The sequence below is a fragment of the Acartia tonsa genome, chromosome 8, assembly GCF_053477335.1.
Source record: "Acartia tonsa isolate MP-2025a chromosome 8, ASM5347733v1, whole genome shotgun sequence".
In the NCBI taxonomy this organism is placed as follows: Eukaryota; Metazoa; Arthropoda; class Copepoda; order Calanoida; family Acartiidae; genus Acartia; species Acartia tonsa.
Genome location: NC_137267.1, coordinates 51,703,416 through 51,812,307, shown reverse-complemented (window position 1 = coordinate 51,812,307; position 108,892 = coordinate 51,703,416). Strand labels below are relative to the sequence as shown.

At 33.6% G+C, this 108,892-nt stretch overlaps 2 protein-coding genes and 1 long non-coding RNA gene across 3 annotated transcripts; all 3 read left to right on the top strand.

The window, feature by feature from the left end:
• The first annotated feature begins 4,767 nt into the window (after nt 1-4,767).
• Nucleotides 4,768-21,749, top strand: LOC145327254 (15-hydroxyprostaglandin dehydrogenase [NAD(+)]-like). Its single transcript, XM_080170841.1, has 10 exons — nt 4,768-4,829; nt 5,694-5,804; nt 6,543-6,646; nt 11,752-11,821; nt 12,550-12,628; nt 13,272-13,330; nt 13,863-13,931; nt 19,472-19,576; nt 20,900-21,039; nt 21,525-21,749. Exons 1-9 carry the CDS (start codon nt 4,817-4,819, stop codon nt 20,932-20,934), a joined length of 645 nt encoding a protein of 214 aa, XP_080026967.1. The 5' UTR covers nt 4,768-4,816; the 3' UTR covers nt 20,935-21,039; nt 21,525-21,749.
• Nucleotides 21,750-31,505: 9,756 nt separating this feature from the next.
• LOC145327253 (MFS-type transporter SLC18B1-like) lies at nt 31,506-66,798 on the top strand. The gene is made up of 15 exons (XM_080170840.1): nt 31,506-31,692; nt 34,746-34,791; nt 34,991-35,040; nt 35,455-35,528; nt 36,646-36,755; nt 38,242-38,282; nt 40,342-40,387; nt 42,979-43,015; nt 44,084-44,185; nt 45,013-45,136; nt 57,899-58,061; nt 61,450-61,514; nt 64,751-64,843; nt 65,218-65,352; nt 66,223-66,798. The coding sequence occupies exons 1-15, from the start codon at nt 31,594-31,596 to the stop codon at nt 66,289-66,291; spliced, it is 1,254 nt and encodes a 417-aa protein (XP_080026966.1). The 5' UTR covers nt 31,506-31,593; the 3' UTR covers nt 66,292-66,798.
• A 24,830-nt stretch (nt 66,799-91,628) lies between these two features.
• LOC145326673 (uncharacterized) lies at nt 91,629-92,060 on the top strand. The gene is made up of 2 exons (XR_013881934.1): nt 91,629-91,695; nt 91,799-92,060. It is a non-coding gene; the product is annotated as an uncharacterized LOC145326673 (long non-coding RNA).
• Nucleotides 92,061-108,892: the final 16,832 nt, after the last annotated feature.

The following is a 108,892-nucleotide window of genomic DNA, read 5'->3' as shown; positions in this document are numbered from 1 at the left end:
CATCATTTATTCCCTCGGGCAAAAAAATATTCATTCCTAAACAAAAAACTGTATAGGAATTAGATCAAATTTTTTTGTCTAATTTTGATACTGTAAGATTTGTTATTAAAGGAAGCCTGCAGGAAATACACAGCTCCAACGACTGAAACAATGCAACAAGTAGACCCAATACCCAAAAATTGTAGCCTTCACCTTTACAGAAAAGTTATAGGTACCTATTTAAAAAAGATATATAGGTATAATCCTCATATGTTTTTTTTCAATTTTGAAAATAAGCTTATATTATTTCTTCTAGCTGGTGTAATTTATTATTGAAATTTATGATATGAGGGATGGAAGATTTTAACTTCCTAAATGTCATTTTAAGATGCCCATAACTTTTTATCATTGAATCTGGATGCTTCAAATTTGGTTATTGTGTAATATACTTGTGGGATGGTTTTAGTAGTTAGAGCCTTGTTTAACCTGCAGGCTTCCTTTAAGGGCTTGCATGTTCATACATCATGCTATAGTATTATTCTAGACATGTTTCGTGTTTCTGCTCTCAAATATCTTTATTTCTCTTATAAAAATGAATAAAATAAATTGCAGATCTTAAATGTTCATTTATGAATAATATTTTTAAAATATTTATAAATAGGACAATAGAGGATAAATTGTCTTGAAATATATGAACTAAATTATCCTTTACTAGCAACTACGCCCCAAGAGACCTCTAAGGGTACTTGAGAAGGAAGAGTCAAATTTGATATCCCAATTCAATATTTTAGATTTTAAAAGAAAAAGTAAAAAAAAAGAATTTTTGGGAGGAAATTTTTTTCTAGGGGCAATTTTTCTTGGGAGGGTGGTGGTACTCTCCCCCAAAATAGTTATAAACCTTCCCGGGACCTATGAGAAGCTACCCTGTAAAGGAGAACCCGATCGGTTCAGCGGTTAGCAAGATCTTTCGGTTCAGACAGACACACAAACAGACAGACATCCTGTTTCTTTATTATAAGGATTTAAATTAAGATTATTGGTGGATAAATTTGAACACTTTAACATTGGATAACCAAGCCGTGGCAACGCCCCTTAAGGCGCGATTCGTCGTATTTTTGAAATGGCTTTTTATAGGTTAGGTTAGGTGATTGCCCCACAGGGTTAGACAATTGGCCCCGCAGATGCTAGAAATAGGAGAAAAGCTACTGTGAAAAATACAAAGAATCGCCCCTTAAGGTACGTTGCCACGAAAGGAACTATACCCCCAAACCGATATACAATATTAACCCCCAAAGTTTTAAGAAAACGAATGGAAAATTGTGTTTACAAACAATATATTGTACCTACCAATCCCTCTATTACGGGATAAAACAATGGACAATAAATTTATAGAATAGATGTGTAAACAGATTACTAAATGCTTTCCAATTGCAAGGACCTAAAATTCAGCAGACGAGACATAATTTCATTAAACTTTCTAAATTCAGCTGTTTTATGCTTCCTTTTTCTTTTTGAAAAGAAAGGGACAATTTTAATAAAAAAATGTCATTTCTGTGTAAAGTGAAGTCTTTAAAACTACCATTATCTATTTCTCACATCTAGGCTCCTGACTATAAAATTATAATCATAATCATCTTTTCCGATTTACACTACTGCATTTTTAAATCTAGTTATTTGTGACTAACCAAATTTTTTTCTAATTGTGTGAATATTTTCTTGCAAATCAAGTTTTTAGTGACATCTAGCGACAAATAACAATAGAACTAATATGTTGCAGATGTTCCCAAATTAAATTTTTGCCTGAATTTACGTTGTTTTCAATTATTTTTCTGTAAAGGGTTGAACTCTCCCTGAGGTGGTGGCAAATTAACTATGTTCTTATTTTAAGTAATTGGGTTATTGTCAGTTTGAACTCTCCCTGAGGTGTTGGCAAATTAACTATGTTCTTATTTTAAGTAATTGGGTTATTGTCAGTTTTATGAGATCAATAGATAATTTTAAAAATATTTTGCAGCAAATGAAAATGCAAAACAAATTTAACTATTTAAATAACTTATACATAGATATTCAAACAAAAACAAAGCGTTTGGGAAACGCCCAGACAATGTAAGCCATGGGCCGACCGCCGTGGTCAGCAACCGACAGCGCAACCAACCGACCACCATACCTGCCAAAATAGTCTGTCCTCAAATATCTATAGTCAAATGTGTCACTTTTCAAAATCTTTTAAAATCTCTCCTTTCTCTCTTTCTTTCTTTCTTTCCTTTGTTTCTTTCTTTCTTTATCAACACCACACTTAAAGAACATTAACGATAAAATGATGTATCTTAAGTAATATGGGATTCTTTTAACTTTTATTTTCTTTCTTGCAAATTTAAACCAAAGATCAGTTTTCTTGTTATTGCAGATAGAATTTAGCAAAGAAATACCTGTCAAGCAAATATCATAATTTTCTTTTAAGTAAACTTATAAATATATTCATTTATTCTCACAACGTCGTCAGGGATGTAGGAATAATTTACTAGGTTGAGTGAAGGTTGAGTGAAGGTTTAATCGGTACCAAGGAATTTGTGGGAATATATCCCACGGGACAATATTAACTCATTTCTTCAATCATTTAATCTAGGGAAAGATAGGCCGGTGTGAGCAACAGGTTTTTATAACGGAAATAAAAACATAGGTAACCTCTATGGCACTGGTAACCTAATTGTACCGGTCTTATTTTTTGAAACCCTGTAGAGATTCCGGTGGAGCACCCGTCATAGCAGTATATTTAGCATACTTAGTGTTATTTATTCATGTGTCTTTAATGTAATACACAACTATTCATATTATAACTATGTTTTTCTAAGCTCAGGAACGACTTGGTAAGCGCCGCGACGATCAGCGGTTCAACAACCCCGGCTGGGGTTAAGCCATTTACTCGTACCTAAGCTTGCTCAGAGTTCAATTCTTAAAAAAATCTTATAGCAAATAAATAAAATGTAGGTGAACGGGAAAGAGTTGTTCACTACAGCCCTGAGCTAGGTCCATATGTTTTTAAACTTTGTAATTAAACTCTTAAATAAGTTGCAATATAATAAATCAATATTATTGTACCTATGATATGATGAAAGAGATATAATAATTTAATAAATGAATATGCAATCTTTTTCAGGAAAGAAATCTTAGTATATTTTGTTAATATGCAATCTCTTTTAGGAAGAAATCTATAGTAAAAATTGTAACTTAACTAGTAATCGCCCTATATTATATGCACCTTAGAGGAAATAAATTCTTATCTTATCTTATCTAAAGGGGTCTTTACCCCTTTAGACTTTAAAACCTCTTATTTTATTTTATATTCCAAACGTTTTTTAAAAATACGTTAGATTACCCTCAAGAAAGTATGGAACCCCACATTCAAAGTAAAAAGCTTGGGCGTCCTTGAGTTCACATTAGTTTACAATTTGCTTTATGTTCTTTTGCCGGCACCCGGCTATATATACATTTTTGAAAGATTCAGCTGAAACCAATGACCCAACCCACAAACAGTACAAGGCCCTTGAAAAAGGAAACGGGTTACACAGCTATTTATCACTCTATACATATTACTTTAATCAATGGACGAAAAATTTACACGAATAATCACCCCTTCTCTACATTATAATTAACTAGCGGCATCGCCCATAGCCTCTAGGGGTTTTGCCCCGGCCAAGAGGTAATTTTAAAAAAAATAAAGTATTTCTGGTGCTGCCATTTTTTGTGAAGTAGTTTCCCCAGAAATTTTTTTTTGGGGGGGAATTTCTTTTTGCGGGGTTGGGGGTGTCCCACTCCCCCATAAAATAGCTTAAAACCACCCCAGGACCAGTAGGTATATTCCCTGAAGAGTAGAGCCCAATCGGTTCAGTGGTTAGCGAGATCCTTCGCTACAAACAAACAGACAGACAGACAGACATTGTTCTACTCTGTATTATAGATAGCTTAAAATTTTAAACACTATTCAATCACCATTCAATAGAAGTACCCAAAGTTTTTGAGCCAGTTTATACCATAACGTGGAAATAAAACTTCATCTGTCAGTTAAATTTATTTATCAATGTCCACTCCCTCCCTACTATAATATGCACAATCAAAATGGATGTATTATTACTTGGATCGTACACCATATTTTCATGTTATTTAATAAACTCGCAGCGGGCTAAAATAACGGGGAAAAAATCATACCCTCCCCCCTCTTACAAGATAAACGAACTGACCAATAAGAGAGTTTCAAGTTAGCAACCTAACCAAGTTAGCAACACTGTCATAATATCCACGTATATTGATATCCATTGCACTGAACAAAGGCGCACACAACAACACGGGTATACATACACTATACAGAGATTAAATACCAGTTTTCAATACAACATTATCATTATTCGTCGTGAAATTTAAGTTGTCTGCTAGCTCAGTTGTATCTTAGTTGAGAAAACATTTAAGCATTGTATTTTGTGAGAATATTGGTTTAGAAATAGAAAATGTTAAATTTCCTATTGTTACAAATACACTAAAAAAACTAATCTATCTAATGTTTTATTAGTTTTGCTCTCGTATTCATTCGATACAGATTAATATCCGGTGGATGAGAACCGGTTCTCAGCCATACGAACTGGCAATTATCTTATAGTTCTTATTTCATTATTCGTAGAAAATTGTCTGTAATACGATGCTTTACATGATTTTTCAGTTTGGCTGGGAATTGGTTCTAACCCAACGGATATTAATCGGTTTTAAAGCCATACTATAATATTTATTACCATTTGATTTATTATTTTTGTTGTTGTCTAATTTTAGATTGTAAAAATTTGTGAATATGGATGTTAAGGAAACTATTTCTTTTTTTTTTTGTTTTTGATAAAACTTTCTTAACATGTAAAATATTTTAAATAGCAAAGCTTTCCTACAATTAGGGTAGGAATTAGAAACTCTACAATTGTTACCTGAATGTCCGTGCTTCCATTCAAAACCTGCTTATTTTAAAACTTTTTAGACTTTTTTTGTGATGTAAAATTTTCTTATTAATTTAATTTTTTGATTCCCAGGACAACAAGGTGTAATATCAGAGCATCTCAATAATTAGGTCCTGAGAAAGCAAGTGTTCCCCTGCATTTAAGATATTTTGCAACAAATTCAGGCACAATTTTGATTAAACTTAAAAATTAATATTCTGCTAATTAAGTTCTACACTCTATAATCTTTACCAGAATGTCCGTACGTCAATTTTAAACATGTTGATTTTTAACTTGTTTATCATCATATTTCTATGTGTTATAATCATTCGATTGATCTGATTTTTAAAATACTGATTCTTAGGACAACAAAGTACAATGTTATAAGCGTAGCATCTCTATTATCAAGTCCCCAAAATGAAAGTATGTCCTTAAACATTATCCTGTATTTAAGCAGTTTTATCAAATTTACTTAAAATTTTGTTTACTCTACAAGTATAAATGTTTGTTTGTTCTACCGTTTTAGTGCATTGCTTTTTTGGATGTTGTCATCCTTGTTTAATAAAAAGATTTTAGTCTTCTTTTTAGGTTAAGTAAGTTTGAGTGAAGGTTAAAAGAGTCCCACTGCTTTATTACAAAATTAAACAAAAGCAAAGGAGGGGAGGAGGGTTCGTCGGTCCCAAATATTTTTAAAAAATTAATAATTGCTGCTAACGAACAAAAAAAAGAAAATCGTACAGGGTAAACTGGCGATTATAACAGGATCAGGTATGGGTCTGGGCAAGGCATTTGCCACCAAGCTTCTGGAGGCTGGAGCTATGGTCTGTATCTCAGATCTGGATGAAACTACAGGTATAAAACATTTGTGATTTAGAACCAGAAAATGTTCTCACCCCATATTTATGTAGCTTTGTAGAATATCATAGTTTTCTCAAACATCAAATCTATAAATTTACAAAGTTTAGATTTAAAATTAATTCCGAAAAAAATATATGAATGCAGATATTTATTGACAATACCTGCCAAAATTAAAATTATATTTTCTTATGATTTATCTCCTATTTACCAAGGGATGGTTCAAGTAAAGATGCTGTGAGTATTGGTGCAAAAAATGGGGACATGATTCCAGTGACGTCATATTTTTCTTTCCCGAATAAGGGAAGGGGGGACGAAAATCTCTTCAAAAGAGATGGGGAAAACCCCCTTTTCTCCCATCTCTTTTTTCTTCCCCCCTTCCCTTTTTCGGGAAGAAAAAAATTTGACGTCACTGGAATCATGTCCCCATTTTTTGCACCAATACTCACAGCATCAATTTACATATTCAAAGAAAAAGTAAAAAAAAATATGGGAGGGACTTTTTTTTTTGGGGGGGGGTTAATTTTTAATTTTAGTTTTAAAAAGAAAAATTTTTAAAAATGTAGGGGGGGGGTTCTAGGGGCGATTTCTCTTGGTAGGGTTGTGGTACCCTCCCCCCAAAATTGTATAAAGCCTTCCCAGGACTTATGAGAAGGAACCCTGTACAGGAGAACCATATCGGTACAGTACAGACAAACAGATAAAATATGTAACTTGATATTTTAATTATTTCAGGCCTGCAAACTACAACAGAGTTTTCAGAGAAGTTTGGAAAAGATAAAGTTCATTTTATCAAATGCAATGTTCTCCAAAAAGATGATATTGTCAATTTGTATGAGGTAATGATATTTTTAAAAGCGAAGCTTTTTTATAATTACGGATAGCTTTTATCGTTAATTTAGGCATGTTAGAACTGTCCTATCGATTTCAAACTTTGTATGGTGATTCCTGTAGTAGTAAGGTACGATTTAGAAAGCGTAGCAACTCTATAAACATTACCAGAATGTCCGTACGTCCATTTTAAACATGTTGATTTTTCTACTCTTTTAACAACAAATTTTTATGTGATCTAATTATCCGATTGATCTGATTTTTGGTATATTGATTCCTGGGACAACAATGTATTATATTGTAAGCGAAGCAACTCTAAAATCAAGTCCTAAAAATGTAAGTATGTCCATGAACATTATCCTGTATCAGGCAGTTTATCAACAAATTTACTTACAATTTTGCTTCGACTCATATACATTTATATTCTGATTATTCAGTTCTGACAATCTACATGTGTTAATGTTCGTTTATCCTTCCATTTCAGAGCTTCGCTTTTATGGATGTTGTCATCCTTGTTTTCTTTAAATGTTATCAAAATGTATTTTTGTTTTTCAAGGAAAAAAGACCATCATTCTGACAAACAACTTTTAGTCTTCAAGCCTACTTTCATTATTTCTCACTTTCATACCCACATTCCTTTGGTGACAAACCAAAACTATATTAAATTGCTCTGCTTTAATTTACAGCCATTGATTGCTGCCAAAAATACCTTTCATAATTAGAACCTATAAAGATAGTTTTTTTTTATGTTTGTGTATATTCTGCCATTTAAACTAAACATTGAGAGCAAACCTTAGATCCATGTAAAAAAATAATTGGCCTAAACTAATAAAGTTTCATTAGCTAACATTAGCTTTAGGGTTTTCTTAGCATTACATTTTATTTACTAAGTATATTTGCGATTACTTTTATTTAATGAAATCTTCTAATTTTTAACATGTACAAAACGGCCTGCTATATTGCATCAAGATCCATGACAGATCTATATAGGAAATAAACGTCTATAATTGAGCTCGAATCTTCCAAGCGTATAGTGTATAAAACTCATAGTGCTCCAATAATCCCTATTAAATTCTCATTGACCAGAACGTTAAGACCCATTATTCTACTTTTAGCATCAAAAATTCAGTTTTTTTAATTCATGTTGCTATTTAAATAACATTGAAGTATTTGATTTTTATTCATAAAACAGAAAACTTAAATTTATAATATAGTAAATCTAAGAAAACTTAGTTTTAAAATGAAATGATTCATGCGACACTCCCGTAATGTGGTCAGATATTAAACTAAACATTTCAACCCTTTGAGGACGATAAATTGAAATGAAGAATATTAGGATTTCAATCTTTAAAATATGATAAAAAAAATGGAGCAAAACGTTAAATCGTGTATTGTTACATTGGGTGTAAATATAAAACTAATAATTACTGATTAAATATAGACAGATATTCTAACGTAAAATATCATTATGTGTAACGTATATATGAAGAGAGAGAGAAAAAAAAAAGGAGCGCGAGAGATAGAAAGAGAAAGGGGGGTAGACCGAGAGAGAATGGGGGAATGAGAGAGAGAGAGAAAGAAGTTGGGGGGGGGGGGTGGGGGGGAGTGAGAGAAAGAAAGAGAGAGAGAGAGACGGGGGGGAGGGGGTACATAATGAATCATAGGCATTCTAATTTTATTACATGCTGAATTTGAAGAGATGATAAAATGAACATTTAATTAAAGAATAAGAGAATAAAATTTTTAAGGCAAAAAGCGATAGTATTTAAAAAGAGTAATTATCTCTGATAATTAATAACATTAACAAGGATGACAAAATCCGTAAAAGAGAAACATTAATCAATTCTACTAAAAAAATTTTAGAAATATAGAGTAACTGCACTTAAAAGAGAAAATATTTAGATTTCAGCAAAAATTTAAGTAAATATGTCATCTAATAGCTTAAATAAAAGTCATTTTATTTGGACATACTAACGTCATGGTGATAGGGCTATCAGAACTATCTGTTAGGGACGTACGGATGGACAGATCAACCCCCACTGAAGAAAAGTTTAGCTTTTAACAAGAAATAGATCATTAACATTATACAACCCTTTTACCCCATTTCCTTCCCTCTTACTGGATGAAAGAACTAACCAATAGATACTGGCAAGCTGTATAGGGAATATTAACACAATTTTCAGCCATTGAATAGCAAATGAGAAAATTACTTTTTCCTCTAATCCTAGCCAACAGACGAACGGACGGACATTTTGAATTATAAATAAGCAATAAGCAATTATAATAACAAATAACTTTGACTAAAAAACTTAATCAGTGTTTCGTCAGTTCTAAACAAGAAGTGTTCAAACTTTTAAATCAACCGAAGGCTTATCCCTGTTTATCATCATGGGGGATGTAAAATAAATATAAAACATTATTTCCTAAGATCCCTGGGTTTAAAAATCATCAACAAGGATGATAATATCCATAAGCAGCAAAAATCCTAATAGTAAAAGTAAAACTCAAAAGCAAAAAGAAGAAAACGCGGCATAACCCACAGACAGACGAACGATGATCAGTGCAGTGATCATACAAATCTTCACACAAAATATTAGTAGTCTATAGACAGAATAACGGACTAAGTAAGGAATATACTTTTAAAGTTTAAATTAATTGACTTCGCTACTAACATTTAACAGGTAAATAAGGATGACCACAGCCATAACTATAGAAGCTCTTGAATTTAAAAAAAAAAAAGGCAAAGCAAATAAAAGCAAAAAGAGTGCACAACAGACAGACATATAAAGTAATGATGCATAGTGAATCTTTACACAAAAAAAACTTCGATAAAAGCTGGGAAAAGTATTTAAGAGCATTACCGATAGACCAACAGACAATATTATTCTTAGAGTAGATTTGCATTGGTCAGCAAACATAAAATAAGTCTTCAGTCTTAACCCTGAAAGATCGGGCCCTCTACAAATTCTTAACTGATCGGATTTTATACCTTAATAATTGCATTAGCCTTCTACCTTTCCAGTACGGATATTTAATATTCCCAAGAGCATTACAGACCAGCGAACAACGTGAGCTGTAGGCTAGTAAGAGGATATCCAAGACTTCAGAACTATAATACTTAGGATAGACTAAATATTGTAAAGTGTGTTACCTTTTTTTATGCTTCATTATTATTTGGCCACAACTTGGTAAAAAATGCTCACAAATCAGACCTTTTTCGACCGAAGATACTCAAATACTTTTCTCTCATTTTAAAAGTTTGATTCTGTTAAATTGGCTATTTTTGAAGGGATTTATGCATTGATTATACTGAAACATAATATTGGGTAGAAGTTAATGTATTTTAAAGAAATAAAAATTTGGAAAATAAGAAATTCGACCTCTATCACTTCAGAGGACAGCTGCCAACCTCCAGTTGACAGGATGTAGTTAAATACTTGTTAGCAATAATAATTAACCCAAAAAGTAAAACGAAAAGTTTTTTAATATGGTAAAAAAATGATAATCTAAATCTTAAATTAGGGGATGATGATCTGAAGGACGCCCTTACTGGTGGTGAGTATGACCCAGATGGTATCCAAGTACATGAGCGTTTAGACAACTCACCTTTTGAACTATGGTCCAATTTTTGTATTTGTAGCAGCCTCCAATTAAAAGTTGTAACAAGAAATATAACCATCTTTTATAATCTACTGTATTTACCTTATAAATTGGAGAATTTAAAAATTTAGATTGTTTTGAGATTTCTATTGATTGGAGAATGCTACAAATACAAAAATCGGACCATAGTTTAATAGATAAGTTGTCATAATGCTCATGTATTTTGATACCATCTGGGTCATCATCACCAACAACAAGAGCGTCTTTAAGATCATCATCCCCAAAATTAAGATTTAGATTATCATTTTTTTTACCATATTAAAGCACTTTTTGTTTTACTTTTTGGGTTAATTATTATTGCTAACAAGTATTTAACTACATCCTGTCAACTGGAGGTTGGCAGCTGTCCTCTGAAGTGATAGAGGTCGAATTTCTTATTTTCCAAATTTTTATTTCTTTAAAATACCTTAACTTCTACCCAATATTATGTTTCAGTATAATCAATGCATAAATCCCTTCAAGAATAGCCAATTTAACGGAATCAAACTTTAAAAATGAGAGAAAAGTAAAAATAAGTATTTTTTCTGTTGATTTTATGGTATCTGTGCATGTAAAAGGTAACACCTAAATTTGAATTTTTTTAGTATTTTCATCAATTTTTCTTGAAATATAAAGATATCTTAAAACTGATTGATTGGGCTTGTAAAGTAACCATTTGGGTATCTTCGATCAAAAGAACTGATTTGAGAGCATTTTTTACCAAGTTGTGGCCAAATAATAATAAAACCTAAAAAAAGGTAACACACTTTATATAATTTGGCCAGTGGCGTGCGAAGCACTTTATCTAGAGGGGGGGGGGCATTTTTAACATTTTGCAGAATTTTGCCCCTCCTAAATCAAAGTGCCCCTAAAAGGCACTTTGATTTTAGGGGGCAGGAGGGGCGTTGGCTAGGGGCGGTAGGGGGGGTGTTTTGGCGGTTTTTTTTGGGGGGGGGGGGGCAATTGCCCCAAGTGCCCCCTTCGGTTTGCACGCTACTGGATTTGTCCTTTCAAATATAATGCAATAACGAGGTTTAGGGTACATAGCATTTCTACAACCGGCAGAAATGCAGAATTTTGCCCCTCCTAAATCAAAGTGCCCCTAAAAGGCACTTTGATTTTGGGGGCAGGAGGGGCGTTGGCTAGGGGCGGTAGGGGGGTGTTTTGGCGTTTTTTTTTGGGGGGGGGGCAATCGCTCAAAGTGCCCCCTTCAGTTTGCACGCCACTGGATTTGGCCTTTCAAATCTAATGTAATAACGAGGTTTAGGGTACATAGCATTTCTACAACCGGCAGAAATAAAGCTAGATGTTTTTTTGTCAAAATATAAAAACCTTCGCAAAAATACGGTCATGCTTAAAGTTACTGCCACAAATACTTCTAACACAGGCATTTATACATCCATAATTTTCAATTGTACATCTACTCTGGCAAAATTTCTGGTATGGATGAAAAAAATATGATTTTGTTATTTAGAGTTGTGAAAAGCACTTTGGAAAGACAGTTGATATTTTCTGTAACAACGCTGGAATAAATCATGTTAGAGGTAGGTTAATCAGTTAATGGATACAATTTTACTTGGATAGTAAACCAGATTTTAATGTTATCTAATAAAGTGAAACTCGCAGCGAGCTAATGTAACGATACTCCCTGTCCACCACCTATACACCCTCCCATCCACTCCTACTTGATGAACGAACTGACAATTAAATGAGTTTTATGATAGTAACCTAAATTGACGACAATTTCCCCCCCTGTCATAATATCAACGTTTATTCTATTATATCCATAATAACAAAAAAAGAGATTATTTACAGAAATACGACATTTAGCATCAGACTATATCCTTTTTCTCCCATGAAATTCTAGTATGACGGTTAGACAGATAAAAAGGAGCTATGTAGAAGATGCTTTTTTTTGGAAGGAGATGTACCATTTCTTTTTAAACATAGCATAAAACCAACCAATAACGATATTTAAAAAAAAAGACAGATATATGGACGGACAAAGTGAGTTATGTAAAAGATTATATTTTTTAAAGAAAATGTGCTATTTCCTTTAGCAGATATAGCCTAAAACCACCCAAACTCTATGTTTTAAGACAAACAGATGGACGGACAAAGTTTTATTTTATTTCACCCCCTCAAAATAAAAGGCTTGAACGTCCCTGGAATAAAACCACTGAAGTAAGACAGACAGATGGACAAAGTTACATAGTTTTGCCATTTCCACAAAAAAATAGCCTAAAACCACCAAAATACATGTACTTAACAGGATGGAGGTTGTGTATGGATATAGATATAATGGCAGTAATGGAATGTACCGAGTATGTCATGGACAAAATGGACAAATCGTAAGTTTTTGGTTTCATTACAAAAGTAAAAGAATAGAAGGGGATAACTCTATGTTGACGGGTAGGTGGGGACCCTTTGCCGACTTTCAATTGGGTCTTTGAATAGCTGAAAATAGCGTCGGAAATATTAACATAGCCAAGCCGTTATAAAAGAAAGCAACCTGGAACCAGGTGGTACTTTTGTGTTATCTGAAAATTAAATATTCTAAAACCATCTATGCGTGCGAAGCTCCTCTTAAATCGAGATCTCAATCGATTCAGAGGCTACAGACAAATAAACTTACTTCTTTTTACAATACTAGCGGCTACGCCCCCAGAGGCCTCTAGTGGCACTTTAGATGTTTTTGTTTGTTAAAGTATCTACGTTACTTCTTTATGTTACGATACCTCTTTATGTTACGTTGAAGTCTCCCATATATTTTAAAAAATTTCGATTTTTTTGTCATTTCTCTTGGGAGGGTGGTTGTACCCTCCCCCCCAAAATAGTTATAAACCTTCCCAGAACCCATGAAAATCTACACTGTTAAGGAGAACCTGATCAGTTCAGCGATTATCGAGATCCTTCGGTACAGACATACAGACACACAAACACACAGACATCCTGTTACTTTAGTATAAGGATGATTTTATAATATTTATTTAGAAAAGGCGGTAAAGGAGGATTGATTGTCAACACTGCTTCTTTGGCTGGCATTTTGTTTGGTAACAAAAATTTCATGCATTAATAGCTTGATATATTGCATTTTAATATACTAGTTTTGTTAAGTCTGAGTAAAAAATCATAAAGCTATCCTACGACCTATGCTAAGCTTTTAAAAAATTGAGAACTCAATTATTTTTGATGATAATAGATTTCATAAAAACAAGACATCACACGATTTTATTACGCAAAAGTTAAACGAAATTATGAAATACACACACACACACATTTAATACCTCAAATCTGATGAATTTATGTAAAAATCAGGGTTTGAACATTTGCTATGAAGCTATTTTTATTACATTTTAGAGGTGTGAAAGAAACCAAGCTGTATAGAATAAGGAACACAGTAATAGTGTCTGACTGATTATGACGTAACAAAAAAAATTAGCCAATGAGAGGCCGTTATTGACCAATGGTAAAATTTATAGTGGCCTCTCATTGGCTAATTTTTTTGTAACGTCATAATCAGTCAGACACTATTACTGTGTTCTAGAATAAGCTTTGCAAGTTGATATAATTTAATTTGTTTAGGGTTAGACAAGGAATCTGCTTGTTATGTTGTTGCTAAACATGGAGTAGTGGCACTTACCAGAACTCTGGGTATCATTTGTCCTTGTTAGTAGCGAAGCTACTCTATAATTGCAAATGTCCGTCCGTCTGTCCATCTTCGATGCTTCTATTCAAGAAAGACGACTGGAATTTCTGTATACTAATACATATTTTATGCACATGGTTTTGTGATTTTTTTATATTTTATTTTTTTAACTTTTAATATCTGCCCTATAACTCATTTTGACCGTCTTTTTAACCACGATTTTTTGGTACTATTCTACGTATTCGCTTATTTTCAATTAACCAGGGACAAGGGAATGATATCCTGAACAACTCTAAAGGAAAATTTCCCCACAACATCCTTGCCCTATTCCTCCCCTTCTTTCCCACCCCTCTTCACTTACATGACAAAAACAAACTAAATCACCAGATACCCAATAAGGTTTCGTGATTTTTTGTAGAATTGTTTAGACTGACTACCCCTACAATTAACTTACCCGTTCTTTTTAAAAGTGACAACTTTTAACATAGACCTCCAACTCTCCCTTCTTCCAAAAAATTTGAAACCCTTCGTTTTTCCCCATCAAGAATTAAAAAACATATTATGTTTCCACCCCCCCCCTAGATATACCACACTTTTCTGGGATCTTGCTGAGTCAAGTATCAACTGTTGGGAATATCAAAGGATGACTCCATGCAAAATTTGAGCCGGATCCGGCCAAAACCGGCCGTGAATTTTATGAAAAACCGGTTTTTTCCGGTTTTTAGGGGGTATCTGTAAATCGATTCAGCTGGAGCAAAACCGGTTAGAGGTACAAAAAATTTTACTTCACATGAAATTTAGCCAATGCAATTGCCTACAAAAATGTACTCCATCATCAACTTGATTGGACAACTCTTTCCCCTCCAAAATGTCCATTAAAACCTCGGAAACGGCAAAAATCGCCAAAAACCACGCCTTCGGCGGCAAATAACGGCTAAACGGTCAGCCGGAGGCGAATGAAACATAAATAAAGAAATGTCTGCCTCAAAAAGTTGTTCAACATCAAAGAGATGCTTGAAGTCTCTAAAACGACTCCTTCCCCTCCTTAAAGGGGAAAAACTGAAAAAACGTGATTTTCAAAAGTATGCCCACTTCGTGGGTGTGGAGGGCACTGAACCCGTCACCCCAGGGTCACCAAATATAAAGTCTAGGCGGCCCACAATGCTGAATTTTCACCAAGTGAAAGTCTTGTGTCATTATCTCTTATGAGAAAAAAGTTATTAATTAATTAAGATTTCAAATTGTGATTTTTTGATGGATTTCTTTGATGAAATGACAGGCCGGTCAATTTTTAGGCTATTTTTTGCGGTTTTTGGGCCGTCACGCCCAAACGGTTTGAGATAATCTCATGGGACCTTTTGCCCGACCTAAGCCTGGTTATTTGTAAGGTCTAAGAAAAAAAAATCCCGGATTGGATGAAGCACGACGTCGCTGCGTGCCGTCAAAAATCGCTGGTCGGCTCATTTTGCCCCCTCAAACCCTCACCTCGTGCCATTTTTCTGTGTAAAGATTATAATTATAATCTTTTGCGTAAGTCTGTTTTTTTTTCCTAGACCTCACAAATAACCAGACTTAGGTTGGGCAAAAGGTCCCGTGAGATTATCTCAAACCGTTTGGGCGTGACGGCCCAAAAACCGCAAAAAATGGCCTAAAAATTGACCGGCCTGTCATTTCATCAAAGAAATCCATCAAAAAATCACAATTTGAAATTCTAATTAATTAATAACTTTTTTCTCATAAGAGATAATGACACAAGACTTTCACTTGGTGAAAATTCAGCATTGTGGGCCGCCTAGACTTTATATTTGGTGACCCTGGGGTGACGGGTTCAGTGCCCCCCACACCCACGAAGTGGGCATACTTTTGAAAATCACGTTTTTTCAGTTTTTCCCCTTTAAGGAGGGGAAGGAGTCGTTTTAGAGACTTCAAGCATCTCTTTAATGTTGAACAACTTTTTAAGGCAGACATTTCTTTATTCATGTTTCATTCGCCTCCGGCTGACCGTTTAGCCGTTATTTGCCGCCGAAGGCGTGATTTTTGGCGATTTTTGCCGTTTCCGAGGTTTTAATGGACATTTTGGAGGGGAAAGAGTTGTCCAATCAAGTTGATGATGAAGTACATTTTTGTAGGCAATTGCATTGGCTAAATTTCATGTGAAGTAAAATTTTTTGTACCTCTAACCGGTTTTGCTCCAGCTGAATCGATTTACAGATACCCCCTAAAAACCGGAAAAAACCGGTTTTTCATAAAATTCACGGCCGGTTTTGGCCGGATCCGGCTCAAATTTTGCATGGAGTCATCCTTTGATATTCCCAACAGTTGATACTTGACTCAGCAAGATCCCAGAAAAGTGTGGTATATCTACCCCCCCCCCCCCTACCTGTGAAACCCATCATTTTACCCCAAATAAAAAGCTTGGACGTAACTGACTTTCAACTTTGCGTTAGTTTTCCAATAACAGATTGCAAAGAATTATTAATTTGTCATTAGAACAAATCCTTTAACTTTTCGGATCATGGAAAGAAAACAAAGTCATTCCTTAATTAGGACAGAAGTCACCTTCCTAGGAAGGACATAAGTAGCTTCCCTTATGTGAGAATTTGTTAGATGAAGGGCATAACTTGTCTCCCTTAACAAAGATTTTGCAAGATGAAGGACATAAGTAGCCTCCCTTCACCACACAAAACCTAGCTTTTTGGTCCTTCACATAGCAAAATCTTGCATAAAATAGTTTATCTGTCCTTCACATAGCAAATTCTTGCAAAACATAGCATTTATGTCCTTCACATAGCAAATTCTTGCAAAACATAGCAAATTCTTGCAAAACATAGCATTTATGTCCTTCACATAGCAAATTCTTGCAAAACATAGCAAATTCTTGCAAAACATAGCATTTATGTCCTTCACATAGCAAATTCTTGCAAAACATAGCATTTATGTCCTTCACATAGCAAATTCTTGCAAAACATAACAAATTCTTGCAAAACATAGCATTTATGTCCTTCACATAGCAAATTCTTGCAAAACATAGCAAATTCTTGCAAAACATAGCAAATTCTTGCAAAACATAGCAAATTCTTGCAAAACATAGCAAATTCTTGCAAAACATAGCAAATTCTTGCAAAACATAGCAAATTCTTGCAAAACATAGCATTTATGTCCTTCACACAGCAAATTCTTGCAAAACATAGCAAATTCTTGCAAAACATAGCATTTATGTCCTTCACATAGCAAATTCTTGCAAAACATAGCATTTATGTCCTTCACATAGCAAATTCTTGCAAAACATAGCAAATTCTTGGAAAACTTAGCATTTCTGTCCTTAACATAGCATTTTGGTCCTTCACATAGCAAAATCTCACAAAACATAGGTTTTTCTGACCTTTTTCTACCAGGAGATCAGAACTAAATCAGAACACACATAACAAGAGTTTTTACTTAATACATTAAGATTATCAATTAAGCATTTAACTCTGCATAAATTATGATAATTCATTATTATTACCCCTCCCCCCCCCCTATTTAAAATTTACCCCTGCATAAATTATGATAATTTATGCTGAGTTAACTGTACTGTTTGAACTTCTATCTAACAGGATATGAGAACTTAATCAGAACACACATAACAAGAGTATTTACATAGTACATTCATAGGTTGTGACACAAAAGAGGCCAGCTATGGTGCCATGTAGGAAAAGTGGCATTGCATTCTAGGGCCTAAAAGGCGTCATAGCTGGCCCCTTTTCAGTCCATTATATGACATGGGAAGGAGGTTGAGGAGCATTTTATGCAGTCTAAATTCCCTAGAATGCAATGCCACTTTTCCTACATGGCACCCCCTCCCATGTCATATGATGGACACAAAAGAGGCCAGCTATGACGCCTTTTAGGAAAAGTGGCATAGCATAGTGGAATTTAGGCTGCATAAAATGCTCCTCAACCTCCTTCCCAAGTCATATGATGGGCTGAAAAGGGGCCAATTGAATAATTGTTAATCTGAATGTACTATGTAAATACTCTTGTTATGTGTGTTCTGATTAAGTTCTCATATCCTGTTAGATAGAAGTTCAAACAGTACATTTAACTCAGCATAAATTATCATAATTTATGCAGGGGTGAATTTTAAATAGGGGGGGGGGAGGGGTAATAATAATGAATTATCATAATTTATGCAGAGTTAAATGCATAATTGATAATCTTAATGTATTATGTAAAAACTCTTGTTATGTGTGTTCTGATTTAGTTCTGATCTCCTGGTAGAAAAAGGTCAGAAAAACCTATGTTTTGTGAGATTTTGCTATGTGAAGGACCAAAATGCTATGTTAAGGACAGAAATGCTAAGTTTTCCAAGAATTTGCTATGTTTTGCAAGAATTTGCTATGTGAAGGACATAAATGCTATGTTTTGCAAGAATTTGCTATGTGAAGGACATAAATGCTATGTTTTGCAAGAATTTGCTATGTTTTGCAAGAATTTGCTATGTTTTGCAAGAATTTGCTATGTAAAGGACATAAATGCTATGTTTTGCAAGAATTTGCTATGTTTTGCAAGAATTTGCTATGTTTTTCAAGAATTTGCTATGTTTTGCAAGAATTTGCTATGTGAAGGACATAAATGCTATGTTTTGCAAGAATTTGCTATGTTTTGCAAGAATTTGCTATGTGAAGGACATGAATGCTATGTTTTGCAAGAATTTGCTATGTTTTGCAAGAATTTGCTATGTGAAGGACATAAATGCTATATTTTGCAAGAATTTGCTATGTTTTGCAAGAATTTGCTATGTGAAGGACATAAATGCTATATTTTGCAAGAATTTGCTATGTTTTGCAAGAATTTGCTATGTGAATGACAGAAATGCTATGTTTTGTGAGGTTTTGCTATGTGAAGGACAGAAAAGCTAAGTTTTGCAACTTGAAGGACATAAGCAGCCTTCCTAATGTAAGAATTTGTCAGACAAAGGACATAAGTCACCTCCCTTAAGTTAGATTTTGTTAGATGAAGGACATAAGTAGCCTTCCTTAGACCAATTTCCAGTGACTTCTGTCCTAATTAGGAATGACTTTGTTTTCTTTCCATGATCCAACTTTTCTTATGCTAGCACTTGGAATTAGGGTTTCCTAAGTATTAAATATTAATTAAAATCTATGTAAGGTTTAGAAAACTCCTAGGCTAGCACTGGTCGCCGGAAAGAAAAAGAAGTTTTTTGAAACAGGCTATCTGAGATTATTACAGATTCTGATATATATTTATGATGAAAAATGCAAAAAACAAAATCAAAAGTGCTTCTTCTTGAGAGAAAATCAGTGAAAAAGATATTAGCTATTTAAAATTTACATTGGCAAGCCTGTAAAAAATATATGGACATTTTAAACATGTCAATGCTCAGGACCTAGAAGTGGTGGAAAAATGCTACGCATACCATTGGAAAGCTCATAACCTCTATTTTTCAAATTGGTATATAACATTTTATTAGTTTTTGAGATATTCCTTTCGGCAACCAGGGCTAGCCTAGAAATTTTCATAATATTTGTCCCATTTTCTTTAGGTAGATCAAAGAATCTAAAGACAACTGGAGTAAAAGTGCAATGCATCTGCCCCGCTTATGCGGACACTAACATCCTTGCGGATATTGGAGACAAGGCTAAGAAAGGTAAAACAAAAGGGATAGTTGGTGATTAACTATTTAAAATACAAAGTAGTACGGTGTCTGTCCCTGAAGATCTCTGTAACCACTGAACCGATTGGGCTCTACTGTTCAGGGAATATACCTACTGGTTTTAAGCTATTTTATTGGGGGGTGGGACACCCTCAATCCCCCCTCCCAAATTTCTTTTTCTTTTTAAAACTAAAATTGAAAAAGGGGGTCAACTAACCCCCTTCTCCCCCCCCCAAAAAAAAAAAATTCCTTTCACAAAAAAAAGTTTGTATTTTTCCTTTTAAATCTAAATAACACAAAAATAGGTTGATTAAACCTCTTGGGGCAAAGCCCCTAAAGGCTAGGGACGAAGCCGCTGGTTTCTTAATAAAACAACAAGGATAACAACATTCAAAACTAACGAAGAACAAAAATCATGGATGGATTGTGGACAAACGAACAAAGGGATTTATATGGTTATCATAAAAAAATAGTATGATTATACAAATAAATATTTAAAATAGTAGCTGAGAAAATGTCATTTTGCCTCTGTCGTTATGGACGGACAGTCAAATCGATTTATTAAGTAGCTTCGCTACTAAACTAAATTATTCATTTAGACGGTAGTTTTTGAATGAATCTTCATTTTCTATCAGACAGTATTTAAAAAGTATAGTGATTTATCGAATCTTATTACAGACGGCTTTCAGCGGAAATTAAAATGAAAAATTATATTATTAAAACCAGTTTTGTTTAACCTAAGTAAATTAGTCTTAAGTCACCCTTCGACATTGTTTAAGCTTCTAAGAAATGGAAAACTTAAATGGATCAAGCTTGTAACAGACAACCAATAAAAATTTACTACTTTGTACAATAGGATGTCAAATTAAACAAGGATGACAACATCCATAAAAGCAAAGCACTGAAACGGTAGGACAAACGAACATTAACACTTGTATAGTGTCAGAACAATATAATATTGTACTTTGTTGTCCCACGAATCAATATAGCAAAAATCAGACCAAACGGATAATTAGATCACATAAAAGTTTGTTGTTAAAAAAGTAGAAAAATCAACATGTTTAAAATAGACGTACGGACATTCTGGTAATAATTATAGAGTTGCTACGCTTTATAAATCGTACATAACTACTACAAGAATCACCATGCAAAGTTTGAAATCGATAGGACAATTCTAACATGCCTAAATTAACGAAAAAAGCTATCTGTCTCGGACGTACGGACGGACGTATGGACCGACCCTAATTATAGAAAAGCTTCGCTTTAAAAAAAAAAATATTAAATATCATTTTAGCTCACTACCTTATTTTGCTTTAGAGGTAGAAAAAAAGATTTGGACTGATGACGCCTGACTATGTAGCTGATGGATTTATAAAGCTCGTCACTAGATGTAACAATGGAGATGCAATTGTTATTGTCAAGGATGCCCCACCCTTCATCTATGGGGACAGGTCAAAGTAAGTTGTATCTTTATACAGGGATGGAGGGAATATTGGGCTGTTTATTACACTAGTCCCCAAGGTTTTATAAGGCATACGATACGATTATCTTTACATAAAACTTATTGATTGTAAGATTAAGATCGGGTTTATCTATTAACAACATTATTCATAACATTCAAATAATGCTTTTAGTATTCTATTGACTGCGCCTTTAGCATATATGGGCATAATAGAAAAATTTGACTAAAAGATAAAAAAGCAAACCTACTATTTATAAAAAAGTAATAGTTATCTTGTCCCTAGACTCTATGGGAGAGCTAAAGAGGTCTTGTAAATTGCCTAAAACCATTCCAAGACATTTAGAAAGGTTTCAGGAGCTGTATTTTCCAATATCTTTAGATTCAGACAATAAAAACCTTACTATTTTATATCATAGGATCTGGAAGATATACAATGATACATAAGTTTTATGATTCAAACAAATAAATGTTTTTTTTCAGGGAATGGACACTTTGCTTGGCTGCTGGCTCCAAGTTATTCAACTCCTTATTTGGGGTGGATTTATTCACCCCCCAGCATCAAATTGTGTATTTCATTATTCTTTTTATGATTGCTCATTTTTTTTGTTAATTTCGTCACATCTTTTATATTTTAAAACATTAAAAAGATGATTTTATTGTATATTTCAGAAATTTTTACAATAAATTTGGCTACTACTATTTAAATATTTATCTTTTATACAAACACCTGGGGTAAGTAACACCCAAAGAACAACCAACTCTTTTATTGTACGATCTTTTTCCTAACTGTGCATGGTAATTAGTTGTGCAAGTTTTGGGACAAGTCATTCCCCCTACTATGTCGTGCATCTGACATGGCAGCAGTGAGAATCATTTTTAATGTCTTTAATTATGATGCGGTGTTGAACCAAGACTAAGCCACGGTCGCGGTAAAATATAAATCCAACTATTTTTACTCAAAAACTCCCAAGAGAAATCAGACTTATAGAATTTTCGTTTTTATTCCAAATATATACCTACTAATATTAATAACTAATATATGAGCATATAGTAATCAATTGTTTTTTCCAGTATGGTTTCGAAACCGATTAATATCGGCTGGATTAGAACCGGTTTTCAGTCAAACTTAATTATCGTCGTATTATAGACAATTTTCCACGAGTATCAAAATAAAAATCATATGATTTATACCAGTTTAAGGCCATGGGCTAACAAAAATAAATAAATGACTTATATCTAGAAACATTTTTCAATGATCTAGATTTATGGAAGTAAAATATACGTGGTGAAATTGTCGTCAATTTAGCTTGCTAACATGGAACTCGTTTATTGGTCAGTTAGCTCATCAAGTAAGAGGGGAGAATCGTTATTTTATCCCGCTACAAATTTGATTTGATTAGAGAAGATGAAAATGTGATGTAAAGTAAAATATATATGGATCAACTGGTCAAATATTCCTGGTAAAGAATATTTACAAAAATCTATGAATTTTAAAGTCTGTTAGCTGCCAAACTGATGAAAGTACTGATCATGCCCGCACATAAGAAGGCCTACACATAACCTGGAATACCCATAAATCAATAAAGCTTAATTATCTCGCAGTGCAGAGAAATGCGCGAAAAAGATGTGATCTGTACGTTCAGTCGTTTGGCAGCTATCAACCTTTAAAATTCATATATTTTGGAAAATATTCGTTACCAGGAATATTTTACCGTGAACTGCAGTTGATCCATATATTCATTGCTAGACTAGGGGGAAGTTTGTCCATTCTTGAAATAGTATTCTCTGTGTGGACAATGTTTTCTATAATTTTAGGGAATATCCTTTTTATTTTTAAAAGAATAAGTACTCTCCCCTCTTGGTTTACATATATAACAGGGACAACAGGGTTTTTACCTAGTATATTACCTCGTACGGGCGGGATTACAGTCCAGGACCTTTTCGACTTGGTGTACTGTCTAGGTCCTGGTCCAGCAATCCAGGAGAACTAAGGATGACTGTTACGCACCCTTCTCTGTCCAAACACCCAAGAATATTAGGTTAAGTAACATCCAACAGACAACCAACTCTGGTTGATGCCCGACCTTTGTCTGAGAAGTCCCAACTGTGCATTGTAACGAGTTGGGTCTGTTTTGGACCAAGGCATTCCCCCTACTCTAACTATTTATGACGCGCATCTGACATAGCAGCAGTAGGAACCATTTTTAACGTTTTTCGTTATGACACGGTGTCGGCCCAAGATTCGAACCTATCACCTTCCCGACGACGAGCGGATGCGCTACGTGTTGAGCCACGGTCGCGGGTTTTTAGGGACAACAGGGTACATCATCTAAAGAAATTCGTCCGTAAAAAATAACCCCTCCCCAAATATTTTTACTTTTCATTTTAAAACTTATACAATACAAATACAAATGACTAATGATAGGCCAATACACAGAATAAATTACCAATAGCAGGACAGTATACATTTTAATTGACCAATGGTAGGCCAGTATGTCGTCTTTTTTTTACAGAATCTTTTAAAGGATGAAACTTAAATTAAAAATGGAGGGTCGACTTTTAAAACACTAGAAAAGGATTTTTCCATCTAACTGCGGGAATATATAGTCAAAGTTTGATGGAAATTCTTGGGAAAAATATCCTTAGATAAAATCACAAGAAATGCGCTCATTATTCATTTTAACCATTACAAAGTTTTACCTAACTAGCGGCTTCGCCCCTAGCCTCTAGGGGCTTTGCCCCAAGAGGTTTGATCAACCTAATTTTTCGTATTTTACATTTAAAAAGAAAAGTAAAAAAATTTTTTTTTTTTTTTTGGGGGGGGGGGTATTTTTCATTTTTGGGGGGGTGTTGGGGGTGTCCCACCCCCCAAGAAAATAGCTTAAAACCATCACAGGACCAGTAGGTATATTCCCTGAAGAGTAGAGCCCAATCGGTTCAGTGGTTACTGAGATCTTAAGCTTCAGACGGACAGACATCATTCTACTTTGTATTATAGATAGTTTTAGCTCTCTTAGTAGCAGAGCTATGCTATGATTAGGGCATGTTTGTAAGTCATTTCAATTAAGAAAGGTAAGAATGTTAGTTTCCAATTGTACGTTAACAATTCTGTCATTTAGTCTTTTTAAAAGCGAAGCTTTTCTATAATTAGGGTCGGTCCGTCCGTCTGGAACGGATAGCTTTTTTTTGTTAATTTAGGCATTTTAGAATTATCCTATCAATTTCAAACTTTGCATGTTGATTCCTATAGTAGTTAGGTACGATTTAGAAAGCGTAAACTCTATATCCGTACGTCCTTTGAAAACATGTTGAATTTTAACTATTTCAACAACAGATTTTAATGCGATATGATTATCCGATTGATCTGTTTTTTTGGAATACTGATTCCTAGGACAACTAAGCAAAATTTTATAATCGAAGCATCTCTATAATCAAGTCCTAATAGTCCTAAAAATGTAAGTATGTCCTTATCCTGTTAAACAGTTTTGCAGCCAATTTACTAAAAAATTTGTTTATTTTTATGTATACATTTATATTCTGATTACTCAGTTTTGACACTCTATAAGTGTTAATGTTCGTTTGTTCTACCGTTTCCGAGCTTCGCTTTTATGGATGCTGTCATACTTGTTTAAATATGTAGATATTTTATAGAAAGATAATCTACGGTTTCCCGCAAATGGCCTAATCGAGCACAGAACAACCCACCCCCCTGATTTCGAAATAAATTGAAAATAAGTTGGGGTTAGTTTTCCGTTTGTCCGTGTTTTTACTTATGGTCATGGTATCCAAGTAGAAACAGGTTAGTTATTATCATGAAAACTACTCCTTTATTTTTGATTCATTCAATGAAGGAGAAGAATGGTCTAAGGTCTTGTGCTAGCTTATAGGGAAAGCAGTAGTTAATTTGATGCTAGACTTAGAATTAATATACTAATAAACGTTGGCAGCCTAATTTTTTCTACTTAAAAATAATACAGATGGTACAAGTTCAAGTACAAATGCAATTAAAAAATATATATTAACAAAAAACTGTCTACAAAACTTGTAAATATTGGACAGATATATGTTATGTCTGACATTAACATTATATTTGATGAAACAAGGACGACAACATCCATAAAAGCGAAGCTCTAAAATCAGAAGGGAGGACAAACGAATAAAAACTCTTGAAGAGTGTCAGCGAACATTAATTTGTAAGTCAAAACAAAATTCTACATAACGTTGTTGTAAAATCGCGTGAATACAGGTTTTGATTATAGATTTGCCTCGCTTACAATGTTGTACTTTGTTTTCCTAGGAATCATTATTTAAAAAAATCAGGTGAATAGGATAATTATATCGCACAAAAGGTTAAAAACATAATGTTGTAAATGGACATATGGACTTTCTGGTATTAACGATTATAGAGTTGCTTTGCTTCCTACCTGTTATGGGAATCATCATGCCGTTACGGACGGATCGACCCTAATTATAGAAAAGAACGCTTTTAAAAACGACAACAAATGAACAACGTAATAAATATTCAACACATGTATTTAGAAAATTGAGCAAAAATTTCGTTCAATTCTATCCACAAAATTACTTATTATGCTAAAATACATTTTGGTTAAAGAGCTCAACAATAATAAAATAAATAGAATAGGATTAATAAGTTATATAACAAAACCATTCATATAAAAATTGATTATTGATTATTTATTCAATGTTTATTAAAACTGTTTTCGGCATCGTTATGCAACGTTTTGATTAGATAGGACAATTCAAACAAACAGTGGTGCTTATCAAATTAGTTATACAATCAAACCCTAAAGTAAAATAACCCATTTAATATTCAATATTATGTATTATCATTTATTATGAAGGCGCATCATTTTATGCCTAATCGTCTTTGGTATCAATATTTCTAAAAACAAGAGATTTTATTTATTTAAAAATATATAAAAGATACATGTTATTCATCTTGAGTTTTATGTAATCATATTGTGTGTATTCTTATTATAGATTTTACTTTTTTGATATTTTATATTCTTAGCTACTCTATACTTTACTAGCGGCTTGGGGGAGGAAGTTACATTCGATAACCTATTTTTTATTTTTTGGGGGGATGGAGGAGGTACCCTAACCCAAATAGTTATAAACCTTTCCAGGACCTATGTGAAGCTACCATGTTAAGGAGAACCCGATCGGTTCAGCGGTTAATGAGATCCTTCAGTACAAATAGACAAACAAACATCATGTTACTTTATTAAAAGGATTAGATAACTGATATTAGTACTTTAGCCAAATCTTGGCGTGTTGCTTGCAGTACTCACATTATCAACAGCTGCGACAGCTATTCTTAGCCTCAGATGGAATTTTAGCGTGGCTATGAAGAAGCTACCAAAGCCACCACTTTTTTAAATAGGACAACATACCCAAAAATAGGCTTAAACCAACCCTGGGCCAAAATATTTGGATGGCTAAAATAATTAATTGGTTTTAATTTCAGTTTTAAAAAACTGTGGATAAAATTATCTTTGTTACATACCGAAATTATGTTATAAGGTCTTTCCTTTGAAAATATTGGATTTCGATTTATCTTAGATGTTTTCAGGAAGAGAAAAAACATTGACAAAATTAATCTATAATACAAAGTAGAACGATGTCTGTCTGTCTGTTTGTTTGTAACGAAGGATCTCGCTAACCGCTGGACCGATCGGGTTCTCCTTAACAGGGTTGCTTTTCATAAGTCCCTGGAAGGTTTATAACTATTTTCTTGGGGGGTGGGACACCTCCAACCAATCCAAAAAATGAAAAATCCCTCCCCCCCAAATTTTTTTTCATTTTAAAACTAAAATTAAAATAGTGCTGTCGACTACCCCCCCCCCCCCATCATTTTTTTTACTTTTCTTTTACGAAAAATTGATTAAAATCATTGGGGAAAGGATTGATTCATCGTCTATTGTCTATTCCCTGTAACTTTGAATAAATTAACATTAAACTATATATTACACTAGTACCTAAATTTTTACATTATCTTCGTTGGCTCCAAAAATCCAGGAGGGGGGGGGGGGTACTATAATTTAGCCAGCTGCAAGTATCACTTTATTAGAGTAAATTAAAATCTGGTACAACATCCAAATAATAATAAAATCGATTTCCATACTTCCTTTATTTATCTTAAATCAACACTGCTGATATCAAATCAGATTCTGGCGATTGCGCCCCAAGCAACAAGAGACTCCATCTCTAAAGGGGTAAAAAGGGTGCAGAAAAAAATGGCCTTGAACCACCCAAAGTCTTAAATCTAACAAGGATGAAAACATCCATAAAAGCGAAGCACTGAAACGGTAGGACAAACGGACATTAACATTTGTATAGTGTTAGAACTGAATAATCAGAATATGAATGTATAAGCTTCGAACCAAAATTGTAAGTAAATTTGTTGAAAAACTGCTGGATAAAGGATAATGTTTATGTACATACTTACATTTTTAGAACTTGATTATAGAGTTGCTTCGCTTATAACATTATACGTTGTTGTCCCAGGAATCAATATACCAAAAATCAGATCAATCGGATGATTAGATCACATAAAAATTTGTTGTTATAAAAGTAAAAAAATCAACATGTTTAAAATGGACGTACGGACATTCTGGTAATGATTATATAGTTGCTACGTTTTCTAAATCGTACCTAACTACTAAAGGAATCACCATGCAAAGTTTGAAATCGATAGATTGAAAACAATTCTAACATGCCTAAATTAACGAAAAAAGCTATCCGTTACGGACGGACGAACAGACGGACCGACCCTAATTATAGGAAAGCTTCGCTTTTAAAAATGAAATAGCCAGAAAATATCAAGTAACCTATTTAATGCTTCCGTGAAATTAAATCCTCAATAGGTTCAATAGTTATCGAGATCTTAAGCTTCAGACAAAACAAATTGTACAACTTTACATTATAACTAGGTATGTTCCCTGTAGAGTAGAGCCAAATCTGTTCATAGTTTACTGAGATCTTAACCTTCAGATGAACAGACAGACGGACAAGCTACTTTGTATTATAGACTAGTGGCTACGACCCTAGACGCCTCTAGGAGAAATTAATGAGAGAAATACCCTCCCCTAAAATAGTTAAAAACCTTCCATGGACCTAAGAGAAGCTTATTGTAAAGGAGAACCATATCGGTTCAGCGGTTAGCGAGATCCTTCGGTACAAACACACAGACACACAAACATACAAATAGACAAACAGAAATCCTGTTACTTTAGTATAAGGATAAACTTAACATTGAAAATATTAGTTTCTTGTAGGAATTATCAATAAAGCACTTAATTCCTAATGTTTTGTTGATAGCTTATGACATTTTAAGCAATTTTCTTGAAAATCAACAGGATGTTCGTTTGTTTGTCTGGCTGATTGTCTGTGTGTGTGTCTGTACCAAAATATCTCGATAACTGCTGGTCCAATATGATTCTCCTTTACAGAGAAGCTGTCTTTAGATTACAGGTTACATAACATTTATGTCTAAATATCTTTTAAGTAGGAAGCAAATTTAAATTTTTTCCACAGATGATATATCCCTCCTTTGTTTGATGTGCGTGAAGTCAGGGATCTAAAGTGATAAGACAATCGCCGATAAATTGATGTAAATCCCCAATGCAGATGATGCAAATAATTATCCCTTCTGTAAACTACAACTGTGGTTGAAACGTTTGGACACTTAAATTAATAAACCAACAAGTTAAAATTTAAGAAAAGTCCCCGCATGTTGTTATGCCAATGAATAAGAATACGTTTTTTTTTAATTTGGAGACTAGTGTAATAAACAGTCAAAAATCCCCTCCCTCCTTGGCATGCAGTACAAATATATTTGTACAATTTTATGTGTTTAGTAAGATTTCTAGGGTAAAGCGATTATTAAATGAAATCTTCTAACTAAAATAGTTGGAGGTATGTAAGTAAAAAATAGCCAGACAACCTGCGGTATTAGAAATTAATAACGTGCCAGCTTGCTGTCATAAAGATATCGGGTTCGAGTTTGGACTTAACCCCATCATTCTAGAGACGTTAAAATAGTAACTACTGTTGCTTTAATGGAATACCTTGGCCAGTAAACAGGCACATCTCATTACCATGCAAGATAAATATCTATGTAAATGGTCAGACTAATCAGTCAACTGTTTTTAGAGAATCTCACTATTGATCCAGAACAGCATTCAAGCTATTTGGCGAAACCAATCTAGTTTAACCCTACTTTATAAGAAATATTGCTAGAGCAAAAATTTTTAAATAAAATTCTTTCAGATACATCAGATACATTAAAAAGTTTCTTAAAGAACATACCAGCATTGACGGTATTCCTCAAATTAGGATAGTAATTTGTGACAATTTCGGCATTTTTTTATATAGAAAACTAGCGGTGATCAAAAAAAAAGTTAAGGTGAAATTCGTAAAAAAAAAATAAAAAGGAACAAGGAAATCTTCTACCAAAAAAGGACCAAGGAAATCTTCTAAAAAAGGGGGGGGGTTGGGGGGGGGTGTCCCAACTCCCAAGAAAATAGCCTAAAACCACCACAGGACCAGTAGGTATATTCCCTGAAAAGTAGGATCCGATCGGTTCAGTAATTACAGAGATCTTAAGCTTCAGACGGACGGACGGACGGACCGATAGACGGACACGGACAGACATCAGGCTACTTTGTATTATAGATTATACTCTTCCTTTACCCCTGCTTATCACAAACCCCCCCATTCTATCTATCTACCTACTACTTAGCACCCCTCCCTAAAACTGTTACCCAAATATTTTATTGTCCCCCTTCCTCCATTTCATTTCAATAATGGATATAGAATATATGTGGATATTGTGACAGGAAAAAATTCTCGTCAATTTATGTTGCTAACATGGTACTCAATCATTGGTAAGTTTGTACATACAGTAGGAGGGGACAGATAAAGTGGTTGGATAGGAAGGATTTTTATTTTAGCCAGCTGCAAGTTTTACCTTATTAGAGTACATGACAATCTGGTGTTAAATCCTAACAATAATAAATCCATTTTGAATGTATTGCTTCCCCCCTTCCATTATATTTTTATTCCACTATACTCAGGGAAGACATGGGAAATGTTGATTAAATAAATCTACATCCCGTTCATCACTCCAATATTTGGTAGCTATTAAAAAAATTTACAATTCCTGATTTGAATTAATTCACCGCCCATTGTCTTATACCTTCACCCTGACTATCACCACCCAAATTAAAGATTATTCACCTAATTAGTGTCTTAATAAAACAACAGAATTTTTTTTTTTTAATCACAAATTTATTATCAATTGTTTGGTTATTTGGGACATTAAAGTAAAATTATAGAGGAGGCTCGAGCTATGATTAACTCTACCTACAAGGTGCGAATCCTGTGAGACTTTCAATTGGATCTTTGAATACCAGCCAATAGCGTCGGAAATATAAACATTGCCAAGACGCTACAAAAGAGCAGAAAGCAATTTGCCAGCTGACGAAAAAGGTCCCCATTAATTGGGCCAGGTAGTTGTCTAGGTTTTACAGCTTTACTAATACATTTATGTCTAAACTAGGTTAAGTACGGTCCAATAGAAAGTGCTCCAAATGTATCAAAACCTGTGGGGATAAAGCTATTTATATCGATTCTAAACAAAAAGGTACTTGTAATGTTTATATAGGTTAGGTTAGGTCAAGAATAACTAGAGCGTTGTAGGATTAGTTTCATTCATTTTTTGAGAATAGTTATTTCTCGCATCGTATTATAAACAGCTTTCCGCGGATATAGAGAATGTACAAATTGGTTTTAATCTTATGATTGTACCTTTTTAGTATTCGTAGAAAGCTGAATTTAATACGATGCTCGACATAGTTTTTTTTCATATTGATGAGAACCGGTTCCTATCCACCGGATTCGAATGAATACGAGAAAATTGATTTATAGAGTCTTTACTTAGGTCAGGTGAAGATAAGCTTAAAATGAAGGTTGGTTAATCTACTGACGTATTAGATAATTTTGTTATCAGCTTATGGGATTTATTAACATTGATATGGCTACCTTTGGCGATAAGAAAACGATTTTGGTAAATTATGTTCACCTAGCAACTATGCCCCTTGATGACTCTACAGGGCACTGGAGGAGGGAATGGGTGCCGGAGGGAGTAAGTGGGGGGGGGGGGGGGTGAGTTGACCCTCAACTTTACAAAAATCATTTTTTCGAGGATGCTTATTTTTTCCAGGGGGGCGATTTAACTTGTAGGATTGGAAGTACCCTCCCCCAAGACAGTAATAAATCCTCCTTGGACCTAAGAGAAGCTTCACTGTAGAGGAGAACAATATTCGGCACACATAGACATACAGACATCCAGTTCCTTTAATATGAGGATTAAAATATTGTTACATTGCAAAAACACTTTAGATAACTACCCCAAAACTAAAGAATAACGCATTTGTAACTCAGTGACCCCTTGCATCTTGAGCAGATAACACACACAAACAAATGTGCTTATAGAATTATCTAATTATTTTGAAAATTGTATAAAATGGAGCTTGAAAACGCGTTGAATTTTGTGATGGTTTGTTTTGGTATGATGCTGACCGGGGCCTCCTACTCCATACCTACGCCCATTTATCCACAAGAGGTAAATTATTATTGATTTAATAAGTTTATCCAAACGCCTGTTTAAAATAATTAGGGTCGGTCCGTCCGTCCGGAACGGATAGCTTTCTTCGTTAATCTAGGCATGTTAGAATTGTACTATCGATTTCAAACATTGCATTGTAATTCCTGTGTAGTTAGTTACGATTTAGAAAGTGCAGCAACTCTATTAATCATTACCAGAATGTCTGTACGTCCATTTTAAACAAGTTGATTTTAAACTTTTTAATAACAATTTTAATGTTATTTAATCATCCGATTTATCAGATTTTTGGAGTACTAATTTCTATTACAATTAGGTCCAATATTATAAGCGAGACATCACTATAATCAAGTTTTAAAAATGTCAGTATGTCCTTAAACAGAATTCTATATTTAAGAAGTTGTGCAACAAATTAACGTATAATTTTGTCAAAACTTCTATATTTATATTATGTAAATTCAATTCTGTTAATCTACAAGGGTAAATATCGTCTGTCATACCGTTTCAGAGCTTTTATGGATGTCATTTTATTATGTTTTTTCTTACTTCGTATAATTGTCTATGATTATTCCAAATATTTATGTGATCACAAAGCAAAACTTCAACTAATTACGTGCAGAGGGTTTTCCAAAAAGGGGGGGGGGGGTTGCACACGAAAACATTGACATCCCCATTACGATTTTTGATACTGCATTTAAACCCAAATCGGGGTATGTAGATTGGTGTAGGGGGGTGAATAAACCCCCTTTTTGAACTTCTCAGTATTATACAATAGTGGCCATGGTTGACATTTTATTGACATAATAACAATACGACAACATATATGTGTGTGGTATGATATCGTTAGGAAATTTTGAGAGGAAAATCACAAAGAATCGGTTAAATAAGATTGAATATTTAAATTGTTTGTAACCCCATTAATTATTGATGTAAGTGAAGCTACTCCATTATTCATTGTCCCCAAGACTATTTTTAGTCTAGGAGGGGGCAGATAGGGGGGGGGGGTCGTTATTTTATTGTTACGTAATACTTTCAAGATAGACAGCTGGAATCTTCAGTCATAATTCCAATTACATATGCGCGTCTATCATATATATTATTTTGCCTGTCTGTCGGTCGTGTTTCAATAGATATAAACCTTACTTTTTATAGGTTTTGTCATTTCTTTTAATTCTTGCATATTCTATATATATCTTTCTATTCTTTAATCTGAAAATTCAATCTGCTACTATAACTATCTCTGTCCATTTGCCCATTCCATAATTTTTTTTAGCTTAGCTTATTATGTATGTTTTCATCCTTGTTTGATTTATTAATCTTATCATTTTTTTATATTCACAAATGCATTATAAATATTATAATTTATTGTTTGCAAATAATTTTTTTCCCCTAGATAAATCTAGACAAATCTTACGCTTTAAAAATTTTCCGGAAATTACTCAAAAATACATCTACTATGCATATATTTATTTTTATACAGGGAGGAAGAGGACATTGGGCTGCTATTTTGTACTAGTCCCCAAAATTTTCCTATATGTTAGCTTTGGGGACTTTAATTGAATTTTGATTGTTTGTTTCATTAACATGAATGTCCAAACGTCTAAACCACTAATTGGGATCTACAGAAGGGGTAATTTTGTGTATCATCATTAGGGCTATACATCAATTTATCGTGCTTAATCTTATCCCTTTAGATCCATGTTTTTACGCATATGATCTGATGAGCACGTTTAGTTTTTATAACGTGTAACCTAACTCTTATAAATTCTGCCTAACGACAACAAGGATGACAACCTCCATCAAAGCGTAGACCGTTAAAGGATTTCTTATCTATAATAAAAAGTAGAACGATGTCTGTCTGTCTGTTTGTTTGTTTGTCTGTTTGTTTGAAGCTAACCGCTGAACCGATCGGGTTCTCCTTTCCAGGGTAGCTTCTCATAGGTCCTGGGAAGATTTATAACTATTTTGGGGGAGGGAACCACCACCCTCACAAGAGAAAAAAATAACCCCCCCCCAAAAAAAAATTAATTTAATTTTTTATAATTAAATAAAAATAAGTAAGCCCCCCCCCCCCTCCTCAAAAAAATGGTCATCAACTCTCCCCGCCTCAAGTGCCCCTAGAGGCCTCTAGGGAGCGTAGCCGCTAGTTACTTTAAAAAGTAAGGTTTTTTTGTATGTAGCTAAAAATTTCGATAACTACCAAACCAAATGATTTCCCCGGAAGCTTCTTATAGTTCCCTGGATGGTTTTAGGCTTTTATATTTTACTAGCGGCTTCGCCCCTAGCCTCTAGGGGCTTTGCCCCAAGAGGTTTGATCAAACCAATTTTTCGTATTTTAGATGTCCCGCCCCCAAGAAAATAGTTATAAACCTTTCCCGGGACCTATGAGAAGCTACCCTGTAAAGGAGAACCAGATCGGTTCAGCGGCTAGTTGCTTGATCTAATACGACCCCAAATGTTGAAAATCTTCGCTGTTAATAAATGATAATCGATTAAGATTTATTCATCTTTAAAAGACACATTTATGGAAACTAACCAGACAATTTGTTTCATATACTCGTTTTAAAACATTGAAATAGTACAATTTTTTTTAATATTTGAATTTCAATAAGGCTTATGATGCAACCATATGAACTAATTTTAATGTACTATCCTAGATGGCTACTTAATTCAATCTTTTATTAAACCCAAAGCTACTTTATCAAATTAACATCTTTTAGGCCAAATAAATAATTCAAAAGTTGAGGATTTCCTTCTAAATCTAAACTTTTTTTATTGACATTTTTAAATGCTTATATATTAATGTTACATTTCTTTTAGTGAAATTAGTAAAATTTTATTAATGTATATAGATCGTATGTACGTAGATATTGTAATAGGGAAAATTATTGCTAACATGGGCATCTTGTATTGCTGAGTTCGTTCATCCAGTAAGAGGGGATGGTTTGTAATCGTTTTTAGCCAGCTACGAGTTTTACTTTATTAAGAGTACAAGAGTACATAAAAATCTTGCGTAAGATTCAAGTTTTAATAAAACCATTATTCTATTTTAGGCGTTAGACAGAGGAGTTAGTGTTTCACAATCTGGAATTGTTATAGGTAAATATTTTGTTTTTATAGTCAGGGAGGGAGGGGACATTGGACTGTAAATTACCTTGGTACCCAATTGTTATGAAAACACTATTGACAATTTGTTGGGTTAAAATCTTTGACTACATTTATTAAATCTTGCCTCGTAAGCCGCTTGCAAAAAATGATAAAATACCATAGATTAGAAAGTATACATTAATATTTTCAGGTTCTGCCTACCTGGCAACCTTTCTATTTACACCATTTTGTGGAGCTTTGGTAAGTTTAATTTTTTATTCTTTCTTAATAAGTCTCGCTTATTATTTTTAAAAAATTGCAAATAAAAGGTGCGGTAGTTTTTTCTTTCAATATGACTAACCCCTTTTGCTACCCACTACCCAATATAGCCTAACTTAAACTGACCTAAAGTGATAAACAAATTAAAAAGACTTCCTTCTTTCAATTTGTTTATAAACAAGGAGGAGGAGAGGGAGGAAGGGGGAAGCAGTAATTAATAAGGCATTTTTTATGGATAACCTTACAATATTTTTTTTTTATAAAATTGAGGTACTTTAAGTTTAATTTTTACTTATTGATAAAAAAAAATTTTAATTAAAATTATCTACATTTAACTGTCCCTTGATAAAATTATTGATATTAGCTCGTCATAATTATCATGTATATTTGATTTAGATAGGAAAATTTGGCATAAGACGACTGTTTTTGGCTGGGGTATTTATTACAGGAGTTGGCAACATTCTTTTTGGGTAAGCAGTTTTTTTTACAGAGCAGCTACTCTATAACTAAGGACCCGCGACCGTGGCTCAACACGTAGCGCATCTGCTCGTCGTCAGGAAGGAGATAGGTTCGAATCTCGGTCCGACACCGCGTCATAACTAATGACGTTAAAAATGGTTCCTACTGCTGCTATGTCAGGTGCGCGACGTAAATAGTAACAGTAGGTAGAATGCCTTGGCCCCAAACAGGCGCAACTCACTACCATGTACAGTTAGGACTTCTCATACAAAGGTCGTGCAATCAAAGGGTTGGTTGTCTGATGGGCCAATGGATGCTTTACACCGCAATCATAGGGCTTAGGGCTGGCAACCCTATCCCATATCCATAAAAAAGCCACATTGTTACAGAAACACTGACAGATTGTCAGCGGCCTATGCTCCCTCTGTTGAGTGAAAAGGGCTTGTTACTTTTTACTAAGACATTTAGTCCATTTGTGAGTGGTTGACATTTATATTTGTGTTACATGTTGGTATCCCTAAATAAAACTAACAGAATCTCTGTACCAAAGAATCACGCTAACCGCTTAACCGATATGGTTATCCTTTACAGTGCAGCTTTTATAAGGTCATGGAAAGGGTTTATAGCTATTTTTTAAGATAGTACCCCCGCTATTTAAAAGATATAATATTCCCTTCTAACCCTGTATTATAATAATTGGTAACAAATATAAAGTTTCTAGGCTTTCTAACTCATCATGTAAAGTATGAAACCGGTAGGACAATGCATCATGCTTAAATCAACGATATTTACTGTGCCTTTTGGACGGACGCACGGACTGACGTCAATTATGGAAAAGCTTATATATATATAAGTATAGTTTTTAAGGAGCGAAAAAACATCAGTTAAAAAAGGACATGCGAATTTTCTGGCATTTATTATAGTGTTACTATGATTTCTAAATTGATCATAACTCCTACATAAATCATATTCATTATGTAAAGTTTGAAATTAATAAGACAATTCTAACCAACCAACAATTATGAGCTTTTACTAATGACTTACAGCAAGACTAATCTAATTGTAGATAAATTTTGATTTTACAAGGAAAAAAATATGCATGGATAATCCTTAATTCGTTTATTTTAGGTTTTTGACATACATTCGCAATGGAACTTTATACTTTGGATTAAGCCTGGTGATACGAGTTTTTACAGCTTTGGGCGAATCTATTGTAGCTCCTACAGCTTATCCATTAGGTAAATTTTTAAATGATTTTATTTTTGGCGGTATCCCGAAAAAAATAGATATAATATTACTCGGATGCTGCACTAGATTTTCATGCTCTCTTGATAAAATGATGCTAAAACATCCAGCCCTTTTTCCTATCCCCTCCCGCCCTATTGGATGAGCGAGTTGACAAATAAATGAGGTCCATATTAACAAGCTAAACTGACGTCAAATTTTCCCTTGTCAATATATCCATGTATTTCACATATCCATTCCCTGAAACGTTTAAATATTTAAAAGTAAGGTCCTAATATTTGTTTTTCTCTGGCTAATATTTGTTGATAGCTTTTCGTCAAAACGTTTTTACGTCTTGTTTTATCTAAAACGCAAAAACCCATGAACATTTTGTACCCTGGGAAAATTAATGTTCTGTTCAAATATTAATGTCTAAATATATATTCGTCAGGGACATAGGATACTCAATTAGGAACTGCCATTTTTATTGCAATGCAAAAGTATATTTATAAGTATTTTTTCCTCGTTCTCGCCTTCTTTACCGTTAACAGTCTGGCCTCTAGCCGCACCTTTATCGGTCGTTCAACGCCCCCCCCCCCCCCTTATCTCAGCTCCCATTATAACTAGAGGGCTAAATGTTTTTTATGCATGTCCCCTGTTTGATAATGAATTTCTAACTATGAGTGGGTCACGCTTCCTTTTATTTAACGACTTAACGACCTTTGTTTTTAGGTTTTTTTTACTTAAAAACGTAAAACAGCTTAAATTTTCTTATTTTTTAAGCTAGAAATGCAATATTTTCATTGATGGAGATATCAAAAAAAATTCCAACTCTCAGTTATGTGTCATACCCATTTTTAAAAAGTCACTCAATTATAGCCCTCTATCTATCACTGACAGAGAATGAGATAGAAAAAACCGGATGGGGGGCATTGGAGGGAATTAAATGGTTAATTACGGTGCAAAGGTGGTAAAATTAATTTTTCTCTTTTATTTTGAATTTCAAGCTACTTTGCTTACTTATGCCATATCAATGTTGTCAGAGTCAAAATTTCCTAGGCTAACCTTCAAGTTATGGTTTCCTAAGTCTATACCCTCACTCTTAAACTATTCTTAAGACATTTTTATATGTTTTGGCTCCTGATTTACATGCATTACATGCATTATTAACATACTAGCGGCTTCGCCCCTAGCCTCTAGGGGCTTTGCCCCAAGAGGTGATAAAAAAATTAAGGCGAAATTCGTTAAAGGACCAAGGAAATCTTAAGAAAAAAGAAATCTTTGGGGGGTTGGGGGTGTCCCAACCCCCAAGAAAAGAGCTTAAAACCATCACAGGACCAGTAGGTATAATCCCTGAAAAGTAAAGCCCAATCGGTTCAGCGGTTACTGAGATCTTAAACTTCAGACGGACAGACAGGCGGACAGACTGACAGACAGACATCGTTCTACTTTGTATTATAGATTAATCCTTATATCCCTGTTAACAAAACACTAATCTAGGTTCTAATCAAGTCTCCGAGGCAAACAAAGGAAAGGCAACAGTAAGTTATTTACATTTATTCTTAATAAAATATCAGGACAGGTATGTTAGGACAGTTTGGCAAGTTTTTGACAAATGGTGCTTTTGATTTCATTGCGTTCTACCCACTTTAGAAATCTGTTTTAAAAGCAACAATAGTATTAGGAAGTTGATTTTAGCATGAGATGAAAATGAATTATATTAATAAGATTTTTTTATTATAGAAGTTTTACCCTTTCAACCAATAAAATTTTATATGTAAATTGATTTTTTAAAGTATTTTGATGGTACTGCAGCAGAATTTCGCATGTATTGGTTATACTTAGCTCAATGATGTAGAAAAAACCGAAATTAGAGCGTGTTCTTATTCGTTGGCTAAACAACTTTGGGGGCTTTAATTAAGTTTAATTGGTTGGTTAATTATGCTGATTGTCCAAACGTTTGAACTACTAATCATAATCTACAGAAGGGTAACTTTATGCATCAACATTTGGATGTACTTGAATTCATCGGCCATTGTTTTATCCCTTTATATCTCTGTCCAAATCATTGCTTACTTTTGAAATAATACCTAGTAGACTTAGCCTTTTAAACCCAAGTTTTAAAGTTTTTTTTTGTAGAGTAAATTTACTTATTGAATAACATTGGCAACTATTCGCGCTACTTTTAATTGTTAATTCTCAAATGCAATTTACATTTATGCACTTGTTGAGTAAATCAAAACACAAAAGTTAATGGCTGTCCTAAAATATTAGTTACTAAACAGTTACATCTTACGTAAGTAATTTATATTAATTTACTGATTCCTTCTTTATATTGTTTGTTCCCATTAGTATATGTTATATTCAGAGAGGATGGGGACATTGGGAAGTATAATACATAGTCCCCAAAGTTTAAATTTTACATTTACATTTTGGGGACCTTATTGAATTTTGATTATTGTTCATTAAGCACAGTTATGGAATCTCGACCACAAAGATTTTTTTATCCAATCTTGACAAGTGAGGTATTTTTGGAAAGAGGAATATACACAGAAAACGCCTATGTAAATTAGAAAATCCGCAGAAATCATATTTGCAAGTTATTTGCAAAAATCTGCAATGTTAATTTGCAAAACTAATTTCATGCCTATAATGACTTATTTAGAAAAAAAATCTTTTTATGAAATGTGTTTATCTATAAGTTTAGTACATACTTAAGGCAAAAAAATTTCTTTAGTGTTACTTTTTTCACCTTATATAAAAAAAGCAGTTTCTCACATTTTATGATAAAAAAAGGTATAGGAACAAAAACTATGTTTTTTCTTTATGTAAACACAATAATTGGCATAAAATCTATTATCCTAATTGTAAAAATCAGATATAGAATCCTTTTTAGAGTCAATATAGTGCAAAAAGTAACCAAGACATTTTTGCAAAGTATGAAAATCGAAAATTTTTTTTGCTTTTGATATACATATCAGATAAATGTATATAAAATTAGTGATCAAAAACTATAAAACATGTTAAAAGTTTTTTCAACACTGTCATTGATTAAATTGCACTTTTAGGTTTAAGAATTACTAAAGTAGTGCATAAAAACTCTTTTTATGTAGTAATTAAACAAAATAAATGTCAAAAAACCAACTACAAAATGGCCCACTGCATAATAAAAACGCCTAATTGTTGATTTGAATTTATTTTGTTTAATAACATAATAAAAAGAGTTTTTATGTGCAACTTTGGTAATGAGTAAACCTAAAAGTGCATTTTAATCAATGATAGGGTAGAAAAAAGTTATCCCCATATTTTCTCTTTTTTACTTTTATATGACAGCTGAACATCAGCTCTTAAACTCATTTTGTCCGTGTGTCTATTTCATGATTATTGTGCTTTGAAAGTTGTCATCTTTGTTTATTTTGAATTACATGAAGAAATATATTCAGTTAGCCTAATAAAATTTCCAGCATTCGAACCGCTTCTTATCCTCACGTGGCTATTAGCTAACTAACTGGAATTAATCTTAAATTTTTCAGTTTACTATCCGCTGAAAGCTGTCTATAACACGATGCGATAAATAACTATTAATTCGTTTTTATTTAGTCGATTGTAGAATCCTGTTTTGGTATTGGAACTGTTTTTGGACCAGGAAAATTTTATGTTAAAGATATCATTATTGCAATTTAAAATCACGAAACCTTACAGTCAAAATAATGATTATCTACTAAATGAACTGTTTGCCAGTTATGTGCCTAGCTTTCATTTTAAATTTTTAAAATCTAAGAATAGTAAGAAATAGTAGAAGTTTAGGTTGCACATTTAATTATTTTTTAGAATGTACTAAATCATTCAAAAGTATTAGACAAATTAAACCTCAAATTATATTAGGATAATAAAAAGCTATATACTGTAAAGAAGGTGTATCAACTTTTTTTTTTATGGCTAGCCGGTTCTTTTAGTAAGTAGTAGATGTAAAATTTTTCATAGAATTCAGATATGCAATCGGTTTTTTTGTAGACCTCTTATTTTTTAAGTAATTTAAGTTTTTTAAAAAAATAATTAAGTCGGTTTTAAGGTACTAAAACGCAACAAAATAAAAGAAGGAAGTGGCCAGTAAGAACAAAAATAGTAAGATCTTTAATTTGACACCTTACTTTTAAAATTCTGTTGAGTAATTATTGAAAAAATCTATTTTTTAACCTCGGTTTAATAAAAACTTTAGACCTAAATATTTTCTCAAACAGACATAAAAAACATGGGTTCATATATACCTTTAGAATCAGAAAAATATTACGAATCCATTGTAAGCAAAATTGAAAAAAAAGTAAAAAAATAAAAAAATATAGAAATGGCCAATTGTATTTTTTGTTCTGGCAACACTATCGTCTTCTAGCTATAAAAAAAAAGTTGATACAACTTCTTTCAAGATTTATAATGATCAAGAAATTATTAATTTGTAACAATCTAATGAACCCGTTAAATTTTAAACTTTGATAACATTTATTAAAAGAGAGTTATTTAAATTCTACTATTACCCTCTTCAAAACGGTCGAGATTCTTATATGGTTAAATTATGAAAAAACACCATAAAAATTAAATTGTAGAAGTATGTATATATCAGTGCTCGGCAGTGGCACGTCAGCCGCCCGTGAGCCTCAGGGAAATCAACATCTTACTAAACCCTGAACCACTTCATTATGCAATCTACATTTTCCTGGATATTTTGTCTAAGGTAGTCCATAAGTGTAAAGCTTTACAGTACATTGTTTTTATTTGTTAAAGCAACACGTATGATAAAAGAAAAAGATTCTTTTTAGAGTAAAATGCTTATATATCAATAATAAATATATTTTTGATTTTTTACTGATCAACTGAATTATGCAAATAAAAAAAAAGCATTGGCAAACCGTTTATTTTGCACTTTTCTCCTCTTTTACACTTATGGACTACCATAGACAAAATATCCAGGAAACTGTAGATTGCATAAAGCAGTGGTTCAGGGTTTACATTAAATTCAGCTAGAGTTCCAAACCTGACACAGTTATGCCAATCCTACTTTTCAATCTGTTTTTTAAAGCATCCATACTGGTTTAAATTTGAGGCGTAGTCGCGGCTGACGCGCGGCTGCAGGGCCCTGTTATATTATGTAGTTTCTTTTTATTTTTTACTAGCGGCTTCGCCCCTAGCATCTAGGGGTTTTGCCCCAAGAGGTGATAAAAAAAATATAAAAATTGGGGGGATTATGTTTTTGGAGCGGTTGGGGGTGCCCCCCTCCCTAAAATAGCCTAAAACCACATCAGGACCAGTAGTATATTCCCTGAAGAGTAGAATCCGATCGGCTCAGTGGTTACCGAGATCTTAAGGGACGGAAAGACGGACAGACAGACAGACGGACAGACAGACAGACAGACAGACAGACAGACAGACAGACAGACAGACAGACGGACAGACGGACAGACAGACAGACATCATTCTACTTTGTATTTTAAACTATCCTATTTTATTATTTTAGCCTAGTTAAATGTAGCTTCTCCTAACAGATATGTTGAGTGTTTACTTTAGATTATCAGCTTATCTTATCATTTCAGATTATCAGGGAATAAGGGATATGTTAATGCTTTTAAAATACGAAGCCCAATCTGTACCACTTTTGCACCACTTTTGATTCCTCTGACGTCATAAAATGAGAAAGATGAGAGGAGAAGTGGGAAAGGAAACCCCTAAAAAAGAGATGGAGAATATGACGTCAAAAGTGGTGCAGATTGGGATTCGTCCTTTTAAAATATACTTCTTAGATATTAGAAGATAACTTTTAGATTTATTTTTATGGATATATCCTATTAAGTATTCAGGTTTTTTTTGTCTGTAACTTAGAATTTTGATAACTACTGAAAATTTTATGGAAGCTTCTTATAGGTTACTGGCTGGTTTTGGGCTATTCAATTCTTATATCTAAGTTTTTTTTTTATATTTCCCACTTTCCTTACTCCTTCTAATGAATAGCTTCTAGCTAGATGCTAGGAGCGCAGCCACTAGTTAATAAAATAGTAAGTTTGTATTTGTTGTTTTTGGAGTGTATTTCTTGGGGGGTGAAAAAAGGGGAAGATATGGGCCATCCCTATTTAAATTTTAAGGAGGGGTTGTTGTTGACATCCCTATAAGAGAACCTAACTTTAAAATGAATTCCTACGTATTGTCATTATTTGTTGAATTTTTGTAAACATAAATTTGTATACCTAGTGCTTGGAGGATTTCTTTATAATCTGGGAGGATTCGGGTAAGATTTTTCTTCATTTTTTGTAACTTAATTGATGCTTAAACAAGTTCCTACCAGTAAGTTCAGAAATATCAGTTTAGATAAAAAAAAATATATTGTTTTCTTTAATAAGGATGACAACATCCAGAAAAGCTAAGCTCTGAATTTAAAAATACAAACTAACATGAACACTTGTAGGGTGTCATAAACTTAATAAGCAGAATATCAATTTTAAAGTATAAACAGAATTGTATATAAACTTGTTGCAAAATTACATAAATACAGGATCTTGTTTAAGGACATACTTACATTTTGGGACTTGATTATGGAGATGCTTCAATTGAAATATCTTATCTAAATGTTACAGAATAGTTATTTCTCGCATCGTATTATAAACGGCTTTCCTCGGATATAGAATGTACAATTATAAGATTAAAACTAGTTTTTTTTAGCCCTGTGGTGCCGAAGGCACCGGCTAAAAAAACTGGTTTAAATCTTATGATTGTACATTTTTATATTCGTAAAAAGCTGGATATAATACGATGCTAGACATAGTTTATTCGTATGGATGAGAACCGGTTCCTATCCACCGGATTCGAATGAATACGAGAAACCCACATCCTAAGTTTAAAATCGATATTATCATTCTAACATGCCTTATTTAATTTAAAAAGTTTACTTTTACGTACGAACGGACATACGACCGAATGTACAGCGGACGGGCTTTCGGTCGGTCGTACCAAACCCTTATTATAGAAAAGCTTTGCTGTTAAATATAAGAGAAAGATTTTAATTTTGAATTTTCTGAACGAGCTTAGAAATTGACATAGAATGGAAGATTTATACTTTTTAGCACAGAATTATCTTTTTTTTGGCAGATTTTCTTAGGTCTCTATTTGACCCGACATAATGCCCCCTTCATTTTCCTTACGTCAACCCACGCGGGGCCTTAACCTTGCCCAACCTAAAAGAACCACAATCATTGGATGTTTTTTCTCTAAATTGTAAATAATCGATGAAGGACGGGGTTTTCAGTTAGTTTTAGGGATTTAATCTAATTTGCTAAAAAATATTTATTTTCTTTTTTAGGTTTCCATTTTGGTTATCTGGGTTTACAGCCATGTTTACTTGTCTATTTACAGCATGCTTCCTGAAAGAAAAACCAAAAGGAGAAGTTGAAACTTTTACCAGGTAAAATGTTTTGATGTGTATGTGTCTGTGTGTGCGATTGTACCAAAGGATCTCACGAATCGCTGAACCGTCGTTTGGTCATTCAACCTAGCTAAATGAACCAACCAATCAAAATAAACTTAAATTACCAAAGTTGTTAAGCCAATATATATGAAAACGTTATTATAAATTTAGGAGATGCGTGTAATAAACTTAATGTCCTTTTTCTCCCTGGGTTGATTAGTAAATATTTTAACAGCGAAGTTACTCTATAATTCTGAATATCCGTCCGTCTGTCCGCAATTTATGAATTGGGGGAAACGTGATTTTCTCGGCTTCTATTCAAGATGGACAGCTGAAATATTTAGGGAAGATTCCTATGATATATGCCCATCAAATCTGTATATTGTTTTGTCCATCTGAATGTTATTTGGGGTGCTAGATCGATTCCTAGATTTTAGGTTTTCAAGATTTTCTCGATTCCAATTTAGGATTGATTGCTCAAATTATCAAGGAATGAATAAACCCATATTATACACATTTCCATCAAGTTTCATTAAGATTTGTCCATTAATTGCGGTGCTAGATCGATTTCTAGATTTCAAATTTTTCATGATTTTAAAGGTTTTGGTATTTCCCTATTTTATCAAGTAATGTTTATTTTATGACACTGCTCTAAAGTATTTTTTTCCCGATATCTATTCATAATTTTTGAGCTTCGCTACTTATGGGTGTTGTCATCCTTGTTGACTTGTAAAAAAGGTATACCTACGTTGATTTCTGCAAAAAAAAAAGGATAAATCTTATCATTTATGAGAAACATTCAAAAATGTTTGATGTTATTTAAGGGAAATCGGATGGTGGGATGTACTGAAATGCAAAGGAATCCTGGTTTATGCCATAGGAACAGCCCTTGGAGGATCCTGCCTGGCCTGGTGGCAAGCTTCACTGGAACCTTACCTCTATGAAAATGTAAGTTTTTTTTCTTTAAAATTTTATAGTTTTTTCATTGTATTTTATAAGATATTTGTGCTTTTCCTCAAAGTGCCTTTCGAGCACTTAAAACCTCTCACTTTTTAGATAAATTGAAATGTCTCAAGGCTGCGTGTGAACCTCACCCTGCGGGGCTCACTATTTCCCAATAAAACTGCACCTATTCTGACCTAAAACAATGAAACAAAAGAAGTAAAAACTCTGCACAATATTTTCAATTAATTTAAAACTAGGGTGCTGCTTAAATTTCTGAAATAGTCTTAAATAGATGTTTTCAATAGTGGGTGTAAAGCGGGTATAAAGTAATACTTATATCCTCCTATTATATAAAGTAGTAAGCGTTTTTTGTCTGTCCTGAAGGATCTCGCTAACCGCTGAATCGATATTGTTCTCCTTTACAATGAAGCTTCTTATAGGTCCTGGGAAGGTTTTAAACTATTTTTGGAGAGGGTGTCTTCACCCCCCTCCCCCTCAAAAAAACCCTAAATTTAAAATGAGATAAGGTCGAGCGTTCAGTGCCCCTAGAGGCTTCTAGGGGGCGTAGCCGTTAGTGATTTTACATTATAATAGCAATTACAATATCTTATTTCTGTAGTGCTTTTTGTACTTGAAAGTTAGATTTCTATAATTGATAAATAAATAATACCAGAGTCTGAGCTCCAAGAGATACAATGTTAGTTCCGTAGTTAATGAGATCTTAAGCTGCAGACAAAAATCCTTACTACTTTTTAATAGGATATTAACAATAAGATATATAAGATGGAAAAAATTTTAATGTTAGAGGTAGATTTGAAATCTGCATCAAATTTCAAGGATTTTTTTTTATAAAATTCGTTTTTTTTTGTAAAATTCTTTATTTAAAAGTGCAAATACAATCTAAGTTAATTGTTTTTGACATCCGTGATAGGTGGATTGAAAACTACCTGCGCTCTAACTAGTTGAATTATGTACGACACTTAAGCTTCTCCAATCAGAGCGCAGATAATTTTCAATCCACCAATCACAGATGCCAAAATTAAATAACTTAAATTGTATTTGCGCTTTTAGATAAAGAATAATACAAAAAACGAATTTTAAAAAAATCCTTAAAATTTGAAGCAGATTTTAAATCTACCTCTAACATTAAAATTCTTTATTTACTAAGTATATTTGCGATTACTTTTATTTAATGAAATCTTCCAATTTTTAACATTTACAAAACAGCCTGCTTTATTGCATCAAGATCCATGACAGATCTATATAGGAAATAAATGTCTATATATGAGCTCAAGTCTTCTAAGGGATAAATGTTTTAAACTCATAGTGCTCCAAAAATCCAAAATAAACTCTCATTGCCCAGAACGATAAGACCCAATATTTTACTTTATTAAGTATAAATTCGTCTTTTTTATTTCATGTTGCTATTTACATAATGTTGAAGTATTTAATTACTATTCTTAAAACAGAAAATTTAAATTCATAATATAGTAAATTTAAGAAAACTTAGTTTTAAAACAAATTGATTCTAGCGCCACTTTTAATGTGTTCAGTTTTACAAACAAAAATTAAAAACATTTTAACCCTTTCGTGACGGTTATATAAAAAAAATATATATTGGAAAATAAATTCCTTAATTCAAATTTCATTTTTGAAAGAATGAAAAAAACATTATTATAAATACGTATCTGAAGATCAAATAAAGAAATCAAAAGAAAAATGGAAGAAAAAGCAAGTGTGAGAGAGAGGTTTTAAAAAAAAGAAAACACTAAGGCAGAATGTTATTACGTTCATAGTATCAAAGGCTTTTATTATAAAATAAATAACTGAAATCAGCCAGACAGAAATTCTAATGTAAGTAGTTGAACTTGAAGTAATCTTTATGTGCAAGTTAATATATTTATATTTATTTTCTAATATTTTCCCTGTGAATATACAGTGAACCCCCCGGCCCCCCCCCCCCCCAAAGAAAAACGGGCATAGAATTGTCAGGGAAATTTTAACAAAATCCATATTTCTAATTCTGAATAAAAGAATGCATACCTAGCGGATGCGTACCTAGCATCCAGGGGCTCTGTAATTAAAGGGGCAGAAACAGGCTAGAAAAAATAGCTTAAAACCATCTAAAAATGAAATAACCTAATGCCCCCATGGGACCTATTTGAAGCTTACCTAAAACTGAGAACCCAATTGCTTTAGTAGTTATTGAGATTTTAACCTTCAGACAAAAAAACTTTATATATTATTAGCGTTTGCCCCTTTATCATCTACGGACTAGAAAAAAAGCTTAAACCAATCCCAAGACTTAAATCTAAAAATTAAATAGCCTAAAACCATCACGGGACCGATGTTAAGTTCATATAAAATAGAGAACCCAATCAGTTAAGTAGTTTAGATATTAAGAATGAGACATTGAAATCAAATTGACAATGTATTTACAAATAAAAATATTTTTATTAGTTATTTATTGTTGTATGTTGTAAATCATACAAAACTTGAATAGAAGATAAGATAAGATAATAAAGTCTTCCCTGGAAATACTAAAAGCTATACTGACAGACCGACGGCATATAAAGTGGAAAAATACATTTTTAATTTATAATTTCCATATTTTTTTTATAAACTAGCGGCTTCGCCCCAAGAGGTTTAATCAAACCAATTTTTCGTATTTTTTTTTTTTTTGGGGGGGGGAGGGTAGTTGACCCCACTATTTTAATTTTAGTTTTAAAAAGAAAAAAAAATATTTTTTTTTTTTTGGGGGGTATTTTACATTTTTTGGGGAGTTGGGGGTGTCCCACCCCCCAAGAAAATAGATATAAACCTTCCCAGGACCTATGAGAAGCTACCCTGTAAAGGAGAACCCGATCGGTTCAGTGGTTAGCAAGATCCTTTGCTACAAACAGACAGACATAGTTCTACTTTGTATTATAGATAAACTAGCAGCGGCTATGCCCCTAGAGGCATCCAGGGACCCTTGGGTTAGGGGGGAGTCAAACCACCTCTTTCAAGTACAGTTTTTTAAAGAAAAAGTAAAAAAAAAATTTGAGAGGGGTTTATTATTTTCTAGGGGTGATTTCTCCTAGGGCGGTTGTTGTACTCTCCCCCAAAATAGTTATAAACCTTACCAGTTCCTATGAGAAGCTACAATGTAAAGGAGAACCATATCGTTTCAGTGGTCAGTGAGATCCCTTAGTACACACAGACACATGTAGAATGTATATCCTGTTACTTTATTATAAAGATTGTAAATTAGAAGGGATAGGTTTTTCCCATAAGCCTAATTCTTGCAAGGGGCCCTAACCCACCGAGGTTTACACTTGATGTGCCTTTACTCTTGATAGGATAAGGATAAGAATTTCTAAGAAATTTTAAAGCTTAACAAGGATAACATTATTTATAAGTCTTTAGTAAAGCTAAAAAATATGGAAAGGTTTACAATAGATTTATACAAAATCTTTGATAGTAGATGCATATCAAAGCTTTCCAACAGACGGACGGACAAAGTAAGTTATATACTGGATGTTCATCAGTATGGGGATGTTTTTTTTTAATTCCAGTCATTTATCTTTAATAACTGAAGAGAAATTCACAATTACTCCTTTACGGTTTCTTACTGACAGACAGACATTTCAATTAGAGTACAAAGAAACATATGTTAACATCCATAAACTTAGTGAACTTAATAAAAATCTAATAAGATAGACAATGTGGTTAAAACATTAGATTTCAATAGAAATATATACAGTAAACTTTAAACATACATCTCTAAAACCATAAAATCTAATTACTAAAACTTTAGCATAATGGCTGACTGACAAAGATAATTGAATATATGATGCTTTTTAGTCAGCGAAATCCTCACAGACAAATTTGCTTTCTATTTTTCTTTTAAAGTAAATCATAATTCTGATTGAGTACCAGACTGACATAAAAAGTTCATGTAAGATTTTCTGCTAAAATATGTTTTAGTAGAGAAGCTACTCTATAATTTGAAATGTCCCTCTGTTTTTTTCAAATAACTCGGACCCTAAGGCGGCCTAAGGCCGCTTTGTCACTAGTATCTTATATTTACTAAGTATATTTGCGATAACTTTTATTTAATAAATTTTTCCAATTTTTAACATTTACAAAACAGCCTGCATTATTGCTTCAAGATCCATGTCAGATCTATATAGGAAATAAATGTCTATATATGAGCTCAAGTCTTTCAAGGGATAAATGTTTAAAACTCATAGTGCTCCAATAATCCATAATAAACTCTCATTGCCCAGAACGATAAGGCCCAATATTTTACTTTATTAAGAATAAATTCATCTTTTTTATTTTAATAATAATAATAATAATGTTTATTTGGTGCTGCCAGGTACCCCCTAGCTTAGGAGATAGCACATACAATACTCTAAATTGCTGCTATCTAACGACAATTTAGAGTTTACATTATGATGTTTAGTCTCATACAAAATAAAATAATATATACTAAGAGATTAATTATTAACTAAATATAAATTGGTGGAAAAGAAGTAAAATTTTCAGGATATGCACCAGGAGCTACAGGAGTACTATCTTGACCAAAATGGGGATAGTGTATTTGATTCCTGAAGCCCCTTTGTAAAGAAGACGAAAAGAAAAAAAAGAATATAAAACAAATTAAATGTGAAAGGGAAAATTGAAACTTTAATTTAGTTAAATTGAGTTGTGAGGATGGTAAAAAAATTAAAAAAAAACACAAATAAACATTTATATTATGTTAGAGAAATCAGTAAATAATAAGAAAAATGAAAAAAAATATATGAAGGAATTTAGAGAAAAATAAAACAAAATTAATATGAAAGTAAAGAGAATAAAAAGGAAAAATAATAAGATAGATCATTGTTGTATATAATTTTAATACCATATTTCAAGTTTTAAAATATCATTGAAGATTTATAAGTAAAGTTTTTATAAAAAGAAAGGAGAAAGAAAAAAAACATAAAAAGGAAAAAAAAGCAATACTTCAAGCCTTTGTCATTGTATTATTTAATAAAAAAAACAGAAATTTCTCAATTCAAAATAATATTTTTTTATAGAATGCCACTTTGAGCTTTGCCCTATATTCAACCCTCCCCTCCCCGCCAAAAAACAACACTCCCCTCCCCGCCAAAAGACAACCCCCCCCCCCCTACTTAAAAAAATCACTAGGTTTTTTATGAAATCAATTTTCAAGATCTGTTTATGCACTCAGAACAGTTTTCTCTATTACAAATAAAATTAAGTTTTTCCAACAAAAAATCTTTGAGTTTCATGCAAAATTGTTTTCTTGACATAACTGTGCTAAAAGTATAAATAACCTCGTCATTATTATTATCATTTTCAGGATTAGGATTAGTATTAGGAATAATGATTTCATTCCATAACTTTGGTAGATCAGAGTAAGGGAATTTTTTAAATGTCTCAAGTCTAACAAATGGAACATTGTACTGTTGATTATTTCTAAGGACTCTTGGTGTTCTTGTGCTATTTCTAATCCATAAGTTATCAAAAGAACATGGAAGCCTATGATTAACGTAATCAAACATAAATTGTAATTTAGAATAGACAATTTGTTGAGTTACAGGAAGAATTTGGTGATTATTCTCAGTGCTTTTTTTTGCTGTTTTACAATTTTATCAAGAGTTGATGCTGCTGCACTTCCCCAAATTGGGGCACAATATGTAAGATGGCTATGGACAAGTGAATTGTATAGAGTTTGCAATGCTTTTCCACCAATAATATGTTTTGCAGCATTTATAGCAAATAATGAGCGTGAAATCTTTTTATTTATCATATCAATATGATATTTAAAGTTTAATTTAGGATCTAGATAAACACCTAGAAATTTAATTGCAGGAGTTTTACTCCTTGAGTTGACATATGTAAGTTTGTGTACCAAATTTGGATCATTTTGGTTATCATTATTGTGATCAAGATTAATACTAATGCTATCAAAATCAATTGTCGATTCATCTTTTGTAAATATCATAAATTTAGTTTTTGATGGATGTAGGCTTAACTCATTAGTTCTAAACCAATAAGTTATTATTTTTAATTCAATATTAAGAATACCAATAATATCATGAAGGTTTTTACCTGAAATTAAAAAACTGGTATCATCAGCAAAAAGTAATGTAAATAGAGTAGTACATTTAGCTAAGTCATTGATATAAATTAAAAATAGTAAGGGTCCTAAAATAGAACCTTGAGGTACACCTTTGTTAATATATTTCATATCAGACTTTTCATTGTTGATGTAAACAAATTGTTGTCTATTTGCTAAGTAATTTTTAAACCATGTCAATTCTGTACCATTGATTCCAAGCTTAGAAAGTTTGTCCAGCAAGATTCTATGAGAACATCAATCAAAAGCTTTTTGTAAATCACAAAAGACTCCAACTGTATACTTTTTATCATTACTATTCTTTACAATTTCATTTATTAGATGAAAAATGGGCTGTATGGTTGACTTTTTTTTCTGAAAGCCATATTGATGTTTGTAAATAAGGTTATTTTCATCAAGATATGCAGTAAGTTTATTTGCAACTATTTTTTCAAGAATTTTTGAGAAGATTGGCAAAAGACTTATTGGTCTATAATTAGACATGTTACTTAATAGATCCGATTCTTTTGTTTTAAGTTTGAAAATTGGCAAAACTTTGGCTATTTTGAGCTCATTTGGAATGTTGCCTGACTGTAAGGATAAATTTATAATGTGAGTGAGAGGAATAGCAATATTTTCAATGATTTTTTTCATAAGTTTATTAGAAACACCTAGCATGTCTTGGCTTGATTTAGACTCTAGACCATTTACAACTGTTACTATATCTTTAGGCTGAATATGAGTAAATGAAAATATGGAGTCAGATGCAGTGGTATAATAAGTGCTGTCTCTATCTGATGGATTTATTTTAGTTGTAATATCATCTGCAATGGTTGTAAAAAATTCATTAAATTTGTTAGAAATATCTTTCCCCTCCTTATAGCAAACCCCATCACTAAAAATTTCAGTTATGACTGAACTTTTGTCATTTTGCTTCCTTATTGCTTCCCTTAATATTGACCATGTTTTTCTCAAATCATTCCTATTTTCTTCAAAAGATTTTTGAAAATACAATTTTTTCCCTGTTTTAATTGCTTTGTTATAGCATTTTCTATATTCATTGTATTTAGAAATGTTTTCTTGAGTTGGTTCTCTAAGTTTAATGTCATATAACTCAAATTTTGTCTTTCTAGATTTAAGCAAAGCATTTGTCATATAAGGTTCAACTTTATGAATATTTTTATTTAGTTTAACTTTTTTAAATGGGAAATGTCTTGAGTATGACTCATTAAAAATACTATAGAATTTATTATATGCATCTTGAGCACTGTAATTATTAGACACAGAACTCCAATCAGCATTTAACATATCATGTTTAAAAGAGGAAATATTTTCCTCACTAAAATTTTGAGTTTGAATAAAAACAGGACCAGACTCTTTAACTTTGTCAAGAATAATAGTGCAAGAAGGGAAATGATCAGAAATATCTGCTGTAATAATAAATGACTCAAACTTATTTTTATTATCATTGGTATAAATATGATCTATGAGAGTAGCACTTGTATGAGTGATCCTAGTTGGCAATGAGATTAATTCTAAGAAACCATTTGCAAAGCTATTTTCAAGTAGTGATCTAGTTTTATCATGTTGTTCAAATTTTAATAGATCAAAATTTAAATCCCCAAGTTACATAATGTTGAAGTACTTAATTACTATTCTTAAAACAGAAAATTTAAATTCATAATATAGTAAATTTAAGAAAACTTAGTTATAAAATAAATTGATTCTAGCGCCACTTTTAATGTGTTCAGATTTACAAACAAAAATTAAAAACATTTTAACCCTTTCGTGATGGTTATATAAAAAAATATATATTGGAAAAAGAAATTCCATAATTCAAATTGCATTTTTGAAAGAATGAAAAAAGCATTATTTTAAATACGTATCTGAAGATCAAATAAAGAAATCAAAAGAAAAATGGAAGAAAAAGCAAGTGTGAGAGAGAGGTTTTAATAAAAAAGAAAACGCTATGGCAGAATGTTATTACGTTCATAGTATCAAAGGCTTTTATTACAAAATAAAAATCAGCTGGACAGAAATTCTAACATAAGTAGTTGAACTTGAAGTAATCTTTATGTGCAAGTTAATATATTTATATTTATTTTCTAATATTTCCCCTGTGAATATACAGTAAACCCCCCCCCCCCCCAAAAAAAAAAGAGCATAGGAATTGTCAGGGAAATTTTAACAAAATCCATATTTCTAATTCTGAATAAAAAATGCATACCTAGCGGATGCGTACCTAGCATCCAGGGGCTTTGTAATTAAAGGGGCAGAAACAGGCTAGAAAAAATAGCTTAAAACCATCTAAAAATGAAATAGCCTTATGTCCTCATGGGACCTATTTGAAGCTTACCTAAAATTGAGAACCCAATTGCTTTAGTAGTTATTGAGATTTTAACCTTCAGACAAAAAAACTTTATATATTATTAGCGTTTGCCCTTTATTATCTACGGACTAAAAAAAAGCTTAAACCCATCCTAAGACTTAAATCTAAAAATTAAATAGCCTAAAACCATCACGGGACCGATGTTAAGTTTATATAAAATAGAGAACCCAATCAGTTATATTAAGAATGAGACATTGAAATCAAATTGACAATATATTTACAAATAAAAATATTTTTATTAGTTATTTATTGTTGTATGTTGTAAAGCATACAAAACTTGAATAGAAGATAAGATAAGATAATAAAGTCTTCCCTGGAAATACTAAAAGCTATACTGACAGACCGACGGCATATAAAGGGGAAAAAATACATTTTAAATTTAAAATTAAAGCCATATATTTTTAATATCAGATGAAGAATTATGTTTCACCCTCAGACGGACATTTCTAATTATAGAGGTGCTTCGCATATAAAATATATTTAATAATAATTAAGCACGTGAGGTTTAGGGTGCTTTCCCATATTAAGTACATATCAAGCATTGAAAATACACTTCCATATTTTATAAACTAGCGGCTTCGCCCCAAGAGGTTTAATCAAACAAATTTTTCGTATTTTAGATTTTAAAAAGATTTTTTTTTTTAATTTTTTTTTTTTTGGGGGGGGGGGGGTAATTGACCCCACTATTTTAATTTTAGTTTAAAAAAAAAATTTGGAAGGGGGGGGCATTTTACATTTTTTGGGGAGTTGGGGGTGTCCCACCCCCCAAGAAAATAAATATAAACCTTCCCGGGACCTATGAGAAGCTACCCTGTAAAGGAGAACCCGAACAGTTCAGAGGTTAGCGAGATCCTGCGCCACAGACAGACATCGTTCTACTTTGTAATATAGATAAATTGTAAATTAGAAGGGATAGTTTTTTCTCATAAGCCTAATTCTTGCAGGGGGCCCTAACCCACCAAGGTTTACACTTGATGTGCTTTACTCTTGATAGGATTAATTATAGAATATATAGAATTTCTAAGAAATTTTAAAGCTTAACAAGGATGACATCATCTATAAGTCCTTAGTAAAGCTAAAAAACATGGAAAGGTTTACAATAGAAATTATACAATATCTTTGATAGTAGATGCATATCAAAGCATTCTAAAAGACGGACGAACAAAGTAAGTTTTATACTGGATGATCATCAGCATGGGGATGTTTTTTTCAATTCCAGCCATTTATCTTTAATAACTGAAGAGAAATTCACGATTACTCCTTTACGGTTTCTTACAGACAGACAGACATTTCAATTAGAGTACAAAGAAACATATGATAACATCAATAAACTTTGTGAAGTTAATAAAAATCTAATAAGATAGAAAATGTGGTTAACACATTAGATGTCAATAGTATTATATATACAGTAAACTTTAAACATACATCTCTAAAACCACAAAAATCTAATTACTAAAACTTTAGCATAATGGACGGACTGACTGACAAAGTTAATTGAATATATGATGTTTTTAGTCAGCGAAAAACAAATTTGCTTTTTATTTTTATTTTAAAGTAAAACATAATTCTGATTGTGTACCAGACAGACATACAAAGTTCATTTAAGATTTTCCGCTAAAATATTTTTAGTAGAGAAGCTACTATATAATTTGAAATATCCCTCTGTTTTTTTCTAATAACTCAGACCCTAAGGCGGCCTCAGGCCGCTTCGTCACTTGTATCTTAATATACAACACATAAAACAAATGTCTTATAATCAATTGTATGGAAGCTAGCTAGGTGTGATATATAACTATTATTCTTTTCTTGTGTTAATTATGCACATATAAACCTATAAGAAGGATGTCTATCCGTCCGTCTGAAGCTTAAGATCTCAGTAACCGCTGTACCGATTAGGCTTTACTTTTCAGCTTTTTTTTTTTTTTTTTTTTGGGGGGGGGGGGGGGTACAATAGAACAATTGTCTTGTAATCAATTGTATGGAAGGTAGGTGTGATATAGAACTATTATTCTTTTCTTGTGTTAATTATGCACATATAAAGGAAAAATAAAGATATTCTGGATAGGAGTATTGATAAATAATCAGTGTCTTAACATTTCCGCAGATATAAAATTAGTTTTTTTTCAGCATTGCTTTAAATCTGATTTATATTCATTGGATACCTATAGACAATTTTCTACGAATAATAAAATAAATATTTCAAAATTAAAGACCATTCAATAAACCCAGGCGTTCGGCCACTTTACTCTAAATAAACTATTAATATCTAATTTTACTATCTAGAGAAAGCTGTCTATAATATGATGCGATAAAAATCTATCATCATTTTTTTATGTAAATGATATCTGGAACACTTCTCATAGGTTTTGACTTTTTTGGCGAAAATAAGTGAATGTACAATGTACATTGATATTACCATTGTCCTATCTCTCGCCTATAAAATCCTTATGCTTAATTGTATGAAGACCAAATAATCTGGTATAGAATACTAAATATATAGAGTCAAGCTATGTCTAAAGGCCCTGTCTATATACTGTAAAAATAATCTGGTATAGAATACTAAATATACAGCCAAGCTATGCCTAAAGGCCCTGTCTATATACTGTAAAAATAATCTGGTATAGAATACTAAATATACAGCCAAGCTATGCCTAAAGGCCCTGTCTATATACTGTAAAAATAATCTGGTATAGAATACTAAATATATAGAGCCAAGCAATGCCTAAAGGCCCTGTCTATATACTGTAAAAATAATCTGGTATAGAATACTAAATATACAGCCAAGCAATGCCTGAAGGCCCAGACTATATACTGTAAAAATAACCTGGTATAGAATACTAAATATATAGAGCCAAGCAATGCCTGAAGGCCCAGACTATATACTGTAAAAATAACCTGGTATAGAATACTAAATATACAGCCAAGCAATGCCTAAAGGCCATGTCTATATACTGTTAAAATAATCTGGTATAGAATACTAAATATACAGCCAAGCAATGCCTAAAGGCCCAGTCTATATAATATAAAAATAATCTGTTATTGAATACTAAATATTGATTAGGAATTCTAAGATTTTATCAAAAACCACCTAAAAGACGATCGTTAAATACCAGTCAATTTTTTTTGTGTCGGATCGTCAAAAATCGTACATAAAATTTTTAAGATTATATCTAATAAGAATTTCATGAAAATCATTAATATTTTTAACAGTATATGTTGTATTGCTTGCCAATTTATACGTATTCTGTATACATGAATAAGATTTTTACCAGAAAAACGTCCAAATTATCAAGAACAAAAAATGTTTTATGTATGATTAGATAAATTTTAAATTCATATTTAGAAATATAATTTCTTTAATAAAATGATCAGTATTTGTATTACCCATTATAAAATAATTATTCATTGGCTTATCAATTTTGAGGACTTATGTATATTGAATTTTAATTGGTGAATTATCATTAGGGATATACATCAATTTATTTGCCATTGTCTTATCCCTTCAGATTGCTGAACAATCTTTGATATTTTTTATAAAAATAAGTTCTGAAGTGTTTTTCCTTTGCTCTTTCCTGTCGGTATAAAACACTTCATTTGTTTTGTTAATACCTTTTCTAACTTTTAATAATCTTTTAATATATATTTTTAATACTAAACATATATTAGTATATTTATATATATATATAGTAGAGGCTACGCCTCTAGATGCCTCTTGGGGCACTTAAGGAGGGGGAGTTTAACTAGATAACCTACTTTTTTTTTAGATTTAAAAGATAGGTAAAAAAAAATTATGCGGAGGCGAGTGACACCTCATCTTTTAAATTTCAGTTAAAAAGAATTAAATAAAAAAATTAGGGAGGGGGGAGGGCGAATTCAATTGGGAGGGTGGTGTTACACTCTCCCTAAATAATTATGAACCTTCCAAGGACCGTGTAAAGAAGAACCCGATTGGTTCAGTATTTAGCAAGATCCCTCAGTACAAACACACAGACAAACAGACAGACATTCTTTTACTTTATTACTACCTTACTCTCCCATTAATATTGGGCATATCATAATCATCCTAAAATACAAAAAAAATATGACCACCCCTCCCCCCCCCCCCCCTTACTTATTTGTGTTTTACCTACCAAACAAAACTTTCATCCCACTAAAAGGGGGAAGTTTGTAGAAATTTTTCTCTTTTCAATAATTTTTACTCTTTCTCCTTGACTCCCCATCCCAAGAGCCCCCCAAAAAAACTGATAAAATTGTTTTTGTTTAGTTCCAATTGGACAGCAAGATGACCGGCCTGATAATCACTGGTAACTCGCTGACCTACACCTTCCTGGCCCCGTTGTTCGGACTCTTCATTGACAAAGGCCTGTCCTCCTTCCATGCTGTTTGTGTTGGAAACGTGATCACCATGGTTGCTATGCTATTGTTAGGTTAGTTTTTTAACAAGAGTGCAGCTACTCTGTAAAGAGAATGCTGTCCGAAGGGTTAAATTTGTATCATCATTGGGCATGTACATCAATTTATCTTCCTTATTCCTTTTGTTCTCTGATTTAAAAGGATTCAGTCAGGTCTCTTATGGGATATGACAATGGACAAATTACAGTACAAAAACCCATAACGACACATTCAGCCGTCAACGAAGCTTATCAACCTAGTGATTGGCAAATTTTTTAAGCTAACAATTGCGAGAACGTATCTATAAAACTTTGGATACCAGCATAAAGTACAGTCCAATGTTAACTCCCTCCCTAATTTTAGTATTTAACTAATACCTACGATTTATGTATAAGAAGTAAACAATGATCAATAAATTAATGCTTCTTCCAATTTATTCCATTCCATACATCCTACTCATCTCTAGTTTTCAACAGATTAATTAAAATCTGTATTTTTTGTTCATAAAATTTTGCATATTTAAAACTTTTGGTATAAAAAGTAAATTTTCTTTATGCATATAATTACATGGTGGAATACTTGCACAGTTTATCAAGAGTTTCAAAATTTTAATCTTTTGAGTATGTTTATTATTGTTCAATTGTTTTTTTCATAGTTGTTTTTTATTTATTACACTTAAACGGAAGATTTATATCAAAGCAAACAAAAGGAGAACTATCTTGGAAATCTTTAAATTCATATATAGCTTCCTTGAAATATATACAATAGGGTGGGTTCATTTCGGAATTAGACAAAGCGGGGATATGCAACAGATAAAATTAACCTTAAAAACATTTCTGACCGAAAAAGAATTTTAAAAAATTGAGTTTTAGAACACGGCTACTTAAAAATATAATTCATTACTTATTAGTATGCAAAGACGACATTTAAATTTTTTTTTGAATCAGAACTATGGCTCCATGGTGCTCCCTGGAAAGGCCTTAAGGAGCTGAATCAGGAACTTTTGTACGTTTCAAAATATCTCGTTTCTAGCCTTAGAAATCACTAAAAAAACAAAATTTTTTAAGGTTTATTGAGAATTGTCCAATTTGTAGAGGTTTTTTAGATTTTCTCCGGCTAGGAACGAGATTTTTTGAAACGGACAAAAGTTCCGGACTCAGCTCCTCAAGGCATTTCCAGGGAGCACCATGAAGCCATAGTTCTGATTCAATAAATTTTTGACTCCCATTTACAAATAGCTATACAAGTGAATGTCTGGTCGTCAGCGGTTTTAAGACTTAGGATAAATTTTAAATCATCCAGAGGTGTATTATATCTATATAAATTGAGTGCAGATCCCCGCTTTGGCCTCAGAAAAAAAATAATATACAAGGTCTTAAGGCAACTCAAAATAATCTAAATAATACAAATCGTAGTAGCATTTACAATATTCTTTTATCTCTTAGTTTCTGTAGTTTCTTTTCCCCTAATTACAGGGTAACAGGGTATTTTCCCTAAGAAACACAACCTTGTCGGTTCAGTGGTTACCGAGATCCTAAGCTTTATACAGACAGACATCCTACTTAGTATTTTAGTGAAATAAAGCAGTAAAGGTTATTTCTACCTTAATTGAATAATTTCTTAAACTGCCGTTCTATTGCGGATGTTATTTTCATTAAAGTCTAGTGGCGCCGCTGCTAGTATTAATTAAATCTCTAGAAGAGTATTAGTTTAAAGTCTAGTGGCGCAACTGCTAGTATTAATTTAAACTCTAGAAGAGTATTAGTTTAAAGTGTGCAAAGTATCTAATTAAAATGTAAAATAGTTGCATTGCAGTTTGTTGGTGTTATTATAGAATAGCAAAAAAATTTAAAAATTGTGAAAAAATGTTTAATAGTTATTTCTCGCATCGTATTATAAACGGCTTTCCGCGGATATAGAAAGTAAAATTATGAGATTAAAACTAGTTTTTTTAGCCCTGAGGTGCCGAAGGCACCGGCTAAAAAAACTGGTTTTAATCTTATGATTGTACATTTCTATATTCGTAGAAAGCTGGATATAATACGATGCTAGACATAGTTTTTTCGTATGGATGAGAACCGGTTCCTATCCACCGGATTCGAATGAATACGAGAAAAGAGTTTTCACAATTTTTCCTTTTATAAATTAACAGGATCTGTATGTGTGTGTGTGCCGAAGGATCTCGCTAACCACTGCTTTACAATGTAGCCTCCTATAGGTCTGGGAATTTTTTGGGGAGAGCATTCCTCCCCCCCAAAAAATAAAAAAAATGGAGGAGGGGGGGGGGGGTCAAATTCAACCCCCAACACGTCAAGTACCCCTAGATGCCTCTAGGAGCATTGCCACTAGGAAATAAAGAAGTATTAAGTCTATAATTACATGTTTTTTTTCTCTAGAATCTTTTTTTATATGACTTATCTATTTTTAGTAAGCAGTAAGCACTATATTGTTTAAAAGTTAAATACATTATATGAACACTGAGATTAGGATATATACAGATCTTTCCTAGCGTTTGCAAACATGTACAATTAAATTGCATACGAAAAGTTGTATATAGTTTAAATCTAACTAGAGTCTGCGCCCCTATCATCTAGGGTCTTATTATTCGAAGGGAATGGGATGAGGGGAAAAATAGCCTCGAACCATCCTAATACCTAATTTATAAAAAAAAATCCTCAAACCTTAACGGAGTCCATGATTTTGAGAACTCTTGAGTTTTAGTAGTTCTCGAAATTTTAAGCTACGGACAAAAAATTTACTAATTAATAAAATTATTTTCTCGTATTCATTCGAATCCGGTGGATAGGAACCGGTTCTCATCCATACGAATAAACTATGTCTAGCAACGTATTATATCCAGCTTTCTACGAATATAGAAATGTACAATCATAAGATTAAAACCAGTTTTTTAGCCGGTGCCTTCGGCACCTCGGGGCTTAAAAAACTAGTTTTAATCTCATAATTGTACTTTCTATATCCGCGGAAAGCCGTTTATAATACGATGCGAGAAATAACTATTAAGACCACATCTATACTGAGCAGGGAGGGAGGAGACATTGATATTACACTGGTACCCAAAGTTTTAAATTATTTGGGTATTTTTATTGAGTTTTGATTGGTTGATTTCAGTCTAGTTGTATCCAAACTTTGCAACATATGTATAATTTCAATCTACAGAAGGGTTAATTTGTTTTTCATTATTGGGAATGTATATCATAATAATTAGCATCCATTGTCTTATTCTAAAGAGACCTGATTCTGGTCAATTTAAGATACAGGGTGTCCGTCGAAAACTTTTTTTTTGAAACGCATATTACTCTCTTAATATTTGAGCTATTTATCTTAGTAAAATAAAAAGTATTTGGTAGCCTACTACTGTAATTACCCTGTATAATAAAAACTTATTTGCATATATTTTTTTAGGCCCTGTACCTGGTTTAGAGAGTCTGCATAATATTCCAGCAATTGTTACGGCTATGGTTTTATTGGTAAGATATTTTTTGTATGTTAAAATGGGTTTAGTCCGTTTCGTGGCAACGCACCTTAAGTGGCAATTCTTCCTATTTTTAAAAGTAGGTTTTCTCCTATTTCTAACCCTTGCGGGGGGCTCTAACCCTGTGAGGCAATCACCTAACCCAATATAACCTAACCTAAAATAACCTATAAAAAGTCATTTTAAAAATACGACAAATCGCCCCTTAAGGGGCGTTGCCACGAAAAGGACTATTCCCGATAAAATTATTGCATGGCTTTATAAAATGCGTGTCAAATCTCTAATGCTGCACATTTACGTTAGCTGCGCGCTACTTCGAATTTATGTACCATATGTTTTTTTATTTTAACAGATTATTTAAAGGCAGTGGAGGTCTTTCCTTTGTTATTATTTTAGGTTAGGTTATATTAAGTACTGGGCACTACAGGAATAAGCCCTGCAGTAGTTAGGCATAGTGAAAAATTCTCTCCTTTTTGAATTATTTTTTAAAAATTAGAGAAGGGCTTTTAGTGCTTGATAGAAAATTCGAGTTAAGGCAAGAAGGATTTTTTTTGTACCTGCTTTTCAATAAGAAGATACTTGCAGCTGGCAAAATTAATGATACCCCTATCTCCCCTTTAGCCCCTCCACTCCTACTGGATGAACGAACTGACCAATACATGCTGTCCATGTTAGGATAAACATGCTTATGCTATTTTTAACAAATATTGTTTGGTTTGTAAATCAAATCCATGTTTTAACCCGTGTATGCTCAATTAAATCCAGTCCCGTTGGTCCTATTTTTACTTTTCCAAGACGTGTACTTTCAAAAAACATGATTTTTTCTTTGCTGGGATAAAGAAATAAGTAAAAAGGTTTCTTAAGATTTTAACAACAGATTATTTTCGACCTTTCATGTTTTTTATTTAATGAATTCCCATCAAGTTGAACAATTATTCTCTGATAAGAATTTACAATAAGTTTGATTGCTTGAACATTTTCCATTTTTTCTCCTTACATTAGTAAATAATACACTTCACTAAAAACGAATTTTGGAAATTAGATGTTACTTAAAAAATCAGAACAAAAAAACAGTATAAAAAGATGGAATTATAAAGGGGGAGGTAGATTGTGCTAAAATTTCGTAAAGGTGTGAGTTTTAAGGCTTAAAAACAGTAGTAGAATGATAAAATTTATGTTAACTTTAATAAAAAAAATTTGTTTATAGTTTCAATAAAGAATGCACATAGTGAATATTATCGTTCTACTACTGATAAAAAAGACTTTAAGCTCACACCTTTACGGAATTTTAGCAAAACCTACCACCCCCTTGATAATTTTTTTCTACTTTCATATTTTATATTCCCCCCTAGCCATGGTTTGTATGTAGGTTGTTAGTAATTTTCCTGGTGAAAATTTGTTGGTTAATTGTTGGTGAGCTACCATTACACTAAGTGCAACAACACGTTGTTGTCAGGAAGGAAGGGGACAATGGAATGTTTATTAAACTAGTCCCAAAAGTCTTTTCTTTTTCGTTGGCTTAACAACTTTAGGGACTTTTATTGAATTTTTATTGGTTGATTCTTTAAGTTCAGTGTCCAAACGCTTCAGCCAATAATTGTATTCTATAAATAAGGAATTTTGTGTAACATCATTGAGGTGTAAAAGAATTTATCAGCAATTGTCTTATCCCTTTAGATTCCTGCGTCGTTGTTATTTATCAACCTTCTTTACAAATTAACTCCTAGAATAACAAAAAGCAAGGACTAAGACTCGCCAAATAAATAATAAAAAAAAACTAGAGAAATTGAAAAGTCTAAACGTTTGTCTAATGATTGTGCAGTAAAGGTTTCAATATTTTTGTGTTTTAAACTACCTAAGGATCTTTGATAATTATTTCTGATGGCCTGAAAAACCTTTAACATTTTTATTCAAATAAGCAAGGGAGGTTATCTTATTGGTACATTTAACTGAAACTTACCTATTAATTAATACTTATATTTGCGGGAACTTTTATTTAATGAAATCTTCTAATTTTTAACATTTACAAAATAGCCTACTTTATTGCATTAAGATCCATGACAGATCTATATGGGAAATAAATGTCTATATATGAGCTGAAGTTTTCCAAATATTAAGTGTTAAAAACCCATAAAACTCCAATAATCCATAATAAACTCTCATTGACCAGAACGATATGACCCATTATTTTACTGCATGAAGAATAAATTCTTTTTTTATTTCATGTTGCTATTTGAATTATATTGAAGTATTCAATTTCTATCCATAAAACAGAAAATTTAAATTTATAATATAGTAAATAAAAGAAAACTTAGTTTTAAAATAATTTGATAGTAGCGATACGTGCGTAATGTGGTCAGATATTGAACTAAAATTTAACAGTTAACTAAACATTTTAACCCTTTCAGGACGATAATTTGAAAAATATTTTAAAGAAAGAGAGGCAAAATTATAAATACTTTAATACTTTAAACAGGGATAGGACAATGGAAGAAAAAGATTAATATTCAATCTAGCTAATAGCGGGATAATTTTAGAACGCCACCTCTATTAGTTTAAATTTGTTGTTCAGAGCTTTAGTAAAGCTTTGCTGAAAGAGAAATTAAACCCAGGGAGTAAGGGAGGGGACAATGGGCAATTAATTCAATTGAATAGTTGAAACGCCATGAAATCCAGATTTATTCAGAAAACTTGAAGAAAATTGTAGAGGGTATGTTAATCAAATCTAGATAAACTAAAAAAAAGTTCTAAGAAATAAAGCATTCATTTGAAATAAGATTACCAGGACATCAGATTGATGTAACCATTCTGTAATTAATTACTGGAACTTGTTCACCCCATATCCTTAAATTTTAAAATATTACTATATACAAGAATTGAATATGTGATAGAAATATCACAACAAAGTTTTATCTATGAAATGATTTTTTTTTATGAAAAAAGAATTGTTAAAACCCGCCGTCTGCTAGAAATTTAGTTTGTTGATAGTTGTCGGCTATATTCAAAACTAACTCAGCGATTTAGAGGCTAAAGTCAATCAGAACCTGCTAAATTCTTGCACATTCCCTTTAAGCCAGTACCCAAAGTCTGGAACTCCAAAAAAATTGAATATTTGATCCATTGTCCCCTCCCTTACTCCCTGAATCAAATCAGTCAAAAATAGCGAAGGTAGACAGACATACAAATCTTTTCTTTTTTAAATGAATAAATCACTACACCAAATTTGTTTAGGGTCTTGGAACTGCAAGTGGTCTGATTGGTGGCCTACTTGGTCTAATGGAATGCAGCCAAACAAATAAACTACCACAAACAGATCAAACTCATGTAAGATTTTCAAATGGTCCATGTCTCTTTTTTTATAAATAATGAATTATTTATTTTATACCTTTTTTTTATTTAATGAGATTTTTAAAATGTATAGTTCTTGATTTGTGATTATGATATTTTTCTACTTCAATTAGCTATTTATTCTTTTTTAATATAATAAGTAGTTTTTATTTGCTTCGCTTGTAGTGGATTTATACAAGGTTATCAAAATTTTATTTTGGTTAACTGGTTAGAATTTGGCAAAGATTTAAGTAATTAATAATCCATGTAGTAAGAAAATAGTTTATTTTTATCTGATGATATATTTGGCCTATGATTCCCGGATTTTCACATAAATATTAGAAGATTTTTAAATTAATATTATTTTTCAGAGTTTAATGAGCAGCTTGTGGTTAATAAGCCTGTGTATTGGAAGTTTTGTTGGGGCCGGGCTCGGCAGTGTCACCTTTGATCAATTTGGTTTCAGCTGGAGCTGTTCTATTGAGGCGATTATTATTGGTATATCGGTAAGTTATTTTTTGTCCTTTAAATAAAAGTAACATGATTTCATTCTGTCTGTATCAAAGGACCTCGCAGGACATTTAAAATATTCTGGTTAATAATGAAAATAATTAATAATCAAATTAATTCTTCGTCTAAATTTATTTTCTTTTAAAGCATTAAAATTGCAAAATTTAAGTTACTTTGCAAAAAAATATTGTGCGCAAATTACTTGCAATTAGTCTCAAAATAATAACATTAAGAATTATGCAATGAAGAACAATGCAATTACTTCGCAAACTTTTTTTGCATTGATTGAAAACTAAATTAAGCAGCGCAAAAAGTAATGTATTTTAAGTACTGCTTCAAAACCGATTAATATTCACTGGATTAGAACCGGTTCTCAGCTATACTGAAAAATAATTTGTAGCATTGTATTTATTATTAAATGAGAATAAAAAAAAACAAGTTTTTCTAGCTTGGACCTTAGGTCTTTTTGGGCCTAACAAAACTGAGTTGATTCTGAATAAGACCAAAAAGAGTTTAGTAGAAGTAAATTGGAATCATTGGAAAAATAATGATCACCATCATATTTATTTTGAATACTTATTATAAAGATAGGTATAAAAATCGATTTATTATTACTTGGATGATGCAGGAGATTTTCATGTACTGTAATGAAGTGATAATCACAATTGGCTAAAATAACTATACCACCCATCCACCAACTTTACAACCTTTCCTCTTAATGAATTAATGAATTGACAATTAATTGTGGTCCATATTATCAACCTAGAATAACTACAAATTTTCCCCTGTATATATATCTAATATTTTATATCCATTTATAACTTGATCCATGGAAATTTAGTTTTTTAATTTATAATAATATTTAGGTGCTTTTGTTTTGTGGTTGTGAGACAAGTAGAAGAGCTAGAAGAAAAATTGAATATCAACAAATTTAAAATAAAATAATAATTATTTAATCAAATTTGCACATTCGCACGAGTGTGTTAAAATCAAATTATATTTTCATTTGATTTTCAATTTAATTTATTCATTTATTAATTTACACATAAAACTATTTTTAATTTTTCACAAAATTCTAAAAAAAACCTAGGTACATTTTTTGTCAATTTTAAAAAAGTTCTTTATTGTAAATAATTATAGTCCATGTAAAGTCAATTCGCATATTGCAAATTGTGATAATTTTACATTATATTAACATATATAACCTGTTTATGATATTTACAAAATTAGTTTTGTAGAATCATATTTTAAAATTTTCTATTTTAAATTACATTTTGACTTATAAATAGATCTGTCCGTAATTTGTTATGTTATATCTAACATACCATCAAGTTTTATGAAATTTTATGAATAATTTAAAAAAAAATATTTTATGGAACTCAATTCGCATATTGCAAATTGTTATAATGATTAATATAATATAACTTTACCATAAATATTTATTTGTTCTTTTTAACTTATTAGCGAAGCTACTCTATAATTGTTTGTGTTAGTTCTTCTGTTATGCCAATAGTAACACAAGTTACTTTTCCTAATCGATATATTATCATTTGGATTATCATTTGTACTTTAATCAATACCCCTTTTTCACCTCATTTACCACATCCCTTCCTCTCCTACTGGATTAACGACCTGACCGATAAATGAGGTCCATATTAGCAACCTAGATTGAGGACAAATTTTCCACTGTCACTATCCAACTTTTAACTTTCTTATTAATTCCCTTATTTGATTTTCTACCCTTCCCCAACCCTTCTTTCCCTTTCCTTTTACCTTCCAGTAATCTTTCACTTTTATTACTCTTCCCTTTCCCATCACCTCTCAGCCTCTCGATTCCTCATTCGCAAGCACAACATACAAAAAAGTTTAAGCAATGCTTTTTTGTCTTTAATCTTACTACAGATTTTAAAGTTCTCTAATGAAGTGAAACTTGTTGACAGCAATTTTCCCCCCGTTATAATATCTACGAATATTCTACATCAATGTTGATAATAAATGCGTAAATATTCAAATTTACAACGATGATAAAATCCATAAAAGCAAAGCACTGAAACTGTAGGACAAACGGACATTAATACCTGTTTATTGTCAGAACTAAATAATCAGAATATAAATGTAAAATAGTCGAAGCAAATTTTTAAGTAAATATTTTGAAAAACTGTTCGATACAGGATAACGCTTATGGACATACTTACATGTTTAGGACTTGATTATAGAGTTGGTTCACTTATAACATTATACTTTGTTGTCCAGGGAATCAATATACTAAAAATCAGATCAATCGGATAATTAGTTCACATGAAAATTTGTTGTTAAAAAAATGAAAATCATCATGTTTAAAATAGACCTAACTACTAAAGGAATCACCATGCAAAGTTCGAAATCGATAAGACAATTCTAACGTGCCTAAATTAACGATAAAAGCTATTTGTCACGGACGCACGGACGGACCAATCCCAATTTTAGAAAAGCTTCGCTTTTATAGATTTCTGTTTCGTATTTTATTGTATTTTGCACTGTATATAAATTTGCAAAGAACCATAAAAAAATCAAATTAGCCATCTTTTTTCATCCCCCCCCCCCCTCCCCAATACTTTTTACGACTTGCTTGCCAATAAAATTGAAAACAACATTGTTAGAAATTATCTATTTTGTCTAAAAGTTTGATATAACTGTCAACAGTTTTATTGATATTTTTTCATACTTTTCATACCTCTATCAGACGTAATGTTTTTTTTTATGAAAACCTATTTTAGGATTCACTTAAAAACTTATCTTTTTAAAACTTGCCCATTAATTAGGCTTTTAACTCTCTAGATGTCCAATGGTGGAGATAAAGGTGCGTTTAACCCCCTTAACCTTTGGAAACACTCATTTTGTCTTACCGACCAAAACTGATATAAATACATTAATTTACCCCCCCCCCCCTCAAACCTTTGAAACGCCTTATTTCACCTTCCTTAAAATAAAGCTTGGACCTTCTTGCTCTTTTCAAATTACTTTATTGTTAAAGCCATAGAATAAACAATTAGTTGGTTAAAGAATGTGTCCTAACTTTTGTGATTATTGTTTAACCTACCAAAGTTCAAAGTTTTGATTTAGCGGGCTTTAACAAAATAGATTTTTTTCAATAATTATTTCACAGAATAAAAAAAGTAAGGTGTTAAATTAAAGATCTTACTATTTTTTTTCATAATGGCAATTTTCTTCTTTTTTTGGTGCGTTTTAGGACCTTAAAACTAACTTAATTAAAACACAAAATTAAATTACATTTAAAATTCTATTGATCATTTTACATCTACGTTCTAAAAGCACCTACTAGCTATTTAAAAAAAAAAAAATTACGAAGCTAGTAAAAGTGGCTGACTCAGATTATGACGTCAAAAAAATTAACCAATGAGAGGCCACTATAAATTTTACCATTGGTCAATTACAGTGTATACTACTGACCTCTCATTTGTTAATTTTTTTGACCTCATAATCTAAGTGGGATCGTGTAATTTAAGGTTGCATAATATAAAAGAAATAAAATTTAACCCTAAAACTGATTAATAAGCAGCAGATTTAGCTACAAAATAGTTATTTTGCACATCGTATTATCGTATACAGCTTTCCGCGGATATTAAAATGAGAAATTATAAGATGAAAACTAGTCTTGAATACATGATTTTTATTGTAATATTCATGAAAAATAATATTATGAATGGTTATAAAATCACAGTTTTAAATTGTATAAGAATAAAGTTTTATAACAAATTTATGCTGACAATTTAGATATTTCCACATTTATATCACATATTTTTTGTCTACATTTCTCACGCAGGGAGGGGACAATGGCAGTTAGATTTTTTTTCTGTACCTGCACTCTAGGGCGTTCACATAATTTTAGATTTTGGGGGAATTAAATTGGCAAAATCCCCTTTGAAAATGATTTTAAAAACCCTCAGGAGGGGAGGGATATAACCCCCTAATGGCGATTCAAGTTTGTCATTTTAAACGGAGGTCAACTACTCATATGTAAAATGTATACTAGCGGCTGCGCCATAGCATCTAGAGCTCTGTATTCGACGTAGAAAAAAGGAACAGAAAAATCACTTAAACCCACGATTTTGAAAATAAAATGGTCTAAAACCATTCCGTGTCATTAGTTACTTAGATCTTAACAGAAAAAATTGTACTACTTCATATTGTAAGATATATTATTCCACTATAGTGAAGTACATTCTGAGAATTGAAAAAACTAAAAATTTGTCATCCATGGTACTATACTTGTTATCCTGGTATATTTTGTCAAATGTATACTTATAGGACAGTTTCACAATATAATACCATAGAGAGACACTCAGACTTTAATAAAACCACTTTTTAGTAGCGAAATGTCCGACCATCCGTCCATCCGTCTATTAGAAACAGAAAGGGGGAATCATGATTTTCTCGGCTCCTATAAAAGATAGACACCTGAAATTTTTAGGGATTAAATATGTTCCCATTCTTCATATTTTCATCAAGTTTTATTAATATTCGTCAATAAATTGGGGTGATAGATTGATTCCTACATTTTTAAGTTTTCAAGATTTTCTCAAATCCTATTGAAGATAGACAGCTTAAATTTTCAGGGATTGAATACTTTAATATTCTGCATACTTTTATTAAGTTTTATTGAGATTTTCTTATTGGTTGGGGGATAGTTTGATAAGACAGGCAAAAAATTAGCCTTTTATCTTAAATGGTAGAAGATAATAACATTTTTTCCCCATAGAAATTTTGTGTCATTTAGAGTATTACAGACAGACTGACGGACCTTGCACTATGGGACAAATGTATATGTTTTGTTTCATTTTTCCCCTGCATAAGATAGAGATATGAAATATGTTTCGATTATAATCTATGGACTTCAAAACAATCAAAAAATATCAAAAAAGATTATTTATTTGCTGTTATTTTTCATTTTTTCATAACTTAAATTTTGCTATGCACAATGACGACATACCTAATTCATTTCGTCTTCTTATGTAATTTTAAAGGATTGGGATACAAAATATTAGTTTGAAATTATATTTCATCAATTTGATTTTTTACTTTTCTTATTTTTTAGAATCTATTATAAAATGTTTAGCATTTGTTGACATTATTTTTTACATTTAAAAGTCAATAGTTCAATAATCTCATTTATATTAAAATACCTTTTTTATTTTAGTGCTTCTATAGAAGAGATTTTGTCACCCCAAAAAACTAGTTGAGTTATCTTTAAATGTACAAATCTTTTTAATATTCATAAATAATCACACTTGCTAAAATAATTAAGAAAGTAATAAAAAGTAATAGGAGAGAAAAGTGAAAAATTAAAAATTTTCTGTTTAATCATCTTATAATTATTATTCTCGTACATCTCTATGTTTATTTTATAATGTACTTAAAGGTTATAAAATTAAATATATTAAATATAATTAAGATATCAAACTCATTTCTAAGTTTTAAAGTTTGCTAATTGAGAGCTGTATTAATGACATGTTTATCACTTATTGTCTTTAATTCTAATTATAGAAATTTTACAATCTTAGAAAACTTGATATTTCCTGTCCCATCTTGGAAATTTGAGGGGGTGGGGATTAGTTATCTTCCAGGGTTGTTTTACATTTTAGCAAATTTTTTACTCATTTTAGCAACTTCAAAAACTTTAAGAATAAAAAAAGAATATTGTATTCCATTTGTCTCTAAAAAAATTAAAATTGACAAAATTATAAATCATGAAAAAAATATTATTAGTATTGTATAAACACCAGCAGATGCATATGGTCATAAGGGAATTTAATTTCAAGAGCTAAGAGTAATCATATTAGACTTTAAAACTTTTAATAAAGAATAAGGTTCTATTTTTCTGGGGTGATTCATTATAAATTAATCATTTATAAAGATTAAAATTAAGGAAGTAAGTTAGCAAGTCTAGTTGAATTATTTCTTATTTTAAAGAACGTAATTTTAGAGGGAAATTTTAACAATTTACCCAGTATTTAACTTTTAGATTAAAATATCTTTGATTATAGAAATTAATACTTGATAAGTAAGTTCAATCTCGGTTATTGAAGATTAATAACTATATGTTTCAAAATGTTTTTACCTAGTATTTTCCCTTTCTTCGGATAGTTACTCTTTACCCTAATTCTTGAAAATCCCCACCCTTTGACACTCCCCACCCCCTATTTCTTGAGACGGTTAAAGCAACACATAAATATTACGCAAATGAATGTCGTTGCACTTAAATTTAGCGTTAAAGTCATTTACTCTTTTACAAAAACTTTAAACCTTAAAAAAGCATAATAGTCGGGACTTTTACCTAAAGTGGATGAAATAAAGTCAAATCTACTCATCAAAAGCTACACGTTCATGTAAAAAAATCTCTGATAAACTCTGATAAAAATTTAAAATGTTTTGAAATGTCCCATAGTGCCTTGTAAGTGTAGGTAAATTAAAAAATGAATTTGCCAGTACATTAGAATTGTCTGAAAAATGTAAAAAAACAAGGATGACAACATCCATAAAAGCGAAGCTTTGAAATGTAAGGACAAACGAACATTAAAACTTGTAGATTGTCAGAACTGAATTAGCAGAATATTAATGCATCAGTACAAACAATATTTTAAGAAAATCTGTTGATACTGTTTAAGGACATACTTACATTTTTGGGACTTGTTTATAGAGATGCTTCGCTTATAACATTGTACCTCGTTGTAATAGGAATCAGTTTTAAAAAAATCAGAAGAATCAGATAATTTTAACATACAAAAATTTGTTGTCAAAAAAATGTTTAAAATGGACGTACGGACATTCTGGTATTGTTTATAGAGTTGCCACGCTTTCTTAATTGTACCTAACTACTATAGGAATCATCATGCAAAGTTTGGAATCGATAGGACAATTCTAACCTGTTTAAATTAACGAAAAGAGCTAACTCTGTGTGACGGACAGACGGACCGACCCTTATTATAGAAAAGCTTCGCTTTTAAAAAAAGTATGTAAAAAAGCAAAGTTGAGAGATAATTCTGCTGTATTGCACAAGAAAATACAGTAAGCTATTCATTCCACTATTTGTAAATGTACCACCCAAAATCGCCGTTACCCCCTTTTCTGTAAAATATCTCTTTAACAACATCCATAAAAGTAATGTATGTTTTTTTGCCAGTACATTAGAATTGGCCCAAAAATTTAAATAAAAAAAACATGCTGCTGTATTACTCAAGAAAATATAAGCTATTCATTCCACTATTTGTCAATGTACCACCCAAAATCTACCCCCTTTTCTGTAAAATATCTCTTTAACAAGGATGACAACACCCATAAAAGTGATGTATGCTTTTTTGCCAGTACATTAAAATTGTCTAAAAAATGTAAATAAATAAAGTATGTAAAAAAGCAAAGTTGAGAGATAATTCTGCTGTATTATACAAGAAAATACAGTAAGCTTATATTCATTCCACTATTTGTCAATGTACTCTGGTAAGCCGAGCGTTCTCGGCCCACGGGGTAACGAGTTCGGATTCAACGAGCCCTAGCCTTTAAGTATTCTACCAAACAAACAAGCAGGATTCAATCATACAGAAATTATATATTTAAACTGAATAATATTTACAAGTTATGTTTACTATATATATACAACAGATTATAACAATGGTTAGGTTTGAAGGGGGTGTGGGGCGCTAGGGCTTAGCTCCCGACGGCAGACAGGCTGTGGGGGCAGCGGTGGTAAAAGGGGAGGCAACGCCTCCCGGTTATATAAGCGCGTGAGGCACTCGTGATAGTTGCATGTTTGAGTCCCCTCCCCACATTTAGGCAGGCTAGTTTGACCGCTGGGTGCGGGGTCAACAGCGGTCATGAGATAGATGGTGATAAAATAAGATTAGTGCAGGGGGTTTGTTATCATAAGTCACAGCGAAGCAACTCTGTAAACGGCCTGTCCGTCTGGGTGTCGTATTACCACAACCTCCCCTTCAAGGGTTGCGTGGCTCCTGAGCCACCAGGCCTTGAACCTGGGGATACGACAGCCTATGCCTGCGCCGGACAGGCAGTTCTTGGGGCACAGCTCGATGGAGGACAGCTCGGGCTACACAGGCTCCCTGGGACACTCGTTGCTCGGTCTGACTGTGGTTGGTGATCAGCATTGTCAGCTCCTGGTTGGCTTCTAGGCGTGGGTTGGCGACGGCCAAGCCCCGCCGCTGGAAATTTTGCCTCGTCTGCAGGATTAGTTCTGTCTCGGCTGGTAGCTGGACACGGAGGCCTAGGCAGACTCTGATGGTTCCTAAGGGTGGAATGGCGATGGCAAAGGGTGCATAGAGCTCCATGGGGGCGCCTGCTTGATTCAGGTTGCTTGGTCTCCTACCCGGATGGGGATGGCTGTCATCAGCAGGGGGCACATGGCTTCTTCTTCTTCTTCTGGGGCGGCCTCTTCCATCGCAGTGGCTGGCTCTTCTCCTACAGGCTCGCTGCTGGCTGGCAGGTTCTCCATGTCCGCGTCAGGATTCCAGATGGCATCTCTGAGTGGCTCTGGAGCAGGCGGCGGCGGCGGTGGTTTGTTGGGCTGCTCCTGCAGGTTCTCCTCTACTGGGTCACGATCTTGGCCGCTAAGCTGTGGGGCGGCTGCGGCTGGCTGGTGCACTGGGAGCTCCCCTGGGTTGCTAGCTGCGGGCGCCGCCGCTCCAACTGGCAGCTCAGTGGCATCCTCGTCACCGTCCATGTCAACTTGGATGTCTGCTGGGATCTGGTGGGCAGTCACATCTCCAGTGTATTTGCGCAGTCGGCCTACATGTGCGGTGACTTCTGAGATCCTGGCTACTGGAGAGGCAGGTTTAATGACATAATGGACTTCTGTAGCTTTCCTCACTACTTTCCAGGGGCCAGTCCATCTCTTGGTAATCTTGGCTGCCTTCCCTGGCACCAGGCGGGGGGCCAGGTACCAGACCAAGTCTCCAACCTCATACTTGGCCGTGCCTTCGTAAGCTGCCGCGCTCCTCCTGATGGCTCCCTCCTCCTTCTGCTGGATGGCATCATACACTGCATAGTAGCGCTGCAAGAGAGCTTGGACGTTGGCTGGAACTGAAGCATATTCGGTCTCTGGCAGCCGTAGTACCATGTCCACTGGAAGTTTGGCCTCTCTCCCAAAGAAGGCCAGGAACGGGGTCACGCCAGTGGATCTGCAGGCCTTGGTGTTGTATGCGAAGGCGATGGCAGGCAGGTGTGGCTCCCAGTTGTTATCGTCTCTGTCTAGGAACAGGCGCATGCCTGTGTTGAGCGTCCTATGAAACCTCTCCACTCGGTTGGACTGCGGGTTGTAGGGTGGTGGATGTGTCAGGCCAATCTCAAGCCTGGAGGCCAGTTCCTGGAATACCTGGCCGGTAAATTCCATTCCATTGTCGGAATGGATCTTCAGGGGGCATCCGAACGTGGCCAGGTGGCGGTGCAACAGGGCTTCAGCCACCGTGAGGGTGCGCTTGTTGGGGATGGCGTAGAGGCTGACAAACCGGCTGAATCCATCTTGGCAGGTGAGGATGTAGCGGTTCCCAGCTGGGGTCTCTGGCAGTGGCCCCACCAGGTCGATGAATAGAACTTGCTGTGGATACCCCTGGCGGGAGGGCACGTGGATCCCCTGCTTCAGCCTCTCCTTGGTAACTTTCTGGACACACTCAGGGCAGGTTTGTACCATCAGGCAGACGTCACGGGCCAGGTTGGGCCACCAGAAGTGCATGGCAACGCGGGCGATAGTTGCGTCCATCCCAAAGTGCCCAGCCATGGGGGTCCCATGGGCTAGAAAGAACGCATCCTGCTGGAGGGCCGAAGGCAGCAGGTATCTTGTCCTCTCTCCTGTCAGAGTCTGGTCAGTGGTGGTGAGGCAGCCATGCTCGTCAAGCCCCAGGGCTGGGAAGCGGCTGGCGTACTGCTGCTCGTCTCGTTCCTTGCCACGCAGCTCAGCCTTGGTTGGGGCTTTGCCATCAGCCACCCATTGGCGGACACGGAGCAGGAGGGGGTCCTGTGTCTGGGCCTCCAATACTCTAGCTGGATCCAGTCGGGCGGCAGGAGGCCGGCTAGCTGCGGACTCCCCCAGCTGGCAAAGGTTGTGGATGTACTCAGCCTGCTCTGCTAATTCTTCGGCGCTAGCCGTTGGCATGTTGGCATCTTCCCGGCGGCTGAGGGCGTCGGCTTTGGTATTCTGGGTGCCAGGCCTGTGGCAGACGGTAAAGTCTAAGGCCGCTAGCTCCTCCTGCCAGCGGGCCACCATCCCTGTGGATGTGTTCAATGATTTCATCTGTAGCAAGGCAGAGGAATCAGTGTTGATCTGGAAGCTGCGGTAGGACAAGATGCCGTGGAATTTTCGGATCCCATACATAATGGCGGCCATCTCTCCCTTCCAGGACGGGTAGCGCGTCTCAGGGTCGGTTGTCTTGCGCCCCACGGCGGCAATCAGCCTCTCCTTGCCCTCCTGACATTGACTCAGTATGGCAGAGATGGCGCGGCTGCTGAAATCTGTGGTGAGCTGGAACACCGCTGGCAAATCAAACCTGGGCGGCGCTCGGATGGGGGCCTTGCGGAACTTGTCCTTGAGTTGCAGCAGCTGGGCTTCCATCTCAGGCGTCCAGGTTAGGGCCTTGGCCGTCTTCTGGCGATTCATCTCGTAGGTGAGGTCTGCATACTCTGGGATGAACAGGCGGTAGTATCCAAAGAACCCCAGCAGCGCCAGCAAATCCTTGGGGGTGCTAGGGGCTGGCCAGTCCAAGATACGGTCAATATAGTCCTCTTGCATGGCTATCCCCTCACGGCTGAGGGTGTGGCCCAGATAATCCACCTTGGATCGGAACAGCTTGGTCTTGGCTGGCTTGAGGCGGATCCCTCCCCTGCGGTGGGCTTCCAAGACCTCTCGGAGCCTGGCCAGGTGGGCCCAGGTATCCTGGTGGAAGGTCAGGACGTCGTCAAGGTATGACTGGAGGTTGGCTGTGCCTAGTGGGTTTAGGACCCCTGCAATAAACCTGGAATAGACAGACGGTGCCGTAGCCAGGCCAAAGGGCATCCTTTTCCATTGATACAAGCCCCTGGGGGTGGTGAAGGCGGTGCAGGGCCGGCTGTCCTCGGACACACGGATGGTGTAGTATGCGGCCACCGCGTCTAAAGCACTGTAGACACGGTGCCCGCCAGCTCGTTCCACCAACTGCTGGATCCTAGGCAGGGGGTAGCTGTCCAGCTCCAGACACTTGTTGAGGGCTCTGTAGTCGACGGCCCAGCGGGTGCTCCCGTCCTTCTTCTTGATGGGCACCAGGGGGCTGCTCCAGGCGGAGTCTGACGGCTCTATAACTCCCTCCTGTAGCCAGGTGTCCAGTTGTTTCTCCAGTTCAGCCTCTTGCCGCGGGTTCAGATCCCTAAATCTCTGGCGGATCGGCTGGGTCCCTGGCTTGAGGCGCAGCTGCAACTCAACCACATCTGTGCAGCCGGGGGTAGAATTGGAGAAGACGTCCCTGTATTCTGACAACATAGTCCAGACCTCCTTCTTGAGCAAGGGGTCCTTGCGTAGGAACTCATTGTCTTCCATCTCCAGGGCCTCCCACAACTCCTGCATGTCTATAGGCTCAGCAGGTTCTTGGAACGAGTGGAGACGCGGGGGAGGCGTATCAGAGACCTCTAGAATGTCAGGTTTGACCAGCTCCCCTGCCACTGGGAGGCCAGCATCCAGCAAGAGGGGCACCTCCCCCTCATTGACCACCAGTACTCTAAACACAGTGGCAGAGCCAGGCCTGTGGGCATACAGGCCCTCTGGAATAACAAGATCCTCCCCAAACCTCTGTTCTGGGGCAGCTAGTTGGATGGCATCCTTGGTGCGATGGCCTACTAGCTCAACAGGGACCGCCATAACCCCGCGGCCAGGCAGGACCACCCGCTTGGCTGTGCGGAGCTGGGGTGGCTGGCCATCAGTTGGAGTGACAGCGCTTAGCCTATACGTGGCTGGTGCGGGGTCAGCTTTGGCTCCGGGGCCCACCGGCCGCGACTTGACGGGCTCGGCTTCTGGAGGGGCTGACGTGTCGGAGCCAGGTGTGGCTCCGAGGGCGTCCGGCCACGATTTGACGGGCTCGGCGCTGGGAGAGGCCAAAGTGCTGGGTCCAGCTTTGGCTCCGTGGACGTCCGGCCGCGACTTGACGGGCACGGCGCCGGGAGAGGCTGGGGCCTGAGAGTTGAGTGTGGCTCCGGGTACATCAGACCGCGACTTGACGGGTCTGGACTCGGGCTTGGCTGGTGGACTGGCTGGAGGTCCCAGGTAGAGGGGGCCAGGTGGACACGGCTGGCCGTTGATAAAGGTGTCGGCGGAGAAGATTGGTTCTGGAGGGCTGGCAATCTCAGGAAACGTTGTTGGCAGGCTCTCCCTCGGCACCTTGGGCACTGGGGGCAACCCCATGGCTAGCAGGTTAGCTCCCTTGTGTGCGTTGAGCTCAGCGTCCACCCAGTGTGTGCCTTTCTCAACCACACGCGGCTGCTCAGGCAGGGGGCCTGGCAGGGGCCCCTCATAGCTTAGCTCTCTCTCGGCTGTCTCCCGGTCAATGGGGACGCCACGGAGTGGGATAAACTCCCCACGCACCCACAAGCAAGGTGGTTGCATGTCGAAACAGAGCCTAGTTCCGAACTCCTTGAGAAAATACCCTCCTAGGTTCAGAGGGTGTGAGAGGTTCCGGACCACAGTCACGTGGTATAGATGGAGTATAAGAGTGTGTGAGACTGCCATATATAACTCTTTTAACTTTCCTATTACCTGGAGGGGCTGGCCTTCCTCATTAGCAGTCAGGATCTGGGTGTTGTCCGGAATCAACATGCGTTGCACGCCCATCGCGTGCATGAGGTGCTCAGAAATTACAGCAGACCCTGGTACACGGTTGCCAGAATCAATCATGGCATCAACCTGTACATGCTGGGCAGGGTCAGGGGTAGGAAACCTCACCCTGACATGGCAGGGGAAGTGGAGGTCCTGCCCTTGAGACAAGGGGGCCTCTCGTTCGGCTGGGGTTGGCAGAAACTTTGGTGGTGGCCGAACCGCAGCTATGGTGGTATCGCTTACCATGGTGGCTTAGACTGTAGCTTCGAATCACTAGAGCTTATTAATTATCACTTGGTCAACAATTTTATATTTATTTTTATCACTTGGTTGACATTTATACACACTTATGTGTTGTTATCACTAGGAGCTCTAGGTGTGATTCTGGAAGCACTGGCAGCAGGGAATGTCCGTCCTGCAAGGTTCAGAGGGGTGACGGCGGTAGGGAATGACCCGTCCTACAGCGCCGCTGGTTCGAATCCCGAAAATGGCGGCAGGGAATGGCCCGTCCTGCAGCGCCTCGGGTTCGAATCCTGGGAGGCAGCGGCAGGGAATGTCCCGTCCTGCCGTGCCTGTGGCTCAAAATCTGCTATCCGTCGCAGTGGTAGGGCTTACTTGTGTGCTGAAGCTTCGCAGCCACACATTGCCTTCTTAGGGAGACCAGCACCCGGCTGTCTGTCTCGTAGGTTTGGCCTGGGTGTCCTGGGGCTTGTCCCAGCTACACTTGCCAATTTAGACTCAGTTCTGTAGCCGTCTGAGCTAAATTATCCGATTGCCGTGGCTGCGCACCTAGCGCTACTCCTACACGACACGGAAAAAGCGTCTTAACTGGCGCTTTTAGCAGGCTAAATCTGCTTGCCGTAGGCCAGAGGCCCACATATTGCGTTCAAAATGATGGAAATTCGACCTAAAAAGGCCGTCTCACGGGTCAGTTGGCGGCTGATTGTCCCTTTACTTGCCAAAGGGTCCAATCAGAGGTAGAATAGGCTAGTTTCTGTAAGGCTCGATTGAAACACGCTGACACCAAGTTCTGGTAAGCCGAGCGTTCTCGGCCCACGGGGTAACGAGTTCGGATTCAACGAGCCCTAGCCTTTAAGTATTCTACCAAACAAACAAGCAGGATTCAATCATACAGAAATTATATATTTAAACTGAATAATATTTACAAGTTATGTTTACTATATATATACAACAGATTATAACAATGGTTAGGTTTGAAGGGGGTGTGGGGCGCTAGGGCTTAGCTCCCGACGGCAGACAGGCTGTGGGGGCAGCGGTGGTAAAAGGGGAGGCAACGCCTCCCGGTTATATAAGCGCGTGAGGCACTCGTGATAGTTGCATGTTTGAGTCCCCTCCCCACATTTAGGCAGGCTAGTTTGACCGCTGGGTGCGGGGTCAACGGCGGTCATGAGATAGATGGTGATATAATAAGATTAGTGCAGGGGGTTTGTTATCATAAGTCACAGCGAAGCAACTCTGTAAACGGCCTGTCCGTCTGGGTGTCGTATTACCACAGTACCACCCCATATGCATAACGAGGGGAGGAGCGATGGAGGGGGAGGAAACAGTGGAAGGAGCTTAGAAAGAGGAGGCGAGAAAGGTAATACGACCTAACTTTTGGTTAACTTTCCAACTCACAAAAAGGCGTTCAGATTTAATCAGAAAATTAATCCATTTTACTTCTAATGAAAATGGTGTTATCAGTGTCACTTTGAGTAAAAGAGCGGCTCCTAAACGGCTAACTTTGGATTACAAAATTGACAACTCTAAAACTTACTATGTGGGTGAGTTACTCTAACTTGTCTCCTGTAAAATATGATAAACAATCCGAAAGTGAATCAAACTAGAATATAATGGTGTAAAAATGGGATGGATATTTTATTTTGAAAAACCCGAATTTAAACTAATCTCTATCTGTTATCACTTAATATTTTTTTACTATGTATATGTTCTGTGTAAATTATCATAGCATTAAAAATGGGTTGTTTAATGCTTTTTTTTCTTTGGTACATTTAAACAAAAATACTATAAGCATTCAAATTAAAAATGGATGATGAGTTGGTTAATAATCTTGGACATAATTATTTGCAATTAGATTCAAATTTAAATCATTCGTGTTCTTACTTTGAAAACCATGAATTTGTAAACTTTATTGGAAAGAGGGAGGATAAGTTTTCAGTCTATAGTCAGATTATTAGAAGTATAAATAATAAAATCGACGACATACAAGAATTATTATCGGAGATAGAAACTGAAAAATTTTCTTTTAGTATTTTATTATTTCAAGAAATTTGGGCAGCAAATAACGCACACACCACTAGATTAGAAAATTATCAAGATATCATCTTACAAACAAGGGAAGGAAAAAGGGGTGGGGGTTTAGGAATATATCTTAAGCAAAACTTAAGTTATAAAATTATTGATGACTTATCATATATTTTAGAGGGCGAATTTGAGACTCAATTCATAAAAGTATTTTTTGGTAAGAACGAATTTAAGATTATAGGCAACATTTACAGAATTCCTGGTGGTAACTTAAATAACTTTATAGAATGGTTTGGAGAAAAATTAACATTTTTAAAAACTGACCCAGTTTTTTAAAAATCTGATGATATTATATTTGGGGGTGATTTCAATGTGAATTTTCTAAACTTTGATTCCCACAACCAAACAAATGATCTTTGAACCTATTAATATCCGCTTCTTTTCTACCAATGATTACTCTACCTACTAGAATTTGTCAAAATTCAGCAACTCTCATTGATAACATTTTTAGCAATAAAAAGCAAGAATTTTATGAAAGCGGCCTAATTATGTCTTCTATTTCTGATCATCTTCCAATTTTTTAACTTAAATGTAACTTGTGAAAAAAATACTTCAAACCAAAAACAATATTATTATGATTTGAGTCTGAATAACGTAGAAAACTTTAAAGAGAAACTCGCTTCACAAAATTTGGAAGGTGTAAATAATAATAATATTCCGAAAACTGCCTTTGAAAGTTTTGGTAACATATTAGAAAAGTACTTTAAAGAGAGTTTCCCTTTAAAAGAAAAATATGTAAACAAAGGAAAAGTTCCTATTAACCCGTGGATGTCACAGGAGTTATTAAAAATCAGAAAAGCCAAAAATAGGGCCTTTAAAAACAAACTTAAACATAGGACTGAATCTGCTGAAAATAAATTCAAATACCTAAATAATAAATTCAAAAAACTTGCTAGAAAAGAGAAGAAAAAATATTACCATGAAAGATTTGAAGATTGTGTTACTGATATCAGAAAGACTTGGTCGCTAATTAACTTAATAGTCAAGGAAAAAAGTGTAAAAATGACGTGCTTTGTGTTTTTACAGATGCACAAAAATCCTATAATACTTGCTCTGAGATAGCCAATGTTTTATTTTTTTTTTATTTTTTTTTTTTGCTTTAATAAACATTTATTTTTTCATAATAACATTTTGATTTAATTAAATATATTTCAACATAATAAATATATATTGATTTTTATCTTCCAAGCAAAGCACCAAAAAACTTGGAGGCATCCTCAGGTCTCAGAGTTCCATGCTTGGTCACAACCTTACCATTCTTGTCTATATAGGTGCTGCTGAACCCGCCACCGCCGTTGAAACCGCCGCCACTGCTAGAAAATGAACCTCCGCTGCCAAATCCACCGCCGGGTACTGCAGGATGCCTAATTGTCTGAACCTGATCTTTAGGTATGTAGAATGGTACCGGCTGGAACTGAGGTGGATACCCACCTGGATAACAGGATAGGGCTACTCCAATCAGGCTGGAGCATACCAGGACAGTTGAAACGAATCTCATGTTGTGTATGTTGGTCTCTAGTCTCTTAACAAATAACTGAAATATAATGGGGTTCTTTAGTTTTAAAGTTAACATTGAAAATGTTAAAGTGGGTGGAGTTTTTACCTGGATTAGCTTTAGCGCCCATTCTTTTTAATTAAATTTGTTAATTTCTACGTGATAAAATTGTCCTTTCGATTTCAAACTCTGTCTGATAATTCGTTTTCTCGTATTCATTCGAATCCGGTGGATAGGAACCGGTTCTCATCCATACGAAAAAACTTATGTCTAGCATCGTATTATAACCAGCTTTCTACGAATATAAAAATGTACAATCATAAGATTAAAACCAGTTTTTTTAGCCCGTGCCTTCGGCAACTCAGGGCTAAAAAACTGGTTTTAATCTTATAATTGTACATTCCATATCCGCAGAAAGCCGTTTATAATACGATACGAGAAATAACTATTATAGGATGGGAGTGTGTGTGTGTGAGGAGTAGTAGGGAGTGTAATTCAATTTTATGATGGTAAGGTAAATAGTAATAATATACTCTTTATAACTTTATTCACCTGGGACAATACTTAAACACGGGGAGGGGGGGGGGGGTTAGGTATTATTAATATCTAAATATTTGTTTAGAGGGAGAAGAGATAATACCTCAAAATGGGTAAAATTATAAGCCTAAGTTGAAATAACCATGTTTTAGATTGCCCCTACGGATGGACATTTTAAATTATAGAGCAGCTTTGCTATCAAACAGAGGCAACAGAGTTACATATGTGAGTTGTTCAAGGGAGTGAGGGGACATTGGACTGTTTATTACACAAATCGCCAAAGTTTTATGATAACGTTTATTCATTCGTTGGCTTATCAACTTTGGGGACCTTAAATAGATTTTTGATTGCTTGGTTCATTAAGAGTTGAGTGTTCAAACGTTTCAACCAAAAAATTGTAATCTAGTTAAGGGGTAAATTTGTATAATCTTTGGAGGATGTAAATCAATTTATCGGCTATTGTCTTATCCCTTTATATCCCTGGATCAAATAAATTCACATAAATATTTATTTCAGGTTCTTTGCTGGGAAAATGAAAACCAAGAGGGAAGGGTAATTTTTACCTAAATTCAAGGGATCAAAAGGGATTGTTCTGGGTTATTTTTTGGGCTCTAATATTTATGTTTTTCAATATTGGTATGGTTAAAGGATATTTCCTTTTTAGATTTAATATTTTAATATAAATCCTCTTTGTTCACAGAGCCCACTGATGCTAGGGGCGCATCCGCCAGTAAACGAAAAACTGATACACAGATGTGCTGAAAATGGATTGCCTATTTCTTCAATAATTTCTAAAGTTGTACAGCTGATAACCCAATTATTGCAAATGCTATTTTCAGCTACTCCGGTCAAAGGAAAAGTGATGTAATGTATAAACGATTTATTTACTAAGTATATTTGCGATAACTTTTATTTAATAGATTCTTCCAATTTTTAACATTTACAAAATGGCCTGCATTATTGCTTCAAGATCCATGTCAGATCTATATAGGAAATAAATGTCTATATATGAGCTCAAGTCTTCCAAGAAATAAATGTGTAAAACTCATAGCGCTCCAATAATCCATAATAAACTCTCATTGCCCAGAACAAAACTACCCAATATTTTACTTTATTAAGAATAAATTCATCTTTTTTTATTTCATGTTGCTATTTACATTATGTTGAAGTATTTAATTACTATTCTTAAAACAGAAAATTTAAATTCATAATATAGTAGATTTACGAAAACTTAGTTTTAAAATAAATTGATTCTAGCACCACTTTTAATGTGTTCAGATTTACAAACAAAAATTAAAAACATTTTAACCCTTTCGTGACGGTTATATAAAAAAATATATATTGGAAAATAAATTCCATAATTCAAATTGCATTTTTGAAAGAATGAAAAAAACATTATTGTAAATACGTATCTGAAGATCAAATAAAGAAAAATGGAAGAAAAAGCAAGTGTGAGAGAGAGGTTTTAAAAAAAAGAAAACGCTAAGGCAGAATGTTATTACGTTCATAGTATCAAAGGCTTTTATTGTAAAATAAATAACTAAAATCAGCAGGACAGAAATTCTAACGTAAGTAGTTGAACTTAAAGTAATCTTTATGTGCAAGTTGATATATTTATATTTATTTTATAATATTTCCCCTGTGAATATACAGTGAACCACCCGCCCCCCCCCCCCCCAAAAAAAAAGGGCATAGGAAATGTCAGGGAAATTTTAACAAAATCCATATTTCTAATTCTGAATAAAAAAATCAATCATAGTTTTAGTTTATAGTATTTTTCAAAATATACTCAAAATCTTTAACGATGGGTGATTTCGTAGAGAAATGTTACTGTTTTCAATATTTTCAAAATACTAAAATAACCCTAAAAATATACAAATTTCTCAATGTATTCGAACGACAGGAAATTGAGACTTCGCACATTTGTTAATATTTTCATACGGATAGAATAGGTCAACTTATGCTAGATTTGGGATGTATTTGTAAGATACTACATATGTTCACATATCTTTACGGTCAAACATGGTCAGAAAATCATAAAAATTCCAGAAAATATTATCAAACGAATAAGGTTTTATGGCCTCATCAGGATTTTATGACTTGGAATAATAAGGTTTGGTGAATAGATTTTTTTTCTATCTTAACGCAATCTCGTAGCAAGATTATCAAGATGGTTAAGCTTAGTTCTTATTGCTAATTTTGCTTGTTTTTTTATTTTCATTTTGGCAGCATTTAATGCTTAATAAACCAACCAATCAAAATTAAAGAAAAAAAGTCTCCAAAGTTGTTATTTGCAACTCTAAATGTGTTAATGTTCGTTTTGGAGCTTTGCTTTTATGTATGTTGTCATCCTTGTCAAATAACATATTACAGAGTAGCTTTGTAACTAAAAATTCAAAAAATCAAAATGTTTAAAATGGAGTAGCTTTGCTTCCGCTCTGAATGTAACTAAACAAGTATGATAACACCCTTAAAAGCGAAGCTCAGTGAATATAAAGTCAGACAAACAAATATAGAGTTAACAGCGCATTTAATATTAAAAATCATGTTGAACAAATTTTAGTATAAATCTAACCAAAAAATAATAAACATTCAAATTCTCAGAGACTCAGTCATACTTACAATTAATATAAACCGCTTTCTAGGATATAGAATGTACAATTATAAGAATGCTTAAATTAAATGAAATAATCAAAATTATCATGCATTTTAAAGGGGGGGGGGGCGAAAGAGACACTTTTTGAAACCAAATTAAAAGTCAACAAAGGAACTCAACTAAAAAAAGAGCTACAGGTCTGAGATTTTGCATGGCAGTTGCTTTATAGGGGTACAATATGGAACTGTGAAGAAACGGCGGCGCAACCGCCGAAAACCGCCGTTTCCCGCCGAATTTTTTTTTGCCTTTTCTCGGCGGTTTTCGGTGGTTGCGCCGCCGTTTCTTCACAGTTCCATATTGTACTCCTATAAAGCAACTGCCATGCAAAATCTCAGACCTGTAACTCTTTTTTTAGTTAAGTTCCTTTGACTTTTAGTTTTGGTTTCAAAAAGTGTCACTTTCGCCCCCCCCCCTTTGTTTCGCTTTTATGGATTTTGACAATTTGTGTATTGTAACTTATAAAACAATTGCTCATTTGTAAACATCGAATATGGTTGTTGACAAAGGAGTGCCAAACTAACCCACGCGGTAGGGGCGTGATTTAAATATATATAGTACACATTTATTTAAACTTAATTTAGGGGGTTACATATTATTACAACGTAGTTATAAGACTTGGGAAGCAATAAAATGAGATGTTGGGTATCCCTCTAACTGAACCGATTTTTGATTAGTCAACGGATCTAAATTTGTCTGGGCCAGGATATAATTAAAAGCCTAAGTCGGCCAAGGATTAGCTGAGTACAATAGTTTTAAACTAAAAAAAATAAAAATAAAGAGCTAAATGAGTGATTGCGTCTTTCTCTTTTTATCGACAAACGCACTTGGATATATCATTTTCATAATAAATGATATGTATTTCGCATTTTAATGTCAGTTTATGTGTAAATTTGGTGAGCTACATTATTGAGTAGCGTTGTTAAGTTTGGATGGAAGAATTTTGTAATGAAAGCAAAAGTGGGGTAGAGGATAAGGGATGGGGTAGAAACCAGTTACAATAAATCCTGAAATTCTTGTCAGTGGATCCAATTCGACCATTCATGACCAACTTCCTATCATAAAGGGGAGGGGGAGGACTATATACTGTTAAAGTTTAATAAACGTATGTCTAAGCTAAGCGAGGTTTTTCTATAATTTGTGTTGGTTCTTGAGACTTGATGCGTCGGTCTGTGCATCATTAATTAAATGTTAGTATTGTCTGTGCATCATTAATTTAATGTTAGTATTGTATAGATTTAGAAAGCGTTGCAACTATATAATACTTACTTATAATTTTGATTATACTTATACATTTATGCTTATGTTAATGTTTGATTGTACTACCATTTCGCTTTTATGGATATTGTGATCCTTGTTGATATAATTAAACGGAAATAATACCCTTTTAGGAATTAACTTTCACTTGACCTATACTGAACTCCCCCCCCCCCCCCCATCTCTTTTAGCAAAAGTTGACCGATGATCATTTATGGGAAGGGGTGTTAGTTAATTATATCTACTGCTGTTAAAAACAAAGCTGTTCTATAATTGGGGTTGGTTTCACCTCCGTCCGTCTGTACATCTAGAACTGATAGATTTAAGAAAGTGGAACAACTTTATAATATTAACTTATAATTCTGTTTATACTTATACATTTATATTCTGATTATTCAGTTCTGACAATCTACAAGTGTTACTGTTTGTTTGTACTACTTATTCGCTTTTATGGATGTTGTCATCCTTGTTGATAAACCCTCCGATTTCCTTTATTTGACTAAAGTTAAACAGAGTTGCCCCCCCCCCCATATCCAATTGAATATGATTTACTACTATTTTCTGCCAAAATAAAGGTAAAAGGTAAAACATGGACAATAATAGTTATTTCTTTCATTGTATTATAAACGGCTTTCCGCGGATATAGAATGTACAATTATAAGATTAAAACCAGTTTTTTTAGCCCCGAGGTGCCGAAGAAAAAAACTAATTCTATATTCTAATCTCCCTTCCCCCCCCCCCATAAAAAAAGTTGCTCTTAAGTTGTAGTTGAGGAAGGGAGCAGAGAAAATAAGAACGGCTTGTTTTTATCCTATGCCTTGTAAAGTAAATCATATTCAATTGAATATTGGGGGGGGGGGGGTTAAAAAACCCTGTGAACACACCCCACCCCCCATAATCCTATACAATAGGAAGTTTAAATATGAGCATTTATATAAACAACAAGGATGACAACATCCATAAAAGCAAAGCGCTGAACTGGTAGGACAAACGGACATTAACACTTGTATAGTGTCAAAATTGAATAATCAGATTATAAGTGTATAAGAGTCAATGCAAAATTGATTATAGAGTTGCTACGCTTTCTAAATCTTACCTAATTACTGCAGGAATCACCATGCAAAGTTTGAAATCGATAGGACAATTCTAACATGCCTAAATTAACGAAAAAAGCTATCCGTTACGGACGGACGTACGGAGTGACGGACGGACGTATGGACGGACCGACCCTAATTATAGAAAAGCTTCGCTTTTAAAAATTAACTTTTATGTTAGATATACCTTTGTAAGAATGTGTTTCTAAGGACCAATTTTTAAAAGCGAAGCTTTTCTATAATCAAGGCCGCTCCGTCCTTTACTGATATCTCTTATCATAATTTTCTTTTCTATAATTGGGGTTGGTTGCACGTCCGTCCGTCTGCACATCTGGAACAGATAGATTTTTTAGAATTTAGGCATGTTAGTATTGTTCTATTGTACAATTTAGAAAGCATAGCAACTCTATAATATTCACTTATAATTTTGTTTTTACTTAAACATTTATATTCTGATTATTCAGTTATAACAACAGTCAAAATACAAGTGTTAATGTTTGTTTGTACTACTATTTTGCTTTTAAGGAAGTTGTCATCCTTGTTTTTTATCTCTCATTTTATTCTTAATCCTCTCCCTCTCCCATATGTTGACCCGTTTAAGATGACCCCTTCTAAGGTTACAAACCCCTTCCCCCTATAATCCTATAGTCATCATCGATTCGTGGGATAACTGTTAAAGAGGGGGGGGGGGGTGGAGTATTATCATAAGAACCTCATAAAAAGGAGGGAAATTTTAACTGAAGAAAATTTTTTTTTCTGCAGAGCCGCTACTTTACAAATACGAACTGTAAAATTACAAGTCAAACAAGATAAAGTGGTTCTTTGACAATCACTATTAAATCTGGACAACATTTTGCTTTATACTTTATAATGACGTGCATATTAAGTAAATATTATGTAAAAAAAACCTATCAGTGTTAAAAATCTTATCTATTATACAAATTTTATATCTATTTAAATTTTTTTTATGTATACAAGCAACAAAAAAAACTTTTGCTAGAAAATTTTTTTGTAATATGCGAAGGTTCCGTGATCATATGAACATGCTATTTTATTTGAGAAATCCAATATTTTTTTAAAAACTCAAATTGCCCAATAAAATTAAACGGTCTAACTAAGCTTTTGAAAGGGATAATTAGTGATTTACAACGATATCCTGGCCGTATGAAAATGTATAGCTATTTCAATATTTATCATATACCCATTTAACCCCTTTCTTTCACACGTTTAACCCCAGTATGAAAATTAGGGAATTTAGCAATATTTGGCACCAATTTTAATATTTTGAAGCCTTAAATTAGTTTTTGAAACTAACGATATGACTGAAAAAAATGCATACCTAGCGGATGCGTACCTAGCATCCAGGGGCTCTGTAATTAAAGGGGCAGAAACAGGCTAGAAAAAATAGCTTAAAACCATCTAAAAATGAAATAGCCTAATGCCCTCTTTGGACCTATTTAAAGCTTACCTAAAATTGAGAACCCAATCGCTTTAGTAGTTATTGAGATTTTAACCTTCAGACAAAAAAACTTTATATATTATTAGCGTTTGCCCCTTTATTATCTATGGAATAGAGAAAAAGCTTAAACCCATCCCAAGACTTAATCTAAAAATTAAATAGCCTAAAACCATCACGGGACTGATGTTAAGTTTATATAACATAGAGAACCCAATCAGTTAAGTAGATTAGATATTAAGAATGAGACATTGAAATCAAATTGACAATATATTTACAAATAAAAATATTTTTATTAGTTATTTAATGTTGTATGTTGTAAAAAATTCTTTTTTTTAAATTTTGGGGGGGATTTTTTTTGAGGGGGGGTAGTTGACCCCACTATTTTAATTTAAGTTTAAAAAAGAAAAGAAAAAAATTTTGGGGGGGAGGTATTTTACATTTTTTGGGGAGTTGGGGGTGTCCCACTCCCCAAGAAAATAGATATAAACCTTCCCGGGACCTATGAGAAGCTACCCTGTAAAGGAGAACCCGATCGATTCAGTGGTTAGCGAGATCCTTCGCTACAAACAGACATACATCGTTCTACTTTGTATTATAGATAAATTGTAAATTAGAAGGAATAGGTTTTTCCCATAAGCCTAATTCTTGCAAGGGGTCCTAACCCACCGAGGTTTACACTTTATGTGCCTCTACTCTTGATAGGATTAATTAAAAGAATTTCTAAGAAATTTTAAAGCTTAACAAGGATGACATTATTTATAAGTTCTTAGTAAAGCTAAAACACATGGAAAGGTTTACAATAGATTTATACAATATCTTTGATAGTAGATGCATATCAAAGCTTTCCAACAGACGGACGGACAAAGTAAGTTATATACTGAATGTTCATCAGTATGGGGAGGTTTTTTTTTAATTCCAGCCATTTATCTTTAATAACTGAAGAGAAATTCACGTTTACTCCTTTACGGTTTCTTACTGACAGACAGACATTTCAATTAGAGTACAAAGAAATATATGATAACATCCATAAACTTTGTGAAGTTAATAAAAATCTAATAAGATAGACAATGTGGTTAAAACATTAGATTTTAATAGAAATATATACAGTAAACTTTAAACATACATCTCTAAAACCATAAAATCTAATTACTAAAACTTTAGCATAATGGACGGACGGACTGACAAAGATAATTGAATATATGATGCTTTTTAGTCAGCGAAATCCTCACAGACAAATGTGCTTTCTATTTTTATCTTAAAGTAAATCATGATTCTGATTGTGTACCAGACAGAAATATAAAGTTCATGTAAGATTTTCTGCTAAAATATTTTTTAGTAGAGAAGCTACTCTATAATTTTAAATGTCCCTCTGTTTTTTTCTAATAACTCGGACCCTAAGGCGGCCTAAGGCCGCTTTCGTCACTAGTACATTATACATTCAAAATTTAAATTTTTCAAATTTTGATTTTTTTGGGGAAGTTTGAAGCTTTTTTAGCTAGTAGCAAATATTGAGATAGGACGCGGAAGCTACGCACACTTTCGGAAACTAGAATTCAGTTCATCGATACACAACCCCCTTTAGCCAACTAATAATTTAAAGGGACTATGAAACTCTATCAATGTAATTTACAATCCAATGTCCCCTCCCTCACTACCTTTCTATACTATTGCAGGGTGTCAGAACTTAGTAAGCAAAACATTAATTTATAAGGCTCAGCTAAATTGGTCACATAAATATGTTGCAAAATTGCATAAATACAGGATGCATTAAAAGTACATACTTTCATTTTTAGATTTTATTATAGAGATGCCTCGCTTATGATATTGTACTTTGTTGTCCCAAGAATCCCTATTGCAAAAATCATAAGTTCATCTTAAATGGTAATTTAGAACATAAAAATATAGAGAAGCTTTGCTACTATAATAAGAAAGAGATAATTTTAGTTTACATTACTTATATTTATCAAAACTTTAAAGTCAAGCTATTAACACCATTGATCTAGAAGGAAAAAAAATGGCTGATAAATAATATACATCCCCAATAATGATTCACAAAACTACTCTATTCCTGGGACTAGTGTAAAAAACAGGTAAATGTTCCTTTCCTCTCGGATTAAAACCCTTTCCTATATTTTCTTAAACAATATACAACTAATCCAGGTAAAGTTTAATAGGAGGCGGAGATTTCTCCGAATTTTTCCTTTGATCTAATTCCCCTTTCTTTTTTTTTTCTATGCTGAGACTATGAAACAAAGACTGGTGAAATTTGTTTAGGAAATATATGAACATCTATGCTATTTTAGCAATCTGTTTTTTTAATGTATTTGCTTTGTTGCTATAACTTTTGAGCATATTTTAGAGCCACACTACTTATGGATGTGATCCTTGTTCCCTTTTATGAAGATTTTACTTGTTGATATAATTAAGTCTTAAATCAAGCTTTCCTTTTCTATATCTTTTTGTTAAACACTAGAAAACTAATTCAGGTGAATGTTTATCCTACTTAATATATCACAATCACATGTTTTTAAAAGGAGGCGGAGATTTCTTAACATTTATGCTTTAAACTCCACCCCCTATTTATGATTTATTTAAATTTGGGTATAAAAGGCCACTGACATACAAGTTCAATTCAGTACTCAGTAATCATCTCAACAAACAAGAACACTTCAAATATTAAGGTATAAATATTTACTTTCTTTGTCGTAGACTATAATCACTTTTTCAGCCTGACCGTAACCCAAAGGGGTAAATCTCATTTTCTCAGCTGATTTTATTTATTAGGATGAAGTTGTTTGTAGTATTATTGGCTTTTAGCCTGTATGTGTCAGCAGCTCTGGCTCTACCATTCTTTCCTGGTGGAGGCGGCGGTGGAGGTGGTGGAGGCTTCGGAGGTGGTCTAGGTGGAGGATTTGGTGCTGGATTTGGAGGTGGATTTGGTGGAGGTCTGGGAGGAGGTGGCGGTGGAGGAGGCGGCGGTGGAGGTGGTGGTCTCGGAGGTGGTTTTGGAGGCGGGTTTGGAGCAGGAGGCGGAATTGGAAAATAAGAATTTTCTGGAGAAAAAAATGTTAAATTATATTTATTAATTATAGAAAATTTTATATTAAAATTGCAATTCTGAAATACATACATTAATAAACAAGGATATTTTTGTCCTTACAATATTGACGTGAACTATAAGTTTTGGATTGTTGTGGTAAAGTCTTGTCTCTGTCTATCGATAACCTTATTTTTAGGCCCTCGGGCCAATACATTGTATTAACTATGCTATTAAGGAACACATCTGAGGGTAGCGCGTGGCGCTATCACATTGGATTGTGATTGTTTTGTGACTTTTGATAAATGAGATGGGGGGGACAGGCAAGATTTTTTTGTCCATACCTAAATCCCTGCAAGCAATTGAGAAAGGTTTCCACATTGCAAATTTGTTTTCCACACCACCCATAAAATCGCCTTAAAAATTTTGCTTTTATTACAGACAAAAATTGCTGAATAGTTATGAGGGCGTGCTCAGGAAATCCGTGGGGGAAGGGGGTGACAAACGGAATAACCTCCCATCCCATTTCTGTTTAAACCCATTCAGAAAATTCACTCAATTTAGATAGATATTCATTGGCCCCAACATTAATTAGCTGAAAGAATGGATACCAGGGCAACCCCTCCCCCATTTTTACCTAACCAATTTTTTTTGTTTGGTTTTAATGACTTTTTTGTTGATAGGCCAAGACTTTCTGAATCAATACCTCAATCTTCTAAATCTTTCAGGGATTTCTTGGGGGATCAATATGATGAAGAATTTAACTTTCAGGAAGAAAACTCTTTTATTATCAATATGACTTTGTCTAAATTAAAATCAAAATCAAGTGTAGGTAATGATAATATCTCTATGAAACTTTTGAAAGAAATAATGCCAATAATTATAACGCCTATCATTCACCTTCTTAACCTCTCTTTAAACACTGGCTACATTCCTGATAACTATAAATGTGCAAAAATATTGGAGATGCAATCCCCAATTTTCAAAATTCTTTGAACGTACGAATAAGACCTTTACAGAAATGCTTTGCTTCCAGACTATCTACCTATGTTTGATATAAAGTTTACACTATATAAGAGTAGAATCTAAATATTTGATTGACGTGCCCCTGTAATTATCAAGTAAAACTCAGGCACGAGACACAATTACTTTAGCTAGGCCCGAGGCATTATTTGTATACTTTTATGCATTTATAGGCCTATCTTTACCAATATATTACCATATATGGGTAATGCTAGCCTAATCATGGTAAATTGTATGTGATTTATTAATGTTATATGTTTATTAAAAACATTATGTTTATTGTTAAAGTAATCATGTAACCATTTAGTTCAATTATGTATGCATACAACCATGCCTGATTTACGTCACAAGTTAACATACAGACATTTTATTAAACAGACAAACGCTTAGATCCTTATTATAAGTTGATGTTATAGCATGCACCTCTTAAAATAAGTTATTTATTTATTGACTCTCCTACCATCAAGTTCTTCTGGCTTTATAAGGTAATGACTTAGTTGTTTGGCATGCATTGTAGTTTAAATTTAGGACCCTCAGTACTTAGCATGAATTGAGCCTAGGCCTTATGTTAGAATTCTAACACTTATCACAATTCAATGCTTGGGACTTAGGGCCCTTTCCTGTCCTACACTACTTATATTTATTATCACTTATCCTGTAAATATTTTCATACTTAACTTATTCACTTGTAATGTAAATACACTTTATAAAATCATTTTCCTTCTTTAGTACTTAATATACTTACATAATTCCGACCGAATATCATAACCAACCATTTATTCTTAGTTTAAAGCAATATAATACTTCGCGTGGGTCTTTTGTTGAGCTACCACCAACTCAACCAAATTCGTATTATACTTGTGGGAATAGAGGGATAAGCATTCTAAATTAACGAACCGACGATGAGAATGTCTATGTGTATTGCAGTAAAAGTAGGATTTTAGTAGTACTCATAGAAGAGCGGTCTCCATACCATAATATTGGACAAACGCCCCATTCGCACTACCAATATACCTATTTACAAAGCTGGTGAAAGAGATAGATTTGACAATTATCGTCCTATTTCCATACTTCCAGCCCTTTCTAAATTACTTGAGAAAATTGTTGCTTTCCAAATGATTAGATATCTTGAGGGAAACACAATGTTATATCAACATCAATATGGCTTCAGAAGGTCAAGAGATACACAACAACCACTGATTCATTTAATCAACAAAGTTTATGACGGACTGAATAAGCCCCAATCAGAATACAGTGCCTGTGTGTTTCTTGACCTTAAAAAGGCATTTGACATGTGTGATATTGTGGTAGGGTGAAGCGGTTCAACCCTACTGAGCGAGTTCAGTCAAAAGAGCCCCTAGCCTTAAGGATTCTATCAATGAAGTGCTACAAGTAGTTACTGTTTGAATGTTTTATTTGAACTGCATATACACAACAAGTTAATGGCTTTATATACAAACAGATTACAATAGTGGGTTAGGTAGAAAATGGGTGTGCAGAAGATGGGGGAGCCTCAGCCAGGTGAATAGTAGATGGGTAGGCTCCGGTAGGGGGTAAGGTAGACGTCCCCCGGAAAAGGGTAGGTTACTGGAACATGCAGGGGGGGAGGGGCAACTCCCTCCCCATATCAGCGGATGATAAGTTTGAATGCTTTCTTTGATGGCCAAACAATGGCAGAATGGGTTGGTTAGAATTGTGATAAGGAGGGGATTAGCGTCTGGGTGTTATCGGCAGTCCCGGAGCATAGCGTGCTCTAGGAAGTGACAGTCTGTCTGTCCGACTACAACAATATACCAATTTTACAATCCAAACTTAAACACTATGGTTTTAAAGGTGTATCTTCAAAATGGTTTGAAAATTATCTAACTAATAGAAAACAGTATGTTGAAATAAATGGTGTAAAGTCCGAAGAAAAAGTATTAACTCATGGAGTACCACAGGGCTCTGTCATTGGACCAATTTTGTTCTTGTTGTATATAAACGACCTTCCAAATTCAACAACCTTATTTTGTAGCCTTTTTGCAGATGACACAATCTTTTGTAAAACCTCAAGTAATTTAGAAACCATAAAAACATCATCAAATGAAGAATTAGATAAGGCATCAGTATGGTTTAGGGCAAATAAACTTTCTTCAAATGTATCTAAAACAAAATATATGGTCTTCAGACTTAGCAGTATGCAACCTGTCAATAATAACTTTAGAATCTTCATTAATGGGAAGGTAGTTGAGAGAATCAGCAATTAAAATGAAACAAAGTCTTTTAAATTTGTTGGGGTACATCTTGATGAATTTCTCAATTGGAATGAGCATACAAAAATGGTACAAAACAAAGTTTCTAGTTCTCTATATGCATTAAATCAGATATAAAATGTTCTCCCATCAAAAACTTTGAAAACGATTTATTCCTCAATGATTTTGCCTCACTTAAATTATTCTAATATCTCTCTAAAAGAAAAGATATTGATCAAATAAGAAAACAACAAAAAAGGGCAATAATTTTTATTGTAGGTGCTAATTATAACGCACACACTGAAATCTTAAAATTTGATGATTTGGTAAATTTAAACGTTTTAAATTTTGTAAGTAAATTTTTTCATAAGAAACTCCCAGAAAGCTTTGATAACATGTTTAAAGTTCTTTCTTCTCAGAGATAAAAAAAGTTACTAATAAGTATACCTAAAACAAAACATCTTAAATATTTTCCTGCAGTGTCATTTTCAAAACTTTGGAATAACTGTACCAATTTCTGTAACTGTAAATAGTTATTTAGTTAACCCACTTAATTATTGATCTATTAAATTTGTGTAAATATCTTTATATAATAAATAATTTTTGTAATTCTCGCTAAAAATAAAATAATAAATGAAATCAATTAAAGGGGTAAATTTACGGCCTACTCCAAGGCTTAATTACTCCTTGCTATGCAATTTTTAAAATATGATTTTATATGTATATTTAATAAATTAAATGTATTGCATTAGTTAATAAATTCTATTCTATCGCCTCTACCCCCTTTTCTGTAAAATATCTCTTTAACAAGGATGACAACATCCATAAAAGTAATGTATGCTTTTTTTGCCAGTACATTAGAATTGGCCCAAAAAATAGATAAAAAAGCATGTAAAGAGATAATTCTGCTGTATTATACAAGAAAATATAAGCTATTCATTCCTTAAATTGACACTTAAACACCCAAAACCACCCCTTTTCCCCAACAACTTATAATATCAGGGATCTAAAGGGATAAGACAATTGCTGATAAATTCTGATAAATTGTTGTACAACCCAAATGATGCATCACAAAACTACCACTTGTGCAGATTACAATTAGTGGTTGAAAGTTGTTTTAGTTATCATAAAACTTTGCGAACTAGTGAAAAAACCACGATGGAGGGGGGGAGGGGTGTCTATGGTGGTCCATTGTCTAAATAAGTAAATGTTCCCATAATGTCAAACTCTGGGAAGAAGAAAAGTGCATCCATGGTCACGTGAAAATAGCCGTATACAAGAGTAAGTCACAGGTGGAGTTTTGGATAATATAATTGAATGTAAAATAGACTTGGATATTATGACAGTGAAAAAAATTTACGTTAATTTAAGTTGCTATTTCCACTGTCATTTATTGGTCAATTCGTTAATCCAGTAGGGTTATATTTTTCCGCTGCAATTTATTAAAAAACATGATTGTCTGGTGTAAAATCTAAAGTGACAGGACTCCATCCCCCCCCCCCTCGTTGTATTACTAAATACGCCCAAAGGTTGACTTCAGGTTCCAGTTACTAGCAGGGAAAGGAAAATGATATACAATTATAAATTCACCTCAATCTTTCTCCTATTTCTCCAATTATTTAAAGGCTGAAAAAAGCCAAATTAATGAAAAGTATAAAGGTTTATTTTCTATCCATTAATATATCCCTTAATCCCTGGGTTGTTTGAGTGTCAAACACATTCACTTTTTCCATTAACCGTGTTCTCTAATCCTTTTTCTAAAGAACTTTTGTGCCTACAATTGACAGCAATTTGACAGTGTACTTTTAATCAAGAAAGATATTGTCACACCCCTGTCAAGTTTTTACTTTTTACATTTCATAAATGGATTTAGAATATAAGTGGATATTATGACAGTTGAAAAATTCTCATCAATTTAGGTTGCCTAATGGAACTCATTTATTGGTAAGTTCGTTCATCCAATAGGATGGTAGGTAATAGAATGAAGGGGGTTGATGGAAGGTATCGTTATTGTAGCCAGCTGCGAGTTAACTTTATTAGAAAGCAAGAAAATCTGGTGCATTGTAACATCCAAGTAATAATATATCCATTATATCTGCATAGTGATTATACCCAGTGAAGGAGGGGACTGTAAATTACACTGGTTGGTACCCAAACTTTTATAAACCCCTTGTCTATTTTGTTGGCTCTAAAATTTTGGGTACTTTTATCTGTGATTGAGTAGTTCTAAACTAGAGAAGTCCAAACTTTTCTACCAATTATTTTGATCCACAGAAGGGTTAATTTGTTTATCTTCATTGGATATATGCATTTATTTTCTTTTCCATTGTCTTTTCCCTAATGAACCCTGCATTATACCCTAACTTGCATAAGAATCAAATTGGCTATCTAGATATCAAAAAATAAGTTTGGTTATATTTATTTTACTTTAACTCTAAGTTAATTTACATCAAAGCTATCCATTTTTTGATCTAAAGCTTTAAGAATAATGTAAACTTCTGATTTTTCTTTTTAAGTTTATATGTGTATTGTTCTATTTTAAAAGTAAATTTAACAATTTTCTTAACTTTGTCTTATGTCTTAGAAAGTAAACTAGAGGTGTACTGTACACTACACCATACAATATTGTCCACAAAACTTTTATAAAGGTCGGGGTTCATAGATTTTTAGTACCTTGATATTTCAGTAAGTTTTCTAACCATAGAATTATGCACATTATTTATGTGATATAATTGTCCTATTTTTCTGTTTTTTAATACAGATTCCTAAGTACAATATTATTAGCGAATCATCTCTATAAACAAGTCTCAAAATGTAAGTATGTCGTCCTTTACAGTATTAACAACAAATAAGCTTACAATTTTGTTTAGACTTATACTTTCAGTTATGACACTCATTAAGTGTTAATGTTAGTTTGTCCTACCGTTTCTTAGCTTCGATTTTATGAATGTTGTCATCCTTGTTTATATTTAAATTATTCTGGGGTTAGTTTGGTATTGAAATTTGAAAACATTTGTATCACTACAAAGCAAAGCATTTATATTAATATACAAACAAATTTACCCTTTTAACATTTTTGTCAAAGTTTTCATAATTCCCTCTATACAGAAAAGTTCCTCAGAGAGAGAGAGGGTGGACAGTTTATTGCACTATTCCCCAAAGTTTTACAATAACATTTTCTTATTAATTTGTTGGCTTAACAACTTTGGGGACTTTTAACAATTTTGATGGATTATTTTATTAAGTTGAGTGTTCAAACGTTACAGAACTAATTGTCATCTTAAAAAGGGGTAATTTGTGTTTCATTATTGAGAATGTACATCAATCTATCGGCCATTGTCTTATCCCTTTAGATTACTGGATTTACTGCAAGTACACTGCTGACTAAAGGAATGGCACAAAGTGTATAAAAGTTTTGAAAGGAAGCCAATCTCAAGTAAATGGTACTCTTCAATTATGTAAGTGGTAGGACTCTAGTTTTATAACAGATACAGAAAACTATTTTTGGTATAGTCCCTTTCGTGGCAACGCCTCTTAAGGGGCGTTTCGTTGTATTTTCACAGTAGCTTTTCATGGGATATTTTTGGTTAGGTTAAGTTTGGTTAGGTAGTCTAGAAATAGGGGAAAAGCTACTGTGAAAATACGACGAAACATTTCTTAATAGGCGTTGCCACGAAAGGGCCTATACCCCTATTTTTAAATCAAATTCTTTTGTTAAATCACTTATATCACCAATTAATCACCCATCTAATTTTTATTAATTAGAAAAACTTTTGTCTGATCTTTCAGTCACCTCAATATTGCCTTTTTAAAAGCGAAGCTTTTCTATAATTAGGGTCGGTCCGTCCGTACGTCCGTCCGTAACGGATAGCTTTTTTCGTTAATTTAGACATGTTAGAATTGTCCTATCGATTTCAAATTTTGCATGCTGATTCCTTTAGTAGTTATGTACGATTTAGAAAGCGTAGCAACTATATAATCATTACCAAAATGTCCGTACGTCCATTTTAAACATGTTGATTTTTTTTTACTTTTTAAATAGCTTTTTTCGTTAATTTAGGCATGTTAGAATCGTCCTATCGATTTCAAATTTTGCATGGTGATTCCTGTAATAGTTAAGTACGAGTTAGAAAGCGTAGCAACTCTATAATCATTACCAGAATGTCCGTACGTCCATTTTAAACATGTTGATTTTTTTCATTTTTAACAACAAATTTGTAAGTGACCTAATAATCCGATTAGTCTGATTTTTGGTATACTGATTCCTGGGACAACAAAGTACAATGTTATAAGCGAAGCAACTCTATAATCAAGTCCTAAAAATGTAAGTATGTCCATAATCATTATCCTGTATCAAGCAGTTTTTCAACAAATTTACTTACAATTTTGCTTTGACTCCTATACATTCGCATTCTGATTATTCAGTTCTGACATTATACAAGTGTTAATGTCCGTTTGTCCTACCGTTTCAGAGCTTCGCTTTTATGGATGTTGTCATCCTTGTTAAGATAGTTGTTTATCGTGTTATTGTAATATTCATCATGCTGGAATGGAATATTTTAACAAATTTAACAAATTCTTTTCATTGTTTTTTTGAATTTATATTTAAAATGTTTAATTTAAATTAATATCTGATAACAAATGCAACATTTTTTTTTGAATTGGACAACGAAATATATTTTCTCTATGTAATTTTTTAAGTTTTTAATGTAATTTTTACTCACTTGAAACTAAAATCTTAGTGAAGTAAAAATAAAAAATGTGAGATGCGTTGGTTTTGTAAAAAAAATCAAAATATATTTATGTGGAACAGAAATAATTTGTCTTTATTATAAGGATCGTCAGATACTTTTATCTAGAAAACTTAGGTACTGTTTTATATCAACTTAAAACTTCTGATTTAATATCATCCTATCAAGTTAAAGTTTTTAAAGTCCTTTCTCGTATTCATTCGAATCCGGTGGATAGGTACCGGTTCTCATCCATACGAAAAAAACTATGTCTAGCATCGTATTATATCCAGCTTTCTACGAATATAAAAATGTACAATCATAAGATTAAAACCAGTTTTTTAGCCCCTAGGTGCCGTACATTCTATATCCGCGGAAAGCCGTTTATAATACGATGCGAGAAATAACTATCCACAACTTAATCCATTAAAATCTCTGTTTAAGGGAAGCTTAACATAGTTTCTGAAATAGTTTTCGGTATGTCCATTTTTAGATAAAAACCGTATGGTTTTATGCTATTTTATTGTCCCTTCTCTCGTTGGATGCTAGAAGCGCAATCATTAGAATCATAAAAGTAGAAAGGATTGTGTTTTTGGGTCATTTAAGATCTCGCTAACCACTAAACCAATACAGTTCTCTCTTTAAGGAAAACTTTAGAAACTAGAATGGTTCAAAATTGTTTTATTTTTAAAAGCGAAGCTTTTCTATAATTAGGGTCGGTCCGTCCGTCCGTCCGTCCGTACGTCCGAGATAGATAGCTTTTATTCGTTAATTTAGGCATGTTTGAATTGTCCTATCGATTTCAAACTTTGCATGATGATTCCTGTAGTAGTTGGGTACGATTTAGAAAGCGTAGCAACTCTATAATCATTACCAGAATGTCCGTACGTCCATTTTAAACATGTTGATTTTTCTACTTTTTTAACAACAAATTTTCAAGTGTTTTAATTATCCGTTTGATCTGATTTTTGGTATATTGATTCCTGGGACAACAAAGAACAATATTATAAGTGAAGCAACTCTATAATCAAGTCCAAAAATGTAAGTATGTCCATAAACATTATCCTGTTTTTAAGCAGTTTTTCAACAAATTTACCTACAATTTTTATTCGACATTTATACATTTATGTTCCGATTTTTCAGTTCAGATACTATACAAGTGTTAATGTCCGTTTGTCCTACCGTTTCAGTGCTTCGCTTTTATGGATGTTGTCAACCTTGTTAATTTAGGTCTTAGAGAGGTTTTGGACAATTTTTGAACCCCTTCCATCTCTCCCCTTTTCAATCTCTTTAGATGTTAAACGCAGCCGCTATGCTTTTGAATAAAACAGTAAGGTTTTTAATGGTTGCAGCAAAATATTTTATAAATTGCTGGTTTTATTGTGTTATGCTTTTCAGGGAAGTCTCAATTATACCTTATGCTGGTTTCAGGCTATATTCATCAAATTTCACGTCTTGTGAATTTCATTTTGCGGCGGCGGGCATCGAACCCTTGATATTTCCAATTCCCCCCAATGTGATGCTTTAGTTTTACAAGATTATTTTATTTATATTTTCCAGACATACACTACATATTCAATAAAGACAACAATAACCTCTGGATACAGGAATACGACAAGGAACAAGAAATCAATTTTCTCTCCAAGGACGCCCCTCCCCCCCAAAAAAGAAATCTTTGAAAACTCTCATTTTACCTCCATCCCCAAAAACAGTCATAACACGCAAAGATATAATGAAATGGAATTAGGTTTCCACTAGAGATAAAAAAAAATGAGTTAAAGGAACTTTGCGCGAAAAAATCTCATCTACAAAAGTTATTAAACCTTAACATCATCTTACTAATAAAGATAAGGCAAAACTGGCTCTTGTTTCCATAAAAAAACGGCCTTTTCTGAAAAGCAGGGAAATATCTTTTAAGTTCAGTTAATTTCTATGTAGTTTTGGGCTAGCAACCGATATTAAATATACGGAGTTACAAGAGTTTGTCAATTTAGGTTGCTAACATGGAACTCGATTATTGGCCAGTTCGTTCATCCAGTAGGAGTTGGAGGAATGGGGTTGAGAGGTTGGAAGGTGGAAAATCGTTATTTTAGCCCACAGCGTGTTTCACTTTATTAGAGAACAGGAAAATCTGTTGCAAGATCTAAGTAGTAATATATCAACCAGTATTAAGTACTGCATCTATATAAAATACTTCTATCATAACCTGTTCATTATTCAGAAGAGAAGTGGAAAAAATTACGTCTTTGCACTAAGTAGTACGTACTCTACTCAGGGATATAGAGGGATAAGGCAATGACCGTTAAATTGATATACTTCAACAATGATTAATTCTTTTGTAGATTATAATAGGTAGTTGAAAACGTTTAGACACTCAACTTAATGAACCAACCAATCAAAATTGACTAAAAGTACCCAACCAACAAATAAGAAAACTTTATTATAAACTTTAGGAACTAGTGTAATAAACCGCCCAATGTCCTCTGCTTTCCTGTAATCTTCTACATACCCTCCTCTTCATTTGTAAGATTGCATAGGAAAGATTTTCAGGGAAAAGGGTTGGGTAAAAAGTGCAAAAATTATATTTTTAGTATCTCTTTTTTCATTGAAAGTTCAGCTGATTTTTTTTATCTAACAAACTTTTCTTGAATAGTAAATATCAAATAAATTATTAGTTCTTAGATTAAATTATCGGCGTAACTGAATGAAGTCAAAATTTTCAAGAGCTCTTCACTTATCCCCATGAAAAACATTATGCACGCCCCTTAAATATCTGTATTTATGTTTAAAATAGAGAATTGACGAGGTTAGTAATTTCGAGAAAAGAATTATGTAGCAAAAGGCATTTATTATTTTGCAATTGGCAACTAGAAAAAAAATGTCAATGCTCATTACACACATTAGATCCAATTACATATTTCTATATTCCTACAAATTGAACACTTTGATTTGAGTAAACAATTTATAAAAATACAAATATCCTTGCAGGCTCCCATGTAGTTTTTATAGCGCGCATAGGACGCATTTAACGCGTGTGTAAATCAACGTGCCTTCGTTTAGACACCTAACAAGGATTTTAACATCCATAAGTAGCAAAGCACAAATTAGTTGTAAAAAGTCAAAGCGGCGAATAAGTACACTACAGCTGTACACCTGAATCTCCCCAATAGACAACAAAAAAATGACATATGTCCATACTCCATAGTAGTATTGCTGTAAATATCTATTTTAGAATTTAAAAAAGGAAAAAAATATATGCCTTTTAGGCAATTTATATATTGAGAAAAAATAAAATAATAGTTAGACTTTTTCCGCATTGTGCAGGTTTCTTTTATTTGAATGTAACACTAAATATGACAAAAAATATAATTTAAATTTATGGATTATTTATTATATTTAAAATTTTTAGAATAATTCATCACTATATCACTTATCTCTAATACAAAGTAGAATGATGTATGTCCGTCTTTCTGTCTGTCCGTCTGTCTGTCCATCTGTCCGACCCGCACTAAGTATTGTTATATGAAAAAACAAAAAGGGGGTATTGAGATGCGAAGCTCAACAGATAGACCATCAAACAATATAACATTAACAAATATGGAGAATTAACGCGTTTGATATTCAACATTATGTGTTACAATTTTGTTTAGAATTATGAATTAATATCTAATTAAGTTTTGACTTCTACAAGTGTTTTTTTTTGTTTGTCCTACCGTATTTTTCCATCTTCACTTTTGGATGTTTTCTAAGGACATTTGATTTTCTAAAATATATCACATATAATATTTGATCAAAAATGTTAAGATAAGAAATGTTGTGTTCTCTTTATGTAAAGTTAATTAACAGAGGTTGATTCCATTTACTTCAGTAAATTTAAAACATAAGTAGAAATAGATATGTGTGTATTTACATATTTGTACATGCAGTAAGAGAGTATAAGTTTATTTTCAAAACCAAAGTTGGCTTACAAAAGATCTATAGATGTTCTGTGTGTCTGTGTATGTGTTTATGTGTGTGTGTGTGTGTTTGTGTGTGTGGTTGTATTTGTTTGTGAATTTAATCTCGTTTCGATATTTGCTTTGTTGCACAAAATAAAGGTATTAGCAAGTAATCAGGAATCTAAAGGGATACGACAATAACCGATTAATTGATGTACATCCCCAATGATGATAAACAAAATTACCCATTCAGTAGATTACAATTTGAATATTTGGACACTCAACTTAAAGAACCCATTAAACAAAATTCAATGAAAGTTTCCAAACTTGTTAAGCCAACAAGTAAAAAAACGTATTTATAATACTTTGAGGTCTAGTGTTATACAAGCCACATGTCCCCTCCCTCCCTAGCAAGTAAGGGTCATTTTTGAATTATAACAAATTTATGAAATAGATAAATATTTTATGTAGATTTGTAAAGATTCTGCTGTCTGCTGTCTGCAGGCTATTTACCAAGTACCAACCGAGAAAGGGGGGAGGGGGAGTAGGAGTTTTCGTTTGTTATTTTTAGGTAGAATTAATTAAGTTAGGTTTTATTAGAAACTAGGTAATCCTATATCGCAGCTGTAGGCCCCCCTCCCCCCGAGTTATTAAAAGAAAAATACCCCCTTACTTATTTTTCAATTTAACCTAGAGATAATTGATTGGGCACTTTGAAGTAAATCCTCAAAACTGCCTGTCTATAGTTTGTATATTGTATTTTGACCACATGAAACATACAAATATACACACAAAATACACACAAATTTTATGCATGAAAAATACTAAATTCTCTAACATTATATTTATATAATAAATGCATCCAACAAAAAAAAATGATTTTATTATGTAAAAAAAAATTGATAAAAACAAACATTTATTTTTAGCTTTTTCATGTATGGATTTTTTTTACATAACAGATAAAATTTTGTAATTTGTTATATTAAGAATTTGTATACTTTTTAAATATGAATTAGTAGGAACTGAATATGAGTGGCTTTCTATGTGTAAATAAGACCTTGCTAAAAGTGGATTAATTAAATTTCTACACTTCTCTTCAACCCCCTTGATAAGGACCTACTCCGCCGGGTACACTTCCCCAAAACAGCCAAGGTGGGTGTCAGGTAAAAAAAGTTACACACCCCTTAAATTAGAGGCGTGTGGGTGAATAAAGTTTTTAATTTATACTAGAGGCTACGCCCATAGAGGCCTCTAGTGGCACTTTAAATGTTTGTGTTTAAAAAAATAATACGTAACATTTCTATGTATGTTGCGTTCAAGTCTCTACGTAAAAAAATTTCGATTTTTTGTGATTTCTCTTGGTACCCTCCCCCAAAATAGTTATAAACCTTCCCGGGACCTATGAAAAGCTACCCTGTTAAGGAGAACCCGATCGGTTCAGCGGTTAGCGAGATCCTACAGACAAACACACATCCTGTTACTTTATTATAAGGCCTAGCGTCTTCGCCCCTAGCCTCTAATGGATTTGCCCCAAGAAGTAATTTTTAAAAAAATGGAGGTGCAACCACTTATTTCGAACATATTTTAAAAAAAGAAAAAAAAACATATTTTTGTTCTACGAACCATAAATTTATGGGTTCAACATAACGCTTAATTCTTTTCAATCATTTACTAAATATTTTTAAGGGGGGTGTGGGTGTCCCATCCCCCAAGAAAAAAGCCTAAAACCACCACAGGACCAGTAGGTATATTCCCTGAAGATTAGAATTCGATCGGTTCAGTGGTTACCGAGATCTTAAGAGACAGACGGACGGACGGACAGACAGATATACATCGTTCTACTTTATATTATAGATATCAACTCACGCGTGTTTCACTTTTGAGCATGTTGATAATATATTAGGGTGTATACACCCTCTGATAATAAAATTACACTACTCTAGTTATTTGTATTACACCTCCGCAAATTTGGATTTAAGGGGGGTGTCAAAAACTTTCTTGTGCGCTTTTTGTAAAACCCCTGGCAAAACTTTGTATACACCACTGTTTATGGTCCCAAAATGATAATAGCACAAACGTTAAAATGATTATACACAAAATTATTCCTTCTGTAGATTACAAAAAGTGGTTGAAACGTATGGACAATTAACCTAATAAACCAACCAATCAAAATTCATTAAAAGTTCCTAAATATGTTGGGCCAACGAATAAGAAAACGTTATTATAAAACTTTGGGGGTTTGTGTAATAAACAGCCTAATGTCCCCTCCCTCACTGACTACTTCTAGAGTATAATATTGTTTACACTGGAGGCTTAGAGAATGCATGAAAGTGTTTGCACAACAATTTTCAGATTAGTTTTGTAGTCATTAGGATAAGTAATATACACAACCATAAGAATATTTAGGCAAATCCCATATTTTTCATTTAGACCCCCAATAAACTCCTAATTATGTGTTGCCATTCCAAACCTGACTTATTTTATAAATTTCACATGATATATATATCCTTTTCCCAATATTTGGGTATTGGTTACTAGGACAATTAGGTATTTTGTTACAAGAGATGCTTCTTCTCTATAATTGATTCTTAGTAATTTTAGGATTTTCTAAAAAATATTGATTACTAAAAGCGTTATTACTCTATATTTCCTTACCTCAGTATGTCTGTTCGTCTGATTTGTTGAGCTTCGCTTTTATGGATTGCTATCATCCTCGTTGATATTTTATTACAGGGTTAGAATAGTTTACTGTTTAGTTTTTCTTGATATAGAAGATACTAGCGGCTGCGCTCCTAGCATCTAGGAGCTTTATTCGATATGAAAAGGCAGAAAAATAGCCTAAAACCCTATGCACCATGCCCAGACTTTTGTAAAAAAAACTAAAACCATCCTAGGAACCAACCATAAGAAGCTTCACTGAAAAAGAGAACCATATCGGCTTAGTGGTTATCGAGATCCTTCGCTACTGACAAAAAAGCTTACTACTTTATATAATAGGATTATAATTTTTTGGTTAATGATTGAAAAATTATAACACTGAGAGGTTTTATGTGTTGCCAATCTAAAAATTTAGGATTTTAGCAAAAAATGTTATTTTGTACATACATAATTATACAAGAATATTAACTTTCGCAAGAGTCTTGGTTACATAAATAAAAATGATATAAAAGCGTAAAGAAGTAGCGAAGCACAAAAATCTTAAAATAGAAAAATTAACAGTGAGAACAAATGTTCAGTTGTCATAACAAAGAAAGAGAGAGAATATGCAAAAACTCAGAGAAAATCACGGTGCCTTTAAAAATAGGTTACATCTTATGAAGCATGACCGATAGACAAAACAATGTATAGATTAGATGTGCATATATTATAGAAAACGATCAAAACGAGCTAAAAAAAATACATCTCTAATATAGCGTCATAGCGTAAGTTATAGATCGAGTTGCCAAGCCAATTAGATTGCAGTGCAAGAATACACAAAATTACCTGCAATTTAATTTAATGCAATTAAAAACAAAACCAATACAAATAATTAGAAGTTTTCAACAAATAGTAAATTTAGTGGTTAGCGCATAGTCGAGCACAATAACCAATAAAAAACAATGAACTTAAAAAGATATCTGATTGGTTTAGGAGTAATCAAATGAGCTTAAATCCTGATAAAACTAAAATTATGATATTTAATAAAAACGAAAATACTTTTGATTGGAATGCTCTTAATATTAAGCTAAACTTTAACAATGAAAATGAGTTTGATCCTGAGAAAATAAAAATCTTAAATTATGTCAATTCAAGTAGCAATATTCCTGCAATTAAATTCCTAGGTGTATTTATAGATCCTTCTTTAAATTTTAAATATCATGTAGAACATTTACGTAAAAAAAATTTCTAGTTCCTTATTTCTTATAAATAGAGCTAAACATATACTGAATTTAGATAGCAAAAAAATGCTTTTTCATTCCCTTATAAATAGTCATTTACTTTACTGTTTACCTGCCTGGAGTTGTGGCCTTAAATCTACTATGGAACCATTAATTAAATTGCAAAAAAAGGCAATAAGAATTGTTTTTAGTAAGAAACACATCTCACACACAATGCCTTTATTTAAAAAAATGAATGTCCTTCCTTTACATGAATCAGCTAATTATTTGAAATTATTATTTATGTATGATTTTATAAACAGTAAGCTACCAAGTTCCTTTCAAGGTACATGGCTTCGCCGTCACCAATTACATACCAGAAATCTTAGAAACTCAAATATGTTTGATGTTAAAAAGCCGAAGTTTAAATCTATTGAAAGATTTCCTAAGTATCATTTTCAAGAATTATGGAATAACAATTGTAATAATGATTTATTAACCCACAATCAACCAAGAAAAAAATTTATTAAAAATCTAAAAGAATCTTTGTTATCAAGCTTAATTCTAGTGTGTAACAACCCATTATGTCAAGAATGTAGATAAATTTATATTTCTTTTCAATATTGTTTGAAATCTGATAAATTAATCAAAATTTATTTGTTTAAAATTTTTTAAATTTCTATTATTGCAATAATGGTGTGAGACTTGTATGCCCTAATCAATCCTTCCTATTATCATTCTTTCCTCTCCAATATGATTTCATTTATTGCTTATTATCTTTTTTTTTGTCTTATTTATATGGCCTGTATGAAAACAATGTGTGAATACACATTACTGCATACTCCTATTTTTTAGGAAACTGCCATTTGGGAAGAAAATATTTTTATAAATTAACCATATCAATAAAATTTTTCTGTATATATAAATGTATATAATATTCATTTAATTCATTTATTATTGTAGTTTTTTTTTCTATGTATGTACACCCAAGAATAATAAATCTAATCTAATCTAATCTAAAATAGATTCAATAAATGTAATGTTTGAATGGAAAATTACACA

Excerpts from the sequence above, each read along its gene's own strand:
- LOC145327254 (XM_080170841.1), top strand. Across the intron at positions 5,805-6,542 it reads AGATCTGGATGAAACTACAG|GCCTGCAAACTACAACAGAG; the intron begins GTATAAAACATT and ends TAATTATTTCAG. Across the intron at positions 19,577-20,899 it reads TGGAGACAAGGCTAAGAAAG|AGGTAGAAAAAAAGATTTGG; the intron begins GTAAAACAAAAG and ends ATTTTGCTTTAG.
- LOC145327253 (XM_080170840.1), top strand. The coding sequence starts at position 31,594 with ATGGAGCTTGAAAACGCGTTGAATTTTGTGATGGTTTGTTTTGGTATG. Across the intron at positions 35,041-35,454 it reads CACCATTTTGTGGAGCTTTG|ATAGGAAAATTTGGCATAAG; the intron begins GTAAGTTTAATT and ends TATTTGATTTAG. Across the intron at positions 44,186-45,012 it reads GAAGTTGAAACTTTTACCAG|GGAAATCGGATGGTGGGATG; the intron begins GTAAAATGTTTT and ends ATGTTATTTAAG.